Source organism: Haliotis rubra, unplaced genomic scaffold (assembly GCF_003918875.1).
Source record: "Haliotis rubra isolate DU_JTF1 unplaced genomic scaffold, ASM391887v1 Scf45, whole genome shotgun sequence".
In the NCBI taxonomy this organism is placed as follows: domain Eukaryota; kingdom Metazoa; phylum Mollusca; class Gastropoda; order Lepetellida; family Haliotidae; genus Haliotis; species Haliotis rubra.
Window position 1 is genome coordinate 254,017 of NW_025767135.1, and position 122,785 is coordinate 376,801.

The 122,785-nt window shown below is 42.2% G+C and overlaps 3 protein-coding genes and 1 long non-coding RNA gene across 5 annotated transcripts; 3 read left to right on the forward strand and 1 right to left on the reverse strand.

Annotated features, from left to right (window-relative positions):
* Window positions 1-28,282: 28,282 nt before the first annotated feature.
* On the reverse strand, window positions 28,283-46,994 carry LOC124289811 (probable G-protein coupled receptor 75). Of its 2 annotated transcripts, none has more exons than XM_046726478.1 (2): window positions 46,437-46,994; window positions 28,283-31,582 (listed from the first exon to the last, which is right to left on the reverse strand). In XM_046726478.1, exon 2 carries the CDS (start codon window positions 31,270-31,272, stop codon window positions 29,791-29,793), a length of 1,482 nt encoding a protein of 493 aa, XP_046582434.1. In that variant the 5' UTR covers window positions 31,273-31,582; window positions 46,437-46,994; the 3' UTR covers window positions 28,283-29,790. The 2 variants fall into 2 exon arrangements, with proteins under 2 accessions (XP_046582434.1, XP_046582435.1); XM_046726479.1 differs by lacking the exon at window positions 46,437-46,994 and adding an exon at window positions 33,868-34,224.
* A 20,895-nt stretch (window positions 46,995-67,889) lies between these two features.
* On the forward strand, window positions 67,890-69,029 carry LOC124289789 (proline-rich protein 36-like). Its single transcript, XM_046726454.1, has one exon. The coding sequence runs from the start codon at window positions 67,890-67,892 to the stop codon at window positions 69,027-69,029; it is 1,140 nt and encodes a 379-aa protein (XP_046582410.1).
* A 6,751-nt stretch (window positions 69,030-75,780) lies between these two features.
* Window positions 75,781-111,960, forward strand: LOC124289861. Its single transcript, XM_046726539.1, has 3 exons — window positions 75,781-76,240; window positions 99,087-99,337; window positions 109,180-111,960. Exons 2-3 carry the CDS (start codon window positions 99,246-99,248, stop codon window positions 109,754-109,756), a joined length of 669 nt encoding a protein of 222 aa, XP_046582495.1. The 5' UTR covers window positions 75,781-76,240; window positions 99,087-99,245; the 3' UTR covers window positions 109,757-111,960.
* A 420-nt stretch (window positions 111,961-112,380) lies between these two features.
* LOC124289864 lies at window positions 112,381-113,284 on the forward strand. Its single transcript, XR_006901775.1, has 2 exons — window positions 112,381-112,959; window positions 112,992-113,284. It is a non-coding gene; the product is annotated as an uncharacterized LOC124289864 (long non-coding RNA).
* The last annotated feature ends 9,501 nt before the right edge of the window (window positions 113,285-122,785 follow it).

Below are 122,785 nucleotides of genomic sequence, written 5' to 3' on the forward strand. Positions count from 1 at the left end.
GAGAGAGAGAGAGATGGGGGGGGCGTCAAACCAAACAACCAAACTCACCTATGAAAAGACTTTTTTTCTGTAAATGGCCGCGTATGTAAAACAAAAAGTTTCAAACCAAGAACATCAAAGTATGATGGCATCATAAAGCCATCGTGGCGGCCATTAGGTATACGGTCATTATCTACAAATACAATAGAGCTCCGCTCTCGGATCTGTTAGGCCAGCAGTACTTCATCAAAAAACAACCAGTAACACAATAAATAAGCATTCTGAACCCATGTCTGCTTTACCCCAACCCAGATGAGGCTGTTTTTCTTTGTGGAAACGCAATTGATTGTGTTTCCAAGTTTGCTGTTCTAGACTTACAACGTCAGACATGGAGTGAGACAAAAAACAGTCTTTCTTTGCAGTAATATATTTGCCACGCGTCTCCAGCTCTCTATCCTGTTGTTTTTCTGTCTCCAGTTGAAATGTAACTTTGTGGGTTATTTCTTTGGCTTTGTCGTTTAAACACGCAACAATGCCGCTGGAAGCTAGAGTTGAACTCTCGTTCACGGTCTCTCGTGAATGAGATCTCGCGAGTCTCGAAGGGGTGGTATAACGCGTATCTGAGTACACGTTGCTCCAAGATTAGCCTGTCTCCCAGACTCTAGAGAATAAATTAAAAAGGAGTCCTTGTCAGTTTAGAGTGATTGGGAAAGTCTAGAGTGCCCCATCTCAATTGTTCTGAGCGTCTTTCAGATTGTATCTATTTCATTTTTTAACTACATATTTTCAAATAAATTTAATCTGAGATTAAAAGCCAGTCCACTCCAAGATGGTACCAGGGATACTGGATGCAACACATCTTTTTTAAACATTGAAGTAGCATGAACAGGCAAAGCGAAATGTTTAAAATTATTTCAATTCCTTCGAAAATGTTTTTCTGCCCACAATAGACTGTTGTCACGAAAGGGAAACGTTTAAGGAGAAATACAGCAGTGTTACGTGGGATACTGGGACATATGGCACATGGAAATAGTTTGACATAAACACGCAGCAGATTATGTCACAAACGATTTGTTTCCTCCACACGAGGAAACAATGTATCTTTTTTCAATTCTGCAGCGTCATCAGTTTTACTTTTGCGTCTGATTTTCCAGTTTGTCAGTGTTAAACCCGTTGAGTCAGCTGAATGTGGGAGGATTTCCCAAAGTGACGAAACTCAAAGACGAGAATGGAGTGACTTAATATCAGTTTAGGATGGACCCCGCATAGCGCGATTGAGCCCGTCGACAACTCGACTGGCCGTTCCCCTTCATTATACTCTGGACTGACTGACTGAGTTTGGTTTTACGCCGTTTTAGCAATATTCCAGCAACATCACGGCGGGGGCCACCAGAAATGGGCTTCACACATTGTACCCATGTGGGGATTCGAACCCGGGTCTTCGGCGTGACGAGCCAACGCTTTAATCACTAGGCTACCCCACCGCCCCATTATACTCTGGAGATATCAGGGACAATTGTTTTACTCAACTTTACAATATTAATAGAATATCACGGTGGGGGAACCACAGATTAGGTTTCATATATTTTACCCATGTCGGGAAACGAACCCAGACCATCAGCGTAACAAGCTGATGCTTCAACCACGTGGCTACCTCACAAACCCCTTCCGGAATAATGAAGGGTGTGAATTACACTACATTTCGTCCCAGTAATAACGTAATCTTATTTATATAAATGTATATACAGACGTACACACTTTAGGAGTGAGACAATCAAAACTTGCCATATCGTTCTAGAATTAAGGTTGATTAATTCTTAAATATATTCTCGAGCGTCTGGGATCTGCTTGAAGATCCGGGGTAGGATAGGTCTTCAGCAACCCATGCTTGCCACATGCGACTATGCTTGTCGTAAGAGGCGACTAACGGGATCGGGTGGTCAGGCTCGCTGACTTGGTTGACACATGTCATCGGTTCCAAATTGCGCAGATCGATGCTTATGCTGTTGATCACTGGATTGTCTGGTCCAGACTCGATTATTTACAGACCGCCGCAATATAGCTGGAATATTGCTGAGTGCGGCGTAAAACTAAACTCACTCACGCTATAGGTGTGATATACACTCTTCAAAAAATGAAACGCATAGGTGACTTTGAGAATATTGGACTCGTTCGTCTAAAACACTAAGATGTTGCCGTAGAAGTCCACATTTACTGTGATTTGGATTCTTGCTCGCTAAAGTAAAAAAACCCATCTAACACGTACATAGTGAGTGAGTGAGTTTAGTTTTACGCCGCACTCAGCAATATTCCAGCCATATGGCGGCGGTCTGTAAATAATCGAGTCTGGACCAGACAATGCAGTGATCAACAGCATGAGCATCGACCTGCGCTAACACGTACATAGAGAATATCGACTACCAGAAAGTATTAAAGGGTTCATCAAACTGGTTAAATCTATTGTGAAACCCGCGGAAATGGTTATAGTGCTGGCAAACGTAGAAACATAATCAAGGGAATTTGGGGATTCAACCCCATTATTCTGGTACGTGTAAGGGGCGGTGGGGTAGCCCAGTTTTGGCGTTTGCTCGTCACGCCAAAGGCCCGAGTTCGATTCCCCAGATGGGTAGAATGTGTGAAGCCCATTTCTGGTATCCCACGCCATGATATTGTTGGAATATTACTAAAATCCGCGTAAAACTAAACTTGCTCACTAGTATGTCTAAGGGAGGCAACGCTACTCAGCGAATTGATTACTTGTACGAGATTGTTGTCCACACCTCTTTAATCTTTGGTCGGCGAAATTTTGAACCAGGTAACTGAAAAGTACCCTATGGCCATTCACACGGGATTCCAGCTGGGATTCAACATATACTGGCCCAAAATAGTCCGAGGTCATGAACATTCTGGGGGCTATGAACTTGCATGCTGTTTCTACTACAAAGCTTGTTGTTTAACGCCGCAGCAGTATTCCAGCTATTGGCCTGTGAACAATAGAGTCTGGACCAGACAATCCCGTGATCAACAGCATGAGCATCGGTCTATGCAATTGGGATAAGTGACATCTGTCAACCAAGTCAACGAGCCTGACCATCCAAAAACGTTACTCGCCTCGCCTACAAGGGTCGCTGAAGACCAGTTGTAACTTGGACCTTCACGGGTTCTTTACTACAAACACGTCCCCCTCTCTAAAATAAAATGAAATGAAAATGAATATTCATGTTCCCTAACGTTTTATATTCCGTATAATATCAACACGGTAGGAACCTTGAACAGCGCCGTCTGTGGACCGGCAACAACGACGACCTCAGTGAGAGACTGCTGTCGGACATGCAGATGCAGCGAGTGTTTGTAATCAGCTGTGTTAAAAAGCATTTTTACGCAGATGTGCTACTTCCTCCTCGCCCTTGATTCGTCCGCCTTGCTATATATTACCTGTTGGATCATGCAAGAGTGGGGCTGAAAGGAGAGAAGATGGCATTATTTCATAATTACCCACGTGAAGTCTGGAGCTGGTGACGGGCCAGAGGTTTACCATATGTTATTAAACCCCAAACAGACAGGGAGACTATTATAGAACAATGTGTCAGCATGTGCATACATTAAAAAGAAGGAAAGGTTTTTGATGATTTTTAAAGCGCAGGAACATGTATTATGGTTTGAACGTAAGACGTTATGGCGTTGACAATAAAGGTATGGATGGCTTCAACTGTACTTAAGGTTCTGTTCGATAATCCCATAGTTCCCAATTTATGTGTGTATGCTTATAAACATTACTTGAAAGATAAAAGTTTATTGGTTTGGAAATGGTACATAGCTCATCTCGAACAAAACTGAACAACCTCTTAATGACGCTGCCGTTTCTCTCGCGTGAGTGACGTCGTTGTCGGCAACGTTATGAGTTGACCCCTTGCGACGTTCACGCTTCGGTGTGCGGTAGACGTAAACCCATACAAAGTGCCGAGTCACACACTGAGATAGATGTCACGTTGCGCCGAAGAAAGTAGTCATTGCGCCATATTGTTATCGCAAACCTATCAAAAAGAATTAGCAGATTTCATAGCTAAATGCAGCCGTCTTAATGTTCAGGAACCCGGCTGTGCGTCTGTAAGGAAATCTAACAGTGTGATTAATGTCTCATGAATATGCAATGAAGCTCATTATAATAAAATACAGAGTTAACATTGTGAATCCTCCACGGGTGTTGTACATGATAAAGTCCATTCGCACACAAAGGAATACGGCTTTGCCTTTATGAAGTGAGGAAGTTCTCTGATCTGTCAAGCGGAAACGATGGCCAAATATCACCCTCTACAACCCCACAACCTGAGTGACATTAGTTGTGATGGGGCCATCATCCACCCGTGTCCTTCCGCCGCGGAGTGATCGCCCAGATTACCAGCATGCACATGACCTCTCACCTTACCCCCCGCACTAACGAGGCAGAACCAAGTAACCTGGAGTTTAATGTCGCTCATTTGCCATGTCAGAAACAAATTACTCGTCATGGGGTATAGTTTCGTTTTTTACAGCTTGTATTTAAATCAGATAAAGATGTTTTTCATTATCGTTTATTTGACAGAGCGTTGATTATTGACAGCAATTGATGAGATGACTACAAAGATGAGAAACAAAAAATGGTGATTTTGATTTCTCAAAGCACACTCCCCTTATAATTCACACGCTAACGATTCTCGAATTGTAACGTAAACTGAAATTTGTTATCAAAATGCAGATTAGTATCCGGAGATAATTTGATAAAGACAGTAAAATTTTACACCCGAATGCATATCCATAACGAGTTGTAACGGCATTTCTTCAATTGACTAAACGGGCCACGAATGGCCCAGATGTCCGAGGCACCACAATTATCTGGACAGAAAAAAACATGATTCTGGGTTCGAATCCCGGTTCGCGGCGTTTCTAGGTTTGTCAGCACCATTCCTGTTCTCGTAGGTTTCACCAAAGTGGTACAGAAGCCGCTTCCACATTTATCTGACAGGTCAAAATATAACAGGAATACTATAAACAGCGGCGTCGAACCAAATCCACTCACTCACCCTACTGACTTAAACAAGACTTGGGTTCACAGGAGATGTGTTGTGTTTGTTTTGCATAATTTACTCTTAAACTACTACGTGTATTATTTTAAAGCTGGTAGTCTCTGAAATATATATAAGTTTGTTGGAAACAAACAATTCCTTTAAAACAGAAAAGGAGCCCCAGTAAGATGGGAGATTCAGAGCCTGAACCTGGGGAAATCTAGACTTGCTTCATTTAGGGCTTTAGCATTACAGATAGTGCCAGACAGAAAGGAAAATAATGTGGTTCAGGGACTGTGAGACAGACTACTGTCCAGTACAACATTGTATATCACATAGCATCTTGAGAACATGACTGACTGACTGAATTTGGTTTTACGCCGCTTTTAGCAATATTCCAGCAACATCACGACGGGGGACACCAGAAATGGGCTTCACACATTGTACCCATGTGGGGAATCGAACCCGGGTCTTCGACGTGACGAGCCAACGCTTTAACCATTAGGCTACCCCACCGCCCCTGAGAACATGACACTGATATGGATTCATCTTCTTAAATATCACAAAGGATAAGGAAGTTGAGCATACAGAACACCATGTCCTCGTGTTCGTCTACCGAGAAAAGATCCATGAAGGCTTAAAATTCATCTTGATTTAATGTCTGCAACAATGACATAAAGACAAAACGTTCCGTGTATCCGTGTAACACCCACACTAAACTACACTTACTTTAGGCTATTGTATTGGTATTGGGTTACTTTTGATCCTGGTTTTGTATTGGTTTGATTGTGGAGCAGTTTCATTGATCCAACGGACCCGTGAAAATCCGGGTTAGAACTGGTCTTCAGCAACCAATGCTTGTCCCAAGAGGCGACTAACGGGATCGAGTGGTCAGGCTGGCCGACCTGGTTGACACATGTCATCGTATCCCAGTTGCGTAGACCGATGCTCATGCTGTTGATCACCGGGTTGTCTGGTTCAGACTCGAATATTTGCATCCTCCCCCCCCACATAGCTGGAAGTGCGGGCTTTGATCGAACGTATGTTCAGATAAATGAAACTGGGATTAACGAGTGTTTTTCATTTGGAATAGGCTGTGAAGTGCTTTAAGATTTCGGGACTTGGTTGAAACAGTATATTCACATAAATGAGAATTGGTTCAAATACCGCCTTCTCTATGTCATGATTCAATATAACACAAACTGGCCAAGGTATAGTATGCATGTGCAACTGGATGACACAAACAAGGCGGCCGCAGGTCTGAAGTCTTGATAGATCTTGCAAATTTGATGGCGAAAGAAGGATTGTCATTGGCGGATCCAGAAGGGTGTGTGTGTGTCGAGACCCCCACCCCCCTTTGAAAATGACTTAAGACCACATTGAAGTTAATGTTTTTGCATTACCCCCTTAAACCCACACCACCCTCCCACCCCCCTTGAAAAGTCTTGGCTCCGCCTGTGATGGTGTTCATGAAGTCATGGTTAGTGTAGGCCAAGTCCATATGTACAATGAGAATACAAGGACATGGATAGTGTCCAGAATCTGGTGGAATATAACATGTATCAGTAAGGGCTACAGAAATGGATTGTGTTCAGAGTCTTAAAGATTAAACAATATATAAACACAAGTATACATTGTACATGTGCAATGCTTGTTTAAACCCGATCTCAGGTCGATGCTATAGAATACTGGCATGAAGTTGGCATGTCTGATCGCTCTTCTACATATTGTCTCTCTACTTAAAACAATAGTTCAGCTGCATGCAAGTTAAAAACAAATTAGTGTCACATGTGTGAACGTGCTTAACTGTGTAGTGGGAATTGTTTAAAAATGTTTTACTTTGTGATCATTCATAATTTCAGGCGCACCGCCGGTTGTGTGTTATGTCTCGACAATCAGGCATATTTTTAACGTGGCATTGCCTTTGTGTCGTGAACATGCCCTCGACCAGATTAACAATAACTACAGCATCTGCAAGCCCGACCCATGGGTGTCGTCGACACTCCAATGAGTCTCGTTCCGATTCTCACTAAGCCATTAGCTACAGGCCCTCATTAATGGCAACTCTTTGTCAACAAAGCCAGACAAGCATGATTTAGTAGTCGGCCTGCATAAAATATCCACACTCTGAAGCGTCGAACATTTACCAATGGTAATAGTCAACTAGAAATGGGATATTTTTTGTAGGGTTTTAGAGACCATGTTCAATGACCCATGTCATCAATTACAATTTCCCCTTTGTTCAACCGAGTCTGTCTGGAGAAGATAAAAAGACTATATTCCAGACGACTGTCAAAATAATAAAGTAGCATGTGTAAGGCTTGAGACCTGTTCGATCATGCGTAAAGGCACAACAATATCAGGGGCGTACGGATAATACTTAGCAGCATTTACACGGGTCCAAGAAGGCCAGAGAATGTACAGCACATCTGCCGTCCTTTGCTGAACGTCAAGTAGTCGACACGCAAGTAGCATTTATGAAGAAAACCAGCGCGCGATCTGCTATGTTGATAGTGTAAAGGTTGCTTTGTGAGGCGAAGACTGCTTGCGCAAGTATCATAATAAAGGTTTGAAGGCTCTGAGAGGTTTATCAAATATGAAGAAGAAATTAAACGACAAGTTCAAATATCCGCTGGTAGGAAAGGGCACTGCCCTTGTTTAACGACAATATGTCAGAGGCGAACGCGGCGTTGACTAAACACTAAAGAATGACTAGCTCCTAACTTGTTGCAATACTGTTTACATAGTGTTGTTTAGGTGTAGTAAAAACACTAAATTAGATTTGGTTGTCGTAAAACATTAGATAAACTGACCTTTGAGCAAGAAGCTTTACAAGCGTCTCCGTGCAGCTTTTATAAAGTGAACACAGCCACAAAGCACAGACGCTTCTCATCACGTGCAGATTTGCACTCAAGGCAGCTAAATTGTTCATTTAGGACGTCCCACTGCAAACAAAGCCAGATCTCGGTATAGCTACACAAAACTGTTTCAGGTGTTGAATCTAATTTCCAAATGGGCAATTCCCCTGAAACCAGTCCGTCACGTATACTACTCAACGTTTGCTAATGTTCAAGTTTTGATGATAAAGAAATCATCCAGCTTAGAATTATTGAAACATCCCGGTACTCAATAATTACCTAATGATTAGCTGTTTAATGAATGAGTGAGTAAGTTCGGTATTACACAGCTTTTAGCAATATTCCAGCAATATCACGTTGGGGGACACCAGAAATTGGCTTCACCCATTGTGCCCATGTAGGAAATCGAACCCGGGCGTTCGGCGTGACTAGCGAACGCTTTACCCACTGGGCTACTCCACCACCCAAACAGTTGTATGAGAAGACTGAGGATTGCAGTCAGTGGGACGATGTGCAACAGGTGCTAGAAAACCGTGTTTGGAGCTATCGGGACAGAATCGTTGTACAGTTGCATGAGAGAGCACGACTACCTTTGCAACAGAGGACTGACACCTAATTGTCCTTATGCTCCATTCGATGACCGAGGAGTTTGGCAGATTCATGGGGAAACTAAAAACTATGTCAACACAACGTCATGTTGCAAAAGCCTTTGGTGTCCTGTTATGGTCAACAGGGCATGGAATCAGTACTGGATCGTCTATTCAGCAACCTGCAGGAGGTCAACTGTGTTCAATCACACAGCAAGAATGCAGGCTTCCCTTAGTTGCAGATTTCAACCTCACTCAGAAATGACCTGCGGAACGAGAGAGGCGTATACATTTCTACTCAGTGTGTAATTGTCACCGTGAGGCTGGTCAACAGCTTACATTCGCATCCAACAAACCCGGCATCACTGGCAGGTACGTTTGTTTTAGGCTGAAGATCATATGGATTGGACAGACCAGGACGTGACTCCGGTACTTTCACTGATAAATCAAGACACTGTCCAGACTTCACAGATCGCCGTGCCCGAGTGTCCCGTAGATAATCTACCTCTATGGAGGGACTCAATCATGAGTCATAGGATCCTAGAGCTGAAAGAATTGGGTACGATGTCAGGTGTGCGCTACATTCTGGATGTATACATGAGAACGTATGCTGGTGCAATTGCACTGGACTCAAACCTCATCATGCTTGGAGACGATTGTGAACGTAGACTGGCCAGGACTGTAAAGGATTCTATTGGAACTCTGCAATGCTCTTACTGAAGAGCAGAATGATATGTCTGATTATTGGTTTGTGGCAGCAATATTATCTTTGTCTAATTCAACAGAGGCACATAATTTGACGTTTTACCTTTTAAAGACCGCCTCCGTGGTGTAGTGGTAGAGCAATATTCCAGCCCATATAGCGGCGTTCTGTAAATATTCGAGTCTGGACCAGACAATCCAGTGATCAACACCATGAGCACCATGAGAACCGATGACATGTGTCAACCAAGCCAGTGAGCCTGACCACCCGATCCCATTAGTCGCCTCTTACGACAAGCATGGGTTACTGAAGATCAATATTCTAACCCGGACATTCACGGGTATCGTGGATTGGGTGGTCAGACACAGTGATTTGGTTGTGATCATAATACCAATCATCGTGGTGTCTTGTTCACTGGTCGCTTTGACACATCTGGAATATTACTGAGTGGCGTTCACTAACAAACCAGAGAAAGCACGTATTAATATTATTCAAAGACTTAATAGTGTGTATTCAGACATGGCATTATTGGTATGTTTTGAAATGCGTCCTTGGAGACGAAGACCGCCTCCGTGGTGTAGTGGTTAGAGCGTCCGCCCGGAGAGCGGAAGGTCGCCGATTCGATCCCCGACGGCGTCTTACCAAAAGACGTTAAAATATGGTACATGTTGGACCCTGCCTGGCGCTCGGCATTAATGGGTACAGCAAAGACTGGTCGGCTCGGAGTCAGTATAATGTGTCTGAGTGGGGTATTCATGCTTCACTGCGGCATGGTATCTCAGTGTGCTAGCACTATAAAACCAGCTTAAGTCTGGACTAGTACAAGCAGCCGCACATACACATACACGCGCATGCACGCGCATGCACGTCGTCATATGAGCGAAATACTCTCAAGCACGACGTTAAACCCAATTTCACCTCACCTTTTAAAGTTTCGATCCTTAGCAAATTTTGAGTAGTATACATGTATATTAGGTGCAAGTTAAATAGATAGTGTACTTCCGAAGTTATATCGATGGGGAAAACAATCTCATCAACCTTGTACTGGACTAATGGAATATAAGATAATGATACCTGCGCAGATGGCACGCAGTTCATGGCAGACTTAACCACGCTCACACTTCGATAGTAATATGTTTCTTAAAAATTAAACTTTTATGGACTGTCGATGACATTTTCTCTATGAATTCCTGGACTTTAAACGTCAGGTCAGCTGTCACGTCACATTCCTTGTATTCATATCACAGATTTCCAGTTTTCTGCTGCATGGAAGAAGTATGTTTGTGGACGATGTTTTAATCATGCACCTTGACAGCATGAGTTATAATCCGGCGCCTTGTCAGCATGAGCTATAATCCGGCGCCTTGTCAGCATGAGTTATAATCCGGCGCCTTGACAGCATGAGCTATAATCCGGCGCCTTGTCAGCATGAGCTATAATCCGGCGCCTTGACAGCATGAGTTATAATCCGGCGCCTTGTCAGCATGAGCTATAATCCGGCGCCTTGTCAGCATGAGCTATAATCCGGCGCCTTGACAGCATGAGCTATAATCCGGCGCCTTGACAGCATGAGTTATAATCCGGCGCCTTGTCAGCATGAGTTATAATCCGGCGCCTTGACAGCATGAAATACATACTGACCTGAAAGACATGAGTATGTTTTTCGCGAAAACCGGTGACCGTAACTCTCTTGATCTAGCTCTCCATTTGAAGAACACGACCGCTACACATTGTGCAGTTGGGTAGACTTATGGAAGTTAAATGCACAAAAATGAATGTGTAATTTTCACATGTGTACAGTTCAATGAACTGTCAATAATGGATGCATGCACATTTAGTCAACATCCGTATTCATTAAAGAATTGAACTTTGAAAGGCTCAGTTTTGTTGTCACTCGGGAGAGTTTGGGTAGGGGAGGCAACTCTGATCGGCTGACAAGTGATTCAGGTATCCGTTTATCCGGACAATGTTTGAGAAAACGGACACGTCTGGATATACGAGGTTCGAATGTACAAATTGAAAACACTGATACTATGAAAGACACCTTGACAACATGTGCAATACTCCGGCGCTTGATAGCATGAGATACAATCGAAAGCTCTGATACCATGAATACTCATGCTGTTGATCACTGGATTGTCTGGTCTAGACTCGATTATTTACAGACCGCCGCCATATAGCTGGAATATTGCTGAGTGCGGCGTAAAACTAAACTCACTCACTGATACCATGAGCTACAGTCAAACCCCTTGCAAGAGATGCAATCCAGGGTTTTGATAGCATGAGCTAAAAAAACGGAACCTTAGAACGATGACACACTCAGGGCAAACATTGTAATCCAGTCCTCTTAAAATCACTCCTAGCCTAGTGGTTAAAGCGTTCTCTCATCACGACGAAGGCTCCGGTTCGATTCCCTTCATGAGTAAAACGTGCGAAGCCCATTTCTGGTGTACTCGCTGTGATATTCCTGGAATATTGGCAAAAGCAGCGAAAACCATACTTCTCATAGTAAATTGGGCTGTGTTCTAAATAAATTCTCGTAAATATTTTTTGAAGGTGCCGAAAATACACTATTTTCAATGATCATAAATAGCCCAAACGTATGATTTAGGGTTTGAAATAATAACTCTTGAAAAGCACACGCGCGATATACTATCGCGTAAAACTATGCATCGTAGTCATTATTGACCTTCAAGTGGAAGTTCAATCTTGCCCATACTGAAATCATCTAAAGTTCAATCTTTGATACAAGTGGAGATGACCTATTGCCACTTATCCGTTATCAGGCAAATTCGACACTGACGGTAACACGATCATCCCCGTGGCTTGTTAAGCATTCGAGGTTTGAAATAGTAACGTTTTGTTTTCTTGCTCACCCTTTCACGGCCCTTGCGTGTTGGCGTGTATCGCTGACATATCCCCTTACAGTGCAGGCGTTATCAAACGAGATCTGGGGCCACGTAGGGGTGGAAGAGTTACTCCTGGTTTGGATCAGGTGAAGTAAGGTAACATCGCCGATTGTTCCGACTCCTGGTTCCGTTAACTGATGTAACCCGACACCAAGGTTCCATTGTGAGGCATGGTGTCCCAACAATGGCCGCCGAGGAAGAGTTTTTGCAACGGTGTAAGTTTGCGTGTAGTTATGTTGCAGTCCCGCTAATGATCGTATCAGATTACAAAACAACTATTATGAAATAACTCGGTCCGTTAGATGTTATCTTGACGCAAGGATAACGATGATCTTCTTTGTGGAAGTCCCGTTGTTTCTTCATCGCTGGGTCATAGGTCAGTTTGCCTGTGCGGATGGGTTGGCGTCTTATTGCTTTCCTCAGTTCAATAGGAAAGATTTATGTTTTTGATTAGGGTAAAAACGGTTTTTTCAGATTGAACTTTGTGATTAAACAGTCAACGTGAATTTCCAGAGGAGGAAATTCGTATACGGATGACATGCTCAATCAAACAGGTCAAGCTTGCTGGCGAAGATCACAGTCTGGTTCTCTAGGTATTCTGCGTTGCGCTCTACACTGCGCGTCAAACGAGTGTAACGAAACTGGGTGTAGTCTTCTCTGCAGTCACAGGTACAAGACGTCTATAGACTAACATTTTGTCGCAGTTTTTAAGTTATCACATTAAAATATACATCTACAAAAGAAGTAAAATGTAAAGACAGCCCAGAATAACGCTTAATACCAGAGTTGTGGCAATATACACATACCAAATCATTCTAGACTTGAGCTGGATCAGTTTAAATATGTTCTCTAGGGTCTGGGAGGATATGTGCTGATGTGGTGTTACTTTAAATGTTAACAACAGGTGAGAGTCAACAACTACCACCTACAGTACACATCAATCAGCAACTGACATGGCGGGTCTAGCTGATATCATACTTCCTACACAAAGTTTCACCAGTATACATCTGTATACATCTGTATTTATCTGTATACATACTGAAAGAAAATATCAAGGAACACAGTCGAGACAGGTTTACTGCTGTGTTTAGTATAAATATTTGTTTATTATACAATGCATCACAGGTTGAGTAGCAGCATGTGCTATGTGTAAACAACAGTTTATTTTACGCGCGTTGTGTCAATTTAGACAAAAGTCTTCTGCGTTACCCGTTCCCTTACTTAATGCCATCAGTATACAACTCAAGCCTTGTTGACCAAACTCCTTGAGGTCATGTCGGGTACAATCCCCGTCTCTACTTAGCAGCAGTCTGCTTGTCTCGAACTACGGATAACCAGACATAGAGTGACACCTCGTTTTGTGGGAACCACCGGGGTTGTCTCGAATTCGAGAATTAATAAAGTATTGAAAACAGACCATATTATTAGAACTCCGTGTTAAAGGTGTTCGAACATAAGAAAGTTCTGCTGTATGTTTCCCCTGAACCCACAGACTTCAATTTAACGGGGTTTCACATTTCAATGAACTCAGCCCTGTCCACGAACATGTAATGATGTTTACATATTAAAAGAGCTGCGCTAAGTTCTCTTTCAAACAACGCCATTATTCTGAACAGAAGACACCAAGCCCTTGTTCAGCACGTGGAGAGATGGATCCCGAGGGAGCCAACATCCGACTCCCATAACAAGAGTCTCCACAGAGACGGGACTTCCTCCCGCGCCCAAACTAGGCTCCGTCTAGTGACCTAATGTACACAGCTTGCAGGAATGCATGTAAACATTATTTAATTCATTTGTCCTCGTTATGTCCTCCACGTGTCTCAACTGGTCCTCCGGGATCTGCTCTTCGCGCCTGACCCTTTCTAACGGTGCATCCAGATGCAAGATGAAGGAGCTAGTGTTTCTGCAGTCGACCTTTGGATGTACGCCAAACGTCATGTAGGTAGTTATTGGCCGCTGGCGTCCCCCGGGCGCCCCTAACAAATCAACTGCTAGTCATTGATCATGGTATGCGCGATTGCGCATGCAGATATTCTTGTTTACACAATGTTCGGGTTATACAGATTTTATACGTGGCTAGAACCAGCAACCCTTGCCAACAAAAAAAGCCATTACATGCGTAACGTCGGGCCCCCGACTCTTTGATAATGTGGCAGCGCCTGGGATTTTGTTTGGCGACTACAAATGTAATTTAAACTATAAGCCAAAATAATCCTGAAAATCCCGAAAAAACATCCTGCAGCAATATAATGTGTGTGACCAAGTTTTTCCAGTTGTCTCAAAACGCTTATTATTCTTTTCAATTTTCTAGGATGAATTAGTATTTTCAACCATCCTCAACCTATTTCTTACAACTTCGGGGTGGTGGGGTAGACTAGTGGATAAAGCGTTCGCTCGTCACGCCGAAGACCCGGGTTCGATTCTCCACATGGGTACAATGTGTGAAGCCCATTTCTGGTGTCCCTCGCAGTGATATTGCTGGAATATTGCTAAAAGCGGCGTAAAACTAAACTCTTGTTAACTCACTCAGTCTTGTAACTTTATTATTTTCTAGGGGGTGCAATCAATAAGGATAATCTTATAAACGTCAATGCTTTTAATGATGTATCCTGGATTCCTGGTTACCAAAGGCCCAAGCAAACCAAAGAGACGACTTCGTGGATTGGGTGAGTGAGTGAGTTTAGTTTTACGCCGCACTCAGCAATATTCCAGCCCATATAGCGGCGGTCTGTATATATTCGAGTCTGGACCAGACAATCCAGTGATCAACACCATGAGCACCATGAGAACCGATGACATGTGTCAACCAAGCCAGCGAGCCTGACCACCCGATCCCATTAGTCGCCTCTTACGACAAGCATGGGTTACTGAAGATCAATATTCTAACCCGGACATTCACGGGTATCGTGGATTGGGTGGTCAGACACAGTGATTTGGTTGTGATCATAATACCAGTCATCGTGGTGTCTTGTTCACTGGTCGCTTTGACACCTCTGGAATATTACTGAGTGGCGTTCACTAACAAACCAGAGAAAGCGCGTATTAATATTATTCAAAGACTTAATAGTGTGTATTCAGACATGGCATTATTGGTATGTTTTGAAATGCGTCCTTGGAGACGAAGACCGCCTCCGTGGTGTAGTGGTTAGAGCGTCCGCCCGGAGAGCGGAAGGTCGCGGGTTCGATCCCCGACCGCGTCATACCAAAAGACATTAAAATATGGTACTTGTTGGTCCCTGCCTGGCGCTCGGCATTAATGGGTACAACAAGGACTGGTCGGCTCGGAGTCAGTATAATGTGTCTGAGTGGGGTATTCATGCTTCACTGCGGCATGGTATCTCAGTGGGCTAGCACTATAAAACCAGCTGAAGTCTGGGCTAGTACAAGCTGCCACACATACGCATGCACGTCGTCATATGAGCGAAATATTCTCAAGCACGACGTTAAACCCAATTTCACTTCACCTCACCTTGGGAGACGAATGAATGCTGTTTTCCCGACCCACTGAACAACAGTCCAGCACTGTGAAGCAAACACGTGAAGATCTGGGTTAGATTGGATTCACCAACCCATGCATTTCGTAAGAGGCGACTAACGGGATCGGTTGGTCAGGTTGACACATGTCATCGTATCCCAACTGAGTATCGACGCTCATGATGTCAGCCACTGGATTGTTTAGTACAGCCTCGATGATTCACAGACCACTAGCTGTGACGTAGTACTATGTCCACGTGTGTGGTAGCTCGCCACGCTGGAGACCCGGATTCGGCTCCCCACCTGGCTACAATTTGTGAAGCCAATTTTTGGTGATATTGCTGGAATATTGCTAAAAGCGGCTAAAACACAACTCACTCACTCTTCCCACGAATATCCTCCGGGCATTTGGAGAGCGTGCATGCGTGGTAATACATCAGAGACTTCCCTACAACGCAAATCATTGTTAATGCCTAACCACAGGTGACAGAACGGTCCTGAATAGCTTACCCCAAAGCATTGACGTTGTTACTGAAAATGTCGATTAAAAACAAGTTTGTTTTTTGGTAAGACGCCGTCATTGTCATCATCTGTCAGCTTTAATCGCCATTATCTTTTTCAGATCTGAAATGCACCAACGATTTTTTACCAAATGGATTCATAAAAACACATTCAAAATATAAGAGATGATTAAATTTTAATTGAGTTCCAAAGAGGCAATAAAACGTTTCTGTATAACTCTTACAGTGATTTCCCAGCACCACAACACCAAATGACGGTGGGAGATTGGCGGACCACCATGATACGCGTACATGCCATTGCATTAACACAAATAATCCGCCACCTCTACTGCTTACTAAATTGCCTTTTCTTCTTCACATCGAACCATACCTCACAGCAGAATGAGAGATTTAAGACTATATGACCCGGACCACACCATCTAACCGCCACCTATTTTCTTCTTGTATTTATTGGTTTACAGTCTGTGTAGTCTCTATCGTCTGCCTAACATTTTACTGTTGGGAAACTTGCAGCCCACAATGTCACTTGGACACTAGATGACCAAGGTGCAAGATCTGTGTGGAACACCAACAAAATTATTTATGAATTTGAACTTATCTCCAAATTCAAAAGTTTCCATTTGTATAATATGCGAAGAGGATATAGATAACCACCTTTTTTTAAACAAACTGTTCAATGGAAGTGAAAAGGCCAGCGTCTGTCTTACGCTTGAAGATGTTCTGGGTATTTCTAGATACTAGATCATCCTCACTAGATTTCACCTTGCATGCGTCACATCACGAAGGTAAACAGATTTAATTCCGAGATGCTGTGCCTTTTGAATTTGGTTCTTCACGAGAAGGCGACTAACAGGGTCGGGTGGTCAGACTTGCTGACTTGGTTGACACATGTCATTGTATCCCAATTGCGTAGATGCTCATGTTGTTGACCACTGGATTGTCTGGTCCAGATTCGACTTATTTACACACCGCCGCCATATATGGAATATTACTGAATGCGGTGTAAACCCAAACTCACTCACTCACTCTTCATGAGTGCTAGGTCCCTGCCATATGTTTTACTGTTGAACAATTAGATAAAAAGAGATACTCAAAACACACCAGAGTTTCACACAATAATCTTATATCAGGAATAAGAAAAATAACCCTTGTTTTAATTACAATTAAATCCTTAACCGCATTTACAATTGGGCTGCTATGTGTGGACCCAAGTTAGACAATGAAACCATACTTTTTACAACATAACATTCAGGAGGAACCTTTCCCCAAGATTTTGCTTGATTTGTCTCTTCAAACCAGAAACTGTGCACAAGGCCTCCACTATAGCTTCATGTCACCCAGTGTGCTTGTTAACTAAGAGTTGACAGATGAAAATGTGAGGCAAGATTCCAGACCACTGGTGAGGATGTTGGTCCGGCCAGCCATGATAGTTAGATATGTTTACTTTGTAACCCGACCCCCAAAGTGAGTTAGTTTTCTTGCAGACAGACTATCTCTATCGTCGTTACACGGCACTGCGCTAACTGGGCGTCCAACATGCGCGTAAATACAGGAGACGGTCTACATGCGTGGCGGGACACGTGGAACTGCTCCCTACCCGTACATGCTGTGCTCCAGAGTTCTTCAGTGTTTAATTTTCACGCTAGGTGGCGTGTTAGTGTATCAGCATGGCGTAGAACTTCCACCATATACCAGATCCTTGATCGCACGTGCTCAAATGTCGCAGACACAGTTTTATTGCATAAACATATCCTTCTAAATTTCCGACCGTGTTAGATTTGGTCTTCACATGCTTGTAAGACGCGACCAACGGGATCGCGAAGTCGGGCACGTTGACTCAGCTGACGCATGTCCTCGTATCCTGTAGAATACATTCTTTATTTCTTATTAGTTAAAACTTCCACCATATACCAGATCCTTGATCGCACGTGCTCAAATGTCGCAGACACAGTTTTATTGCATATACATATCCGTCTACATTTCTGACCGTGTTAGAATTGGTTTTCACCAAGACATGCTTGTCGTAAGACGCGACCAACGGGATCCCGAAGTCAGGCAGGTTGATTTGTCCTCGCAACCCATAAAATACATTCTTTATCACTTATTAGCTAAAACTACCTCCAAATACCATATACTAGATCGCACGTGCTCAAAGGTCACAGACACAGTTTTATTTAATATGCAGGTCCGTCTACATGGCCGACCGTGAAGATGCGGGTTAGAGTTAGTCAACACAAACTTTTCGTGACGCGAGTAACTGGATCGGGAGGTCAAGTGCGCATTCGAAACTACTCGCCTCTTTCCGTGACCTACACGAAGACATCTTGCCGGAATGACACGAGTAGTTACGAATGGTCAAGTGCGTTGATTTGACTGATGCATCGTATCGCTTATAATACATTGTTTATCACTTACTGAAATTACCTATCTATTGCCACAGTGAAGTAGCTGTTTAGTATGGGTAAAATGATGATCGACTTCCAGCGAGGGGCACTCCCTGCATTGGTAGTGACTAAAATACACCCATTGGACTAAATGGGAAAAAGAACTGTCTCTACCAACCAAGACGGTTGCTATTTTGGGCGTTCTTTCGAAATACATGGCGATCGTTAAAGAAAACGACCAGCATATAGGAATATATACTGAACATCATTGAAAACACATCACTTATAAAAGTTCAGATTATTAAAAGCACGTGTAAGGAATTGATAATTTTTGAGTGGATAATAACAGATGGACGACTGACAAAAACAACAACACAGAAAAGACGCTCTTTCATTGAAATGTTCCACAGTCAGAAAGGATAAAACACACGTGGGGTCAAATCGAAAAGTCAATATCGCGTGTGACCGCCATTTGCATTGACACATGCAGTTCAACGTCTCCTCATTGAGTCAATAAGCATCCGAATAGAGTTCTTGAGGATGGCATTCCACTTCTGCAGTAGTGCAGCCTCAAGTTCCCGGATGTTTCGCATCTGTTGTCGCCGCGAAAGACTTTGACCAATTTCGTCCCACAAGTGCTCCATGGGGTTACATCTGGCGACTGTGCTGGCCAATGAATAACCTGGATGTGTTGCTGGGCCAGATACTGCATGGAAAGTCTTGTTGTGTGTGCCCGTGCGTTGTCCTGTTGAAAAGTATGGACATCTTGGTGGTGATTGAAGACAGATACGATGTGATTCTGAAGAATCTGCTCACGGTAATAAAGGGCATTAACTCTCCCTTGACAGACATGAAGGCAGTCCTGTGATTGTAATTTATTCCACCCCAGACCATGACACTCCCACCACCCAAAGGTCTGTCTGAACCACACACTCATCAGCATAACGTTCACCACGTCTACGCCAAACACGTATTCGGCTGTCAGCATTACGTAGATGAAGACGTGACTCGTCAGTGACTACCACACCATGCCATTGTTGTAACCTTTACTGAAAATGCCTGCTAGCCCATTGTATACGCTCATTACGGTGTCTGTCAGTAAGAATTGGTCCAACGCAAGGACGTCGAGCATGGAGCCCTGTAGCGTGTAGACGGCGTCGCATGGAGTCAGCGCTGATGACCCCAACATCAACCTTGAACTAGTGCAGCAGTCCTGGCAGTCGGCAGTGTTCAATCACTGATATAGACAAGGTCAATATGGCGATCCTGATGGAGTGTTGTAACATGTTGTTGCCAAGGTCATTGAAGGTCACGGGTGCTGCCTGTCTACTGATGTCGTCTATGAAGCCTAACGATGGTGGAGTGGCCAAGTCCAAGTTGTCGAGCAATATCCCTGCGGTTGGTGCCAACCTAAATCATACCTAGTGCACGTTCTCTTTCGTGAGGTGTTAACCTCGGCATCTCTGTCCTCGTTTCACAATCGTTAGTGAAGCAATGAGAATCGGTTCTCATACACCTGCTTTTAATGTCATAGTCAGTATGATTTCAGAATGAAATTCGCGCTGTTTTCATGGCGTGGCTGCATGTTGATGCATTTTGGAATTAAGAGTCATACTGTGGACAGGAATTTGTTTCTAAAGCATTTTGTCAACTAGCATGCCCTTCGACTTTATGTTAGTTGTATTCATTGATCATTGTCATGCTGATATCCATCTTGATGAAAATATGGACAATTTTAGACTGGTGCGTTTCAAATGATGTTCAGTATAAAGAACGAAATTACATTGACAAACTCCCAGTAATATGCTCGCAAAATCAAGTTGTTTCACAAATCAATATGTTTTTAGGACCTGTAAGAAAGCACGGTCATGGATCACACAATAATTATTATTTCTTTTGCCACCACAAACTGAATGCAGTTTGTAGGGCAATGCACAAAAACGCAGAGTAACATATCTTATTCTTGTTAATGTTAATCAAACCTATGCTTACAAACAGTTGTTTAAAGTGGGAAACCAAAGTAAATTGTGAATTTTATACTATCCCGAGCTTCCTAATTCAACAAGTTTTCTATTCAATTCTGAAAAAAGGATGTCTTTGTTCTCCCAAGCAGTCAGGAATGGGCACCTCTGTGTGCATCTCTGTTCTTGATTCAGACTAAAGCATTGCTACAAACGTAACAAATTAAAAATATTGGCAAACTGAAGGCAACACACCATTAGAAAACAGATCCTTGGCATAACCAGTCCCTTTGCCCTTGAGTGTTAAATAGTTAAATATGAGCAATTTTCATTCTACGAATTCTATTTAGCGTAAATGTGAAATAAAAAACACCGACACATATTTGCTGGCTTTTTTTCATGTGAGCCCCATGCATTTGACCTTGACGGGAAGAAGCTCCTGGCTACAGCGCTCGTTCAACATCAATGGCACGTCGAGCTTAAAACACACGAGAAACAGGGCATGCTTCCATTTTGAAAAGCCTGATAGTAGCAACTTGAGCCCAATAGTGACGCGAACTGCCGAAGTATTTGCTGTCGTCGTTCTCTCACGATGAGACCGCATGTCGCAGCTAGTTGGCGACCTAGGGATCCCTCCAGAAACACTGGTATGCTGTGCCGCCACACAACAAACCGAGTAAGCATATAGACAGAGGAACCTTCCTAAAGACCTGTTGGTTTACTGGTTTGGTCAAAGCCCGTTTTGGTCGGGAAAAGGATGGAGATGTTGAGAGTTGACTTGCTGCCCGACCTTACTCAATATTGACACAAGCGGGGACTCTATTGTCGTCGCTGGTTGCGCCCTTTTATCTTCTCGCGTTTGGCAACACATATTTTTTGTGGGTGGGTTGCGGATCGAGGTCTGGATTTACCGAGCCTTTCTCGCCATCACGGACTCCGGGTATTTAATGTGGGTATGATGTCCGCGCTGGATGTGGAGAACGCGGCCCAAAACGACGTGGACAATTAGCGCCACCCAGCAGGTGCTTGTGACACTATGTTGACCAACCATTGCCCAACTCGCTGGACAATAGGCAACACAACAGCGACATCTCTTCCTTTTGGCCCAACCCGTCGGACAATACAACAATACAAGTATACCGCCCTGTCCCCAACACAGGCACGATCCTTAAGCTCCCCGAAGATAAATCTTACAAATATGAATACAAGATATGTTTGTTGTGATTAAAGAAATACATGATGTCGAAAAAGGGTTATGTTTCGTTTCAGAAACTTTTAACAGGGTGGTTTACTCCTTAAACACGTTCCTGTCAGTTTTTGGTATTTTAATGTTTGTCCAGAGCTTAATTAGGTCTACATTTTTCTCAAATGTCTGAACCGGTTTGTTTGAATATAGCTGATTTATGCACGTACAGCTTGTATGTTGTTCGTGCATTGACTGGGTGTACAAACACATGCAATCTAACATGATACCTTTCGACAAATGTACGAACGGGATTAATAACAAATACATATAACTTAGATGCGAGACACACCCACGGGACTGAAGCTCACCTATCTTCTTCGTATATTCGCGCATAAAGCCATTTTGAAATGACACAAATATTGACTGTCTTTCTCCGCAATTTAAATGTCGTATTCAAACTTTGTCTATGGATTTGATTATTGACTGTAAAAATTACGTGATTATGACAAGAGAACGTACGTAGTCTTTTGTGTAGCATTCATAAGGGACATGATAGATGCTTTACTCATACTGACCTTTAAAAGTTCAGCAACGCCCAATATATTCTTTTTATTGTGTAAATAATGTCTCCAAAGTATTTGAACAGTTTTCGTTTAAACATAATCCCTAAAAAACATTAATAGCTGTTCCGTTTCCACGTGAGTGGTTTAGATAACGGGTGGATGTTATACAATGAACTGCCAATTTTAGCATTTTACGATTGTATATTTTCATTTAAAAGGTTAACAGATGCGGTTCGTGTCAACAGTGACATGAGTCTATTGGCCGATGGACATGCAAGTATTCCTAAAGGGAAATATTTTAACGTTAGATCTCTGCATTTTTATACTGCATTTATATAGCCATATGTATAATTCAATCTATGGATTGTTTATATGTATACATACACTAGAAGCCAAAAGAAACGTTACCCTCCTACCTTTATGAATTACTGAAAAACTATCAAAGATATTTTAGAAGGTTTTAATTTACAAGAAAGCTTAACAACACAGCTTTATGCAAATCACGAAAAAAAAAATCTCAAATGCATTCCTATTGGGTGAAATGCATCTTTTCAGAAGAGTTAAATTGTCCTATATTCGTCCATGATGAAATAAACCAATAATAGTGCTTTTGATGTCCAAAAGAAAGGTTGAAATAAAATTCTGCTTTGGGACAATGATAAACCATTTAAAGTCACCATTTTTCAACTATTAAAACAAGAAACAACTGTTGTAGAGTGTGTAAAATTGTAAAATAATCATTGCTATGATTTCAGTCTTTTAAAACATTTTCAGCTGATTTGCATTAGTGAAAACAAGTAAAACGTGTTTTTGATATTGTGAAAAAATGTTTAGGAACATCTACAATTATCTTTGTTAACATTGTTGCTTGCAAAGTAACATTTTTCCTTTTCCATTTTACAAATTGCAATATCAATCGCCAAAACGCAGCAATATTCAAACAGTATTTACATCCATTTCACATGCAGAATGATTCTATAGGGTATATATACAGAGAGCCTAGAAGACATGATTTGATACACAAGTACGAGAAATATGCCACGATTAACAGCTGAAGGGAGAAAAAGAGCCTTGGGATGCTGCAGATGGGGTCGACATACAATGCTGTTGCCAACGCCCCCGGATGCCACCGTATCACGGTTATAAGACTTATTCAGGGCTTCAGACAGACTGGGATCACCGTAGACAGACCAAGAAGCTGGACGTCCACGCATCGTAAACAATATGTTGTAATGAGTGAATGAGTGAGTGAGTGAGTTTAGTTTTACGCCGCTTTTAGTTATTCCAGCAGGGAGACACCAGAAATGGGCTTCACACATTGTACCCATGTGGGGAATCGAACCCGGGCCTTCGGCATGACGAGCGAACGCTTTAACCTCTAGGCTACCCCACCGCCTCCAAGGAAGGGCGGAGGAAGTGGTCCATATATTGTATTAGAAACGCATCAAAAACTTCATGTAACTTCGTGTAACTTTGGAATTCTTCTGGTTTGGGGTACTGAAATTAACTGGCTTCAAGGCACTGTGTGAAGGCTTTTTGTTTCATCGTGTTTCCTTGTTCTTGTTTTAACTGTTAACATGAACGTTCTTGCATACTGGCGCTCGCAAGTGCAGATGGGCTAAGGCATTTCGTAGAGCGTGAGAACTTGGATTAAACTATTTTCTGAAAAGAAATTTCAATCAATTCATTAGTCCTTAAGATTAAAAATAACTGCAAACGAATACGAATTGGAAAAGTATCGTCACAGTGTTAATCCTCCCTACGTGTTTGTATGTGTTATGCTTCAGCGCGGTTGTATTAACCGTTTCATATGGCGTTCAGGTAAGGTGCAGTGTAAGTAGTGTGGGTGAAGGTATGTCTGGGTCCAGTTTACCAGTCAATATGCCTGTTTTGACTCAGATGATGACTTGGGTAGACTGAATTACATCAGAAATCTACACGTGTACAGTAAAGCATTCCATTAAGGGGCCGTTCATAATTTATGGCTAGGGGGGTGATGATGATTTTTATGGAGAAGCATGTACAATGTGAATGACCCCCCTAAAATGTATGTACAAAGGCAGTGACCCACCCCCCTGCATGTCATGTACAAAGTCAATGACCCCCTCCTTCCATATTTTTAAAGCTAATTTTTATGTACAAAATTGCTGACCCCCTAGAAACATGTGTACAAAATTGCTGACGCCCCTACCTCCCCAGAACAAAATGGGTGACCCCCCCTTAAAATCATCATCACCCCCCTAGCCATAAATTATGAACGGTCCCTAAGACTGACTGACTGAGATTGGTTTTACGCCGCTTTTAGCAATATTCCAGCAACATCACGGCAGGGAACACCAGAAATGGGCTTAACACATTGTACCCATGTGGGGATCGAACCCGGGTCTTCGGCGTGACGAGCGAACGCTTTAACCTCTAGGCTACCCCACCGCCTCCAAGGAAGGGCGGAGGAAGTGGTCCATATATTGTATTAGAAACGCATCAAAACTTCCACAAATTCAAAGGTATGTCTCTTAAGATAAGGGTGTATTTATGATCAATAATATACCCTGTTGGGAAGATACTGTGTAGGGATTCTGCTGAGTGGGAAAACGAGGATTCCATTAGTGAAGAACAAAGGATTCTGCTGGGAAGATAAGGAGATCATTTAGAACAAATAAATGATTCTGTTTGGGGGACATAACGAGTCCATCTATCAGAATACAGGATTCTGCCGGGAACAGGGAATCCATAGTAAGTATTAAGCGTTCTGCTTGGGAGATGAGATGGAAAGCAATGATAAACAAATGATTCCATTGGGATTCTACAAGGTGTACAGTTATAAAGGATTCTGCTGACAGATTATGGGTTAAACAAATAAGGATTCTTCAGAAAAACTGGAGGTTAAATAAGGACCATTCTCAGAAGATTAGGACCCAAAAGATGTAAATATACAATGATTCTTCCGGTACGATTAGGAGTAAAAAATTGCGATAAGCGATTACGAAAAAAGTATCTACGTCCATTAGATCCCGGAACTTCATCTCCGACTGTTAGTGAGCCAATATTCACAGATTTCATTCACTCACTCTCCCAGTTAAGAGACTAATCCGAACAGCACAAACCTAGACTTGGTTTAGGTGGGTCTTTGATTGTTTCATTTTTATAGAAATTATATTCTACTCATTAATCTGTTCCAGATTCAGACCCCTTATTTTCAACAATTACACAATTGGCCTTCCGCTCTGTTCAGACTGGCCTCGTTCCTCAAAGCGATCGTAGCGCTAAGATCATCGTAACTCCCATACTTTAACATAGACCTACGACTGTCGTAGCGCTACGATAGCTTTGAGGAACAGGGCCCTGGGGCCTCATCAAGAGCCCACTCAGTAACTGAACGTGCATGTGTACATATGTTGACAGTTACGAACCATTGTATAACAGTGCAGCTATCAGTCTTTAACGTTGGTAAATGTGTGCCTCTTTTCGTTTGCACGAGTATGACTGTTTGTTGTTCGTGTGTGTTTTTTAGGACGTGGTTTGTGTTGCTGTTTGTTCTCTCTTATGACACCTATCATATAAATTATTCATTGAACTACAGCTTTTTCAAGAAAGGAAAAGCTTAACTATGTCATATGCAGTCATCAAATCCCAAACTTGTGTTCCGACCTGTGGCACCCGTGAAGATCCGGGTTAGAATTGATCTTCAGTAACCCATGCTTGTCGTAAGAGGCGACTAACGGGATCGGGTGGTCAGGCTCGTTGACTTGGTTGACACGTCATCGTATACCAATTTCGTAGATCAATGCTCAGGCTGTTGATCACTGGATTGTCAGACCGGCGCCATATAGCTGGAAAACTAAGCTCACTCACCCGATCTGTGTCTGATAAATGTCAGTCGAACCATCGATATCTAAAATAACAGTGGTGCAAGAACATAACATATGTATTATTTCATGTTCCTGTTTCTGTGTTTCAGCATGTGCTGCCATCAAATCCCACTATTCAAAACAACGTTTTGGGAAGTCGTAAACCAACATTGTTTTCCTTTCATCGATGTGTGGAGCTTCATCTTTCTCTATATCAGCAGTGTGTGGAGCTTCGTCCCTCTCCCAAACCAGACCATCAGCAATGTGTGGAGCTTCGTCCCTCTCCCAAACCAGACCATCAGCAATGTATGGAGCTTCGTCCCTCTCCCAAACCAGACCATCAGCAATGTGTGGAGCTTCGTCCCTCTCCCAAACCAGACCATCAGCAATGTATGGAGCTTCGCCCCTCTTATTACACAGGACGTCAGCAGTGTGTGGAGCTTGTAATTAAAATATGTGAGAAATAGCGCCCTTTCCAAGCACCGCATTACTGTACGTTTTATTTTTTTCAAGCCCATTTGGGGTTTTCAAGCCCATAATTTGGTATTTGTCAATACTTTGATGTATATTACGCAAGTACGGAAACAAGCTGCTGTTGGCGGAAGAATGGATATGTTCAGTAACCTATATGTCAAGCACATCCAGGTGGTACAACATGCTCTTGTCTGAATTACTGGTTATGGAGTGAGTGAGTGAGTGAGTTGGTTTTACGCCGCTTTTAGCATTATTCCAGCAATTTCGCGGCGGGGGTACTCCAGAAATGGGCTTCACACATTGTACCCATGTGGGAATCGAACCCGAGTCTTCGGCGTGACGAGCGAACGCTTTAACCACTAGGCTACCCCACTGGTTATGGACTGGTATTGAACTCGCTATAACCTGTATATTGCTAGATCCCCTTTTGACAGAACCAAACAACTAAAACGAGCTGAGAACGGAAGCTAGTTCAGATGACGCTTTGTGTCTGATGCAACACTGACTTTAACACCAGAACTAAAGCTATTTCCCTACAGACTTAAGTACGAAACTAAATATTTACTGTTATGTAACAGACCCAAGCCGAGATGCGTGACACAGTGTTTGCTTGTTCTGTAGATCCTTTCCTTCAGCGAGGTGGAGGGACCATCGTTTTATCATGACATTAAATATCTTAGGATTAACGTCCAACAAAGACGTAGACTGTTCACATATTGTTTGCACATATTGCAAATCTGGGTCTACTGAAGACGTGTTTCGTGTCATGTCCTGTTCGTTTGCGATGTCATTGCTTCACAGTTTACTGATTCAAATGTTCTAAATACTATTATGTCAGCAGCTATCGTTATCAAAAAAACGTTTTTCTAAGATTTCTTGATTTAGCGAATGTTGTCAGTCACGCGACTGCAACATTATTGTGTTCACTCATACGAAATCTGGGTCAATAGCCAAAGTGCTGAATAAACTCGTCTTATATTGGCTGAGAAATTCGTATCTTTACTCCTACCAAATGCAAATCTCACAATGTTGTTACCAGGGATTGGATTGTATTGAGTCTTTTTTAAATCATCGTGATCTCAGACATGATTATTTTGTTATGACTACAAAGTTAATGGCAAACTAAGGTTCTGTTAAGTAGGAAATACTTGAATATTCAGACCTTTTAACGACAGGAATATCACTCACTACTGATACTATTTCAATAGTCTGTCATACAGACCCTGAAGCAAACATATCCAAGAAATCCCACGCAAGTCTAGAAAATGTGCAAGTCTAGATTTCCACAGCTTCTGAAAATGAAGAAAGTCTCAGGGCTCCTTTTAATTATAGTTTTTTTCACTATGAGCCTTTTTTCTGTAAAATATGTTCATTTCAGAGACTAGTTGTTAGTCTACTATTTCAATAAACTAACTGGTTACTTGGTCGTCGAAAGTTCTGTATTCAGCACTTAACCGGAACAGAAAAGTATTCGTTAATAACTTTCAGATTCAGACTCCGAATACAAATCCTAAGTGATGTAGATAATGAAGAGAATTTATGGATGCCAATGTCTCTATTATAAGGAACACGACATTTCTGGTGATGAAGAAGTGGGAATATTTTCCGAAACATTATGTTTCTTACAACACAGAAGTTGACATCTATAAATTCTCTCCTTGACATTCTGATAGAGACATACTTAGCATATACCATATTGTTCATGAAGAACACGTATCCATGACAACGGCCTCCTGATATCATGTGGATATGAAGGTGTTGATGCACAGCAACAGAATAGCACAACACTGACGAAGATGAGCAAGATTGTCATTTAATATACATTCATCATCACAGTCACCACATATGTACAATTCCGAGAACACAGGTTCTCTCACAAATAAAATACTGCTCCGTCTCTCATACAACCAGCATGGATTTCACCACATCATAATACATTACAAAGTTTCAACAAAAACATTCTTACTTTACCAAACTTACACATACCGTTTCTTTGTCCGTACTGCCAAGCTTCTTTTAAAAAGAAAATGGCAGATAGGGTTTCGACTATAAGCCCAGCATGTAATGATTGTGCTGTTTATTATTAAAACATCTTTACGTATCGCGTAAGTCATTAAAAATCCATTGGTATTTTTTTCCAAGATTAGGTTGGCCGTTTTCACCACCAGCCGTCACGATAGCTGGGCTCAAGTCTCGTAAAATCTCGAAACTTGTAAGTCACATTGCACTTGTTGTGTGTACATTATTCCCCTCCGCACTCGCAGTGAAGGTCAATAACCAGTCATTCGTCATCCAAGTCCTTTTCCTCACATCCTAACATTTCCAAACCGAAAATGTCAGTTCCCCATTGCAACAGAAAGTTTCCTTCTATCAAAGAGAATGTACACCATATGGGAAGGATCTAAAAAACCATTGACTTTTTCTTTTATGGCTGCGGAAAGGTTGCTGCTTCATGTTAGTGGCAAAAAGTAAATGTTAATTTTCAAAATCATGCTTTACACTTACGCTCAGAAAATTCGCTAACAACAGCACAGTTCACGGCGTAGCAGTATGGAAAGGCCGAAACATCAAAAAGTACATATTTAATACATCACAGAACTCGTCAAATGCCAGTTTTGGGTTTTTAGAAGCATGTGTCAAAATCGTAGTGTTTCAAGAGTTCTATTTTGCGTGAAAATGGCAAACACTTGGTACCTGCTACAACACACGTGCACTTGGGGAGTAAGTCTAGGCATGTTACAAATGTCGGCAAACTCGATGACCCAACAGCACGCGTCAAACACATATACCCCTAAAGCTGAATGTCTGACTCAATTTCCTTTTTGTTCAGGCATGAATATGTTCAAGAGAAAAGGGCTACATATATCTGAACGCTTGATAGTGACAATACAGATACAGCTTCCATTGTTACGTGTAGTAAACCTGTGCTGTTGATGTGCTTTTGATGTTAAAAATCACATAAAGGCTAGGGAGAAAAAAACGATATCGTATTAGCAGCATGGGCGGAATTCATGGAGCACATCCTGCCGAAATGGTTAAGTTTGGATAATACTTAGGTCAGAGGTGAAAAATATGTTTCGGGTCTCGGGATAAGTTGAAAAGTAAGCTTTGAAGAAGTTAGAGATTTACATGATAACAGACAGCTAAGTCTCGGTATTGATATCATTACCATAAGAACGGACAGGTAATCCTTGGTGCAAGAATGGGCCTTTGAATCCAGACGGGTAGCAAAACACTGACGGGGGGTACACGTAAACTGACACCCCCTTCTGGTGCGGAGGGGGTAATAAGGGGAAGGGGGTCAAGACTCGACCCAGCTGTGGTCTTTGGGGGACCCTGTGTGGCAGCAGGACTTGTGGACGAAACTTTTCACCTCATACACCACCGCTTGCAAGTCCCCAACTTGGTTGGTCTTTTTGACAGAAGCACCTCCAGCGTTATCACATGGTATTGTAGGTTTATCAAGTCTTGTAGTAGGTGCATTGTGGTACAGTAGTATGTTGGACGTGTACGTCTTTGGAAGCACATTATTAGCATGGAAAGCACGTTTCTCCATGAACTTTTTAGTCTGTTTTGGTGAGGCTAGATTGAGCGTGTGGGTGTCCTGGTCTACGTGAGACTGGGATTTGTGTTTAAGCTTCTCCCTTTTCCCCGTACCCTGCACTGTTAAAATGTTTCTCTTGGGTCCTTTACAATCACATCGTAACGCCTCCCAAATCATCCGTCCATACTTGTGCTTAATCCGGCCGTTATGCTGTGCATATATATACGGGTCCAGAGCACTATTAAGGAACACAAGGGCAATGCCACACAACTTTACCTGATACAGAATGATAGACTCTCCTGTAATGAGCTCCACGAACTGAGACACCACTAACGGACTCCAGCATAACACTATGGTGAGTATCACTACTAAGCACATCGTCACTGCCTTGTTCTCCTTGTCAAGGATGGCCTGGTTGCTGCAGCATTGGCAGTATCTTCCAGGATACAGTCTCTTGCCTTTGTCCTTTGGCACCAACGCTAATGGCCTTTTGTCTAGAGGCTTCTTGTCTTGGGACTTTGGTTTCGGCGGTCTGTAGATGGTGGTCTGAGTGCCGGGAGTCTTTAATGTACGGACTTGACTTTGGGTCCTCACTGCCCGTGCTATGATTAGATATGATACAATGATTATTGCAAAGCCGAGTAATGCCACAGGGCTGATGAAGAACAGGATGAAGTTATGGGTTTTCATATTCGCACTATTTATGATGACTTGACAGTTGTGGAAGGAGTCGCTCCAGTTTGAAGTCACATGCATGGTGCCACCCAATGCTGTTGAAAGGCTTATGAACCACACTGTTCCAAGAATAACGGCCGTCTGGGTGGGGGTGAGCGTCCCCTTAGCATGTCCCACAACTCGGGCCTGTCTGTGGATGGCGATGGCGACGATGGTGAGGAGAGATAACATCCCGCACGCTGTCCCGAGGAATAGGAAGCTCCCACAGAAGAGTCTCGGTGTGGGCGGGTCCGTGAACAACAGGTAGAGAAACACGGGGGATAAACAGGTACACAGAATAAAGTCCGTACCCGCAAGGTTCACAATCAGCAGATCGAAGTTCGATCGGAGTTTCCTACACTTGATGGCCGACAGGATGACGACTCCGTTGCCCACAGATCCCAGGATCAACACAAACAATACCAGGACGGTACACACCGCCAGTGAGGCGGTATGGACGGACCCCTGGAACACTGCAAGCTCCATAGCCGGTCGAGTACAGTTGTAAACACGAGAAACTGCCATCACCCACGTGGCTAACCGTCAGGGTTGGGGATCCGGGAAGAGGTGGGGTGCATCATGACGCCATTTTACCCTTGTATGTCCATCTGAAGCATATACAGGGAACACTTTCGGTATATATTCTGTCCCGATCCGCTATCCACCGTCCGCTCCTTGTTGTTGGGAGCGCCTAGCGTTGGCCGTCTCGCCCGTACTGGTGTAGTATATCGCTTCTGCTTCACTGGTACTCAGCAATAAGTCCGGCCCGGGCTCGGGGAGGCTCGTCAGTCGGCACTGGAGCGTGTTGAAGCTTCTATAGTCTCGACTGTAAAGCCTGCGAGAGAAAATGAATACATGCAATCAGCTGGAAGTATCTCTAAAGAACTTGCCAAAAGTTTTAGCCTTAAATTTCCCACAACTTCTACGTGAGCGCGCGAGGACTGCACCCGTGCACACCCTCGAAATTTATCGTCTGCTACAAACTCCCGTCTCGTGCTGAGATGACTGACCGAATTTCTTTCAGGATCTCGAGCGCTTTACATTATTTCTTCAAGTACCAAAGATACGAATAATACAGACTGTGCTTCTCGTGCCTTTGTTGACGGTTTCATTGATGATATTTCTGCCGAACATGATACAAATAAGCTCAATTCGGTTTGTAAATATAAGACTTCTCAATGGGCAACAACAGATGATATAGAAAACCGGGGAGCACGGTTTTCAAAGCAATTGCTAAAAGAACACGTATCGATTCCTAAAGCGGGTTAGAATAATATTTTGAATTTAAATGTTGAAAGCGTATTTAATTGATGTGTGTGTTAGATTCCTTAACGCCACACAAGGACGCTTGTAGTATCGCCTGTATGGCAAATACGCGGCACAAACAACTAAACATTAGTCTTGGGATGCTAAGGGTGGATCGTATTGGCCCCAGTGTAACATGCATTGGAAGCCTGTCAATATTGATCACTTTCTGAATACAGTTGTTTACCTGAAAATCCACCATTTCAAAGGATGCCACCTTTCCGCGACACCGAGTCTTAAACTGTCTCACTCTGTAAAATGCACGTCTTATCTCCATTATTGCCAGGTGACCTTTCTTTATTGTTTTCCCCATTTCAAATGTTTCACAATAAATAGAGTTCCAAAATCTATTTTAAAACGGAAGGGGTATGTTTTATCTTAGCAACATTTCAGCTAAGCAGTCAAGGGGTCCGTAAAATTCTGGACAAAATAAACCAGCGGTTGATAGGAAAGACATCAATTCTGAATAAGAGTCGATGACATGAAATCAGTGAGGTCAAATACTCTATGATACATAGACACGTGAAACTGCCCTGAAAGGTGTAGACACATTTCCAGCAAGTGTGATATTGCTAATATTTTGTTTGTTTATATTAACGTTGCATTCAGCCATATTCAACTATATATGAGGGCGGTCCAAGCCCAAAACGTCCCAAAAGTGGCAAAACATGATGCACAAATAGACCCTCTATATCCATCCCTACATGCAGTATGCTCTCTCTTCTCGCAGAGTCTGTGCTGGAGAAATGGCAGTGTCTGGCAGTGTCTGGCTATAGTAGCCCCTGCTTACTTACTATTGACGTCCAAATACACACCATGTTCAATACTTAACGATAGGGTTGGATATTGCCAAAATTTTCGTATTGCGATATATTGCGATATGTGTTGGCGTATTTCAATATGTATTGGAATATATTGTGAAAGTGTAACACGTGTTTAACTAAGGTAATGAAACTACTGTCTTCCTATTTTTGAAACAATGCCATTGGCCATTGTCAGGACTCAGATGTGATTGACCAATAAACATTCTCAAAACTATCCATGTATAATAATATAAAGGAAATACAAATCTTATTAGTATTTTTAACTACAACACGAAAATTACCGATCATGGTCACGGACATTGCCGATCATATCGGGTGAACCGGTTCGCGAAAAGTGTACCGCAATATATCGTATTGCGAACTTCGAATTGCAATATACCGGTTAACCGGTATTATCGCCCTGCTACTTAACGACATACGATTTACACGACATACGATTTACACGACATACATATGCATTTACATCTCATTGTGTCCTCTTGTAACCGATGTACCTATTTTCGAAATGATTTCTATGGCATGTTTACATCTGATAAATTACCCTTACTTAAATATTGGGTTAGAAAATAGAAATAACTTTCCTTGAAAGGAAACATTATTATATCAAATTGAATCCAGTAAGATCTTACAGCAATCTAACGGCTAATATGATAATATTCCGGGCTCATTAGTACAAGGGTTAACCTACACATACTATTTGCTAGAACGAGGCAAGATGGTGTGTATTTTAACACTGGAAAACAACACAACTGTCCGTTTTAACAGGCAGACAATTTAAATGACAGTAAAGCATGTTTTCCTGAGAATGAAAGAAACAATATCCCTACAACAAGACCATCAGTTCAAGAATGATTCAAAACAAAAGAAACCATTTCACATTTCCTTTGTCTGTCTGAACTCTAACACCATGCATTCCTGGGGTATCTTCGTGTAGATGTTCACGTATGGAATATATACAATAACCCCCATCAAAAATGTTAATCGGTCCTACCTGTTTCAAGAAAGTCAGAATATACAACATTCGATGGGTCACATTCTAGTTCCAGTCACGTCTGCTATCCATTGACGTCTGCTCTGATGGAGCTCGTGCTGCAAAACATGGTGCTGAGGTCGTGCACTCTTGAGCTCTCAATACCTGTGTCCGTTCTATCTCTACAATCTCTGACAGGTTGTCATTATCGCTTTTAAACTTGCATGGAATTCGGAAAAAAATAGTTTTCCCGTGCCTTGGCCTTCTTTCAGTTCATATGCATAATTATGGCCGAATATAACTGGTGAATACCGTCCGTCCGGACCCTTTACAAAGAAATGACTTTAAAACATAATGATCTCTCCCTCTTCTTGCCGCAAAGGCTGAGACTCAATGGGGCTGGGAATTTGATCGTGTTCCTTTTGAAGCGCGACGCTGCTGAGAAAATTGCTGTTCATTTCTACCAGCTCGAAACTGCCCGCTATGAGGCCGCTGGTGCTTGGCTGGCGATGAATGGCAGAACGAGATGGGAGAACTCCACGTCGTGACAGGCTGTCATTAGACTGAGGGATAGAAGGCAATTTGATATACGGGGAAACCAGTCAATAGACGTAGAGGCTTGGGCTCCCTCCATTGTGTCTCAACAGGACAGGACAATTACCTGAACTTCATCTTTAACATCCCCTCTTCTGCTACATTAACTTCGCTCCCCCTTTGTAGGACTAAATACTTTTTTTCATGCACCAAGGGCCTGTGTTAAAGGGTGGTAATGATAGCAAATGAAAAGTGGCTCGGGTTTTGTACTAGGGCTTGTTCCATTCACTACAGCGACAAAAGTGCTCTCTCAAAATATTTGTCTATCGTGTGTTTCGGAGCAGAGGGGATCTGCACTGTGTGAGCCGCTGCACTTCCATCGTATCAAGATTCTCGGATATTGTCGGGACAAGTCTCCTTTCTTGAACACGGAAGAATGGATTCTTTTAAATTTGTAGTCAATTAGAGAGTCGGGACATGATCTGCAAGTTCTAATTATGCCTAAATGAAATTAAAGAACCGATCGATCCAAACCCGGCGCCACGTTGGGGCTCGAAGCAGACGACAGACCATCTTGATCAATCTGAGTTCACATTGCCTTTGTCTGATTTCAATTTAGCACACTGGAACCCCCACCTCGTCTCGAAGATCAATTGAAGGGCATGCCCTACAAGATTTTCATGTCGCGTCATTCGTCTAATAAAGCAAACAGTTCCTGATTGATAGAATTACAAGATGGCCCCTGCTACAGAATGACACAAAATGATTTGATCTGTACGTACCATCTGGCAATTCCTGTGAAATATCTTCAAAAACACCCCAACCTTCCAGACGGTTTGACAAATCAGTCCAACTAACACCCCTAGTCCAGTTAACCCAAAACTTTATATACGTCCCGTGTTTACGAATTGAGGTTAATCCTCTTTAACAAAAACACAGAGATCAACTCGTTTAAATTGAACAAAGGTATTCCTTGAATCAACAATGAAAAGGTTAATTACTGGCGTTTGTCCACACGCTTACGCCAGATTGAGTTAATTAGCAACACTCTTTCTCGCCATCACTGTTACCACATTAGCAGTCTGTACAACTGAGGTGTTGCATGGTCGAGCGTCATTTAGCGGGTTTACCTTGATGGGATGCATTCGGCATCAACTACACTAATTAGCTTTCTGCTAATTAGTTCTCTATTTTAGTAACAGTGTTGGTTTAACTCATGTATAGTGTATCGACTTTTGTGAGTAGACTAGTTCTTTAAATGACCTTTGTCTTGCATGATATTTATTTGTTTGAAAATACTATGCTATTACCTACCAGTTTTAATGAAAATCAAGACATGCTTTTAGTTTTCTCCATCTTTGTATTGCAATGGTTCAGTTGTGTATGGTAATGTAATGTATGTTATTTCATATAAATTTAGGTTGATACTGACCTTAGACAATGGTAAATATATTTCATTTCAAATGGATCAGTTAAATCACGAAAATAGGATACACATTTATAGGAGCGAGAAATATGCTTTCGTTTATCTTCAAAATAGTTAAATCAGTACGAAGAATAGCTACATTAATATAAAATATTTGTCTGAATTGAAATTGATAATCAATACAAATCTGAAGTAAGGCATTATTCCAAAATTAAACAAACGCGGAGATAATGGAAACAGGAAGTAAAACAAATGTAAACCGACACCATGTTTGACACTGATCACTCAAGTAGAGTGTCTATCATAGTCTACTCGAGTGGAGGGTCAGCTGATAGTCTACCCAAGTGGCGGGTCAATTCATAGTCTACTCAAGTAGTGGGTCTTCCCTGGTCCACCCATGAGGCGTGTCAGTCTTAGTGAAGCATAACAGAGGGTCAATTCATAGTTTACCCTTGTGTAGTGTCAGATCCTAAACTATTGAAGATGGGGACGATACAGCATCACGATGAGAGTCAAAGTGATGTCAAAACAGCATGTTCCGGATGGGCGGGATGGTGTTCTTGGCTGACAAGTACCATCTATGATGGAGTGATGTGTAACCATCAACAAAACTAAGACAAAACATCGCTCTAACGTATTAACCTTGGTTATATAATACCAATCTTGTAAACGATATATAATAAACTTAAATTGCTGTTCTCGTTTTTTCTCTCATTCTTCAGGCAACACCTACATTTACAGGTTATCCTTTGGATATGGTGCTTTTCCCCGTTATTAACTTTATCTAACCACACTTATGGCGGTGGGGTAGCCTAGTGGTTAAAGCGTTCGCTCGTCACGGCGAAGAACCGGTTCGATTTCCAAAATCGGTAAAATATGTGAAGCCCATTTCTGGTGTCCCCTGCCATGATATTGCTGCATATTGCTACAAACGACGTAAAACCATACTCACCAACTACACCTACGGACGAGGGGGACGCTAGAAGGGTGACACCCCCTCCCCCACCTATATATATATGATGGTAGTATGTGATGTGATCAATTAGAGAGTGGAGCTAGTTATTTACAACCAGCTACGTGAGGGAAACAAAACGCTTCTCGCCCGCTTTTCTCTCCTTTTCGTCAAGCTTGTTTGTAAACATGGTGGGATGAAAACACGTCAAATGGCTGCCGTAAGTGGCGGCCAGGCCACAGCCACTCAGCAAACAAATAGCCACCTTTGAACAAGACACACCGGGCCCCTAACATAGTTCCTTTCAACAGTCCCCGACTTCTCTGTTTGCTCCCAGGCCGTGTACTCCTCGTTGGGTCGCAAGCTTTTGTTACTCGCCAGAAATGCAGTTTGCAAATGACGTTTTAGAACCTTCTGTCCAAATTTTCAAAAATGTTTAAAGGTTGATGGCCTTTGAAACCGAACATGACACAGGTAGATGTCTGTTTGGCGTGATATCAACAAAATAAAATTGCTGAAAAAGCATGTTTGCCCATCTAAAAATTTCCATAGACGTTTGTCGTTGATGTGGAGAGTTCGGAACCTGGTATAGTGTGTGGACTTAGATAAAGAATGATTCCGGGATGGCACTGCTGCATTCGCGACATTCATCCCAAATCCTCCCCACACATCTATGGCGCTATTTACTCACATAATTCTGTCCCATTCCCACGAATTTACATCCCCCGAGACGTCTCGGCTGAACGCCAGGATGGAAATTCAAGCAACTGTACTGTGTAAATCAAAAGAGTCAACCGATAATTGTACACAAAGGGGTGTATTAAAGACTTAATAATCGCAAAACATAATTCCTTTTCAATTAAAAGATATGTTTTCTGTTTAATTTCTTGTTGTACAAAACGTTCAAAATTTGATACATGATTGGGAGTTTCTGGAAAATCTTGACGATCTTACCAACGTGTGATAGGACATACTGTATTAACATTCCCAAATATGAAGACAATCTGGAGAATAATGATTGTTCTCGAATATGTACAGGGGTGGAAATAACTTTAAAATTGCTAGTGTACACCGGTACAGTGGCACATGTAAAATCCCTTGCCCTGATAATTTTTCCTCTATACCGGCCGATTTTCTTGTTGATTGTTTAAATAAACAACATAATTAACATTGGAAAGTCAACTGGACATTGGTACAGCGTGATATACAAATTTGCTTGCCCGACTGGAAAAAAACACTGGACTCGGGCGTCGGGCAATGGGTTATTTCCACCCCTGATGAATGACTCATGTTGTACGCCACGTTAGCAATATTTCAATAGATAGATCCACCGGGCTATGTCGCTACTTGTTATGTGAATTCTAAGCATAGTTTTTATATTGGGTTAATATTGTTATGACTCTGTGGTGTTAAAATACAGTCTTGACAAGATGGTTTGATACGTTACGTGTCTTTTCTACATCAGGATTTCTCTAGTTTCTGGAGGTTGCTGTTTTAGTCCCACCTAATGTCCATCTGTAAGGCTACAATACCCTGAAGTCCATTCAGTTTTGAATAGTTTTAATACTCTTCAAATCAAATCAGTTTCTAGACATGGATGATTTAATACATTCAGAATCAAACACGTTTCTGAGCGAAACTGATTACGACGGTCAAATGTAAACCAATTCAAAAGTACACAAGACATGGATATGTATTTTCTGAACATCGATACTGCTTTGTTTCTGGACATGACTGGTTTATAATCTATCGCTGCTTTTTTCTGAACAAAGTAACTAAATAGGGTGGCCCTACAATGGGAAGGTTGCAATCCCCGGAGACTACCCGTGTGGGAACCTTCTGTCCGAGGTTCTCCCCAACAAGGATCCTTGATCGGTCAGCAATATATCCAATCTCGTTAGTTTTCAGAGACAGACCAAAGACCTACCACCCACATTTAGCCGACGTGTTCTTAAACAGTACTTAAACACTGATCGAACCCGCGTTCAGTCCAACTCACTCACTCAACTACCAGAACCATGGTTGTAGATGTGGCTGGCTCGGTGCCAACACGTACCAATCGGACCTCGCTCTCTATTTCTGCATGACCTATTAGATCCCTCTTACACAGCTTAACCTTAGCTTATACATACCTAGCCTCACATCGCCAAGGCTTTTCCATACTACACTGTCTAACCTCGCGTTTTGCACAAACGTGCCTAAATATCGGCAAGTATTGTCTATCTCACCCTATTTCACCTTGGTTCTATATGCCAAGCCCATCATTACCAAATACTGTCCATCGTACAGTCTAACCCGAGTTTTACACACACCTACCTCACATCACCAAGTATTGTCCATCCCACAACCTCACCCCGAGTTCTACACAAACCTACCTCACCATCACCAAGTATTGTCCATCCCACAACCTCACCCCGAGTTCTACACAAACCTACCTCACCATCACCAAGCATTGTCCATCCTGGTCGAGTTTCATAGGTTTTCCGATGTAAGTCTACGTATATATATGGGGCTATTCACCGTCATGTGGCAAGATGGCATTTATAAACTCGACATACTTTTTATGTTAAAGATAGAATGGCGGGGCGAGTTGTAAGTTATTTTTGAGAACTTGCTAAGTGCATTTTCGCCATTGCATAACCTCTTCCGGAAACGCAATCATCTGGGACCAATATTTCCATGGCGACTCAGCGGAGTCTTGCGTTCGTGTCCCTGTCTGGCCCTACTTGTGGGCATGCGCAGTCGGAACAGGCTTCTCCATTTATACAGATATTTCTTCGTATGCTTTTCCGACAGTTTTTTTAACTATGACATATTTTTAATTTTCTGCCCTTCTCTTAAACATATACACAATCCATATGCTGAAAATAATAACTTTTTGTTTGTAACATACAGGTTGTCATTTCCCAAATGAAGTCCACATTTCAAAAGATTTTGTTTTCGGTGGTGACCCGACTTGAAATAGGTCACCTGCACTTCAGGCTGTTCGTAACAGGCACTTAAATGGATCGTGTGGCGAGCCTCTGCCTATTTGCTTGTAGTCTTGCACGATGAAATGGCTCGTCGTTCATACTTCCACTCACTGGTTTGCCTTTACAAGAGGGCGGTGGGGTAGCCTAGTGGTTAAAGCGTTAGCTCGTCACGCAGAAGGCCCGGGTTCGATTCCCTACATGGGTACAATGTGTGAAGCCATTTCTGGTGTCCCCTGCCATGATATTGCTCGCGTATTGCTAAAAGCGACGTAAAACCATACTCAGACAGTCAGTGAGTTGCCATTACTAGAAATTATACACAGACGCTGTGACTGACTGACTGACTGACTGACTGAGTTTGGTTTTACGCCGCTTTTAGCAATATTCCAGCAATATCACGGCGGGGGACACCAGAAATGGGCTTCACTCATTGTACCCATGTGGGGATTCGAACCCGGATCTTCGGCGTGACGAGCCAACGCTTTAACCACTAGGCTACAGATGTAGATGGCATAGTTCTGACTGCGGCGCAAAATAACATTTACTTACTCTCCAACACATGCTCAGCGAACAGCGCAAGGAATATTCACAGCTCCCTTGATTCAAATGAGTGCTGCCTGAAAGATTTTAAACACGCGTCGCCCCCTATAACTGCACCCACCTTGTTTTTGTTTGAGATTTACAGCAAGGTAACCCTGTCAGTATCTTCACGTAGTTATACGAGGAGCATTCATGGATTAGATTACTGTCAACCTAGCTGTCCCGAAACCTTGGCTGGCGCGAGGATCAATACATAACTTTCAGGGAACCCACATAACAAAACCAGTCTAACTTCAAAACAAGGCTGTGTACACACAATGCTCACAGATACTACAAAATAAAACGAAGGACCCAGTAATTTAAACAAAACAATAAAAAAAAACCTCTTGAATGCACCACGTGTATGCAGTAAATACAGCTTATACTGAAACAATTTGGAAACGCATGAGGATTCTGATTCCGTAACAAGTGACCGGAACCTTAGTCTTAATATGATAACGGGAATGAGGATTCGAACTCCGACATTTTTGCAATACTGCATGCCTTCAGGCCTAACTACCGCCTATCGACAACCTTTTTGTTGAAATTTCCCAAATTCCACAACGCGTTTTCAGTTTTGGTCAGTATAACTGGCCAACTGATCATCACTATTTTGACATTCATTTTACAAATTTCTTTTACAGTAAATGTAGAGATAATTCATTATTGGAAGGTTGTTACACGAAATGGTAACATTTAAAAATGACTTCATGTACATGGTTGTATTAGCCCGAATGGAGCAACAATGACGTATTGTCAACATCAACATTGACTTGTATGAAGACGTTTTACAACACGTAATGGTAACATTTAAAAATGACTTCATGTTCAAGATAGTATTGACCCGAATGGAGCAACAATGACATATTGTCAACAACAATATTGACTTGTAAGAAGACGTTTTACAACACGTAATGGTAACATTTAAAAGTGACTTCATGTCCATATTGTCTATGATAGCATTGACCCGAATACAGGAACAGCTTCTCTGAAGGACGTCTATGCGTCTATCACCTGAGGGCCCTTCACTAACTCTTCTTTAATATTCTGCCTTGAAATTAAACACTTCCGACCATCACACCACCAGCATCTCACAACATGTAATATTTATCAAACCAACAAAATGATTAACACACATGTGAATCAAATGTTCTTCCCAACATATTGCCTCCAGAGATGTAGTGTTTGATATATTTGCTCGCTACACATGCGACAGAGCCTTATGAAAATATCCACCGATTTATTAGACAAACATCCCGCATATATATTTGTCTAGGAGGGTGTAATGGCTCGTAAATGCTTCCAATTTCTTTTCGAGGGGCATCTTGGCGAATATATTACCAAATTCACAGCTTAAACATCACAGGACCTCTTACAAGGTCCTGTGATTCTGTGATCAAAAACGTTTTGTTGGATGCAAACTCACAACATAGAACCTGGAAATACAAACACAACGCTAAAGCCCTAAATGAGCATGTCTAGATTTCCCAAGGTTCTGAATCTCTGGTCTCCCTAGGGTTCCTTTTCCATTTTTAAATGGGTTTATATGTTAGAATCAAAATTATATATATATTCAGAGACTTAATGTTAGTCTGGGAAACTATCAACACGTTTGCATATTTTTGGTCAATGTTTTATAGACAGAATGACAAGTCAGCCCCACGGAAGCGAGACTTAAAGGCGGTCATGGGGCTGGATTTTATATAATCCTGGTAAATTGGTTTTTGATTGAATCAGTAGATAGATAGTAGCGCGTGTACGGACCGGTAGACTGTTGGCGATGTAATAAATGAGGCAAATTCTCGTAAGTTCTCACGCAGTAATGCGACAATTTTAAGCAATGGCATTGACAAAACGGTAGCCCTTAGGGGTTGGGAATGGGGAAGGGGGTAGTGGACGCTACAGACAGGTAATTATGTCGATATAAATGAGAGTGGGTTTATTACACGGTGTGCCGCAGTGGGTGGCAACTAGACAGGTACCCAGTTTGACATTAGCGTGTGACACAGGCTGCAGCGCTGGGGAAGACGAATGACATCGAAGTCATGCGAGATTGTGATTTAAAGGCAATTACAATTCGCTTATCGGGTGGGATCTTGACATTGTGTACCCACCCGCAGATAACAGCGGCTGGGGTATGTTGGTGAACGAAGGGCATGTTGGGTGGATTAGAAACCAAGTGTTTACGAAGGAGCGCTAACGGCGAGTTTATATAGCTTGTCATCCGCCATGTTGTCAGTTGAGCACGATGAGATAGCGAGATAACAAATAGTTAAAACATGAAGTAAAATATTTTCAATTTGAAAAACGTAGTGGTTTCCATGGATCATAGTGTGACCCGCGGACTCTGTAATGGGTTTGGAGGTAATGAGTTTTGCTATAATTTAACAAAAATAATTACCCTAATATTGAAATGGGATTTCATTCTTTGATTATTTTTTGGGGGGTAATTCGGTGAAGAAAATCATTGAGACCCTCTTTATTGGTATCGTAGCCTGTCTCCCAGCCCCAAGAGAATATTTATATACCCGAATCCTACTCCAACACACATGTCAATCAAATGAATCCAAATCTAGAATGACTTCGCAAGAGTTCCTGTCCTGGGCTGATTATGTGTTTTGTAGACATAGCAATATTTCTGGGATTAAATGTCTGTTTAATGGTGTCATCAAGTAAAGGTTCCCGCTACAGTAGACTACAACTGAATTGGTTTCAGTGATTCAGAAACTCGTATCTTTTGAGAAGCCGATGGGACGCTGGGCCAAATAACGCGAGTCCATTCTCTCGTTTCATGTGATCAGCAATATTTTGCGTCCGGTTTAACCTGAAATGTACTTATTCCTACTTTAAAACAAAATCTTTCGCTTACTTATAAATATGGATGAGTTACTAATCAGCACCTTTATCGGCCCGGTGGTGAACACTTTTCAGGGCGACAATAGACCACTACTTGTTAATTACATGTGCCAAATAAACATAAATGTTCAAATAATAGGAAGTCATATTGACGGGAAGGACGTCAGGCCTCTTGAGGCTAGAGAGCATGCATTTTTCTGGATAGAATAACTGAATCAGCTATCGAGTCTGGACCAGACAAACCAGTGATCGACAACATGAGCATGGATGAGCGCATCTAGAATACGAGTGAGTGAATTTAGTTTTACGCCGCCTTTAGCAATATTCCAGCAACATCACGGCGGGGGACACCAGACATGGGCTCCACACATTGTACCCATGTGGGGAATCGAACCCGTGTCTTCGGAGTGACGAGCGAACGCTTTAACCACTAGGCTACCCCGCCGCCCCACATCTAGGATACGACAATACACAGATGGATAAATGGTACATCACCGTTGCCGTACACGTTATTGTTTCCGTGTCTTATAGGTTATGATCTCATAGGCACGTATGAGCTATACATTCTATATGTAATCTGTATCAGGTTATACGTCTATATATCACGTTGAACAGTCCATATATCATTGCTTGCTGTACCGTCTATATATCATTAGAGTCCATACATTATGTTGTTCAGTCAATATATCCTAACAGTTTATTATATTGTACTGTCAATATATCATTACATTTTATATATCATGTTGTACAGTCTATATTATAATGTGTTGTACTGTCAATATATCATTACATTTTATATATCATGTTGTACTGTCAATATATCATTACATTTTATATATCATGTTGTACAGTCTATATATCATAATGTGTTATTGTGCGGCCTATATATCATTATAGTCTGTATTTTGTTGCACACTATATATAAACGGATTAGTCTATATATCACACTTCAGTAGTCTAAACATTATGTTGTACAGTTTATATATCATTATGACACATTCATCATGCTGTATATTCTTTATGACCTGTACAGTCTATATACAGTCTATATTGCTTTAGTAAAACAGTCTCAGTCATCAACATCATGCATATTATTTATGACCTGTACAGTCTATGTATATTGTGTTGTTATCAACATTGCATTTATATAGTATGTTGAACAGTCTATATTATTTGTTTACAGTCCATATACCAGTCATATATCCTACACAGTCCATATACCAGTCTATATAGTATCCTGTACAGTCCATATACCAGTCTATATATACCTGTACAGTCTATATACCAGTCTATATATCCATATACCAGTCTATATATATAGCTGTACAGTCCATATACCAGTCTATATATCCTACACAGTCTATATACCAGTCTATATATCCTACACAGTCTATAACCAGTCTATATAGCTGTAGTCCAGTCTATATAGTCTATATAGCTAGTCTATATACCAGTCTATATAGCTGTACAGTCTATATACCAGTCTATATAGCTGTACAGTCTATATACCAGTCTATATAGCTGTACAGTCTATATACCAGTCTATATACCAGTCTATATAGCTGTACAGTCTATATACCAGTCTATATAGCTGTACAGTCTATATACCAGTCTATATACCAGTCTATATAGCTGTACAGTCTATATACCAGTCTATATAGCTGTACAGTCTATATACCAGTCTATATAGCTGTACAGTCTATATACCAGTCTATATAGCTGTACAGTCTATATACCAGTCTATATAGCTGTACAGTCTATATACCAGTCTATATAGCTGTACAGTCTATATACCAGTCTATATAGCTGTACAGTCTATATACCAGTCTATATAGCTGTACAGTCTATATACCAGTCTATATAGCTGTACACAGTCTATATACCAGTCTATATAGCTGTAGTCTATATACCAGTCTATATAGCTGTACAGTCTATATACCAGTCTATATAGCTGTACAGTCTATATACCAGTCTATATAGCTGTACAGTCTATATACCAGTCTATATAGCTGTACAGTCTATATACCAGTCTATATACCAGTCTATATAGCTGTACAGTCTATATACCAGTCTATATAGCTGTACAGTCTATATACCAGTCTATATAGCTGTACAGTCTATATACCAGTCTATATAGCTGTACAGTCTATATACAGTCTATATAGCCAGTCTATATACCAGTCTATATAGCTGTACAGTCTATATACCAGTCTATATACCAGTCTATATAGCTGTACAGTCTATATACCAGTCTATATAGCTGTACAGTCTATATACCAGTCTATATAGATGTACAGTCTATATACCAGTCTATATAGCTGTACAGTCTATATACCAGTCTATATAGCTGTACAGTCTATATACCAGTCTATATAGCTGTACAGTCTATATACCAGTCTATATACCAGTCTATATATATAGCTCAGTCTATATACCAGTCTATATAGCTGTACAGTCTATATACCAGTCTATATAGCTGTACAGTCTATATACCAGTCTATATAGTATATAGCTGTACAGTCTATATACCAGTCTATATAGCGCTGTACAGTCTATATACCAGTCTATATAGTACGCTGTATAGTCTATACAGTCTATATAGTACGCTGTACAGTCTATATACCAGTCTATGTAGCTGTACAGTCTATATACCAGTCCATATAGTACGCTGTACAGTCCATACATCATGTATACAGTCCATAAAACAAGGACAGGTCGACACGATGTCAGCCTACTATATCGGCGTTGGGCATCCATGTTTGACTACAGCATAGTGTAGGCAGGCACAACCGGCACTGGTGCCCAGCTACAGGGACACGCACAGTGTATGCACGGCCAAGTGCAATAATCCTGAACGCTACGTAATACTATTTCACCTTATGTTATAAGTCCACGTCTCACAGCATACAGCAGGACTAAGAACATAAGACATGTAAACCCTCTGTCGTTCAGACACGACACCGAAGGCTTCAGTAATTGGCTTTGTCCCAGTAATATGAATTTACAACTTAGACTCTGACAAAACCACCCTGTTGCACGCATCAAGTACCCACTAAACATCGTCAAATACGGATTAGTCATTCTTAGCCAAGATAAATCCAAGACACCAGGAGACTGAATGTATCTATAATTGTTCCCTGCAATGGTGCATCACTCTCTTATAAATAAGAACACACAAAACATGTTATCAAAGCCTGGCCCTGTCCAGTTTTACTTGACCGGGGAGATTCGTGGTAAATGGACATAGAACTGATTGTGTGGAGGTACTTACTGTAGAGGAAGAATCCCGGACGAGAAATGACAAACAGCTATCCAGTTGTCTGAAAGACTCCTGTCTCGAATGTGAGGCCTTCCACAAGGCGATCCGACTCCTCGCGAGCAGGCTAGGGTCGCCTTGTCCTGACTTCTAGCGTTGTAAACTCCCGTGTGCCCCTCTTTATCTCACGTCGCTCGGGTCCTCGATGTGTTGTAGGTAATTGTGCACACACGTCACCCCCAACACAAGCAGACGACACAACACGTCTGCAACTTCCCGACCGGCAGACGGTAATGAACGTCTGCAACTCGTAGCAGACGACAACGTTGTGGTGTGGAGCCTCTTCACTGAATGGGGGCTGGTGGCGAGTCAGATTGCCTGGCTAACAGTTGGGGCCTAGGTTTAGAGCAAACACTCCAGGCCGTGCGGCCAACACTCCACAGTAATGGCGCAGTCAGAGGGGTCGAGCTGCTGTTTGGTTGTCTATCCTATCACAGCTTCTCTGATGACACAGCCTCTACAAACAAACTCCTCCAACCACCGATCGGAACAAGACCAGACTCCTCTGTTTCCACAACATAGACCAACACACGGGGTTACTGCAAGACAAAGGGTTACATGAGAGCGACCGTCTGTTCTCAATCGATTACATAAATACAAGCCTAAAAGTGCTTAGGTGGATTATAAGCCCGCGGTGTTCGATTGCAGTGCATGATAAGATTGTCTTCTGGCGGCAGGAGGATTACTGTCTTACCACTCATTGTAAACCTTTTAATCAACACCATTGATAATAATTAAGCAGCAAATAGCTGTCGCTAACGTTGCGTCAGGGACGGCTGATGTGTAAATGGTATCACTCACTTGGTCTCCCGATGTCAGTTTTTAAGTACACGTGGGACTGTTCAGTGTTCAAATCATCTTTCTCTTTTTAACTTCATTTTTTAACCTTTTATATGTCCATCATTATTCACTTGATAAATATGTTTTTAAACATACTAACAAGTTTGTGTCCTCAAACAATAACAATAACCATATATCATAATACATCTATATTAAATTACAAGTCTCTATTACTCTTTACCTATTTCATATTTTTCCTTACTTTTTTAATCCGGCCTTCCGTTTAAATTTACCTTAATACTCCGTTTCTAGTTTTTTGGGTAGTATCACCATTCTTTCAAAATTTCTAATTTTTTGTTCCCCTCATTTCTTAATAAGTGTACTACCCCGTCGCCCAAATACCTTAGATGTGCGTGCGACGCTAAATAAAGTAAATAACTAACTATTCGGTGAAAGCGCACGTTAAACCTCTAACATCATCACCATCATTGTTCAGTGACACTACAAGTTCCAGTTAACGTTTCTAACGGACGTGCAGAAAATGTAAACATCTTACAAAACACATTCTTCTCTCATTGAACAGGTTCTAATTTATTGAGGATTCAGTTCAACAAGATGTTCCTTTATAGTTTATATGTTTCAGGTCTTCCATATCTTTGTTATTGAAAAGGAAGGGTCTTTCCATGGAATAAAACACCTACTTCATCCGACCTCCTCTTCAACTCTTACGTCGTCATCATCATCATCATCATCATCATCATCATCATCAGCAGCAGCAGCAGCAGCAGCAGCAGAAACATCAACAACATCACCTAGTGTAATGATTACTGGCGACTGGAGAGGATGGTACGCATTTAATTAAAGTTATTCAGGGGCGGATATAGCTTTTTGAGAAAGGAGGGTGCACACTATTGAGAAAAGGGGTGCACACTTCATTTGGACCCGAGTTTCAATAGTCATTTAACAAACTTTCTGGACAAAAGGGGGATGCGCACCCCTGCACACACACACACACACACACACACACACACACACACACACACACACACACACCCGATCCACCTATGTTATTATAATAATATTGATGATAAAGTTAAAATTTTGACTTTTGATACAAGAAATTTCTTCATTCCCAATCTTAGATGATGGACGCTTTCATGTATTCTTTTTGAGGACAGGGGAAAATCATTTACGAAAGTTTTACATCATCATAATCATATATGCAGTTTGATGTAAGAAAAGGTTTCCAGAACCATCATGATTTTATACTTTAAGACCACATACGTGGTAAATTGTGAAACAAGTGCGGACATTGACTGTAATTGTCCAGCCACAATATAAGCGACGTGAATAGCTTTTTCATGACACACCCATACTTCCATAGACATCACCTGGATCCCCATCACAGTCTTTGAAAAAATATCTCCACTTTTTAAATTACTCCAGTTTCCCCATCTTGTCATTTGCTAACAAAATAAACAGCATCAACGACACATGATACGGGGTTTCATACCCGAAATGATATTTTGGTTAGCGTTAATGGCGAAAAAACACAAAGACTGGGATCACGGAAAACGTGCACAGATGCTCGATGACATGAAAGGGCTCCTTCACGGCCCCAGACTCCAAACGAAGCAATTTCATTTTTAAATGGGCACTCTTAAGATTAATGGACCCAGATTATAACACCACGAACCGTGAATAATCCTTGACGACACACGATGTTGAAATTTGAAATAAACCCATAAACTTGGGGTTGCATTGTGTGTGACCTTTTTCGGTTGTGTACTATCTGCTAAACTATTCCGTGTTTTCATACCACCCCTATCCTTATTCTACAGTTTAGAATGTCTTCGCATAGTTTCCGCTTCGTTAGGTCCGGGATTATACCTGTGTTATGATATCACTATATATATAGGAGCTCGATTTAATATTCTAGGCATGGTGGGATGTTAATTTTCGGGGTGATTTCAACCAAGACGGACACGTGGGTAGTTGTGCGTAACCCTGAACCAGAGGGGGAGGGAGGGGGCAGTGGTTGATGGCGTTGTATGTGAATAGTAAACTGTCAAATTGTCATAATGGGTTTTTATAATTTCAAAATGATATTAGTGGGGAAACGTAGTTGTCGGTCCACCTTTGGAAAGTGAGTTTGTTCAAAATTGGCTATGTTCATCAAGCAGTGAAAGGGTACCCGGTGGGATAAGATTGTCACAGGCAGCCTATCTGCAGTGCTAAAACCCTAAATAAAGCAAGTCTAGATTTCCTCTGAATCTCTGGTCTCCCTGGGGCTCCTTTTCAATTTAAATGGGCTTATTTGTTACTACCAAAATTCTATATATTCAGAGACTAAGCGTTAGTCTAGCAGCTTGGGGTAACCAGGGCAATATGATAATGTTTGTGCATAATTTGTCCTTAGGGTCACTGCGCATCTTTGAGATGGGTATTAGGCGCTCTGCAGATGTATTAAACAGAGTCCCCGACGGAGAGGGTCGTTTCAAACCACATCCTTGCCACTGACTATCTCCAGGCTAGCGTCACTTAGCAAACAGCAGTAGTGCTGCTGACAACGGCGTAAAGCAACATTCACTCAGTCAGCTGCAGTTCCCAGCCTCCCCCAACACATTAAGTAACAAGACAAAAATATATCAATATACCCCGTAAAGATCGGGTCAGAATTGATCAACAGAACAGAAGAGCGCTCTCCTACGGGTAGGGTGGTCAGGCTCTCTGAATCGGCTATTACATGTACCTGTGTGCAGCAATGAAAAAATGACTACCTCAGTCAGCTCCTTTACAGAGTACAGGAAGCTAAACAGGCCAACTCTCCGCACAAAATGTCTACCGCTTGAAAATATCCGTTATCATATTCAGTATACGTCATCATGTTAAAAAAGTCAGCACTATACATCAACACATATGGTCAGTTTTAATAACTGGGTGCATTTATATAAAAACACAAAAATCTTGCACAAAGTCATCCAATCACGGCTGTCCGATGATTCAGTCTACACTGAAGACTGCTTGTGAATCTACGAATTCTGATCTGGTGCAGCGTAACCCCAAACCTCATAGACCAAGGGTAGATAATTCGACTCTTTCGCTTTTATCAAACGTCCCTAATTGTCCGACAAGAAGGAAGATTAGTGTTATCGTCTATCGTTAAGTATTTCCGACCTAACTGTGTTTGCCATGGGTTACCCATCGAGTCTGCGGAGAGGTGGACTTAGCTGTCGCAGCATGGCAGGTCGGATTAAGTATGGGGAGGTCACGTGGTGGGAGATACCGTGGTCGACGATGTCGTTATGTCGTTGACAACGAGGTATACACCCAAGTGGTGTTTGTAGCAACGTCGGTATCCTGTATATCAGACAGAGATATTCTTTCTTTCGAGAGCAGAGAAGCCCACAGCGTTGCCTCATGTGAGTCCATGGAAGATCAAAGTTTGCCTGATGCCGAGATTGCCCCTCAAACCGCTTCTGCCCCTACTCGTGCGTGACCGGCTCACCGTCTGCACGAACCCTCCTTAGCGAGGTAAACTGCGCGATAAGAAGCGATATAAATGAGAGATGAGATGAGGGGTCAGGCCCCCGGCCCGGGGGTCAGGCACCTGTAGTGTCGGCATGGGGCTCGGGACGACTTGTCGTCGGTGAATTTGGCCCGGGTTGACTGAACTGATTGATGACACCGTAGACGATGTACAGCGAGGTCGTCGCCAGCGTCGGTGGGTAGTCTAGTTGTAAACGCGTTCGCTCATTACGTCGAATCCCAGGGTTTGGCTTGTCAGGTACGTACAACGTGTCAAGCCCATTTCTGGTGTTCCATGCTGTTTAAAGTGACGCAGGCCACTGCTCTCTCTCATCGCCGTCATCGTGAACATCCGGGTAACATTTGGTCATCAGCAACGTTTGCTTGTCTCAAGAAGCATCTGACGGAATCGGGTGGTCAGGATTACTGACTTGGTTGATGCACGTCATCATAGTGAGTGAGTGAGTGAGTTTAGTTTTACGTCATCACATCGCGCAGGTCGATGCTCATGATGTCAATCATTAGATTGTCTGTCTCAGAATCAATTATTTCTAAACCACCGTCGTATATCTGAAGACCCGTGAAGATCCGGGTTAGAATTGGTCTTCAGCAACCTGCTTGTCGCAAGAGGCGTCTAACATCCTTAATGTAGCGTTACAGCAGTCTGTCGTTATCTTTTTCTACACATATACAAACACATACATACATGCACTAGAATCATGCGCAACATACTACCAGTTACATCCGTTTCCTTATTTCTTTTTCAACAGTATATACGCTTTAATAAACAGCGGTGAGACCCCAATGGTGTTACGCTGTTTTCACCTATTCACGATTTCCAGCAGTTGTACGTTGGGCAGCCAAACCAGGCTTCATACATTGTAAATCATTGAGTGATATACTCAAGTCCGTGAGTACTTTATCGGAGGACCGTTTAGCGAGTTGTTGATAAGAGCATACAATGTTGTTTCCGCACCGCCCCCCTCATGCCCAAGTTCCCTGGCCCTCCCCCTCCGCCGATGTCCGTCCAAGTCTTTGTTCACAAACACCAGTGCCCCCCTCTCTTTGTATCTGATGCACGCCCGACCCCTTGTTGGAGAAAACTAGTGTCCCCTCCCAGATATGTCACCCGACCGAATGACGGGGTTTTGTTTGGGTGGCACGGCAGTAATGGGGGACAACGTCTAATCTTGTTTGTCATTCACACCGACATGTCTCCCCATAACCGATAGCCACTCACTAACGCTCTCTCACAACACAAATATTTCCTCAGTGAGTAAGAAACACAGAGATGTATGTGCAAACAGATCACTTTTTATGCACATGCTGGGGGACTCTAGTTGGAGATTTGTACCCCCCACCCACCCCTACTCTTCTACTACACCTTCCCTGCCCGACAAGTGTGTCAGTGTGAAGAGATTATGTGTAATGTACTGTGTTTAAGTCGGGCATATGGGGCCCTGTTTGCTGATTCTGGTGGAGAGACGTAATCTTTAGCTGATATCAACCGGATTAAAGCAAAGTTCAACTGCAAGTGGGTATTATCGAGTCCAGTTTGTTCAAGTGACGCAGCAGGCCATGCTAGTCTGTCTCACAGTCCCTGAACCACATTAATTTCCCTACTGCCAAGCCCTCCCTGCAATGCTAAAGCCCTAAATAAAGCAAGTCTAGATTTCCTCAGGTTCAGAATCTCTGGTCTCCCTAGGGCTCCTTTTCAATATAAGTGGGCTTGTTTGTTACTATCAAATTATATATATTCAGAGACTAAGCCTTAGTCTACAGGCCATGCATATAGTCTGTTATATCGTGGTGTACACACTGTGTTTATATATAACTTATATTTCTAGCATATTACATCGTGTACTGTTATTAATAATTTAACATAACATTACATGAGTGAGTGACAGTTGAGTAAGTGTGTGTCAATGTGTGAGTGAGTGACACTTGAGGTTTGGGTTTGTAGTTGTTTAACGCCGCACTCATCAATATCCCAGGTATATGGCGGATGTCTGTAAATCTGGAGTCTGGACAAGACAATCCAGTGATCAACAACATGAGCATCGATCTACGCAAATGGGATGCGATGACATGTGTCGTTTCTTGCGACAAGCATGGGTTGCTAACCCAATTCTAACCGGGATCTTCACTGGTGACAGCTGAAAGAGTGAGTGAGTGTGTGTGAATGACAGTTGAGTCAGTGACTCCGACGATTGGTGACATAGTGCTCATCGAACCATGTCCGGAGACCAACCTAGGGTACAAGAACAACGCCCTGACCGATGGACTAAAACCACCCAAACACATACCCTTTATCCCGTAAATATTGTCGGATAATAAGTTTTCGGAACGGCAACGGTTACTCGCGTTATAACCAGACGTGTTGCGTCACATACACTGAACCTGCAACCAAACACTTCATCCACCAACATATCTAAACCACACACAACATCTGAGCACACACAACCCCCTATCCCAACCTCATCATCGAGTACAAAAAATCCCAAACCACTCAACCTACCCGCCCAACCCTTCTCACTCATCAAACTTCCATGTAGTCTTTTGGACAGACTTTTTTAAAACGGCATCTCAAAAGAGTTAAAATAGGAAAATCAACAACAAACCCCGCTGTTTCTCTTTATCCCGCTGGCCTGTAATAAATAAAATAGTATTTCATTTTCAGAAAACCATTTACTGTCGCTGTCAAAAAGTATATGATCTAAACCACTACATGTATAATGAAAGCCTTATGAAAGTGCAACATTTCAAAACACGACGAAGCACGAATACTTGAAATTAAATTTATTCTTGTTTTTCGACCTATCGTCCAGAAACCTTTGACCAAAACCCCGCAAACTAAAAATAAATGAATAAAAAAAATAACAGACTTGGACTCAGTGGAGATGGAGTCGTTCTTCTTTGGCAGTTTATACTCATAGCCAATTTAAAGTCTTAGTGTCTCTTTAGCGGAATTATCCCCGACTGGTGTGTGACGCTGTCAATTATCTGGACGTGAAACTGCAACTCATTCGTCTCTTTGTAGACTCTCACAATGGCGAAGCTGCCCCAAAAGAGACCAGTGTCGGTAAGCCTTGAGGTAAATTACACAAGATGACTGGTTCTGTGACTAGCCAGCGTTTACCGTCATGGCGGCGTTTACGTGACCAAGTCTATCAGACCGCCCATGTCGGCAGATACGTGAGTCGGTCAAGACTACTCGGTACGACCGAGTTTACACGCATGCTTGACCACACCAACAAAGGACCTATGACCCTTGACTTCCTAAGCTTAATAGAAAGGACCGTTTGACCGCAAGTGGACAACAGAACCGTGGCCTAGACCGCCAAAGGGTGGTGTTAGAACATTAAGATTTGTTTGTCCTGGGAGGATGTCAACACAGTCCCGTCCGATTGTAGTGGTCAAGCGACAATGCCCTTGCATGCTGAATGAACCCATCTCTGTCTACGGCTACTGTGAATAGAAGAGCAACAGACTGTGATCATACAACCCGGGGGTGCCGGAGGATGTCTCGGGGGTGTTCGGACCAACTGTCACTCTGTCACTTCACAGACACCATGGTAACAGGAGTAGCCTGTCCGACATTGACCACTACAACATGTTATCTGACCGCCATGTCATTACATTCGGTCACTGGATCTCGATATGGGGCCAGAAATTGAAACCAATTTTTGTATTATTCCAGAAATTTGATCGAATTCTCAAGGGTGTTCTGAAGATTTCGTTTCATATTATACATGATGTCATTTTATCGGGACCTTTCAATACAAAATGGCACGCATTGAATGTGGACGGGTTTCCAAAAGGGTAATTTAAAATTACAATAACCTGATGGGTTATATTTCTGTTGGAAGAGATATTAGTTTACCATGTGCCATGTCATCACCAACACAGATAAATTAAAATTACCGTATTTTCTCAGTTGCACTACTTGGGGTTTCCATCACATGTCGACCTCTAACTGACGATGGATAAAACCACAGGCAAACTGTAGCGCAAACAGATATGCGAAGACTGGTCATTTTCTCTTTGTTGCGCAACTCTGTTTGCGCTACAGTTTGCCTGTGATAAAACACAAAAACAAAAACAGACCTGTCCAAAAACAGATTCCGGGTCAAGAATACTGATATAATATTTTATTAATAAGTACGGTTTCTTGCAAATATAGTGGAATCCCTCTAAACCGGCATTCGTTGGGACCGGCAAAATGCCGGTATAGAGGGCGTGTCGGTTTAGGGAACTTTTCCCTTTTCAACCTGAGAATGATCTTCCCTATGCCGTAAAATACGACAGAACAACGTGTTGATAGTCATCATATTCTTTATTCATCAATAAAGATAACATCCGGTACAGCACGGAAAAACAAACCAGTCTCATTGCAGTTAAAGACATCTTCAGGCGAATATCCATCAATCAAAGTCGGGAGGCGGGACTTAAAGTTGTCAACATCACTCTGATCTACACTGGCACTTTCGCCGCTCACTTTGAACTGTTTGATGTCGTATCGGGTGTTCCAACGTGCTAGCCAAATATCTGATGCCTTTTATACCCTTTTATGGATTCAAATGGAACAGACGCAGACCTTAACATACACCGGTTCCATTAGCTACAGTCTCCAGCTCAATGGCTTGTTAAAGCTATATAGACACTCTTACAAATGTAGGTCTAATTGGTGAAATACGATTCTTTAACATGAGTTCCGTTAAACAGCCAACATTTTGGGAATCCAGGTCCAAATATGCTTCCGAGAACCTCTACAGTAGTTTCAGTAGAAACATTAATCATCTCTAGTGATTGGAAAATTATTATGTTTATTAGAAAATAATTATGATGGATGAGCCGGTTTCATGAAGTAAGAATAATGATAAGAAATGTTGGCAGTGTTCGCAACTCGTAACTATTTGTAGTTAACATAAGCCGACAGAAGAATCACGGAAATTACTATAACGAAGTGAAAGCGTTAAAAATGTAATGCCACGCCTTGGATCTTGTTGTGAAAGGTCGGGGAGCTCCGAACGGAGCCTAATAAGATAGCAGAGGGCTGGATACAGTGTCTGAAATAGTTTCGTCTAATGTTGGCGCCAGAACGAAGATAATTACTGACAAAATAATCTCTTATTATTTCGTTTCATATCTTTCTTGTACATGAATGTACTCTTGTTCCTGTAGACTTACGCTTAGTCTCTGAATAAGTAAAATTTTTATAGTAACAAATAGACCCATTTAAATTGAAAAGGAGCCCCAGTGAGATGGGAAATTCAGAACCTGAGGGAATATAGACTTGCTTCATTTAGTGATTAAGGTGAGGTGAGGTGAAATTGGGTTTAACGTCGTGCTTGAGAATATTTCGCTCATATGACGACGTGCATGCGTGTGTATGTGTATGTGCGGCTGCTTGTTCTAGCCCAGACTGAAGCTGGTTTTATAGTGCTAGCCCACTGAGATACCATGCCGCAGTGAAGCATGAATAACCCTCTCAGACACATTATACTGACTCCGAGCCGACCAGTCCTTGTTGTACCCATTAATGCCGAGCGCCAGGCAGGGACCAACAAGTACCATATTTTAACGTTTTTGGTATGACGCGGTCGGGGATCGAACCCGCGACCTTCCGCTTTAGTGATTAAGCATTGCAGGGATCGAAAATAATGTTGTTCAGGGACTGTGAGACAGACCATTGTTCCTGTATCAAGGGGTGGCGGGGTGTGTGCCTGGAGGCGGGATGGGGGTGCACACATCACAGTTTATTTGGTGTAAACAAATGTTTGTTTTTGTCAGTGTTGTTTTGAGATTATGTTTTCTCGCTGTGTATATTTTCAAGATTTATGTGGTGTTCACAAAAAAATCAATATTGGTGGAACACGGCAAAAACCTGCGGCATAAAATAATACCAACTCGTTCATTGTTTAGAAGGTACGCAGTTATAGCGATAAGATCGCTTTGTTTAACAGACCCTGAACACTCGGGAACAATGGCACAACAATCGCGCTTCAGAACTTAAAGATGATCGAAATATCGAGAATCACGATAATCGCAGTAACAGGAACTCTTCATTCTACCAAACAGCTGCCAAATCAAGTTTACACTTGGGGTTAACGAAGCAAAGGCTTACAGAAAAATGTAATATACGTCTGTCTGAAAATGCTATTTTTTGTAGTTCGAACACTGAAGTACAAAAGAAAGTACACATCAGGTTTTTAGGATTCATTTCCTTAGCAACGTTAATATTTAAGTCTTTTTATTGTGACTTACAAGTCACCGCAGAGATCGTACCCAAAGCACCGGGGTGTATTTTCTTTTGGATGTCACTTCTTTTAAAGTTTGAAATTTCAAAACCAAATACATGTTTCAACTATTTTTACCGTTATTTAATGGTTCTTGCTTAAAATGATGCAAAAAGCTTAGCGCTCCAAAACTCGTATCAGTGATCCAGTACACACGGTATCTCGTCGTTCTTAAATCGGCTAGGGGGGTAGCCTAATGGTTAAAGCGTTGGCTCGTCACGCCGAAGACCCGGGTTCGAATCCCCACATGGGCACAATGTGTGAAGCCCATTTCTGGTGTCCCCCGCCGTGATGTTGCTGGAATATTGCTAAAAGCGGCGTAAAACTAAACTCAGTCAGTCAGTTAAATCGGCTAGGATATTGAAATACTGATATCCCCAGCATGAGGGCGTGGTTTCAGAGGATGCTCAGCGTCCGTCTGACGTCAGTTAAAGCACGTGATAGATTGTATTACAGGTGAGTGTTACAGACGAGGCCAGGTAAATCAACCTGAGACACCTGAGGATGAGTGGATTTGCAAATGACGTCGTTAATCACCTGTTGGTGATCAAAGGTTAACGAGCGCCGGTGTAGATGACCAGGAATGCGACGTCTACCTGGACAGGGGTCAGTGTCACGTGACCTGGTTGATGATTAAGGATCTGGAAAACATTAGCCTCAGGTGTCTTCTGACAAACGTAGTTTACTCCAGATATCTGATAAGACAATCTTTCATTTGTTAATTTATCTCAGCGGGATAATGTTATTTTCTCAATGTCATGAGGGGTGGCCATTTTCTTCTTCCAAGAGCGTCAACATGGCCATAAATATAACGGCCAGCTAGTCTGTCACTGCCACTGATCCGCATTATTTTCCCTTCTACCAAGCACTTTTTGCAATGGTAAGGCCGTGGATTTTTAACTTCAATTCTTGGTCTTTCAAAATAGATGAAAATGGAATTTTGAAATCTAATTTAATATATGCGTGGAAAGTGAATAATATATATACTTCACGATGATGAATAGTATTCGATGTATATAGAATTATGCTCTGTGTTGAGCAAAATTTCATTTCAATTATCTTCACAGTATACGACCCAATCACCATATTAGGAGGTAGAATGTCTGCAAGTACTAATCATCTTCTCCTACCGGGTACCCATATATTGCTAGGCGAACACATGCATATTTCAAATAAGGTTATACTACAAGAGAGGCACCACGTGGTTTGCGTTAAATAATCCTCCTGCACATTTATATAAACTGTATCTAGTATCGCAGGGAGCTAATTAACCAGACAGACAATTATCTCAATGCATTACATTTCGGAGAAAGCTTCCATTTCTCTCCGCCCCGTCCAACATGCTGAGTCGATATCATCAGGCGAAACCTTCTCTCGTATACAACACGTGCAACCGGCTTAAAAAATTGCAAAAATCCAATTTTCCGGCAAATACGTGTTATTTTACGAAGCGTGAAAAAGAATCGTTATGTTTGAAAAATGTTTCTTTTAATTTATTTGCAGGGGATTTTTTCCCACTTACACACAGCTGACTGAATTTCGATATATTTGAAATTAGCACTTTTTAAAGTCGAAGCTTTAAAAGCTTGTGTATACTCTCCAATCTATTTCGCATAAATATTTGGTTTCCGTCCGTATGTTCCGGCTAGCTTGGCGGTAATTAACACAGAAGAGATTCTGAGACGTGAAGCCGATCCTTTCGCTACTGCAGCTGAGCGTAAATCACATCCATATGAGACATGGCCTAACACAATTAACACATATAAAACACAATAACACATGAAGAGACCTGGTCTCACAAGGAAAATGTCAGAGTACAGAAAGGCATAATACAACGGCGGATTGCTCTGGGGCAGGGCAGACAAGCATACAGACGCGCCAGTTATATGGAGGACTGTGCCATTATAGAAACAATACCAATAAATGCTCTCGCAGACAAATAAATACGGGAGAATTGGCCACATCTGGGCAGTTTTGCCCAAAACAGTGGAACCATTTCCGTAACGCTGCTCCTTGAAGGAAGCTACTCTCCACTGAGAGAGGTCGGGAGGGGGAGTGAACGGCTTAGTTGACGGTTCGACGCGATCGCGGACATTCCAAGCAGTCGGTTAATCCCCTCGATGGCGCAACGCCTGCTGTAATCCCTAAAACGTTCACCCCTTGTGTTGGGCCATACAACTATGAGTATTTATTAAGAGGATAAACCCTTTACAAAATATGTGAAACATTAAATCAGCACATCGGTTTTCCATTTATGAATATTTTTATCTCATGACGGATCAGGTAGTCATACAAGTTTTGGAGAGGGATTTTGTTCAGAGAGGGGGTAATTTTATAAAAGATTTATGAACTCTTTTATCTCTTGACGCATAAAGTTGTCATATATTTTGACCTGTGTTTTAGAGAGTGCCTAATTTTCACATAGACTTAAACCATACAATTGTAAGTATTGGTGTTGACAAACCTTTTAGAACATATAATGCAGTATAGGCTACTACTGTTATAACGAACTCAAAGGAACCACTAATTTTAGTTCGTCATTGCCGTAGTTCGTTATAAGCATTTCGACTAAATATTTAGTAAGTGGCCAGGGTGCCGTTGTACAAAGCGATATTAGCTCTAAGGTGACCGTAACTCCCATACCTTAACATAGCGCTAAGGCTGTTTTGTACAACGGGCCCCGGGACAAAATATAGTTCGTAATATCCGTCAGTTCGTGTTAAGCGGGTTGGTTATCTATATGCACATACATAGTTTACATGAAATATAACAATGCATCTACGTGTTTACATTTATGAACTAAGTTTTATGTAATGACTGATAAAGTCATATACTTTGTTGAGATCTCGGATAGGGTATAACTTTGGCAACTTTGGTGTTCAAAATGATGTAATCATAACTCGAAAACAGCGAACGAACACGAGATCATTGTTGTGTTCTGACAGGGATACTCTACAACGTGATATAGTCTCCCTGGTTCTGAGAACGAAGGGGGGCGTTAAGCCACCGAGTTACAACACCGGAGCCATAGCCAGACGATCGGGCGGCGCTAACGTTGATTACGTAAACACATGTTACACCACATTGCCCGTGGGGAGAGGGTCGGGGAAAGCGCGCATCCCCTCCCCCCGGGATGGGAATTAGTTGTGACGTAACCCCCATAACCCGAGTTCGAGTTTCTTTGTTCGGCCCCTTTTAGGTTTGAGCGTCGGAAATGCTTGGAAGCACGCTATCGCTAGAATAGCATAGAACTTCCTTACATAACTGTAGGCTATTGATTGTATAGCTACGCCTGTTATGGCGTCTTGCTGCTCAAATGCTAAGAAAATAGTGTATATAGTGCGGTTTTGTTTCTGTTCCAAAGCAGTTTTGTTTGAAACGAATGAGGAGTAAGTAGAAGGGCAGATGGTTTCTGGGAATGACTGACAATGACGAGGTGTTCGTGACGGCAACTGGAACGGCAGGGGATTTTATCGTTTCGTCGTCGGTGTTGTCGTCTATGGTTAAAACATGTGAGAATACAACGCCTGACCCCCCTTACAATGAAGTCGTATTTTCTGAACACACTGATACATATCAGAGAGAGAGAGCGAGTGAGTGAATTAAATTTTAGGCCGCACTCAGCAATATTCCAGCTATATGGCGGCGGTCTGTAAATAATCGAGTCTGGACAATCCAGTGATCAACAGCATGAGCATCGATCTACGCGATTGGGATAGCGAGCCTGACCACCCGATCCCGTTAGTCGTCTCTTACGACAAGCATGGGTTGCTGAAGGTCTAACCCGGATCTTCACGGGTATCAAAGGCCATATTATAGGGGCAAATAAACTGTCGGGCAAAACAAGTTATGCACAAATTGGATTGGACTATGAAAATAATGAACATTATCAATACACTAGGCGGAAAACACTCGCCGAAACACTTCATGCTTACCGTGCAAAACTATATGATATTAGTATCATACACATCAAACGTCATTTGTTTGTTTTATTTTTAGCTGCCATCAACATGGATGTGTAGTTCCTTTTATGTATTTTGAATATATAAAACATTACAGAAAAAAGCAAGTCGTGGATACACTTGTCAACAGTAGGGATCAACCGGATGTGTTATTAAATAGAAGGAAACGGCACTCGCGATAAAAGTATTCATTTAATTTGTTATCTCGTATATGTAGTAGTTTATTCATGTTGTTATTACATATTCTTTCCTCAACATTGTTAAACTTGTTATACATGATTTCTTTGTAAGTACCCATGTATGTGTGTGTATATATATATATATCCCCTTATACTCTCTACCATTCACCTGATGAAGGAGCAAGCATACACTCCGAAACGTCGTGTTATTCACAATAAAGAAGTTGACATCCATAAAACCTTGCTTTTCCTATGTATTCCACTTCTAAATGCCCTTCAAAGATTAGTTTATTCGTGATTGTGAAACCTGCACAATTACAACAACGAAATTCTTAACAAAGAGTTTTGAAAAAAGTCAGATTGTTAATCTGATATATGCTCACTGAAGCGCAAACACTGTGCACTATGAAGACCTAACATATAACACTGACGTATGTACTTTCCCGTGGTATACTGATGGCGCTTGACAGTTCAAGCTTAAGAATAAGTTATTATTTTACAGGCGCTTCAACGAGAATGAATAAAAAATAGATGTTTATTTATTGTACGGTGGCGGTGTAATCATACAACCAAGTGAGTGAGTGAGTTTAGTTTTACGCCGCACTCAGCAATATTCCTGGTATTCGACTAACGGGATCGGATGGTCAGACTCGCAATATTCCAGCTATATCAGCTACTCTCCGCCACTAGCATTGCTTCACTAGCACGCAAGATTCGGGTTAGAATTGGTCTTTAGCAACATATGAGTCGACTAACGGGATCGGATGGTCAGGCTCGCAATGTTCCAGCTATATGGCGGCGATTTGTAATCCAGTGATTGACAACATGAGCTTCTGTCCGGGCAACTGTAGTAGGACGACATGCATCAGCCAAGTCAGCGAACCTGACCACACGATCCATTATTCGCCTCTTACGAAATGCCTGGATTTGCAAAAGACCAGTTCTAAAATAACGGGCTCATAAAGCATTTGTTTCCATGTACAATCAGTGAATGAGGTAAACTGTGGGTGACATTATCACAATGGAATATGGACACAAGGGAGTTTTAAGCATGGAATGTTTTTCCTTTTGACATTTCAGCCTCGATTATCCAGTGTACTGCACTTCCAATGTATTATGACAAATACAGTAAACTACTGGTTGGTTGCCTTTAAAAGTTCGACGTACACATACGAAACTTTGTACATTTTACAATATTGTTAACATGCAAGCTCATGATTATCTTATAGACTTACTTCCACCATCTATTGAAACTATTTATCAATACAATTTGCGTAAGTTTTATTTGCCAATGCAAAGTTTCGAACCACAGTTCTTCAAAAGTCATTTATCTATGATTGTGCTTGTTTATGGAATAATCTCTCCCCAACAATAAAATGTACCAATTCATTACCATCATTTAAATATATATTATCTGAAAAAAAATGATAAAATTCCTAAATATTTCCTATTTGGTGAAAGGAAGATAATATTCTACACACTAAGTTAAGACATTCATGTAGTTCTTTAAAAGCTGATCTTTTCCGTGTCAATTTAACTGCAAGTAAAGCTTGCCTATGTGGTGCTCCGTTGGAAGATGCCAATCATGTCTTTTTAAAATGTCTAAAGTATGTCAGCTGCCGGTTTGATTTGAAACAAGGCTTTGAACTCCTAAAACTTAGTTTAGATATTCAAACCATTCTGTACGGTAGCCTTAGTCTGCCACAAACTATAAATGAAAATATTTTTAGTCATGTCCATAAAATCATTGTACTTTGTAAGCGTGTCAGTTATGTCTTTCCTCTGTTCATTGTCCATTACATGTATTTTTTCCATGTTATTGTCGGGAGAGGGCTTTAATAAGTTGAATAACTTGTGCCCAATCCCCTTCAATAATGAATAAAACATGTACAAACAGTAAACAACGGGTATTACGAGTGAGTGAGTGAGTGAGTGAGTGAGTGAGTGAGTGAGTATGGTTTAATGCATATCAAATTTAGCAATATTCCAGCAATATCACGGCGAGGGACACCAGAAGTGGGCTTCACACAATGTACCCATGTGGGGAATCGAACCCGGGCCTTCGGCGTGACGAGCCAACGCTTTAACCACTAGGCAACCCCACCGCCTGCTTATAACGAACTCATAGGGACCGCTAATTTTAGTTCGTTATAACCAGTAGTTCGATATAACCGTAGTTCGTTATTACCATAGTTAGTTATAAACATTAGTTCGTTATAACCGTAGTTCGTTATAAACAGTAGTTCGTTATAACCATAGTTCGATATAAACAGTAGTTCGTTATAACTGTAGCTCGTTATAAACATTAGTCCGTTATAAACAGTAGTTCGTTATAAACATAGTTTGTTATAACCATAGTTCGATATAAAAAGTAGTTCGATATAACCATTGATCGTTATAACCATAGTTCGTTATAACAGTAGTTCGATATAACCGTAGTTCCTTATATGGACTAGTAAATAATGGGGACCACACCCCAAACCCCCCACCCACCCACCCTAGAAACAAATAAACAAACTCACCCCAAAAACTCAAACAAACCTAGGACACCCATGACGACAATGACGACGACGACAATACATTATCATGGACCAGTGTACACTCGAATTTCGTTCTGTACTCCCTGGGGAATTTATAACAAGAGGATAACAAGAACAACAATGATAATACATTAACATTACCCCGGTCATTGGATTTGAGAGCATTCGATTTGTATTCTCAGTTCCCTGTAGATGAGGTGCAACAAGGTAAACAGTTACTGTCTCATCCTTCCGGGTACCCATTCACAGAGACATATTTCGAGAGACACTACATGTGTTAGGTGGGACCGAAGCTCGACTCAAGCTGACGAAGGAGGTCACCAATCCAATTACTCTCCGTCACAAGCTTTGCTTAACTAGCGCGCACTAACATACTACACAGGATTCCACAGAGCTTCGTTTACAAAAGATCCCGGTTAGAAGTGGCCTTCAGAAACATAAGAGGCGACTATTGGGATCGGCTGGTCAGGCTCGCTGATTTGGTTGACACATGTCATCGTATCCCAATTGCGCAGATCGATGCTTATGATGTTGATCGCTGGATTGTGTGGTCGACGCTCGATTATTTACAGACCGCCGCCATAAAGCTGCAATAACTCCGACTCCAGCGTTTAACAACAAACAAACACACCATTGCAACGCTCAGAGCCAATGAAGCGTCGTAAAATATCCACCATTTTCACCGTCAGATATGAGGCTGTGTGATATGTGTGCTACCCACCATCACCGCCAATTTCAACTTATGCCAAAATAACCGTTCTAAAATAATTACAGCGCCACCTCTCTTCAGCCATAACGACTTGATTTGGTTTGTTGTTTCAATCCAAGAAAATGTTGAAAATCATTATAAATAAACTGGGGGATAAAAGGAAGTGACGGTGAAGATCCGGGTTAGAATTGACCCATGCTTGGTGTAAGAGGCGACTATTGTAATCGGGTGATCAGGCTCGCTGACTCGGTTGACATAGGTGAGGTGAGGTGAAATTGCGTTTATCGTCGTGCTTGAGAATATTTCGCTCATATGACGACGTGCATGCGAGTGTATGTGTATGTGCGGCTGCTTGTACTAGCCCAGACTTAAGCTGGTTTTATAGTGCTAGCCCACTGAGATACCATGCCGCAGTGAAGCATGAATACCCCACTCAGACACATTATACTGACTTCGAGCCGACCAGTCCTTGTTGTACCCATTAATGCCGAGCCCCAGGCAGCGGTTGACGTACGTCATCGTATCCCAATAGCGTAGATCGATGCTTATGCTGTTGATCACTAGATTGTCTGGTCCAGACTCCATTATTTACAGACCGCCGCCATATAGCTGATAAGTCCCAACCAACCAACCAATTTATCCCCTTTGATTCAGTGCTGAACATACCTTACGCTAGAGATATAATGTCCAACAATCGCATTTATTTCACTAAGAAGTACCCAAACACAGACATTTGTTGACAGATTGTTGCCGGACTGTGTTGGTCAACAAGACCTTATATGTATGGGTCAATGGGGCAAGCCTAGTGGTTAACGCTCGTCAAGCCGCAATTTTCATTGCAACAAACTCGGCATTCTTTCTTTTTCTAGGTAAAATATTTATAGTAACTGTGATTCGTATAGAGTTCGTTAACAGAGCCGTTCTAAGATAAACACTGTATGTTAGTCAGTTTTAGGGTGGACGTGTAATGGTATTACTAACTTTGGATAACTCGAAGCATTAACATAGGTCTTCGACACAACGTTGTTTGATTACATGAGTTATAATAGAAATGGTATCTGAAAGGGACGAGCGTAGTAATTGTGAGTGAGTGAGCATGGTTTTAGGCCGCTTTCCCGCAATATGAAGGCGGGGGACACCAGAAATGATATTCACACATTGTACCCATGTAGGGATTCGAACCCGGGTCTTCGGCGTGACGAGCGAACGCTTTAACCACTAGGCTACCCCACCGCCCGAGCCTCGTAATACAGTTATCACTCATTTCAATATTTTCAAATTCCAACGCTGAAATTATGTCTGTTGCTGGTATAATGGTATATGAGTGGCGTATGAATACCGCTGTGATTCTGGTATCATGGTATATGAGTGGCGTATGAATACCGCTGTGATTCTGGTATCATGGTATATGGTTGGCGTATGAATACCGCTGTGATTCTGGTATCATGGTATATGAGTGGCGTATGAATACCGCTGTGATTCTGGTATCATGGTATATGAGTGGCGTATGAATACCGCTGTGATTCTGGTATCATGGTATATGAGTGACGTATGAATACCGCTGTGATTCTGGTATAATGGTATGTGTGTGTGTATGAATACCACTGTGGTTCTGGTATAATGGTATATGAGTGGTGTATGAATACCGCTGTGATTCTGGTATAATGGTATGTGTGTGTGTATGAACGTGTGTGTGTGTACGTATGTATGTATGTGTGTGTGTGTTTGTGTGCGTGCGCGTGCAGTTAATTTTCACCCGTTTCACGAGAGTTTCAATGGTCATTTAATAAACGTTCAGGAGAGAGAGAGAGAGAGAGAGAGAGAGAGAGAGAGAGAGAGAGAGAGAGAGAGAGAGAGAGAGAGAGAGAGAGATACACACACCTTCTCTCTCTCCCGGATCCGCATATCCGGGTTAGAACTGGTCTTCAGCAACCCATGCTTGTCGTAAGAGGCGTCCAACGGGATCGGGTGGTCAGACTCGCTGACTTGGTTGACACATGTCATCGTATCCTATTTGCGTAAATCGGTGCTCATGTTCTTGATCACTGGGTTGTCTGGCCTGGACTCGATTGTTAACAGATCGCCACCATGGGCCTGGAACATTGGTTAGCGGGGCGTTAAACAACAAACAAACAAACAAACATCTAGCTTCAGTGCATCTCCTGTATTTTGTGAAAAATATTTTGTGTCTTTCGGAAGCACGTTATCCGTGTAGGAGGCAAGTAGACGTTGCAGAGTGATGTTGCGCAGTGTCACAGACGCCCACGTTCGAATGACCAGCTAATGAAAAAGAGGTGTATAGGTGTTAAAGGAGAGCCCTCCGCTGGTAATCTCGTTCAAGCTACATGTCGCATTGTTTGGAGTCAACGTGACGTCATGTCAACGCATTGTCGCAAAGAAATACAGACGTCATCGTTGGTCAGTAACATGTGTCTACCAGGCGAATTACTGTGACGCACTTCATGGTGTGACGATGCTGCAACAGACCCTCTGACGTCATAACCTTTTTGATCCTGAAGCTATGAATACATCCCACGACATCTGTATTTACAATCGGCAAGTGATTTCTATTTTCGACTCACAGCGTAGCGTAACATCTTGTTCTCATCGATCTTCTATGAAAATATTCACAGCCACGTCGCTCACTCAGAGCTTTGACTTACACCTGGCTATTAATAGAAGTCGTAAAAATGCCCACCTGAATAGTTGTTGTCAGGTTAATACCGCCATTGTTTTATATCATCAGTCCTCGCGGTGCAGCTGAAGTGATGGACAATGCTGTTACCCCCACGGTGCAGCTATCACCCGAAGCATGCAGTTGATCAAAGATGATGCATATTTCATGATGTAAGTTAAAGTTATTTATGGACGATCTTCATAGCAAATAAAGTTGGGTCAAATCGTCATTACGCACGTCGTACATTCATTATACAGGTGTACTCACACTATGTTAGTATCTGTAACCCATACAAAGTACAACATCAGCATCAATTCTGTATATACAAAATGAACAATTTCTCTCTCTCTCCCTCCCTCTCTCCGTCTATCTACCCCCTCTCTCTCTCTCCGCTCTTTCTCCCTCCCTCCCTCTCTTCGCTCTTTCTCTCTCTCAACCCCATTCTCTCTCTCTCTCCGCTCTTTCTCTCTCTCAATCCCCTCTCTCTCTCTCTTCTTTCTCCTCCTCCCTCTCCAGTTTTATCTCTTCTCTCTCCCACCCTCGCTCTCTCTCCGCTCTTCCTCCCTCCTCTCTCTCTCCGCCTCTCTTCTCGCTCCTCCATCACCGCTCTCACCCCTACCTCTCCCCCATCAATGCTCTCTTACTCTCTCTTTTATATTGATAACCTCGCTTTCTCATCCTCTGCTCTTTCTCTCTCCATCGTCACCGCTCTCTCGCCCCACCCCGTCTCGTCCATGTGGGACTCTTTCTCTCTTCCTCCCTCCCTCCTGCTCTTTCTCTCCCCTCACCGCTCTCTCCCCACCATCTCCATCCCTCCTTGGTCTTTCTCCTTCCTCCCTCCGTCTTACCCTCCGCTCTTTCTCTCTCCTCCTCTCCTCCTCGCTGTCTCCATCTCTCCCTCAGAGCTCTCTCCCCACCATCTCCTCACAGCTCTCTCTCCCCCCACCATCTCTCTCCTGCTCTCCGCCCACCATCTCCCTCACAGCTCTCCCTGCCCCACCCTCTGCCTCTCACAGCTCTCTCCCCACCATCTCCCTCACAGCTCTCCTGCCCCACCCTCTCCCTCACAGCTCTCTCCCCACCTCTCCCTCACAGCTCTCCGCCCCACCCTCTCCCTCACAGCTCTCTCTCGCCCCACCCTCTCCCCTCACAGCTCTCTCTCCCCCACCCTCTCCCTCACAGCTCTCTCTCCCCCCATCTCCCCTCACAGCTCGCTCGCCCCACCATCTCCCTCACAGCTCTTCCGCCCCCACCCTCTCCCTCACAGCTCTCCTCTCTGCCCCACCCTCTCCTCACAGCTCTCCCGCCCCACCCTCTCCTCACAGCTCTCCCGCCCATCCCCTCCCACTCTCTCCTCACCACCCTCTCCCTCACCTCTCCCTCCTCGGCCCCACCCTCTCTCTCACAGCTCTCTCGCCCCACCCTCTCTCTCCTCTCTCTCGCCCCACCCTCTCCCTCTCTACAGCTCTCCCGCCCCACCCTCTCCATCACATCTCTCCCGCCCCACCCTCTCCCTCACAGCTCTCCCGCCCCACCCTCTCCCCCTCACAGCTCTCCTGCCCCACCCTCTCCATCACAGCTCTCTCTCTGCCCCACCTCTCTCTCTCACAGCTCTCCCGCACCACCCTCTCCTCTCACAGCTCTCCTGCCCCACCCTCTCCATCACAGCTCTCTCTGCCCCCCCCACCCTCCCCTCTCCAGCTCTCCTGCCCCACCTCTCTCCTCACAGCTCTCTTGCCCCACCTCCCTCCCTCACAGCTCTCCGCCCCACCCTCTCCATCACATCTCTCTCGTCCCACCCTCTTCCTCACAGCTCTCTCGCCCCACCCTCTCCCTCACAGCCCTCTCGCCCCACCCTTCTCCCTCAATCGTGAAATATAGCTGGAATATTGCTGAGTGCGGCGTAAAACTAAACTAAACTCACTCTCCCTCCCTCCATGCTCTTTCTCTCTCTACCTCCCTCCCTCTCCGCTCTTTCTCCCTCCCTCCATGCTCTTTCTCTCTACCTGTCCTCCCCCCTCTATCTCCCTCGCTCTCTGCCTCCCCGCTCTTTCTCTCTCCCTCCCTCCCTAACCGCTCTCTCCCCACCATCTCCCTCCCTCCATGCTCTCTCTCATTCCCTCTCCCTCCCTCCCTCGATCTCTCCCCCTCTCCCGACACTCTCTTTCTCGAGCGTGAATGAGTGAGTGAGTAGGATACTTCCTATTACCAGATCGTACGTACAATCTCATATGTTATTTCATTTTCTATAATTAAACCACTTATATTGCTCTTTTTATCCCACATACATCTGCGTATAGATGAATTCATGATATGTATAGCATTTAGGATATATTCGAATAAACCCACACTTAAAAAATTGCCCACTCAAGGGAAATCAACTCGCCTAATCGGACAGGTGTGCACATACCTGCTGTGTCCGTTATGAGAGGAGGAGCACTCTGGAAAACGTCACGTATCGATTTCACGTCTCCCAAGCGCTTGGTCGATGTACAATTCAGCTGTTTGGTCTTTTGGTGAACGAATTCAATAAATAACATTTTTATCGTTTCGACGGATCAGTGTATTTCCATTGGTAGACTCACCAATCAAGTGCCGAGCTTGCGAATCCATCTGTACCTGCTGTGGACTTGTAGATAGGTTAATACTGACTGACTGAGTTTGGTTTTACGCCGCTTTTAGCAATATTCCAGCAACATCACGGCGGGGGACACCAGAAATGGGCTTAACACATTGTGCCCATGTGGGGATTCGAACCCGGGTCTTCGGCGTGACGAGAGATAGGTTAATAACGTATAACAACCGATGTATACGTGAATATGACGTATAACAACTGTAGTGCACGTCATTATGACGTTAAACGTATCGTTAGTTTAGCTATAATCGGTGTAACGTACGGCCCCCGTATTATTCGTCAGTCCCTACCACCCTACCATACGTCAGCCCAACGTACAACCGTATTTTACACCAGTAAGGCCTACAGCAACATTACCGTATGTCCGTTTTGCGTAAACAACCTTATCTCACGTCGGTCGGGCGTACGATAATCTTATCTTACGTCAGTCGGGCGTACAGCAACCTTATCTTACATCAGTCGGGCGTACAACAGCCTTATCGTACGTCAGTCGGGCGTACAACAACCTTATCGAACGTCAGTCGGGCGTACAACAACCTTATCGAACGTCAGTCGGGCGTACAACAACCTTATCGAACGTCAGTCGGACGTACAACAACCTTATCGTACGTCAGTCTGGCGTGCAACCACCTTTTCACACATCAGTACGGCGTACAACCACACCATCTGTCTGTGGTACAGTCATCGTAACCTAATCCAAGTCGTGATATAATCACAACACCGAAACCTCATTTCTAAAGGCCTTGCAATACGAAATGCAAATCCTATCATAAATAATTCCACAAAAAAACCATAATAATCCCCATGGGTGACAAGAATTATTTGCTTTCCTTGCTGATCGATAACATCGCGACATTCTTGTCCACTCATCAATAACAATCGATTGTGTTTAGTGCATGTCTCGGCAATTGAACGTGGCAAACATAGATAAACGAATAAATAAATAAACCAACGAATACAAGTGTTGATTGTCTGAACATCAGAGTAACTGACACATACTTCAAAAACGGAACACCTAATCTGATTTTTTGGTTTTGGAACTGAGCAGGTACATATTGCACACAGTCTTCCATGTGAAGATTTCACGGACAAATAGACATAATTGGAGCTTATGGGAACTGGTTAAGTCGTGTTTACCATTAACGTTAAGTACTGCCTTACACCTTCAGTGTACGTGTTCCATTAGTCAGGACCCGTGAACATCCGGGTTAGCATTGGTCTTCAGCAACCCAGGCTTGCCGTAAGAGGCGACTAACGGGATCGGGTTGTCAGGCTCGCTGACTTGGTTGATCCATGTCATCGTATCCCAGTTGCGTAGATCGATTCTGGTGATGTCAATCTTATATTGTCTGGGCCGGACTTGATTGTTTACAGACCGCCGTCACATAACTGGAACATAGCTTAATGTGGCGTTAAACAAACAAACAAACATCAGACATTTAAAACAACAACTTACATGGATTATTGAACAGAAAACCATCTCACTGTTACCTATATTAGTTTATTCCAACAATTGCTGACAGACAAGTAGAAATATTCCTTCAGATTTTCATCCACATTTTCTAACATGATTTGGCATACATGATCATAAATATTTAGAAAATATTATTTCATGGATATAATGAATAAAGTAGCATAGGTTATAATCATATTTAAGTGAGTGAGTGAGGATGGTTTTAAGCCGCTTTTAGCAATATTCCTGCAATATCACGGCGGGGGACACCAGAATTGGGCTTCACATATTGTACCCATGTGGGGAATCGAACCCGGGTCTTCGGCGTGAAGAGCCAACGCTTTAACCATTAGGCTACCCACCGCCCCTTTAAGAGAATATATAGTTCTGATTAGTTCATAGATCATTTCACAAGCAGCTTCGCCCAACTTCATCAACTGTGCCCAGCGTCAAGGTAATGAACCAAACTGTTCTCAGCCAGGGTTAACGCCACACACTGAAGCCACCGTCGTCGCAGTTGACCCCGTTGTTGCCATTCATCGCAAACACGTAATGGCTGCTTTTGAAGATTCTGACAATAAGTCCCAGAAGTAATTTGTTATTTACAAATATGTATCTGTAAGAAAACAAACCATAATATTACCTACAAGAAGCCCAGAACAATATTATGTCGTCTACCGAAACAATCTAAACTTGCCCGAACATTCGGGGCCTGAGTTAGACTAATTTTATAAATAATTCTGTGGGGTCTGGGGGGATAGACTACATAGGTTGTTGCACATCATGGCATAGCGGCTGATAAGCAGCATGGGGTGTGATCTTGGTTCGCCTCTTGACGTATCTTGTTACTGGTTCCGATACCAAAGTCTTCAGATGGTGCTCTTGGACACATTGAATTCTGTGGCTGCAGCACCAACCGATTGCTCTCCGTTGAGCTACAGTTAGTCATGGCTTAATATGCCGTTGAAAAGGTTTAAGTCAACAACCTGGAACTGCCACACCTCTCAGGCCAATTATTACAAATACAACAACATAAAAATAAATAAATATATAAATTTAAAAAAAATAATTTAAAAAAATAAAATAAAATAAATATAATTACATAAATAATAAAATAAAAACAACAAAACTATAATAATGATAAATAAGATAGTAAAAATAGAAAAGAAAAAAATAAATATAAATAAACATAAAGAAAAATGTAAATTAAACAAATAGAAAAAATAAATGAATAAAAACTCAACCAAACCAAAAACAAGCAGCGATATGGAGCTTCATTGATTGTGTAAACAAGTGTAGCCGTAGTAGAGTAATGAGACTTATGGAAGTCAAGTCTACAACAAATCCAAGTGCAATCTCCTCAGTCATTTGTACACATACCACAACACACAAACCCCGATCGGCCAATCAACACCTGGCCAGTTTCCCATGTCGCATCGCTAATTCAAATCCCTGGAACAAAGAACAACTGCCCGGAGACGCTTCTCCAAAGAACCATAGAGTAAACTTGTGTATCTCAATGCCTGACAGTACAAGGAAGCGGACATCTGCTAAAATTACCAGGCTGCTTCTTATCGGCCGGCTCAGAATGTGAATGCCAGCATCACGTGTACTCTCGTTATCAGCCTCATCACGCAAGGGATACAGTTCATCAGGGAATTCGGATCTTTTCATACAATGTTGACACGTTGTCACGTGGTCAGCTCGAGTAATTAGTGCGCGATGGTTCTGTATTGAAAGGGCTCCTCTTCAGCATTTTGAGGAGATTGGGTCATTAATGTTCAGATCCGTTTTTTCTGCTGCAATGTTTGGGGATAATTTAGTCCGATTCATTCAAAGAACGTGTTTAGTGCCCCCGGGAGAGGCTTGTGCAAATAGTTGTCATGGGCTGTTTGTATGGTAGGGTGTGTCAGCTTGCTTAAACTATGATAGGGCATAGCAACTTAGGGCATATTATTTCACCTTTGGGCATATTATCTTAACGTAGGGCACACTTAACGTAGGGCATATTATCTAAACTTAGCACCCGTTGTCTTAACAGAGGGCTCAATATCTGAACATAGGGCCTGTTGTCTTAACCTAGGAACTGTTGTCTTGATTTAGGGCATGTTGTCTTAACTTAGGGCATATTACCTTATTTTAGGGCTTGCTTAACATAGGGCCTGTTGTCTTAACCTAGGAGCTGTTGACTTCATGTTTTGCCTGTTGTCTTAACTCAAGGCACACTTAACGTATGAAAACCAACCAAGTTCTGTGTATAGTCAACCTCTTTATTGTAATGAATGCGATGTTTCTGTGTAGATACTAACACTGTTATCAAGCATCACAGAACTTGGGTTTCCTTCATTTTTGCAATTTCTAAAATGCCTCTCAAAGAAGTTACACTTACCGTAGAGCATATTATCTCAACATACATCATATTACCTTGACAAAGGGCGTATTATCTAAACTCAGGGAATATTGTTTTTACTTGGAGCATATTATCTTAACCTGGGGATAATACCCCAACATAGGGCAGTTAACCTAGAGCATATTATATAAACTTAGAGCATATTATCTTACCTCAGAACATAATTTGTTACCTTAGAGTATTGATCTTAACATATTGCATATTTCCTTAACGTAGGCCAGTCTTGTTTCATAGCCCTTGACTTAGGGCTAACTTTCTTAACGTCATATTACCGATTTCCCATGGGCACAATGTCTGAAGCCCATTTCTGGTGTCACCCTTCCTGATATTGCTGGAATATTGCTAAACGCGGAGTAAAACCCATCTCACTCACTCACATACGTGTGAATACATATCCGATGATAAAATACATATTGGTATTGCCAACTATAATTTCCACAAGGGCAAAGTTTAGTTTTATGGCGCTATTAGCAATATTCCAGCGTGACACACAATGATAATTGTGCTAATGTCGGGAATCGAACCCGGATGATGGTGGTGACGATCGAACGCTGCTACCACTACGCTACAACAAAAGACGTGTTGCAGACTGTAAACACTTGCGACACTGCCACCAGTGCAGTGACCAGTTAGACGTCATGTATTCAGTCCACGTTCCTGCACCTGATACCTTGATTAAATTACAGGTAAGTCCCATTTTATACGCCACAAGGCCAAAATCATTAGTCTTTTTTCTCTACGTGACGAACCTTTCATCAAGATGATCCAAGCTGTTGACGAACGGCGGATTGTATTGCTTTAGCAACGAGGCTGTTGTTGTCCTCGAGTAACATGCCCATGACGCTTGGGATATTATTATAATAATTCTGATGATATATAATTTTGATGATGAACGTTTTTGTGTACATACACGTGATTGTTTGCTGTTTAATGCAATACTCACTAATATTCCAGCTCTACGACAGTTTGTAAATAAACGAATCTGGACCAGACAATCCAGTGATTAATACCCTGATTGCAATTTACATACGATGGTATGTATTGCCCCAAACCAGTGAGCTGTTCGAACCTCGTTAGTCTCCTTGCCTCTTATAACAAGCATTATCTGGTTGCTGAAGACATTCAAACGAGCCCGAGATGAATTCCAGACATTGTGATCTTTGCGTTTGACGAATTATCACACTACTCCTGGAGTGGTAGGGTAGCCTAGTGGTTAAAGCTTTCGATCACGACGTCGAAAACCCGGGTTTGATTCTCCACATGGGTACAATGTGTGAAGCCCATTTCTGGTGTCCCCCGCCGTGGTATTGCTGGAATAATGCTAAGAGCGGCGTAGAACTAAACTCACTCACCACTCCTGACACATATGGTACATATCCTGGATGTATCTTGCATGCGAATGACAAAATATTTGTTTGATAATTATAAGGGCCAATTATGGCTGAAAATGATGTACTGGCCGACAAGGTTGCCTGAAAATCAGCCTGTTTCCTGTACAGTCTTGTACAAGTAGTCTCCGATTTCTTTAAAATTAGTCTTTGTTTGGTCGTGATATAGGACAACCTTCCACTCACTAAAACACTCACTCAATCAATCAACCACTCATTCACTAATTCACTCAAAATGCAGAAACCCAACGCTTAATACACTCCACCCACACCAAAGTCCGGCGCCTGGAAAGGTCAACCCCTCGGAGGACCAGTTGCAGCTTCAATCAGGACACGGTATATTTTTGGCGATGTTCCATAGCATTTATAAATACAAAATGTGAAAAAAATCGCCCTAGGCAATCGAGATGATAATTCCGTGAAACCGCTGTTGGAAAACTATCCGTCAACAAGGACATTCTGAAAGGGTTCCTAATGACGACAGTGGAGGACTTCATAGGATTAAATGAGCGTATAATGACAGCCAGGTATTCATGTGCAACCAGACACCTCATGGCTGGATCTGTAGTTCAGCTGGACACCTACGCCGCACATCTCTCGGATCGACTTCCCCAACGGGGAGAAAACGGATATCTGGCCCATGTTTTGCATTAAATGTCAACCTCATATTACACTGAATTATCAGGACGGTATCGATCGCCAGGCTGTCCGTCAGTGTATCGATTTCGCCTGGTGTTTTGTAAGAAATATTACAACTGCATTCATGGACCCGTCGATAACTACAATATCTAGGTAAGAGTAACACATTTTCCGTTTCCCGCCAAACTCTCAATCAATGCGGTATGGCCATCTGCTGCAGTCAGTGGGATGAGATCGCATACGGCTTCCAGAACGCGGAGAAATTGGATGTGTCCCTACACAACTGTTGCATAGAAATATCCAGTGGTGGCGATCCCAGATCCATGGGTGCCTGAGGTGTTCGAATCAGGAAGTGTCATAGGAACGAGCAGACGACAATGTTTTCCGGTTGGAAGTGAAGCTTGAAGTTGTTTTTGTGAGGGTTATTGAAAGCACGTGCTGGGTTTCAGACCACACGACATCCGTAGACGTTGTCAGAGACTACCACACAACAGCTACCGGGACGGTGGATGCAGGACCGTGTTCAGCACTGCATGCTTGGAATGGTGTAAAGATAACAGGTAAGGGCCTTTCCTGTTGGGTATCGGTCTCTGAACCTACTTTAAGGGACAGTGATTGCCTGGTCACACATTGCTGTCAATAAACGCCACATGGGGTCGTGGCATCCGTTATGCATGCAGGCATTGGCACCGTGTGTATGGATGCGGTGATAGTTTATGCTGATTGAGTATTGTAATTCTACACAATTCATGTCGATCGGCCATTGGAACACGTGTCCCCGTACACACATACAACGAGAATGTCATATTATATTATAACACTGACCGAATGTTATTAGCAGTTTGGGCTGACAAAGCGACCTTAACGCCCATTAGGGCGAGTTGAAAATTGCTGACATCAATAGTTATAGATGACACTATTCCCATTGTTACAGTTTTCATCATGCTGTCTGTTAAGAGTCTGTTTACCGTCTGATTATTGCCTGTTTACAGTCTGCATACATATGTAGTGTCATAGTCATTACAGACAGATACCAGATAGATGATTTCCCATAGGTAAACAGCCAATGAAGGCCTGCAAGATTCATTAAGTCAAACAGATCGTTGAAGTTTGTGTTAGTCATTAACGTCCAGGTTGATAGTGTGGAACATCACGGGTATGATTACCTGTGGACAAAGAGATGTACAGGCAAATATTGCAGGTATTACTGTCATCCATTGGTCTGCCAATACCTACGGCATTGTATTTACTATAACAATAGTTGATGACAGGTGTAATTATCTCAAGTGGACAAAGGTATGTACAGGCAAATATTACAGCTATCTGATCCCAATCATTGGTATGTCAATACTTACGGTATTGTATTCATTATGCCTATAGTGCATGGCTTGTGTTATCAAGAGGCGTGTTGCCGCCCGCTTGGTATTGATCTCGATGCCAGCAGTTTGCAGGATATGTGTTGCATTCTGCCATGACCATCCGTGGTTATTGTGTTGACCTTTGACCATGTGGAGGCCAGTGTCCACTGTGTTGACCTTTGACCATGTAGAGGTCAGGGTCCATTGTGTTGACCTATGGCCATGTAGAGGTCAGTGTCCATTGTGTTGACCGTTGACCATGTAGAGGTCAGGGTCCACTGTGTTGACCTTTGACCACGTGGAGGTCAGTGTTCAATGTGTTGACCGTTGACCATGTAGAGGTCAGGGTCCATTTTGTTGACCTTTGATCACGTGGAGGTCAGTGTCCATTGTGTTGACCGTTGACCATGTAGAGGTCAGTGTCAATTGTGTTGACTGTTGACCATTTAGAGGTCAGTGTCTTCTGTGTTGACCTTTGACCACGTGGAGGTCAGTGTCCATTGTGTTGACCTTTGACCACGTGGAGATCAGTGTCCATTGTGTTGACCGTTGACCATGTAGAGGTCAGTGTCCACTGTGTTGACCTTTGACCATGTGGAGGTGAGTGTCCACTGTGTTGACCTTTGACCACGTGGAGGTCGGTGTCCATTGTGTTGACCTTTGACCACGTGGAGGCCAGTGTCCATTGTGTTGACCTTTGACCATGTAGAGGTCAGGGTCCATTGTGTTGACCGTTGACCATGTGGTGGTCAGGGTCCATTGTGTTGACCTTTGACCATGTAGAGGTCAGGGTGCACTGTGTTGACCTTTGACCATGAAGAGGTCAGGGTCCATTGTGTTGACCGTTGACCATGTAGAGGTCAGGGTCCATTTTGTTGACCTTTGGTTTGCACTGAAATGCTGACACTGGTAAGGCGACAAGACAAACTTAATACCAGAATACGTCCCCAATCGACATAAACATTCACACGACATAGATGTGAGGTATCCAAAGCAAATAAGAATTTTTCGATTCACCTCTTTGGATACTGCTGCTATATTGATATGATTCAATCCTGTACTATGAATTGTACCCTTGCCAACACTAGTAAAAGTTGACAACCACCCTATCGATATCATCTACTCATTAAAGCGAATGTGACCTATTTAATGCGTACTTTGACGGCCACACAATGCAAAACAGTTTTTCTGTTGATTGCATGCATGTGATACACGCCTACTCCCTAATCGCCTCGCCAGCAGGGACATATTGATGGTTTGTAGGAGAAGTGGGTCGACTGAGTCGGCATGTCAAGTGAAATTGGCTAAACATGGTGTTTTCCTTACCTAGATATGGCTCTGTGTGCGAGTGTGCGTCTGTGTGTGAGTGTGTGCGTGTATGTCTGTGTGTGTCTCTCTTTGTGTGTGTGTGTGTGTTATGTTACGTTACATATTTCCTTGAGGGTGTTGTACTGTTTACAACAAAGCTTCCAATAGCGGATAGACCAAAACTTCAATACCACAATCGGATGGTGTGCTCGAGACGATGCCAAATTGGAAATACGTTTGCCGTGTCCCTGGAGGTCATGTTTTGATATCGTTGTTCACATTTGGCATGTCTATAGAGGTCATGTTTTGATATCTGACGCTGTGCAGGATTGTAATGTCTAGTTACGTCATATTCTGACCCTTTTGAAATGTCTAGGTATGTCGTATTCTGACGTTGTTGTAATGTCTAGTTACGTCATATGTTGACGTTGTGACGTCATATTTTGACGTTGTTGTAATGTCATATTCTGATGCTGTTGTAATGTCTAGCTATGTCCTATTCTGGCGTTGCTGTAATGTCTAGTTACGTCATATTCTGACCCTGTTGTAAGGTCTAGGTATGTCGTATTCTGACGTTGTTGTAATGTCTAGTTACGTGATATTTTGACGTTGTTGTAACGTCATATTCTGACGTTGTACGTTACGTCATATTCTGACGTTGTAACGTCATATTTTGTTGTAATGTCTAGTTACGTCATATTTTGACGTTGTAACATCATATTTTGACGTTGTTGTAATGCCATATTCTGACGTTGTTGTAATGTCCAGCTATGTCCTATTCTGGCGTTGCTCTAATGTCTAGTTATGTGATGTGCTAAAACTGTTGTTCAAGGTTGTTATGATTAGGTATGTTAGGTATGTCATGTTCTGACAATAACTTCTCATGCATTACATGCATTACTGTTCACATAACGGACATACACCCTCCAGCATCTACACTTACACAAGGGTAAATGGTATACATTCCACATAAATCGAAATACAGTTGTAGGAATAATGTATATGAATTGCAATCGATATGGAAACGTGCGTGGTACTATTTATCATAGATCGCTGAAGCGTCCCAATCATGCTACTTGAAGTCCATCAGATCTATGAACATATAAAACGTTATCACAGCCATCAGAGAACAGAACACTTGTAAATTATTAAAGTATCGAGTTTCTGAAATAGGCTTGCAAGACAATGAAAGCCCTATGGAGGCCATCTCTCTTTGTTGTGCTGTACTCAATCGCGGATCAATACTCGTTTTCCAATGACGCCTATTCAAAGAGCAATATGTTTTTCATGAATCGATTCCGTGAATTGACCTAATGGTTCAAGATGAGAGCAGCATATTGGTTCTGGGAACAAATTGTTTGGCTTATATCTCACAACTGCAATAGATTTATGTACAACACAAACGCTGTCATTTGAAACCTTTGTAGTTTGATAACAGCATAGGTTCAAAAGTATCCACTTTGTTCCTGGCGCCAGTCAGGGTAACAAGAAGTACCATCATTAACATCTTTTGGTATATGGCGGGCTGGAGATCATGGAGGTCGCCACGTTCAGTAGACGTAATGTACAATTGCTATGGCTGTAAGGCCAAGGATGGTATTGATACAGGCACAAAACAAATTCTGATAGGCTATTGTGATAGTTACACAGATATACTTTTTCAGAATTAAAGGAAACAAGATGTAACATGCCGAGCCAACATGCATATTTCCTGTTGTACAATAGGAATTATTTGAACACATGTCTGGCTTTGTTTCAATGACCTTGATTAATGTCCAAGAGGCTCAAGTTAGAAATAACGTAATTACAGTTATTCTTATCGTGATAAACTTCGAATGGGTACTGCCATTACATTAGCGAAAACAACGTTCAATACATATTTCAAAGCCATTACTGAACTAGTTCTGAAAATAAATGGGCAAGAGGCATCAGTGTCAGTAGCCAGAAGTAGTTCTCTGTACTTCCGGTTCAGCGTGACAGAAGGCATTAAGGGATCTCGAGTTTCAAATAGATCATGCAATGAACACCGGTAACCAGTTATGAAATTTTCATAAAGTAAACAATGACAGCGTCTGGTGCCTTTGTCGACATTGTCATCTGCTAGGTAACTCAACGAGGATGCATTTCAGGAAACACTTCACATGTAGCGCATGAACGAGTGCATCTGTACTCTAATGTACTCCTGTCCTGCTGTGACGCCAACTAAAGGAAGGTCAAGGTCGCTAGAAAGGCACGCAACTTAGAAGAATCAGCCGCTAAAAGATATAAATGAAATCAACGCAGTAACGATTGCGAATGACTGGTTGGATGAGGGCGTACTAATACGTAGAGTGTTGCTCAGGTCTACTGCACGCGATAGTTGATTGCTGGACTTGTTGATGACCACAACTCGTGTATTTTTTATCAAAGGAAGTATTTATAACTTGAACTGTACTCGTCATGAAAAGCTTTACGGTTTCAACGCCGTGTCAGGGCGAGGTGTTGGGTTGTTGTTGTGGTAGCTTTTAGCGATTTAGTGACGCAGGTGTGGTATAAATTTAGACACCTTAAATATCGTGATGTAGAATGTATTGTCTGTCATACAGACACTGATGCTAGTCTAGAATATGTGGCAAGTCCAAATTTCCACAGTTTCAGGAATGTGACTTAGATGACCTACTTGTGTGAGTCATTTTGATGTAGCTTTGAACAGAGGTTCCAACCCCCAAAGAGAAAAAAGCTTGAGATGCCGGGGTCCAAGGGCCGCCCTGCCCGGTCGGGTCTTGTACTCCCCGGAAGCTAACGCATATTTGTAAATACCCGTCTCAGAAAAGTCATGAAAACGATGTCTTCAGACCTATTTGTGTGATTTTTAAGGGGTATTTTCTATTTTTCATGTGAACCCAGAGTTGGCAGGTATTCATTGAAATGTAAGCTCGCTGTAGTTCCAGTTTTTGTCTAGTCCAATCAAGTCATGTGATCTCAGATTCTGCCATTCCCACATGCATTAATTACCGATGGTATAAAATACTCTGTAATACCTACAGCCTAGCCTGTCTTAAAGTCCATGAACCGCATTATTTTCCCTACTGCCGGCCCTCCCTGCAAAAAACCCTAAACGAAACACTAGATGTCAGGTTCTGAATCTCCAATCTCACTGGGACGCCTTTTCAATTTAAAAAGAATCACTTGTTACTATCATATTATATATATTCAGAGACTTAGCGTTACACCTACAGATGAACAAACCTGAATTTACCAACACGTCTGAGAGCCGAGAGGTCAAAGCGTTTATTTGCTTGCCCGAAGCTCTGGTTCGACCCTCCTCTGCTGGAACCGACATCAAAACTTATTTAATCACAATTTATATCAAGCCGTTTCCATATAGTTGCTGAGATAAAAAGACGAAATCCTGTTAAGATCGGTTCATGGATGAGCAAGAGCGATTGTGTAACGACAATTTTACATATTCTGGTTACAAATTCCAAGGCAGCCATGTTCGATGAAGTCGACTACCGACCAGGCGAGATCGGCTAGGAAGACAGACCGGTGATCTTTATTGATACTGTTCTCTCAGACCAGACGGTATTGAGTTCCATACAGTGATACTAAGGAATACTGACAGCTTTGCTTGCATATACATTCATTGTCGTAATTTGAGCCAATCGTTCGCGGATTCTGCTAACTACTTCCGGTACTGGGCAGGAGCTTTTGGAGGCTGAAGTTAGAATATTTTACTCATGCAAGTTTCTTGTTGACCGTATCCTGTTGAGATGACTCCCACAGAGATCATGACCCTGACGCCAGATCATGAACAGACTGTGGCTACTCAACTGTGTGAGTGAGTGAGTGAGTGAGTGAGTGAGGGGGATGTTTGTGGTTTGGTGTGGTGTTTAACGTCGTAGACATACTCAGCAGTATTCTGGCTACATGTATATGGCGGAGGTCTGTAAATAATCGAGTATGGACCAGACAATCCAGTAATCTACATGATAACTCACGGGACTAGGCTTGCTGACTTGGTACATTCCTTGTATCCCAATAGCGTGGATCGATGCTCATTATGTCAATCACTAGACCGCCGGGCCAAATCTCAGTTATCACAGAACGCTTAAACAACATAGAAAGAAACAAACTATACTCGTCTTGACCCATAGGCCGTAAGACAATATTCATTATATACATTAACTCGAGTTAACTTGTTGAATTAAAGCGGCACATTACCAGTTGCCGGTACGGGACCTTCCATAACCTAATATTGAAATTCACAAGTTATCACAAAATCATTAATGTCAGTCTGAATGTCACCTCAAATTGAATATTCCAATCCTGTTTCCGAGTCGTGTGCCAGTCGACCCTCATAAATGGCGAATACACCCATTTGGAGCACTCGGGGATAATTCGATATCTCGCATTATGGATACCAATCTGAATTCCTATAAAACAAATTCTTCCGAGGAGAAAAAGGTTGAGCACGGTAGGCGCACAATGCGAGGACGTGTGTGGGATTATTGTTGAAATTATTCATTGACAAACATAGACCGTGTGGGGATGAAAAGCAGTGTCGGGGTTTGACCTTTCCGTGTAATTCTGTTACGTGTAACGCCGATGGTGTGGGTGTAGTAATTGGTCCGTTTTAATGAAACGTCCAGAGAGTGGGATTGAAGTTTCGTAACGTTTCTTCAGCCATTAATGTCAAGGTCGACGTTGTGTTTAGCATGAAACACATGTATCACCACTTAAAGTACGAATATATATAACGCCACGAATACCGTCAGTGCTATTTAGGAAGCGGTCAAAGGTATCCTATGTTTCATGGACAGTACATATGGGTCCACAAACGACGCAAACTCAAGAACAAGGCCTTAATACTGGCACAGTGAGATGAAGGGTATACACAACGTGACAGTAAACAAATATAGTGTCTTAACAGTTGAGTGACAGTTGTGTTAGTGATCTAGAGCTCCACCCTGTTTAGTCTTTCAACTGGAGGTTTTGCTAGTCCTGGATTCAAACATTGTTACCCGGTTTTATCTTTAGTTTGACCATGTCAGTTGGCTCTATCGAAGATCTGAGTAATTTCATATTTCCATCCCACATTAAACTGATCCGCAGTGTCATAACACATTCTGTTTAACGTGGAATTAAACCCACTCACTCACTCACGGAATCAGCCTATACATCGTCTTTGTATTAGAATTGTGGAAAGTTTCCTGTTAGACTTAATCTGAAGTAATACCAAAAATAAATTCTAAATTGCTGCAGGTTCTTGATAAAAATTCCTGTTTGAAAAACCTGTAAACTGATGACACTTGTAACGACCACAAACTCCCAGAATACACCGCGTCCTGCGAGTTGCGTCGAGCATGACGTAGAAACATCACGGTCTATATTAAGACGTCTCATCTTTAAGTCGAGAAGGAATTACGCTAGATGTTGGCTAGTTTCGCCTTTCATGTGAAGGGACGCCACCACTGATCCCGGGCGTCTGCACGCTACAGCCTTTCACATACTTACACAGCATGTTCTGATGAGATGACATTTCAAAACGTGTTACCGCGGTTTAGGAGACTCTCCCTCAGGGTTATTGCCTTAGGCAGTGACAGTCTCGGCGATGCTGCAGTAAAGTTGCAGCATCAATGAAGTTACCGCAGATTTCAAGTTTTTTATATATTTTTGGGTTTCTTTCATGACTTTCGCGAACTTTTAAGTAATGCCACTTATATAAACTAATAAACGTAAATGTTCAAGATCTGAGATTTCAAAATAATCTACTTTTTCTCTGTATTAAATGAATTCTACTTGAATAAAAATTGACGGTTTTTTACAAGGGACATACTTGAGCCCTATTCGTTACCAACGATTTTAAGGAATTATCAATAAAATTACACAAAACCGTCTGTTCTTGTAAGAAATGAGCGCAAAATGCGCATGAGTACAAAATATGAAGACCTCGTGTCACTTCCGACATTATCAGATTCTTAACACAACATCCGTGTACTAACTCCCACACCGTATCGCGACAAAGCCACAGTGCGATACGATATTACCATATCGCGACACGATATAACGATATTGCAATGCAGTATGACAAATAAAAAAAGAAAAAAAGAAGGAAGAACATAAGAATACCTTAAATTCCGTGTTGGTGATATGTAATTATTTGCCTTCAATGAAACAAGGGGCGGTGGGGTAGCCCAGTGGTTAAAGCGTTCTCGTCACGCTGAAGACCCGGGTTCGATTCCCCACATGGGTACAATGTGTGAAGCCCATTTCTGATGTCCCCCTCAGTGATATTGCTGACTTGCTGCTAAAAGCGGCGTAAAACCATACTCACTTACTCACTCACTCAAAGAAACAATGCGGTAAATGGTAGAAATGGTCTGATCTGCCCGTGAAAATCTACTGCAGCCCTAGTCGTGAGCCAAACTTTCATCAAACACTGCGTGTTCATGGAGCCCTATTTGGAAATTTCATAACAGACATGTTACCGTTAAAAACAAATTCCAGAAAAGGTCATCATCATCGGTGATTATAGCAGACATTATCCTTTATCACTTTGTCATTTCATCCTGTAAATCAAGAATCTAAATGAAATTCTTGCTTTCAGAATGTTAAATATCTTGACACATGCTCTCCCAGTCTACCTAAGACCTTACGAATTTTATGTCATTGTTCGTCTATTTTGATCCTGTATGTACATGACCTTACCCAAAAGTATGAGCTATTGCCTTTGTTTGAATTGTTTATCTAGTTAATCAGGCAGTTAGCGATTCTTTGTGAACTTCTTTTTACATCTTTCTGGAACAAACATTAAAGTACATTGTCACACCACACTTCTCTAAAACTATCAGCCCTCAGGGAAGCTATCATATAATTTATTCCAAAACAAATTACTTGTTTAGTTTGCATTAAATCGACTCTCGCTCCCTCTACTGGCCGAACATAATTTCAAGCGAACCCCATAGAGTTATGTCCCTTGAACGAATATCCTATAACGCAACTTGTGATTGAGGCCACTTCGGCAAACACCGACAACACCGCGTGCGACAGTTTTCGATGTACGGAGCAATCGTTTACATTCCATATATGGCAAGTGTTATTTGTTTGACGTTGTTCGCCACGAAGTTTCAATTATCGATTTCAGGCAAGTCATAAGGGATAAGAAGTCTCTTATTGCACCAATAGGAAGCTAACGTGAGTGCATATGCCCCCAATATATAAAATATAGGCCCAAATACTGTCGAAAAGGTGTGACATTGTGCCTTTAAATTCAATATGAAATGTGTATGTCATGTATGATAGTCTAAAACCGTTGTGTCGAATTTCCATGTGCCGAACTTACGATGGTCTCGAAGTAGAAAATTGGTCCTAGTGTATTCCTTGCTTAGTCAGGGGCTGTGGGGTAGCCTAGTAGTTAAAGCGTTCGCTCGTCACGCTGAAGGCCCGGGTTCGATTCCCCACATTGGTACAATATGTGAAGCCTATTTCTGGTGACATTGCTGGAATATAGCTTAAACGGCGTAAAACCTTGTTTAGTCATCCTTTTGTGTTTGTGTCGAACTTCGGATAACTCGAAGTATTTACTTCATCCTCGGCACAACAGTGCTCGACTGTACGTTTGTATCTATGCGACTCCTTGTAGATTACGCCTATTGTAGACAGTTTTATGGCAATGCACATATGGATACCCACGGTCCCGATGTTGTCTCATTGTATGCCTTTGCTCCCCGAGTCCTTCATAATGCAACATTAACCCACTCAAGACCGCCAGACCTTGAGTTTATCCTACCACTCTCCTTAATTATATTGCCGGAATGCCTTTTACAATTTTGGTTCGAATCGGAAGGAAAACCGTAGTCAGGCAAACGTCCACTTCGTTCATTTTTCACCTTCATCGAGGTGAGGTGAGGAGAAATTGGGTTTACGTCGTGCTTGAGAATATTTCGCTCATATGACGACGTGCATGCGTGTGTATGTGTATGTGCGGCTGCTTGTACTAGCCCAGACTTCAGCTGGTTTTATAGTGCTAGCCCACTGAGATACCATGCCGCAGTGAAGCATGAATACCCCACTCAGACACATTATACTGACTCCAAGCCGACCAGTCCTTGTTGTACCCATTAATGCCGAGCGTCAGGCAGGGACCAACAAGTACCATATTTTAACGTCTTTTGGTTTGACGCGGTTGGGGATCGAACCCGCGACCTTCCGCTCTCCGGGCGGACGCTCTAACCACTACACCACGGGGGCGGTCTCACCTTCATCGAAGCAGCAATCGAAAGAAAAGAAGCTTACACATTTTTTGCAGAACTATTTCATTCGGAAAATATTGCAAAAGTCCTGAAAATGGCGTCTTACTAGTTCGAGATACACTAATGTGGTTGGTATGTTCCAAACGTAACCGTTTGGCAATTTGGTCGGGAACAAAACAGAATTTGTCTCAGCCAGTCAGAAACTGTCATTTATGTAGGTAGGATAATAAAGATATTTGCTCAGTTTGTGTTGGTAAACGTATATCTGAGTCGGCGAATGAATGAATCGGAAGTAGCACCAAAAGTTAACCTGTTAACCAATAAGAATCCATGCAAGTCTTATGACAGACACGCTTTCACATTAACAATTTATGCTACGTATTAACGTACTACCAGTTGGGGCTCTTTGATATATGATCAATTATAAAACAGAATAGAATTTAAAAGTTTGCATCATTCACCTTTAACATTAGACTAAGGCTTAGTCTCTGAATATATATAATTTTGATAGTAACAAACAAGCCCATTTATATTGAAAAGGAGCCCTAGGGAGACCAGACCTGAACCTGAGGAAATCTAGACTTGCTATATTAAGGGCTTTAACACAGCAGAGAGGGCTTGGCAGTAGGGAAATTAATGTGGTTCAGGGACTGTGAGACAGACTACTGTAACATCTGTGACGTGTGTAAATAATATGCTTTACAGACTTGATCTAAGATAAACATCATCAAACACTCAGTTGATAGAATGTCAGAAATTATCTGACCATCTGTAGTAAGTATATATTATATCAGGTATAATCTACAATCTACGTTATATATTCTCCCTGATTATATATATCTGATGAAACAAACAAGGAACATGGCGATGGCGATGTATGGTGTGTTATGGACCTTGCCAGTGCTTAGGCGGCTGGTTTGAGCCTAGTAACTTTTTGTTAACGGTTGTAATGTTCTGTCACATGAAATATCCAAATGTATACTTTAGCACGGTGTTGTAAATTATGTCCCAACCTCACGCATATGACAAACGCTTGAATCCCTCTCAAATCAGGGTTCAAATCATATGGTTTTTCACATTGTTGTCATGCGTTGAGGGACAAGCTGTTGTTTATACATGAGTGAGTGATTATTGTGTGACAATGTGCAGCATGTTTATTTTGAAAATTACACAAATATTTATCAAATATTTTTTGCTGGTCAAATCTGAGTTTCAAACGTATACTTTCTTTTGTTCGACCATGTTAATGAATCACACTTTAAGAGTACTTCCCTCGCACCAATTTTTACTTGATCAGAAAGGCCTCTGACGTTTTTATACCCTTAGCACAATATGATACTTTCCGGAAAACCAATAGATATATACAACCTGGTGATGAGTGTTACCTGTCAGATCAGCTGACAGGTAATCTGCGTCATTTACCTGGGCCGTGTGGATAGGGTTATTCCTGGAGCCGAAACAACACAACAATTTGATTACAATACATGACACGGATAACAACAGTTATTTGTGACGTTGTTTCAGGGATACTTCTTACCCGCCATGGAGGGACCACTGGGTGACCTTATAGAGTTAATACATATATGCTAATGATGATATCTTTACCCAGGTCGGACTAATGTATAAAGGTATATTGAAGCCAATGAAAGATGACATGCCAGTTCAATACAGTTAAGAGGCAGTGACTGGATATTGTGATTAGAACTGACTATGGGCCTTCTTCATCGTAAATTATCTTAATTCATTCTTGCTTGACTACGGTATAAGATTCTCTACCGAAACGTCTCATCATGATGTAAAGAAGAAGTTGTCATCCATATAGTATCCTGCCTTTCTGATGATCTTAGCGCTGAAGACCCGTGAAGATCCGGCATGGTTATCCCAACACTACATCTGTGAAGATCCGGGTTAGAATTGATCTTCAGCAACCCATGCTTGTCATAAGAGGCGAGTAACGGGATCGGGTGGTCAGGCTTTCTGACTGTTGACACATCCCAATTGCGTAGATCGATGCTTATGCTGTTGATCACTGGATTGTCTGGTCCAGACTCGATTATTTACAGACCGCGGCCATAAACATCAAACAAACAAACAAAACGAAGCACTGTAAACCAGAGACAATTACAGAGACACGATAACCGTGTGTGTCATTGTTTGCCTTGGTTTTAAATGACATTTGTATATTCAATGTGTGATGTTGCAATCAGCGTTCGTGATTCGTATATTTGTTGAAGTACTGTAGTGTGTGGCAAGCTACTTTCACATTCATCACTGCCGTCCTTGACAAATCAGTAATATCCATTACGACACGTGGACGGCTGCCAAATGGAAACACGACTGGGTCAGCACAGCCTGTAGTCGTGGCGGCTCTCTGTCGGGTGATGAGTGCGTGCGTGCGTGAGTGAGTGAGTGAGTGTCCTATATCACAACCGGAAGTCGTGAGCTGACATGCGTGTTGGTCGGTGAATGAGTGAGTGAGTGAGTAGAGTTGTAGATGGGTTTGTCGAATTGTGAGTGAGTGAGTGAGTGGTATGGGTTGTAGGCGAGTGAGTGAGAGGTCAGTTGAGTTGATTTTGGAATGACTGGGCGAGTTGGTGAGTGGCTGGGTGGTAAAATGTTTGAAAGGGTGTATGTTTACGCTTAGAACAGAACTCAATGATATAACTGAGTATAGATAGGTTTGATGAAAGAGATAAACCGACGTGTATTTGGAGCGTTTTTGAGAAACCTAAGAATTCAGGTATATGAGTTCACATTTAACGATGTCGTATTGCGATGATGTAGCGAATGTTGATGTAGTGGAGTGTGGTTAAATCGACCAGCAGGTATATACAGTGGTAACATGTTTCGAGACAAGCTTAGATAGCCATACTAAGTATGCATTTATATAGGAAATTAGCGTCATCAGCATATGGTGTATAAAATATTTAATGTCCCAGAAACGTAATATTATTATGAATAATAATGGAATACCATAAAACCGAACATGTCACACACTGACGGCTTATACTGGGGATTACAGTGATTATTCTGGTTGATATAAGTAGTCACGACACGTGGTCCATATAAGGCGACTTATTATAAGCATTCGAGTCTCGTATATATTACAAAGTCGCGTGTCGCATAACAGCCAATAATAAATAGTCTAATTTCTTGCTTGTTATCAATAGTCGATATGAATAGTTGTTGATATGAATAGTTTAGTTTCTTGCTTAATATAAATAGTTTATTTATTATAACTAGTTGAATCTCTTGTCCAATATACGTTCTACAGTTTATTAGTTAAAATAAGAAGTCGAGTCTCGTACATCTTAGAAATCTTAGAAATAGTTGCGTGTCGTGTCTAGTACAGATAATTGTTTCTCGTTCTAAATAGAAACTTGGCGGTGGGGTAGACTAGTGGTTAAAGCGTTCGCTCGTCACGCCGAAGACCCGGGTTCGAATCCCCACATGGGTACATTGTGTGAAGCCCATTTCTGGTGTCCTCCGCCGTGATATTGCTGGAATATTGCTAAAAGCGGCGTAAAACTAAACTCACTCACTCACTCCAAATAGAAACTGTCGGATTAGCGCTGAACATAATAGTCGAATCTCTTGTGTGAGATATATAGCTGGTCTGTTGCTTAATATACTATTCCAAAAAAGAAACGCATAACCCAGAAATCTGTTGCGAAAATGTTGTATTTTCAAACATGTATATTCGTCCACAAATAGACTTTAGTACATGAATTTTTACATCAGTTTAGAAGAAGGTAATGTCTACACAACCAAGTGGATAATTTTAGATAACGGAGACGTTGAGCGCGATGGTGACCGCGTAGCATGGTCCCGACGTCGGGTCTCCTGGCTCTGAGTCCAATCTTTCTCAACCTGCTCCGTACAGTTTGACCGGATATCCTCCAGGCCATCCTGGCTTCTGTGCTCTCACTCCTGGCAGTACGATCACGCAAATGTAGTACCCGGATGTACTGATCTTGGGCTACAGTGATGACTCGAGGTCTGCCTGTACGGGGACGGTCATTTGTTATACCTGTTTGGTTGTAACGAGCTGCAAGAAGTGATATCGTGCTCAGACTAACATTCAGACGCCTGGCAACAGAAAATTGGTAATCTCCGTCGTGCATTCTTTCAATGGCGATGTTCCGTGTCGCAGCGTCAAGACGGGGCGTAGAGATTTGACCTTGAAACTCCTTCAGAACGAATGCCGATTTCCGAAAGTAATCTGGATTTTTATAGCCAGACAGTGCATGCTCGTTGCTGCACAATTTCAACTGGAAGGTGATTTTTGTTACGTTGTGGCGATGCCTTTTTATTTCTTGTAAGAAATCTCATCAAAATCAACATTTTCAGGTAAAGTCGACTCTTCACTTGTTCAATAGTGTAAACTCATGTTATCAACACTTTCGTTACATATTTTGACGATTGTTTGAACACAATTGGGTAATTAATAGATTTAAAAAAATACAAAATGCCTATGCGTATTTTTTTTGGATAGTATATAAATAGTTGAGTCTCTTGCTTGAATTCAATATTCGAGTCTCATGCATGAGATAAATAGTTGAGTCTCTTGCTTAAAGTAAATAGTTCAGTCTCGTCCTTCATAGCTATCGTTGAGACTACTATTTAACATAAGAAGTCGTGCCTCGTGTTGAAAGTAGGCAATTGATTTTCGACTTCAGCCTAACTTGCTGTGTAATGTATATATAATAGGCTCTATATCTACGTTCATCCAATACGCATAACTGCAGTTATAAAATTTAAGTACCTTCATTTAAATGCCATTTCCTGCAGCATGTCTGTGGTCCGTCTTATCAATACAATCAAACCGTCTGACAATATTCAACTTCCTGCATTCAAATTATTGCTATATCGTAGACATATTGATCATACATGCGTAATTTCCAATGCATGTGTGCTATGTATTCAGCAGACCCACGGTCATTTGGGGCCCCGTGTCAATATCACGCCCATAAGGACACAAATATCGAACCATTAAGTAGGAGGTGGACGTTTGTTCCCGGAACCCTTCTTTGTATAAGCAACAGCTTGTCTCTCATCAGCGTGAGATATAGTTCCGTGTATTCCATGCAGTCATCCGCCTCATTGAATAGAAATAAGCATGCTATACATACAGATATTGAGTACCTATATAGACAGAATGACGTGTAACGGTATATCGGAATGAGGCTCATTTAGCGTTACGTGACGAGAGGTATGGGGGAATGAACTATTGAATTTGAACCTTGAAATTGAGATGGTTTCAAATGTATGTGAAATATGTGCGGTTGGGACATATGTTTGTAGGTTAGGACGTAGAAAGTATGCGACTGAATACTGGATGTGACAAAACATTGCAAACACCTGGCTGTTCACACACAACAATATTTAGCTGTACATAATATACACAACCACTGGATGGCAACATCATGTACACACACAAAATGTAATTTGGCTGTATATACAAAGGCAGTCACAGGATGTTCACACACAAAGTAATTTACTTGTATATACAAAGACAATCACAGGATGTTCACACACAAAGTAATTTACTTGTAAATACATAAACAATCAGTGGATGTTCACACACAAAGTAATTTACTTGTAAATACATAAACAATCAGTGGATGTTCACACACAAAGTAATTTACTTGTAAATACATAAACAATCACTGGATGTTCACACACAAAGTAATTTACTTGTAAATACATAAACAATCACAGGATGTTCACACACAAATACAATTTTCACACACTTGTAAATACATAAACAATCACTGGATGTTCACACACAAAGTAATTTACTTGTAAATACATAAACAATCACTGGATGTTCACACACAAAGTAATTTACTTGTAAATACATAAACAATCAGTGGATGTTCACACACAAAGTAATTTACTTGTAAATACATAAACAATCACTGGATGTTCACACACAAAGTAATTTACTTGTAAATACATAAACAATCACTGGATGTTCACACACAAAGTAATTTACTTGTAAATACATAAACAATCACTGGATGTTCACACACAAAGTAATTTACTTGTAAATACATAAACAATCAATGGATGTTCACACACAAAGTAATTTACTTGTAAATACATAAACAATCACTGGATGTTCACACACAAAGTAATTTACTTGTAAATACATAAACAATCAGTGGATGTTCACACACAAAGTAATTAACTTGTAAATACATAAACTGACTGACTGACTGAGTTTAGTTTTACGCCGCTTTTAGCAATATTCCAGCAATATCACGGCGGGGGACACCAGAAATGGGCTTAACACATTGTGCCCATGTGGGGAATCGAACCCGGGTCTTCGGCGTGACGAGCCAACGCTTTAACCACTAGGCTACCCCACCGCCCCTGAAATACATAAACAATCACTGGATGTTCACACACAAAGTAATTTACTTGTAAATACATAAACAATCACTGGATGTTCACACACAAAGTAATTTACTTGTAAATACATAAACAATCACTGGATGTTCACACACAAAGTAATTTACTTGTAAATACATAAACAATCACAGGATGTTCACACACAAAGTAATTTACTTGTAAATACATAAACAATTACTGGATGTTCACACACAAAGTAATTTACTTGTAAATACATAAACAATCACTGGATGTTCACACACAAAGTAATTTACTTGTAAATACATAAACAATCACTGGATGTTCACACACAAAGTAATTTACTTGTAAATACATAAACAATCACTGGATGTTCACACACAAAGTAATTTACTTGTAAATACATAAACAATCACTGGATGTTCACACACAAAGTAATTTACTTGTAAATACATAAACAATCAGTGGATGTTCACACACAAAGTAATTTACTTGTAAATGTAAACAATCACATAAACAATTTACTGGATGTTCACACACAAATGTAATGGATGTTCACACACAAAGTAATTTACTTGTAAATACATAAACAATCACTGGATGTTCACACACAAAGTAATTTACTTGTAAATACATAAACAATCAGTGGATGTTCACACACAACGTAATTTACTTGTAAATACATAAACAATCACTGGATGTTCACACACAACGTAATTTACTTGTAAATACATAAACAATCAACATCATTTAGCTATACACAGAAAATAACGCAGGGTAATAACTTTATTTAGCGATGCTCACGAAAACCCTCATTGAATGTTAACGATATTGAAGTGTACACACCATACTGGGTGGAGATGAAGCGTTATATAGCTGTGGATCCGCCTCGGCATGTTGTCAATATGTTGCCGTGACGGTGCTTCTGTAGCAAGGAAACACTGATATCGAAGCCCATTACTTAATTGACGTTTCTGATTCATTATTCCCCGTGATTACTTCAGATGTGTCAGTTCTAACAGTGTAATGTTTGCACCACGACGCAGGGAGTGTCCTGTTGTTACGACAGTCGTAGCGCTACGATCGCTTTGTGGCAAATACTCAAATGTTCATCATCCAACTACCTGAACTCCGTAGGACTACAGAGGTGTTCCATCACTGACAATCAGAGACTCTCTGAAATCAATCAGTGTGCTTAAGTCTTCCATCCCTGAAGATCTTCGACTCTCTGAAATCAATCGGTGTGCTTAAGTCTTCCATACCTAAAGATCTTCGACTCTCTGAAATCAATCGGTGTGCTTAAGTCTTCCATCCCTAAATACCTTCGACTCTGAAATCAATCGGTGTGCTTAAGTCTTCCATTACTGAAGATCTTCGACCCTCTGAAATCAATCGGTGTGCTTAAGTCTTCCATCCCTAAATACCTTCGACTCTGAAATCAATCGGTGTGCTTAAGACTTCCATCCCTGAAGATCTTCGCCTCTCTGAAATCAATCGGTGTGCTTAAGTCTTCCATCCCTAAATACCTTCGACTCTGAAATCAATCGGTGTGCTTAAGACTTCCATCCCTGAAGATCTTCGCCTCTCTGAAATCAATCGGTGTGCTTAAGTCTTCCATCCCTAAATATCTTCGACTCTGACATCAATCGGTGTGCTTAAGACTTCCATACCTAAATATCTTCGACTCTGAAATCAATCGGTGTGCTTAAGTCTTCCATTACTGAAGATCTTCGCCTCTCTGAAATCAATCGGTGTGCTTAAGTCTTCCATCCCTAAATACCTTCGACTCTGAAATGAATCGGTGTGCTTAAGTCTTCCATCCCTCTTTTTAAAAAAACACGAACTCAGCCGGAGATATGGTTCGTCTCCCAAGATAATCGACTACCAGCGCCTTGAGCAAGCACTAGTTGCCTGGATATGTGCTCTATATAAGTATCATATAATAATAATCGATCCAGGCTGTGGACTGTTCTATCTGTCTCTATCACCAAAGTCACTGACGCTTAGACATCAGTCGTTTTACTAACATTTGTGATTCATGTGAGGTTTCTCCAGTTTTAACAATTTTGCTGACATCACAATGTTACAGTACATTGAACCAGGAATTCACTGGTCCTTCTGAACGTACATTCAAACAAGTAAAACTTACAACTATACCATTGTGCAGAGTAAGAGAGAAAATATATCTCAACCATAAGAGTGAGTGAGTGAGTGAATTTAGTTTTACGCCGCACTAAGCAATATTCCAGCTATATGGCGGCGGTCTGTAATTTTTTCATAATCGAGTCTGGAACAGACAATCCAGTGATCAACAGTATGAGCATCGATCTACGCAATTGGGATATGATGACGTGTGTCAACCAAGTCAGCGAGCCTGACCACCCGATCCCGTTAGTCGTCTCTTACGACAAGCGTGGGCTACTGAAGATCAATTTTAACCCGGATCTTCACAGGTATCAACCATAAGATGGTGTAAGTGGGAGAAATAGCTCGAACATGTTCGATATCTCGTTTCTTTTGCTTCAGGAATCAACAGATTCCAATGATTCCCACATTACCGATTCACCTCGCACTTGGTGCCACTGAGAAGGTGATGCTGCTACGGAAGCCCGCTGGGGTCAGGCCTTTTGTCTTATGTTCAATATTAATAATAACACCCCTAGTGGGTTTCCATAGGCTGCCACCTGATCACAGCCACTGTTTCAGCGTTGTGACATCCGGGTTACTCAACACGTGATGTAAGTGTTGATTCTACTCAGAAAGTCAATCAGTGTATTTGATTCATCGGATGTCAGCATCTCTGTGTATACCGATGTCTCGTCACTCTGGTGCCACGTGACTGTTCATCTGACCACGAGACAAGAGTGTTATCAATGTAGATGCGGATCCATATAAACTCGCACATCTCACTTTGATCTCCTTCCCAAACTGTCCTGATGGTTATAATGTTTTGTTGACCAGTGTTCTTTTATATTTGATAAATGGCTAAATCCAGTGCGTCAGACGCCAATGTGTAGTCAACAGAATCTATCTGTTTGTGTTGGAATCATGATGGTTGCCTAGACGATCAAACTGGATTGCATTACGTCAGGAGTATTGTTTGGCTATTGTCTCGACCACACTGCAGATTACATAGCGAGATTTGTCTAGTCTATATAGTTTGTCTAGTCTGTATAGTCTATATAGTTTGTCTAGTCTATATAGTCCATCACTGTGTTTCACGACAATTGGTACATGGTGAGTGAAAGAGTTCGGATGACGACGCTTTGAATAGTATTCCAGTTATACCACGGCATGCCAGCTTAACGTGGGATAAAACCCCGGACTACATATATTTACCATGTTGTCTCTTTGAGACGCGACCGCCTCCGTGGTGTAGTGGTTAGAGCGTCCGCCCGGAGAGCGGAAGGTCGCGGGTTCGATCCCCGACTCGCGTCATACCAAAAGACGTTAAAATATGGTACTTGTTGGTCCCTGCCTGGCGCTCGGCATTAATTGGTACAACAAGGACTGGTCGGCTCGGAGTCAGTATAATGTGTCTGAGTGGGGTATTCATGCTTCACTGCGGCGTGGTATCTCAGTGGGCTAGTACTATAACACCAGCTTAAGTCTGGGCTAGTACAAGCAGCCGCACATACACATACACACGCATGCACGTCGTCATATGAGCGAAATATTCTCAAGCACTACGTTAAACCCAATTTCACCTCACCTCACCTCTTTGAGACGCCCGGTATTTATTAGAAGCTGTTGCCCCGGTGTGTATTCCATCACCATGCAAAATTTACATTTGAAGGAATGGCGAAGGAAGTAATCATTAAATGTATTAAGCAAGAATCATAAGGATTTTTAATTACATCAAATGATCCTGCGTCTAACAGAGGCCTGCTTCTGTTTTTGAGACAGTGCGTACGGTCCGGAGTGAATCGGGAGCCGCGAGAATAGATGTCTAATAGGGAAAGTACGGTTTTCTGAATAATGGGTTGTGGTTTGTTGTCGGGGGTGGGTGTGTGGGTGGTTAGGATCTTATTGCAGCCGACGTTGTCATTGATGGAGTCTGCAAATCCAAAACAAGGGAACTTAGCCAAGAAGTTTAACCAAAGCTTCAGGTATATCGGTGATCCGATATCTCTCAGCAACGGTTCAATAGACAAATCCTTTCTACTGATTTACCAATCTGAGCTAGAGATAAAAGCGACCAGTGTAACCTCTTCATCTGTTTTGCAGACTAACTGAGAGCCACAATACACTATCCTCAATACAAAATGACAACAGGAATGACTTCAACCGTCTCATTATGTCGCGCAATATTGCCGTGCCCATGCGAGTGTTTGTGCCTGTGCCATCTTGGTGATACTCTCATCTTTTCTGAAATACCTGGAATAATCCACAAACAGTTTCTTTGCTGTTTAACGCCGCACTCAGCAATGTTCCGGCTATGTTCCAGCTATAAGGCGGCGGTCTGTAAATAATCGAGTCATAAGACCAGACGATCCAGTGATCAACAGCATGAGCATCGATCTACGAAACCGGGATACGATGACATGTTCCATCCAAGCCAGAGAACCTGGCCACCCGTTAGACGCCTCCTACGACAAGCATGGGTTGCCGAAGACCAATTCTAACCCGGATCGTCACGGGTTTCATCCTTCAAGTAATGGATGCAGATAATATATGATAAACAAATGACGGCACATGGTTTCCGCAGCATTACCGAATCACTGGAGAACATCCCAGAACATGCCAAGGCACATAGAAAGTAATTTAAGAATTAAGACGAACAGCGTTTTTGCCACCAAATATCATGTTAGTGCAAACGCTCAATTAACGTCGCCTCGTGCAGGCATGGCGTGAAAAAATAATACGTTTTATAATAATGACCCGATCTATGGTATTCCAAGAGTTCTGTTGCCTTCGCGAAGTAATTTTACAAATCGGACTCGATACTAATAATTCGCGTTTTATATAATTAATACTGAACGTGGTAATTGGGTAGCTTCATCCGGGAAAGTCTGATTAAGAACTGGTTAGTTAATCAGAGCTTCGGAAAATGAAACAGCTCTGGAAATACGTCCAGCAGTCCGCCATGTTGAAGGGAGCGGAGGTAGCCGTATACATCAATTATCATTATTAGCAATTACTACTGGCCGTATCGCAGACCAGCCAGGGTTCTGGCAGGGCTGTGTTGTTGCTCTGGCTGGGAGGCTCACGTCTCCGTCATTACAGCGGCGTGGATGTCGACGGCAGGATGCTGGGTTGGTAGGTGCGGTTTTCGCCGTCAGGAAATGCTGATTACCGTAATGTAGATTAGTGAGGATAAAACAACGGTCAGTTGAGTGTGTTACTTAACTCCGTGTTAAAATGGTGAGCTGGTGATTACTTCTCTCCAGTTATAGCGGTGAACTGGTCATCTGGTTGTTACGTCATACGTCTGGATCGTGCGCATGCGTGAGCGTGATTAGTGTTTCCTGAGATAACCTTGCCAGAAGAATGGTCTGAGCACAAAGTGGCTGCGTGACGCTAGTGGTACTTGGATTTAACCCACAGCAAACATGTAATTACCGTGGATGGATAAATATGAAACTAAAATACCAAAGGATTAACGGAGCGGCGATGATGTCTTAGCCGACGGGTTTAAGAGTGTCTGTGTACATAATTTCAAGAAAGGTAGGCAACCGAAATACGATGAATGGATGTTCTCATCACGTTGCATTATCATTGTTCTCGGCGCCATGTTCTGTCCCTTTGTTGCACTGGATGACATTGAGGTAGAATAACACAATTATGAGCTGGGTAAACGGAGTGTGATTATACGTCATGCGTATACATCTACTCATACTATTGATCACTGGATGGGATGCTGCAGGATCGACTACACCACCGCAAATGAATCTGTTTAAAACTGCCTCTGTTCAGCAGTAAATGGGTACCCGGTGGGATAAGTTATATGACTATTAACATTCTAGCGCCTCACAGGCAGCTCGGGTTATCCGGGGTAACAATGTCCACCATGTTCAGTGCAATATAAGTGGCCTTGATATTATTATGTACAGGTAGCTATTCCTTAACTGAAATGCTTTTAATCTGTTTGTCTGAAGCATCTATGTATTAATTTTCTCATTCCATTTCAGGAAAATACCGTGGATCCCGAAATAATGGAACAGGAGTTACCTCCCCCTGGACATCATGCTAAATACATGCATACCCAAGTTACGGAGAAAACTTAAAGGCTTTGCGCAACTGGCAAGACGCATGAGCTTTGGGAGTGACGTGCGCGCGCAAGGCCTAAGATGACGGTATATTTGCCGGGAACAGTGTTTGCAGGAATCCTTGGAGGCTTGTTCTTCATATCGTGCGTTCTGTCAGCCGTCAAGGCATGCAGGTGGGTCGTGATTCAAACAAGCTTACAGGTGGACCTGAAATCTACCGTCAGTGATTCTAATAACATGTTATATTTACCGTCAGGATATAAAGAGACATCATTCTATTAACGTATTATATCCACCGCCAGGATATAAACAGCCGTGATTATAATAACGTTATATTTACCGTCAGAATATAAACAGACATCATTCTAATAACATGTTACATTTACCGTCAGGATATAAGCAGCGGTGATTCTAATAACGTGTTATATCCACTGTCAGGATATCCGTGGTTCTAATGATATATCCACCGTCGTCATTCTGATAACGTGTTATATCCACCGTCAGGATATACATCGCCGTGGTTCTGATAACGTGTTATATCCACCGTGCTATATCCACCGTCAAGTTGTGGTTCTGAAAACGTGTTATATCCACCGTCAGGATATACATCGCCGTGGTTCTGATAACGTGTTATATCCACCGTCAATGTGTGCAATACCATGAAGCTAATAACGTGTTATATCCACCGTCAATGTGTGCAATACCATGAAGCTAATAACGTGTTATATCCACCGTCAGGATATACATCGCCGTGGTTCTGATAACGTGTTATATCCACCGTCAATGTGTGCAATACCATGAAGCTAATAACGTGTTATATCCACCGTCAGTGTGTGCAATACCATGAAGCTAATAACGTGTTATATCCACCGTCAGTGTGTGCAATACCATGAAGCTAATAACGTGTTATATCCACCGTCAGTGTCTGATAACGTGTTATATCCACCGTCAATGTGTGCAATACCATGAAGCTAATAACGTGTTATATCCACCGTCAGTGTGTGCAATACCATGAAGCTAATAACGTGTTATATCCACCGTCAGTGTGTGCACCGTCTAATAACGTGTTATATCCACCGTCAGTGTGTGCAATGAAGCTAATAACGTGTTATATCCACCGTCAGTGTGTGCAATACCATGAAGCTAATAACGTGTTATATCCACCGTCAGTGTGTGCAATACCATGAAGCTAATAACGTGTTATATCCACCGTCAGTGTGTGCAATACTATGAAGCTAATAACGTGTTATATCCACCGTCAATGTGTGCAATACCATGAAGCTAATAACGTGTTATATCCACCGTCAGTGTGTGCAATACCATGAAGCTAATAACGTGTTATATCCACCGTCAGTGTGTGCAATACCATGAAGCTAATAACGTGTTATATATCCACCGTAATAACGTGTTATATCCACCGTGTGTGCAATACCATGAAGCTAATAACGTGTTATATCCACCGTCAGTGTGTGCAATACCATGAAGCTAATAACGTGTTATATCCACCGTCAGTGTGTGCAATACCATGAAGCTAATAACGTGTTATATCCACCGTCAATGTGTGCAATACCATGAAGCTAATAACGTGTTATATCCACCGTCAGTGTGTGCAATACCATGAAGCTAATAACGTGTTATATCCACCGTCAGTGTGTGCAATACCATGAAGCTAATAACGTGTTATATCCACCCTTAGTACATAACATACAGCAACGTGATTTAATAACATTTTAGATATATCAACCGCTAGGATACACATCGCCGTAATTCTAATATGTTTTGTTTACGATCGAGGTAGAGCCGTCAGTCTAATAACGTTATGTGCACCGTCAGGATATAAAGAGCTGTCTTTTAAATAACGTCTTATATCCACCGTCAGGGTATCCAGGGCCGTGATGCTAATAACGTCTTATATCCACTGTCACGTTACGGTATACAAGGCTGTGATTTAATAACGTGTTATACCCGCCGTCGTGGAATACAGGCAGACAGTGGTATTAATAACGTTTCATGTCCATATCATCAGCGAGACAAAAAGCCTGAGTAATAATTATTTTTTACTCTGAGTATATGTGAGTGTTATGTACATCCCGACCCTAATCTTTCATCAATGTTGTCTTTTTGAACTTTTGACCTTTTATTAGCCGTCGTAGCTATAATCATTGTTGAGAGTGGATTTGACGTGAACTGTTTAAAATAAAAACCCAGAACAGTCTTCCTTATAACTATCAATCAGTTCAATCCAACTGTGTACAATATTAAAGTGAGTGAGGGAGTATAGTTTTACGCCGCTTTTAGCAATATTCCAGCAATATCACGTCGGGGGACACCAGAAATGGGCTTCACACATTGTACCCATGTGGGGATTCGAACCGGGTCTTCGGCGTGACGAGCGAACGCTTTAACCACTAGGCTACCCCACCGCCCCATTTATTAAAAGGCTGGAATAACGTACAACATCCTGAATTTACAGTACCTATATACTTAACCAAAAACGTTAAGGACCCCTTCCAAAAATAGATAAACAAACAGACAAATGGGATGATTTGATGAGCTCAGTCTTAACTACGAAAAGCCCCCCAAAATATGATCAGTAGTATAAAATGCAATTTCATGCTTTCTGTAGATATCACAGCAGATTTGACAAATCGATCATGGTCATTTGGTCAGCTCTGAGGGGACGCTATTGAATTGACACTGCCCTTGCCAACAGGCGTTACGATCGATTACACCCATAAACATGCTGCAGTGCGAAGAAGTAATTACCTTGTGGTCATTTCGACCGATGACCAGTGACTGGACGTGATCGAATGAAAACAGAAGCGTGCACCAGAACAACAGATATGGTGATTATTATACCGGTTATTGATCCGAGGGGTGGGGAAAGGCAGGTATAGGTTTGATGTCGTTAGGGGCAGTTACCATACATGATTTATACCAGAAACAAGATGTTCCTCCCCAACGTGTATTAGCTGAAGTTACCTATCCTCAGTCCACGTCCACTGTTTGATTGACCGCTGCGTTACGAAAAGCATTGAAAAGCAGGGATATCACGTCGGGCAATCGAACCCGAGCCTTCAGCGCAGCGAGCCAACGCTTTTACCACTAGGCACCGTCCCATTGTTGTCAGCGGGGATAGTGGTGATGTCAGGGGTAGGATAGTGGTGATGTTAGTAGCGGGGATAGTGTTGATGTCAGCGGGGATAGTGGTGATATCAGTGGTGGGGATAGTGGTGATGTTAGTAGCGGGGATAGTGGTGATGTTAGTAGCGGGGATAGTGGTGATATTAGTAGCGGGGATTGTGGTGATGTTAGTAGCGCGATAGTGGTGATGTCAGTGGTGGGATAGTGTGACGTCAGTAGTGTGGATAGTAGTGTAGGCTATATTGGAGATAGTATTGATGTCACTAGCCGTTTTAGCGGTGAAATAGGGAGCAGGGATAATGGCGATGTCAGTGGTTGGGATAGTGGGGATGTCACTAACGGGAATAGCTGTGATGTCAGTAGATGCGACAGCGGTACCTACAATGGCACCAGTCCTTAAATAATCCAGTTTAGGAATGATTACATTCTTCGCAGAGCATCAAACGCAAAGCATCACCCGTGATGCAGGTCAAGTTGCATTTTGTCGGTTGATGATGGTGATCGGACGATGCATAACCCATGATCATAACATGACTTAATCAATAGACATGCATTAGATTATTAACAAAATGTGTGCGGATTATAACACTAACCTATTCGCTTCCATCTGGTAACCTAGCGACGGCACGGGGACGCCACGTGGATCACGTGATTTGATCAAAACAAAGTGTGAAGGCGTCACGTCCCTCAGGTGCGAGATGGGAACTGTGTGGCAACTACCACAACACTACTGGCTTCGTTGTGGTGGAAGTCGCGACCCCGTACGACGTTGCTGGGATACTGGTCGACATCTGCAGATCGCCACCTTCAGCTTTAAAGTTACCAACTTGTACCGACATATCTTAAGGCGCCCCCTTTATACTTTTGAGTTTACGCACCTTGCTTTCCCCCAGTGAGGATTCAGTGAGTGAGTATGGTTTTACGCCGCTTTTAGCAATATTCCAGCACTATCACGGCGGGGGACACCAGAAATGACTAGTAGACAGGAACACGTCACAGTAGAGTCGGACAGCACACCGTACATCCAATCCAATCAAATCGTATTCCAGTTCCATTCCCGAAGTGCAATGATGATATAAGATGAAGGTACATTCTAACGACGGTGCCATTTACTAATGTCTGTGAGTACCATCGTGTCCGACAATCTTGTTGCCTAGTGGTTAAAGCGTTGGCTCGTCACGCCGAAGACCCGGGTTCGAATCCCTACATGGGTACAATGTGTAAAGCCCTTTTCTGGTGTCCCCCGCCGTGATGTAGCTGGAATGTTGCTAAAAGCGGCGTAAAACAAAACTCAGTCAGTCAGTCTAAAAGCATCAATACAAAAGAAGCGTAGCCATAAATACACTTCCTGCTTTTGTAAACCTCATATGAAATTGAGATTATGTAAATATTATAGTGCGCTACCTCATCGTAAATATCTTCGAACATTATATATCATTTTTATTTCTGATATACTAGTATAACATCATATTCTTGGAATAACAGCTCTACAATGCGAGCCTGTGTGAAACCTAATACGTCATTTTTATGAGTGGAAGTTTACATTCATGTTTCATGGCTGCTAAACGCGAGACAGACGGAAATGTTGGTCGACGGTGGTGTTTTTAATGCATGTATCATACTTGTGTTTGAAGCTGAGATTGTAGTGTTTCGGTCATTGTTTTCGGCCCAGTAACGTTTTGGTAACGTTTGTATATGTTTGGAGAAATACATTTGCAAGTGTAAGGCTCGCTGACGTAGATATATGTCATACCGTAGATTGATGCTCATGATGTCAGTCACTGGATTGTCTGGCCCAGATTCGATTATCTACAGACAACCATATAGCTAAAATGTGCCGATGGCGACGACGAAAAACCAAACGAAAAAAACAGAAACAAATTCAGTTTAGTTACTTTTGAAATATTGTTGCGTGTAAGAATTGTGTTTGTATGGAGCGCTCATTTATATTTCATTGTCAAAATACATAAACACACACACAAAAGCAAACTCTAATATATTTGACCGTTATAGTGATTATTCAAGCGTGCAAACATCTCCTTGGTGTTGGCAGTTTATTCAAAGTAGTTCTTGCTAGGTCATCTCATTTGCATATTGATGATGATGCCATGTTTATCGGATTTGTTTATTGTGTCGGTAACACTTTCCGTGGTAAAAAGTTGTATTGAAGCAGTCATTTATAGTACTTTGATGGAAATAGGGTCATGCGGCCACAAATGACGCATTCTGGAACCGTCTACTAGATAATGGCGTCTCGGATATAATGCTGGGACTTCCTGTCCCCTGTACAGATACGGGAGTTGGAAAGTGGTTTTCCGTCGCTTCTAGCACCATAGGCGGATCCAGAAATTTTCAAAAAGGGATGGGGTTGGGGTTGGATTCAGAGGGAACCTTGGCTCCGCCATTGCAAAACATTAACTTCAATGTGGTATTTAGTCATTTTTAAAAGTGGGGAGGGGTTCGAACCCCCCCTCTGGATCCGCCACTGAGCACTATCCCAAATATATCACGGCATGAGTATGAATTCCTAGGAGAGAAATAAGAATTAAATACAGAAGAGAATATAAATGGAAATGAAAATAATAAATATCTCAAGCAAAATGCTATTGTGCCCTTTAGACTGACTGACTGAGTTTAGTTTTACGCCGCTTTTAGCAATATTCCAGCAATATCACGGCGGGGAACACCAGAAATGGGCTTAACACATTGTGCCCATGTGGGGAATCGAACCCGGGTCTTCTGCGTGACGAGCCAACGCTTTAACCACTAGGCTACCCCACCGCCCCGTCGCCCTTTAGAAGGAAACAAGAATAATATTCAAATCGCGGCAGAAACTGACAGAAGCCGATTTCAAAGATCTTACCAAGGGCGGGGAGGCAGAAAAAGGGCACTCCTGACAGCTGATTGTGGGTTCGAAGCCCCGTTCGTCCCGAATATATTTTTGGTCCGTCTGCACCATGCTTAAGCCTGTCGGTTTCATATTCCTTCGGGAGTTCCTCCCACATTAAGCAGACAAGCTATGGTATAACTGATACACTGTTCAAAGCTCACGGACCGACTGACAAAGACCTGCAAGCATCATCTAGTTAACGTATTTACTCGAAACTTAAGAATCAATGCGCTGTCTGATAGACCGATATAAATCCAGACAAATCAATCAGCTCTGTCTATAACTCACGCCATCCGTCCGAGCCATGGACTATTGGTAATGACATACCCGGGAATATCGAACTGTTGATTTCGAAGCTGAAATCGCCATCAACTTAAGTGTCAATGTAGTGTGGAAGATCAAACATTCATTTATGTATTCATTTATATATTATATTATAGAGTAAATAGTTTCAGAAGAATTTGTGAGTTGTTACTTGAAGTCAACATGTCAAACGCTCAAGTCAAACCAATATTTGTACGTAGCACAGCAACTGTCAAACATCAGAGATACACAATAGTGCTTTAGCTGATTAGGCATTCCGATAGATGTATGTATATAAACAACACGATTTCTGACTCTAAGAGGTTCGAGCTAAAAAACAATTTCAATAACGCGTGATTGTGTCTGCCACGATATGAGATAGGGGAGGTAACGGTGTATAATTTGTTTGTTTATTGTTGTTTACGTCGCACTCAGCAATATTCCAGCTATATGGCGGCGGTTTGTAAATAATCAAGTCTCGACCAGACAATGCAGTGATCAACAGCATGAGCATCGATCTACGCAGTTGGGATACGATGACATGTGCCAACCATGTCAGCGAGCCTGACCACCCGATCCCGTTAGACGTATCTTACTATAGGTATTGGTTGCTGAAGACCAATTCTAACCCGGATGTTCACGGGTAAACTGTGTATAGTAAGTAGAATCTGTCCCAATTCAAATCAGTAAGTAGAATCTGCCATAGTTCCATCAGTTCCACCAGAATAGATCTTATATTTCGGGGGCGGTGGGGTAGCCTAGTGGTTAAAGCGTTGGCTCGTCACGCCGAAGACCCGGGTTCGAATCCCCACATGGGTACAATGTGTGAAGCCCATTTCTGGTGTTCCCCCGCCGTGGTGTAGCTGGAATATTGCTAAAAGCGGCGTAAAACAAAACTCAGTCAGTCTTATATTTCGACACGATTCCCCTGTGGGCGTATGCTTTACATTCTGACACCTCCATAGGAGAGGGCATAGGTGGAACGGTCTAATCCAAATATATGGCACAAACTTCCTTATGTACATTCGGGAGAAGTCGTTTAAGCTCGATAATCAATCGCCCGCCCGCCGATAATCATGCCCGTAAGCATGTCACGGCTCTTCGCTAGACCGTAGTACTTCCGGTGATAAACAACGTATCATACCTTTTCAAATGGTCGCATAGTTGCCAGTGAGGAACCGATTATCCTTGCAACAGTCAATAGTTATAGAGGCCAAACATGGGTGTACACTTGGTCCGGTCGAGTAAAGTCATATTTGGCGTTCGCGCAAACAAGAACTGGTTTTTGAATATACGCTTGTCACCGAATATCTGGTACCGGAAGTGAGCTGGGCCCCGTCTCGCATATCGCAAGTTGGCTCGCGCAAAGGGAGACGGGAACCAGCTTAGTACCGGAAGTAGCGCCTCGCGAGTCTTACAGTCCCTATTTCGAAGCCTCGACACTGATTAGCTGATCCGAAACTCTACATGACGTATAAACTGTCGATATGTCGGTGTCCTCATGTTAAAGCAGAGGGCTATCGCATCGGAGTAAAATATCTGAATTAAATTGATCTAAATACTTTCCATATAGTATAGTCGTATCCGGACGTTCCAAAAGTAAATGGGTAATCGAGGTCAAGACTAATTCGATGTAAACATCCCAAGCACAACATGGTACGATTTCAGAAAGGTCCCATTTTCCAAGACTTGAACAAATATTAAATATTTTGTGGCTTATGACTTCAAAATACGGAAGGACATATAATCGTGATAATGGTGATTTGTATGTCAATTTCTTCGTCTCAGATATAATGGATCCAGAGGCTTCGAAAGTTTTCCCTCACTCACCCGCACGTTTCATGACAGTGAACGGATAAATGAGTCTCGGGCGGTGCGATGTTCCCGTATCAGTTCAATTCCGAATATTCTCGATATCGAAGCTGCATCAGTTTCCTCCCGTCCATTCCATTCCCACTTCATCCCCAGGCACCCAAGCCCCTTACCCCCAGTTAGTGCTGATCGACCGGACGATGATCCCCCATTGTGCGTCCAATTTACTGGTTGGTAGACCATAGTTTCACGCTGGGAGGGGTTAATTAGTGATGAAGTATGGGAATCGTCAATACTTGTCCATCTCTGGTGATAGTGTTCCCCATCGTGGTTGGTAATGGTCTCTGCTACTGTTGTGTTGAGTGATTGGATGAGCTGACACATTCGCCAAGTACATATTTTACTGCATACTGAATCCCCAAATCAGACATACCACCGATTGATTGGTCGCTTGTAAAAGAGCATTGCTTAAAGTTAAAGTGGATCCTTGAACAAGTTTAGTTTGGTTGTTGTTTTACGCCGCACTCAGCAATATTCCAGTTATATGGCGGCGGTCTGTAAATAATCGAGTTTGACCAGACAATCCAGTGATCAACAGCATGAGCATCGATCTACGCAATTGGGATACGGTGACATGTGCCAACCAAGTCAGCAAGCCTGACCACCCGATCCCGTTAGTCACCTCTTACGACAAGCATTGGTTGCAGATCAAATCTAACCCGGATCTTCACGGGTTCATTGTTTTAAGTTTCACGTAGTTTGCTGTGAATAGATAGTATTGCCTGCAGTATGGGGGACTGAGTTAAACAGCATTACAGTTACATCACGGCGTGTCCGCGAGCATTTCGACACTCAGGAGGGTACCCTCGCCTAACGCGCAATTGTAATAAATATAGAGGGTGTCAAGCTATTACAGACAGATCTGTAACTTTCTAGACCCCTCTGCCAAATGGCAAAACCTGATATACTTGCAAAATATTGAAAATGCGAGGGAAACTTACCATAACTCTTGCACCACGTGTTCTGTTTTCACTGTCCAGCGAGGAAATGGAGTTGCTCTTGGGGCAACTCCACATTTCGTGTGGACAGGGATTCCACCCTGTGTTATTACACTATCTCAAAGTAACGGGGACTATTGGTGTAGCCTAGTGGTTAAAGTGTTCTCTCGACACGCCGAAAACCCGGGTTCGATTGCAATGTGTGAAGTCCATTTCTGTGTCCCCCGCCATGATATTGTTGGAATATTGCTAAAAGCGGCGTAAAACTCACTCACTCAAGGTAACGGAGACGTTAATGGGGACGATGTTAAGGCTTGTGGTTAAAGTGTTTCCTCGTCGCACCGAAGACCCGCGTTCAGTTTTTCCGCGGCATAAACTCATACTCATTCACAAACTCCTTGTATCTTTCTGACGTTATCTAACAAAGATTTCAAGGCAAGTGCTTGTCATATTTTGCGATACTCAAGGAAATCCGTATGGGTTAAGGCGCTACAGTTCGCGGTACAGAGTTGCGTCCCTTAAGTATGTGAGGATCCGCTGGTCTTAGGTTTGCTCCAAGAAACGATCAGATAATGTTGGTACCATGGCCGTCCTATGGCGCTATTATTTTTTGCGTCACTTCGGGCTTTCCTCCCCAAAATGGCTTAGGCGCCAATATATGATTAAAATGTTAATTAAAGTATTGTTAAATCACTCACTCGCACTAACCTCATCCAAATATCATCATGGTCAGAACACTGTGATTTTCTTTACCACAGACTCATCGATAACTGTTTGAGACAGGTGTGTCCTTTTATAACATGTCTGAATAATAACTTGATTTTTCAAAACGTTAAATGTTTAAAAAAAATAGTATCCCTCATTTCAGAGATCGGAAGAAGATTAAGGAGCGGATAGCAGCCCACCGCGCAGCCGCAGTGGCTTGCTCCTTGACCACATCAACATCAGCCGCGTCGTTGAGTCGACCTCGTAGTGCCTCGCAGTACGGTGACCTGGCAGCGCCGGAGATCTTCAACTACAGACGCAGTTCATTCGGCTCCAACGTCATCGTGAGAACATTAGGCGACGATGCGTACGACTTTTATGCAGCCGCAAGCACTCATCCCTCGGTAGTCAGCAACGATTACATGGTCCATCCCCCTGACTACGCGAGGGTACATGGCCGACGTCACCATGACAACCCAATGCCTGATGCCAGATACTACCAGAGAAGGCGGTCGTATGAAAACGCAATGGACAACCCGGCAGTGTTTTACTTTCCCCCTCAGTCCCAGAGGCGTTTGACGGAACCCAACGCTAATTATTTTAAGGGTGGGGTTCCTGGACTTTATGAGGTCCCGAGAGGGGGTCGGGAAGGTAGGCAGATCTATTTTCATGAAATGAATGGATCGAGAGGTACAGAAAATAGGGCATTTGACAACGTCGAGGAATCGCATCAGTTGTGAAGAAATCTTGGTGCTTATGCAAATGACACCATTACACATAAACACACCTGCATCGCCATTAGACAAACACAAATGGACTCAGCTGTCAGTTTAAGGAGTCTAACTCGTAATGTCCAACCCTTTTGCAGCGTGATTAATAAACAGAGGCTAATCTAGCGCTCATGAGATTAATGACTAGAATCTGAAATCTATGTCATGAGTTCACGGCGTATTGTCTGATCTGTGCGTGGTTCATCAAAGCGAAGGTTGCAAGTCCGTGTTAAGGACAGGTCGCTTCGTGATGTTCTGGAAGTCGTGCGATTAATGCATATTCTCTGGCGTCGTGAGGCTGAACATGTCATCTGACATGTAGGTGTTTGCATGACAATAATCTGTACATACTATGTCATGTGTGAAGTCACCTCGTACATGTGAATACCTTGACTTCAAAGCATGCATGTAGAAACATTCAGCTGTTGTGCCTTCTTAAGCGTCTTCGCGAACCTGGTGAGTTAGTGGAAGTTTTCAGGAAGAGTGGAACCGTCAACCAAAGAGTAATGCCAAAATACAATATGTGGCAAATAACAGCAAGATATAGTGTGGTGAATGTCACGAATAGGCTGGCTTCAGAATGTTTCCAAGGCTGGGCAATTACCAGCTGTTATAGAGAACCACATATAACAGTAGTGTGCAATACTGAATCCTATACCTCATTATATCCTTCACTAGCCCAACAGCCTAATGAATGTCTTCATTGCGACACCTTATCAGAAATGTCACACTGAAGGTGGTGTCGAGACACAAAATTCTTTGTACTAGTAATCATTACGGTATGGGAAATCTCTACATTGCATGAACGTGATTTGAAAAGTTGCTTGCGCTAAAAAATGGTTTCGTGCATGGAAATCTAAGTACTTGGTTTGATACGTTGGATACGTCAAATGCTGGAACGCGGAATCTAGAAACAGCATATCTAGAAACGAGCATGAACATACTGACACGTTGATATTAGCGGATATTCACAAGGGATCAAGATACGTTCGTCACTGCCATGAAGTACGTTCAGATGGACATCGATGGAACCGTATTGGCTTACAGCCGGAAAGCATCTTTATCAGGGTGGTGAATCAGCAGAGATACATGTACTGGCTGGTCTTGGAAGCTGGGTTCGGATACAAATACAAGTCCAAGCGTGGAAACAAGGCAGATTAAGTATGTAAAACTATAGTCTAACAGTGATCTCTGTTGTTGATGAAACCTAACCTCCGTGTGTCGGACACTACCATAAACCTCAAGATATTGACCTTCTGTTCTCGCGGTCTGGCCAGTGTTCGTGGACACGATGTAGCTAGGTCTGAATTAACGGGTATGAGCTTAATACTGGAAGTACTTGTGGATTGCGTGTGGTTGGAGCATCAGTACTCCCCACACGCCATTGTGGCTGAGACAAGGATTGGGTGTGCAGCCATAAGCTTATCCCGACCACTGTGGCTGACACACGGCCTACACCGTCGATGAAGTTTAATCAGTGGAGATGGACGGTGGTGTTGTAGTGTGTTGTGATGGACGGTGGTGTTGTAGTGTGTTGTGACAAGATATAGGCCAACGGGAGCTTTATGATGGCTCGTTAGCGGGATCCGGTTCTGGTTTCTGTGTGTGATTAACAATATGGTCTGTGTTTATTAACAGTGACGGGAGTCTTTCCCTCTGATGTGGCGTCGAATGACAACGTCTACATAAATAGGGCTGCGTTGGTGAAATCACTGTGTGGTCCGCCATGATGGGTGACTACAGAAAGTGTTCTCTATACAACTGAAACAAGACAACCTGTTCAATTCGGAAGAACATGTTTTTTGATTTGTTGGTCTTCTTCTGAAGAACTCCCAACCCTTCCATCTTTCAGACTGCATACAGGCGTTATTCGTATGTCACGTGTCACGTCGTCACAGTGATATATCATCCCGCAAGGTTTAGCCACGAGATTATGTTTCACAATAATGCACATATTTAAATATGAGCACATGCATGTTCCCCTAACAAATGGCCTTACACCTCACTGTAGTGCAATAACCTTCCATACCGTCACATTGTCAGAGGATTTTGTCATACACGTGTTACAGTTGTCAGAGTATAACATGTCATATGTCATACTACTTCCGGGTTAGAATTGATCTTCAGTAACCCATGCTTGTCGTAAGAGGCAACTAACGTGATCGGATGGTCAGGCTCGCTGACTTGGTTGACACATGTCATCGTATCCCAGTTGCGTAGATCAATGCTCATGATATTGATCACTGGATTGTCTAGTCCAAACTCGATTATTTACAGACCGCCGCCATATAGCTGGAATATTGCTGAGTGTGGCGATAAACAACAAACCAACTAACTCACTCACTCTTTTCTCATCACTCCGATTAACAAACATAAATCCATTCTTTTAACCAATGGGGCGGTGGGGTAGCCTCGTGGTTAAAGCGTTCGCTCGTCACGCCGAAGACCCGGGTTCGATTCCCCACATGGGTACAATGTGTGAAGCCCATTTCTGGTGTCCCCCGCCGTGATATTGCTGGAATATTGCTAAAAAAACGGCGTAAAACCATACTCACTCACTCACTCCTTTAACCAATACAAAAAACACAATTTATTACCTAATTTAATTTTTTTTTCTAAGTTCGAATTCTCCAGTACTATACTTATTTGTAATAATGAATAATAATATTCAGTATTTAAGGGTATTTTTAGAAAGTATGGCTTTCTTCTCACATAATGTTACACCTTAACATGTGTCCTCCATATTGTCCATACCTATTACCACGTGATCATGTTCAGAGAATTCACTGACTATGTCGCTACATTTTGCCATGTCCGGAACTATCCTCGTTACTCAGGGGTCACATTCATCGTTGTCCAACATTTACCCTTGGTGACAACGACTCTAAAATACCTTAATATTATCATATCATCACTCTTCGTTTCAAAGGACGGAGTTCTGGACCCCCGCCGTGATATTGCTGGAATATTGCTTTAAGCGTCGTAAAACCATACTCACTCAAACTAAAGAGATTATGAAACTCTTAATACGCATGCTTCGAACCAAGTTAACACTATGTCGCCAGTATCCCCGGTGGTGCATGACATATTTCGAACCCCATATTTGTAGTGGGGAATTGGCGCTAATGAGGAGTTATACGGTTTCTGATAAACTTCTTCATAGTAATTGAATGGTAAGAATGCATTCACAGTCTTCACTGACCAGGGTCAATCATTGCAATTAGTCAAAAAGTGCCCATGGTGTACTATATCCTATATTAGCCATGGTAGAGATTAGAATATCTTCGTCATAATTTTCACTTATAACTTAAAAATGCAATATAGTTGACCAGAGTTGATGTTTCTGCTTGTTGACTGAAGCCCCCGAGTTCCATCATAAGCTCTGTAGTATATATTTATCTATGCTGAGTGAACTCGTAAAGAAATGTTTGGTCCGAGGCATTAATACTGACGACCCCTCTCCCACACTGTTTTGTATTAAACAATTCTTTTCCTATACGTTTTCTTTCCTTTAATCAGCGGAATCTCTGCACATCTACACAGTCGTAATTCAAAATATGCTGGATTAACTGGTCCATCGATCACTTAATTGTCTGGTTTGATTTCAGGACTCGTAACAAGGCAGGAATACGGTGCGACGTCGGGTTTAGATACTGACTTGTTCATTCAAATAGTGTGAATGGCGGTGCTATCGGTAGGCAAGACTGACGTTTTATCTCTGAATATATCATTTTGATAGAAACAGATAATTCCTTTTAAATTGAAAATGAATGAGTGAAGTGAGTTTTACGCCGCAGTCAGCAATATTCAAGCTATATGGCGGTGGTCTGTAAATAATCGAGTCTGGACCAGACAATCCAGTGATCAACAGCATGAGAATCGATCTGCGCAATTGGGAACCGATGACATGTGTCAACCAAGCCTTTTACGACAAGCATGGGTTACTGAAGGACCTTCACGGGTAAATTGAACATGAGCACCAGTGAAAAGGAGATTCAGAAAATGAGCAAATCTAGACTTGCTTCATTTGGGGTTTTTTGGCAAAAAGGGCTGGGCGGTAGAGAAAATAATGCGGTTCAGGGACTGTGAGAGAGACTAGGGCGGGGCATGCTTGCCCTTATGTTTAGTGGTCATTTAATATATATTTCACAGTTATTTTGCCCTTGATACTCACAGAAATCTGTTTGTGAGGATGGTGAAAACTGGGCATTTCAGGCACTGCTTTGTGTATATTTTTAGAAGGTACCAATTTTGAAAACCAAGAGATCTTTCCTATAAAAGATTACGTTACTGTTTTTATCAGACGTTCGCAGGATGATTATTAAGTGAACTGCAATGCAAAATATAAGTATATACTTGAAAATTGGATTCGACCCAGAAATACAAACGGTATGAAACCGTTACTAGTCTGGGAACACGAAACACTGCAAACCTGTGGTCAGATCACAACTATGAGACAGTTATCAAATACTACCTATTGAATAACAATATCTTGTTTGTTTAACAATGAGTCACCGTCAGTCGTGAGTATACCTTCTAAGTCCGGCAGGTTTTAAAGTGCCAGGTCTCAATACCAGAGCATTTTACCAATATAAATCGACGTTAGCGTTACTGATGGAATCATAGTAAACATAGTAAACTACGGTTATGTCGAACCTAAAGATGTTTGTTCGCTATAACTAAGGTTCTTTATACGCATTTCGACTAAAATATAATGCAAGTGGCCGGCACCAAAACAAAGTTCGTGATATCCGTCCTTGATTTATGTCAGTTCGTTATAAGAGTTTTTATCACGTAGTTTACTGTATTCTGCGTATCAGCATCAGCATATACAAATCTTGACACAATAAGTACTAATCGACTCAGCAGATATAGTATACAACGTGTATCACAACTGCTAAACAACTGACGGATATAACGAGCTGTCTTGGGCCTCACTTGCTGTGTATTTTAGTCGAATAATGCCTATATCAAACTACTGTTATAACGAAGAAAAATTAGATGTCCTTTGAGTTCGTTATAACCATAGATTACGGTAGTTCTTCTCATTTACACATGATCAATTCGGGCATATCCTTCAATCGTGCACTAGTCGGTGACACTCTCCTACCCAGAGTTCCATGCGGCAAGCCAGCATAGTACCTCTGCCACAGGCCAGAAAGATGTGACGATATAATCTATATATTTCTTAACTCTTTAATTTTTGACGAGTCTACACATCTAATTAAACATCTTTGATAGAATGGTTTAGTTTCACTGAGAAAATATCCTAAAACATGTAACACTATTTCGATTTGCGTAGGGATCCTTTGTTTACATAGGTTGTACGGCCAGGGTTAGACTAAGGCTTAGTCTCTGAATATATATAATTTTGATGGTAACAAACAAGCCCATTTATATTGAAAAGGAGCCCCAGGGAGACCAGAGATTCAGATTCCTGAACCTGAGGAAATCTAGACTTGCTTTATTTAGGGCTTTAGCACTGCAGAGAGGGCTTGGCAGTAGGGAAAATAATTTGGTTCAGGGACTGTGAGACAGACTAGGCCAGGGTGACCAATGTCTAAGGGGGCGGTGGGGTAGCCTAGTGGCTACAGCGCGGCTCGTCACGCTGAAGACCCGGGTTCGATTTCCCACATGGGTTTTATGTGTGAAGCCCACTTGTGGTGTCCCCCGCCTTGATATTGCTGGAATATTGCTAAAATCAGCGTAAAACTAAACTCACTCACTCTAAGGCCATTCAAAACAGAGGCGTAAGAGGCGACTAATGGGATCAGGTTGTCAGGCTCGCTGACGTGGTTCACACATGTCATCGTATCCCAATAGATCGATGCTTATGCTGTTGATCACTGGATTGTGTGGTCCAGACTCGATTATTTACAGACAACCGCCATATAGCTGGAATAATGCTGAGTGCGGCGTTAAACAACAAACCAACCAATCCAGTGCAACCAATGTTTCATGGTCATTCATGATGCCAGCGACCGTATTGCCACTCCGATGCAAAAACGTGCAGCGGGCAATATATCAGAGCTTCACCATTAGCAAGATACATGATTCGTGGATGTCATTGTCCGTCACTGCGTTTCCCTTTCCACTGGTTGATTAATCCAATTTGGGCGTTATTAACACGGCACGAATGACATTGAGTCTGATTTGAGTTCCTCTGGTCATTTCCTGATCATCGATCTGGTAGATACGCTAGTTCTATGAAGGGTTTATACAAAAGCCAATACTATCCAAATATACATTTGTTTGAGAAGTGTTAACATGAAAGGCATTGATTGTCTCTTTAGACACAGGATCGTTGATCTGACACTTGTTGATCTGACACTACAGTAATTATCAAAGTAAAATGGTACTTAGTAATGCATATCAAAGTATCCGTCTCGTGATATCGCGCTTTCTCCCCTCCGAATTTTAAGGCGAGAAAGCGATTGCCCTAATCAGCCACCATATATGAGACACTCGCCAGCTGCCGCAAGCGACGTAGCTGACAGGAACAGTGCGTAAATCTGAAAACATATCAGCATTGGTATCACTCCATGCGTTAATGGATTTGGCAGGAGGGTAGGCTCACTCCTAAGACGTTTTTTTTGTAAAGTTGAAGATTCTGGTTTGATTCCGCGGGCAGAATGTACGATTGCATGATTTTAGTCCCGATCCACAACGCGTTCGTAACATTACGACCTGTCGTAACTCTATAGTTTATCATAGTCTTACGAACGTTTTGTGGATCGGGCCCCTGATTTGTAGGTGTCTCCACCAAGTATTATTTGTTTGTTTGTTCTTTAACGCCGTGCTATCAGCTATGTGGTGGCGGTCTGTAAATAATCGAGTCTCGACCAGACAATCCAGTGACAATCACGACCATAAGCATCGATCAACGCAGTTGGGATACGATGACATATGTCAACCAAGTCAGCGAGCCTGATCACCAGATTCCGTTAGTCGCCTTTGCGACAAGCATGGGTTACTGAAGACCAATTCTAAATCGGACCTTCACGGGATCCATCACATATGACAAGGTGCCACGCAGATGTTAAACACTGGATCCGACAACATAGGTATTGACGACCAGAAAGTCGCGGTACTTTCCTGACAATAAGAAAGAAAATACAGTTCCGTATTATCTCAATTTCTAATTTTGGAGTCAGCTCGTCCTTGTTGTACATCAGTCATGACCATCTGTGACTTATGTGACACGTGGGATTCCAGGGAGTCATGTGATTGTCTCAGGTGGTCACGCTTGTAATTTGTGTTTGTGTATATTTTATAAAGCAACATTCAGTAATATTCCATCTATAAGACGACAGACGGACTGTAAGTAAACAAATCGGGACCAAATAACCTTGTGACTTACATCATGAACATCGATCTACGTCATTCGGACGCGGTGACATGTTTCAACCAAGTCAGCGACTCAGACCACCCGATACCGGTTTCATGACAAGTACGAGCGTATGGTTGCTGAAGATCAATTCCAGCCCGTGCTTCAGGGGCTGATTTGGTCGTGTTACCGTAAGCCGATCGATGCTCATGATATCTATCACCAGTCTAGGTTCGTCTCAATATGTATTTATACGTTGACGTGATATAGTTGACATATTGCTGACGTTGGCTCTACTCAACGCCATAAACTTCATTCAAGCGTATGTATTCAAGTGTGAACTCATCTCTGTGATTCGCTGACTTGTTCATAGACACAGATCCATTTTGAGTGAGTGAGTTAAACTTAGAGTCACACCGGTAATATTTTATCCATATCGTGACTAAAACAAGACCTAATAATAAATAAAGTTATTTTATAAAATCTGTCAACAGATGACAGTAAAGGAACTAGGCTATCACACATAGAAATTTAAAACTAGCATGTAACTCAAAACATTTCTACAATGCAAGACAATACAAACGGGCTATAGGTCACCGTCAACTGAAGGTAAATCACCATACTAGGGACCATGGGAACGTACAGTATTTTTGCTACCTGCATGGACCCTAGCTGGATTTACATCATCCCCTCAGTCACTGGCTATAATGAGTGAGTTTAGCCAAAAATTAAAATGGTAAATATACTACGTTTAAAAGTATGGTGTGCGTAGAAATACGTCAAAAGACGTGGAACACCCATTTTGAATCTACATTGGTTCAAGAAAGAAACCTATGACTATCGCTACAGAAATCATGCATGTCCTTTAAAGTTCAACATTCTCTGCATGATGTCAATAAAGTTGAGACTGAAGCTGTCGCTAATGTGAAGCCGTGTCCATCAGGGTAAGATTATCTGTATGAGTCATAGAATCTGAAAACTAGAACTGTTGCTGACGGTAAACCAATCTGAGACTGTCTCCTATGTAAAACAAAGTCCATTGTTAAAGGGCATCAGTCTTTGCAGAAGTTCAAGAAAGTGTTTAAGCTATTTTTAAAGGATGACATTCTCTGCATGAGGAAAGAGACTAAGACTGTATCACCGAAGGCATAATAATCTCTTCAGGAGCTCCGAAAACAAAACGGAGGCTATCGCTAATATAACAGTATGTCCTTCCTTAAAGGGTAACACTCTCTGTAGGGGTCCACGACAGTGAGTGAATGTGTGAGTGAGTTGGGTTTTACGCCGCTTTTAGCAAAATTCCAGCAATATCATGGCGGGAACACCAGAAATGGGCTTCACACATTGTACTCACGTCGGGAATCGAACCCGGCCTTCAGCCTGATGAGCGAACGCTTTAACTACTGGGCTACCCGACCGCCATTTCAAGGAGGTGAAGACATCTTCATCTGAACGTCTCAACGCAACCAATCTGTACATGAAATAGAGTAAATGATAGACTACGTTGTACAATATTACGTGTGTGTGACTTTGTCCTCTCCTACCTGCTGTACAGTGTACAGTGCAATGTTACCTATTAAACCATTCATATATGGGTGATCCGTCGGTTGTCTATATAGTCCTTGACCTTCGTCATTCTCGCCGATCGTTAACTGGATACTTGTGGGTACGATTCCAGGAGGGGCGATTGGGGATACATAGTCGGATCCAGGGGGGGAGGGAGGAAGAGCAGGGGTGCGCACCCCCTTTTGCCCTGAAAGTTTATTAAATGACCATTGAAACGCAGGTGTAAATGAAGTGTGCACCCTCCTTTTCTCAACAGTGTGGCACCCCCTTCTCAAAAAGCTGTCGCCCCTGGCTGTATCCGCCCTGGGATAGCGCACGCTCGTCACGCCGAAGCCCTGGTTCGAATCCCGCAATGGAACTCTGAATAAGGTGCATATTTCTTGTTTCCCCTCGGTGATATTGCTGGAATATTACGAAACGCGTGGTTATACCCGACTCACTCATTGGACTCAAGGATTCATCAGATGACGCCCAAAGATGACGCGTTTGTCGTGGTCCAACGCTGACGTGGTGGTTGCAATATTTGACGATGGCCTACAAGTTCTAAACCCAGAGGAGTTACGTCCCATTTTCTTTGTGCCTTGTATTATTCTTTGTCGTGTTCATTGGACATCATTGAGGAAAGTCGATTTTCGTCATCTGGGAAATGCTATTTTGTGTATGGTCCATATGCAATGCCACCGTGTAACACACACATTAGGCAGTACTTCACACGCTAACAAAGCGGTTCAATAAACATTTTCGTCGGAAAGTACTATTGTCGGTGTAAGACAGTGACGATATTGGCAGTATTCTTACGCATGGCAAGATCCCGTATAACATTTATCACTAAATGGTTTTCAAGGCAGTCTCAGTGACATACTATTTAAATCTATATTCTATATGTCTAGCTATTTAGACGCTGACCCAGTGTGAGTTATTGGAATTCTTGTACAACGTTCACTTTTCAGAACTTCCAAAAATGTTCGTCAGAAAATGACAAGGCATTAAACAAACAAAATCCCAATGTCAATAACACCTGGTCCAATATCTGATTCTTGAACGCCGCACACATGCAAGTGACATTCAAATAAACCGTACAACTACTTATCACCTAGATACTTGTGAAAGTACCAATGACATACATCGTCAAGAACACTGCTGGTGTTGACTTGCCAGATATTTCCCTATATAAATCAACGCTCCCTCTCTCCTGCAAACATAACTTACGATCCGTGTAATGCGTTGGTGACGGAGCGTTAACTGATCAATATAGTCAGCGATTGTTTACTCCAGTATAGGAGCATAGGTCATGGGTACTTCCAGGAGAAACATCTGTTGCCTTATGCATAATGCAGACTAAGAGGTGGGTGAGAGTTTATTTTTACACCGTTTTTAGCAATATTCCAGCAATATCACGGTGGGTAACACCAGATAGGGGCTTCACACATTGTACCCATGTCGGGAATTGAACCCGGTCATCCGCGTGAGGAGCGAAGGCTTTTAACACTAGGCTACCCCACGATTTTATAGAGCCATCCAAGCGAGATGTCATGCAGTACACAAGATTCAAGCAGGCCAGTATAGGTGTCCCTTTAATAAACAGGTGAGGTGAAATTGAGGTTTTACGTCGTGCTTGAGAATATTTCGCTCATATGACGACGTGCATGCATGTGTATGTGTATGTGCGGCTGCTTGTACTAGCCCAGACTTAAGCTGGTTTTATAGTGCTAGCCCACTGAGATACCATGCCGCAGTGAAGCATGAATACCACACTCAGACACATTATACTGACTCCGAGCCGACCAGTCCTTGTTGTACCCATTAATGCCGAGCGCCAGGCAGGGACCAACAAGTACCATATTTTAACGTCTTTTGGTAGGACGCGGTCGGGGATCGAACCCGCGACCTTCCGTTCTCCGGGCGGACAACTAACCACTACACCACGGAGGCGGTTTTAATGAACAGGCAAGATAACAACAAGTATTAACCTTTACAAGTCTTTTTGTATGCCCCGGAGACCCGAGCCCAGACCTTGGGTTTTCTAGGCAGACGTATTATGGATGCAGACGCAGATAAATCAACTCACCCAGTCACCCTACGAACCCCTCACAGAAAGGCACCACCTAACATAGCCCTTCTACCCCCCAACCACGACAGAAAGTGGCTTGCAGTGGCAGTCAAAGCAACAGTAGTGCCATCACACCTTCCAAGTCAAACCTTATATGTTACAGGATTACACAACAGAAAATAGAGCAGGTCTTTTGAGTTCACTTCAGTTTTGAGGGATACAGAAAAGAATTTTCCAATATGGCCGCAAATGTGGCATAGACACAGTTTACAGTGCTGGATTCGACAAGATAGATGTACAGGGCCGACTTAGGGACAAGACACAAAACATCTGAAGTTCAAGTTTCAGTAGTCACCCCTGTAATTACCACCTGTTCTATCCCAATTGGGTAGATCAATGCTCATGATGATTGATCACTGGATTGTCTGGTCCAGACTTGATTACAGAAAGCGGCCATATAGGTGGAATATTGCTGAAGGTGGCTTTAAACAAGAAACAAAAAACAAAACTGCCATGAGATTCTAACGAAACATCAAGACTGACTGACTGAGTTTGGTTTTACGCCGCTTTTAGCAATATTCCAGCAACATCACGGCGGGGGACACCAGAAATGGGCTTCACACATCGTGCCCATGTGGGGATTCGAACCCGTGTCTTCGGCGTGACGAGCCAACGCTTGAACCATTAGGCTACCCCACTGCCCCCGAAACATCAAGAAAACAAAAAACATTCAGTGTTCCTCTTTTATTTTCTCAAAACTGTCAACTTGATAATACCTTTCTCATCAACAGTATACAGAACAATATATGTCTAGACTGCATCCTTGAAACAACCTGGGCTAACACTTAACACAGCACAGACATACAAGGAACTTCACATCACCCATAAATAGCTGCATTAAAACTAACATCAAAATTATCTGCAATATTTGCCGGGGATTAACATACATAACTATATACATAATTATGCACTTAAAAACAAATTATACATTTCTACATTTACACTTCTCAACAGAAATTATAAAACACTTTTTATTTGGCCTGTTAATCTGTCATGACAAAAGAGATAAAATAGCTAGAAAAAAATGTTTTGAGTAGTATATGTCAAATCTAAACATCATGGACACAAGCCTCAGTGAATATTGCTTCACATTAAAGCAGGGGCATAACTTGATGAGGATGCCATGATTTAAGCATGACTCTGACAAACCAGCTGAAATGATCAGTTGGGATAGCTGAGAGTTCGCCTTTTAAAGTAGTGAGGCCTCATTTCACTAAGTGAGGTTAGTGTTATGGTTGGTTGTAAATCTAATTAAGGTAAGGTAATTATGACTGTCTTATTTCTAAGATCGCTTGCGGAACAGGGTGGCATTGTACAAAGGCTAAGGATCTTAGGATCTTAGGGCTAAGGTGATGTATAGCACTTAACCATACAGTAACATAGACTTACTCGACCATTGCACAAAGGGCAGTCACAGTGCTAAGGTGATCGTAACTCCCATACCTTAACATAGACTTACGACTGTTGTAGCGCCGAGGTTGTGATGTACAGCAGCAACCTGGGCCTAGATTTTCAAAGCTCTCTTAGCGCTAAGATAGTCGTAAGTTAATGTTAATGTATGGCACTTAGGAGTATCGTAGTGCTAAGAGAGTCGTATGTGCCATACATTAGCATTAACTTCGACTACGATCTTAGCCCTAAGAGAGCTTTGAAAATCTAGGCCCTGGGCTGTAGTCAGCAACTCTAACATTATTCACACTGAGAAGGCATTGTGACCACTCAATGCCCATTTAAGTATTCTCTAACAAGCATGTGTCACTAGAGACCGGTTCCAATCAGCAACTGTCGACAATCACGTTTTCTTCTTAACCTACATAGGGTATACATAGAGGTCTTGCTGGAACAAAGTACTGATGTCTATACAGTATGATACACAGCTCACAAGTAGAGCACACATGTCAACAACACATCAGAAGCAGATCTATTATACAGGACAACTCATCAGGTCACAGGGTCACCGAAGCACCAGGTCACCCACCATGTGACATTGGCTCCT

Bases quoted from the DNA above. Each gene is read 5' to 3' on its own strand.
- LOC124289861 (XM_046726539.1), top strand. From the start codon at position 99,246: ATGACGGTATATTTGCCGGGAACAGTGTTTGCAGGAATCCTTGGAGGC. The intron at 99,338-109,179 runs GTGGGTCGTGAT...CCCTCATTTCAG, and splicing joins TCAGCCGTCAAGGCATGCAG to AGATCGGAAGAAGATTAAGG.
- LOC124289811 (XM_046726478.1), bottom strand. From the start codon at position 31,272: ATGGCAGTTTCTCGTGTTTACAACTGTACTCGACCGGCTATGGAGCTT.
- LOC124289789 (XM_046726454.1), top strand. From the start codon at position 67,890: ATGTGGGACTCTTTCTCTCTTCCTCCCTCCCTCCTGCTCTTTCTCTCC.